The following is a 106,904-nucleotide window of genomic DNA, read 5'->3' on the forward strand; positions in this document are numbered from 1 at the left end:
CAAGATATTATGGTCACAAACATGTGTTAAAAGTTTGGTGAGGATTGGACAAACAGTTTTCAAGAATTAGATCGGAAACAATCTTCGGGACGTATTTTTCAAGTCTTTTTTGCAAATAAAGGGCCGTAACTCCTAAATGACAGAAGCGATTTCCATGGCTATCGAACTTGATCAAGATATTATGGTCACAATCATGTATGTAAAGTTTGGTGAGGATTGGACACATACTTTTCAAGAATTAGATTGGAAACATATATTTTTCAAGTATTTTTGGCAAAAAGGGCCGTAACTCCTAAATGACTAAAGCGATTTCCATGACTATCGAACTTGATCAAGATATTATGGTCACAAACATGTGTTTAAAGTTTGGTGAGGATTGGACAAACGGTTTTCAAGAATTAGATCGGAAACAATCTTCGGGAATTTTTGGCAAAAAAGGGCCGTAACTCCTAAATGACTAAAGCGATTTCCATGACTATCGAACTTGATCAAGATATTATGGTCACAAACATGTGTTTAAAGTTTGGTGAGGATTGGACAAACGGTTTTCAAGAATTAGATCGGAAACAATCTTCGGGACGTACGTACGTACGTACGTACGTACGTACGTACGGACAGACGTACGTACGTACGGACAAGGGCAACCCTATATGCCGCCACTTTGTGGGGGCACAATGTACGTGAAGTTAGCGGCCTAGCGGCGTGAAGTAAGCCGCCTTAAAACAATTTAGGGCCGCTATGTAACTGTATGAATAAAAAACTTTGATTTATCATTGTTTTAAATAAAACGCATTAACAATTGCTTAGAAATAGAGAAAACAAATAGGCCGCCGCTAGGCCGCTTGGCCCCTAACTTCACGCCTCTAGGCCGCTAACTTCACGCCGCTAGGCCGCTAGGCCGCTAGGCCGCTAGGCCGCTAACTTCACGCCGCTAGGCCGCTAGGCCGCTAACTTCACGTACATGAATGAACACAATAGCTTCTGATACCAGTTCAGAGCCATATTTGGTTGTGTTGGCATTCGTTTGTCGTATAAAGTCGCCTATAAAATAAATGTTTTATAATCAAAGCTCGCGGTAGATCTTAATAATGAAATAAGAATTAATCTCGCGGAGATCATTTCTTACCTATGGAATCGGATTAAGAACATAAACGTCTTATTTATAAAACGCTTTGCATCCATCTGGTGCATTGATGACTACCGGCTGTGCGTATATATGATTTTAAATGTTAAGCTATTTGTAATATATTATGTTGCATTACACGTGCACAATTAAAAACGAAAGGTGATACGTGCAAAAAATTTTTTTTACAGAAAAACATAAACAAACGTAATGATTTTAAACCAATGACTTTTGAATGTCGGTAAACTTACAGAGGTAAGTTATAGTACCAAATACTGAATATGCTATTGTTAATGGTAACGGATGCACAAACATACACTCCAAACAAAACAATACAAGCAAACACTTGACTCAGTCCAAACATTAGTACGAAACGATTCAGTTAGCATACTAACTCAACCACATGACTCTGTCAGCACACCAGCAACTACATGACTCAGTCAGCACACTATCAAACACCTGACTCAGTCAGCACACTAGCAAACACATGACTCAGTCAGCACACTAGCAAACACATGACTCAGTCAGCATACTAGCAAACATCTGACTCAGTCAGCACACTAGCAAACACATACCTCAATCAGCACACTTGCAAACACCTGCCTCAGTCAGCACAATAGCAAACACATGACTCAGTCAGCACAATAGCAAACACATGACTCAGTCAGCACACTAGCAAACACATGACTCAGTAAGTACACTAACGCATGCCTCAGTCAGCACACTAGCAAACGCATGCCTCAGTCAGCACACTTGCAAACACATGACTCAGTCAGCACACTAGCAAACACATGACTCAGTAAGCACACTAGCAAACGCATGCCTCAGTCAGCACACTAGCAAACACATGACTCAGTCAGCACACTAGCAAACACATGACTCAGTAAATACACTAGCAAACACATGACTCAGTAAGCACAATAGCAAACACATGACTCAGTCAGCACAATAGCAAACACATACATCAGTCAGCACACTAGCAAACACATGACTCAGCCAGCACACTAGCAAACACATGACTCAGTCAGCACACTAGCAAACACATGACTCAGTCAGCACACTAGCAAACACATGACTCAGTCAGCAAACTAGCAAACACCTGACTTAGTAAGCACACTAGCAAACACATGACTCAGTCAGCACAATAGCAAACACATGACTCAGTCAGCACACTAGCAAACGCATGACTCAGTCAGCAAACTAGCAAACACATGACTTAGTCAGCACACTAGCAAACACCTGACTTATTAAGCAGACTAGCAAACGCATGACTCAGTCAGCACAATAGCAAACGCATGACTCAGTCAGCAAACTAGCAAACACATGACTCTGTCATCAAACTAGCAAACACCTGACTTAGTAAGCACACTAGCAAACGCATGACTCAGTCAGCACAATAGCATACACCTGACTCAGTCAGCACACTAGCAAACGCATGACTCAGTCAGCACAATAGCAAACACCTGACTCAGTCAGCACACTAGCAAACACCTGACTCAGTCAGCACACTAGCAAACACATGACTCAGTCAGCAAACTAGCAAACGAAGGCCTCAGTCAGCACACTAGCAAACACATGACTCAGTCAGCACACTAGCAAACACATGCCTCAGTCAGCACAATAGCAAACGCATGCCTCAGTCAGCACACTAGCAAACACATGACTCAGTCAGCACACAAGCAAACACATGACATCAGTCAGCACACTAGCAAACACCTGACTCAGTCAGCACACTAGCAAACACATGACTCAGTCAGCACACTAGTAAACACATGACTCAGTCAGCACACTAGCAAACACATGACTCAGTCAGCACACTAGCAAACACATGACTTAGTCAGCACACTAGCAAACACATGACTCAGTAAGCACACTAGCAAACACATGACTCAGTAAGCAAAATAGCAAACATCTGACTCAGTCAGCACACTAGCAAACACATGACTCAGTCAGCACACTAGCAAACACATGACTCAGTCAGCACAATAGCAAACACATGACTCAGTCAGCACAATAGCAAACGCATGACTCAGTCAGCACAATAGCAAACACCTGACTCAGTCAGCACACTTGCAAACACATGACTCTGTCAGTACACTAGCAACTACATGACTCAGTCAGCACACTAGCAAGCACATGACTAGTCAGCACACTAGCAAACACCTGACTCAAGTCAGCACAATAGCAAACACATGACTCAGTCAGCAAACTAGCAAACACATGACACAGTAAGCACACTAGCAAACACATGACTCAGTCAGCACACTAGCAAACACATGACTCAGTAAGCACACTAGCAAACACATGACTCAGTAAGCACAATAGCAAACATCTGACTCAGTCAGCACACTGGCAAACACATGACTCAGTCAGCACACTAGCAAACACCTGACTCAGTCAGCACAATAGCAAACACATGACTCAGTCAGCACAATAGCAAACGCATGCCTCAGTCAGCACAATAGCAAACACATGAAAGTGATGGCCTTAGGCTTTAAAACAGACATTTTCGCCAGTAATTTGTTTTCTTAAACATGCTCCTTTTCATGGTATCTTACAACTTAAACGTAAGCATTTTTCGCGTTTCTGTTGAATGGATAGATAACACTGCGCTTAAATGTTTCTTCGAGTTATAATTAGCAAACACCTGACTCAGTCAGCACACTTGCAAACACATGACTCTGTCAGTACACTAGCAACTACATGACTCAGTCAGCACACTAGCAAACACATGACTAGTCAGCACACTAGCAAACACCTGACTCAAGTCAGCACAATAGCAAACACATGACTCAGTCAGCACACTAGCAAACACATGACACAGTAAGCACACTAGCAAACACATGACTCAGTCAGCACACTAACAAACACATGACTCAGTAAGCACACTAGCAAACACATGACTCAGTAAGCACAATAGCAAACATCTGACTCAGTCAGCACACTGGCAAACACATGACTCAGTCAGCACACTAGCAAACACCTGACTCAGTCAGCACAATAGCAAACACATGACTCAGTCAGCACAATAGCAAACACATGACTCAGTCAGCACAATAGCAAACGCATGACTCAGTCAGCACAATAGCAAACACATACCTCAGTCAGCACACTAGCAAACACATGACTCAGTCAGCACACTTGCAAACACATGACTCTGTCAGCACACTAGCAACTACATGCCTCAGTCAGCACACTAGCAAACACATGACTAGTCAGCACACTAGCAAACACCTGACTCAAGTCAGCACAATAGCAAACACATGACTCAGTAAGCACACTAGCAAACACATGACTCAGTAAGCACAATAGCAAACGCATGCCTCAGTCAGCACAATAGCAAACACATGACCTAGTCAGCACAATAGCAAACACATGACTCAGTCAGCACAATAGCAAACACCTGACTCAGTCAGCACAATAGCAAACACATGACTCAGTCAGCACAATAGCAAACACATACATCAGTCAGCACAATAGCAAACACCTGACTCAGTCAGCACACTAGCAAACACATGACTCAGTCAGCACACTTGCAAACACATGACTCAGTCAGCACACTAGCAAACACATGACTCAGTCAGCACACCTGCAAACACATGACTCAGTCAGCACACTAGCAAACACATGACTCAGTCAGCACACTAGCAAACACATGACTCAGTCAGCACACTAGCAAACACATGACACAGTAAGCACACTAGCAAACACATGACTCAGTCAGCACACTAGCAAACACATGACTCAGTAAGCACACTAGCAAACACATGACTCAGTAAGCAAAATAGCAAACATCTGACTCAGTCAGCACACTAGCAAACACATGACTCAGTCAGCACACTAGCAAACACATGACTCAGTCAGCACAATAGCAAACACATGACTCAGTCAGCACAATAGCAAACGCATGACTCAGTCAGCACAATAGCAAACACCTGACTCAGTCAGCACACTTGCAAACACATGACTCTGTCAGTACACTAGCAACTACATGACTCAGTCAGCACACTAGCAAACACATGACTAGTCAGCACACTAGCAAACACCTGACTCAAGTCAGCACAATAGCAAACACATGACTCAGTCAGCACACTAGCAAACACATGACACAGTAAGCACACTAGCAAACACATGACTCAGTCAGCACACTAGCAAACACATGACTCAGTAAGCACACTAGCAAACACATGACTCAGTAAGCACAATAGCAAACGCATGCCTCAGTCAGCACAATAGCAAACACATGACCTAGTCAGCACAATAGCAAACACATGACTCAGTCAGCACAATAGCAAACACCTGACTCAGTCAGCACAATAGCAAACACATGACTCAGTCAGCACAATAGCAAACACATACATCAGTCAGCACAATAGCAAACACCTGACTCAGTCAGCACACTAGCAAACACATGACTCAGTCAGCACACTTGCAAACACATGACTCAGTCAGCACACTAGCAAACACATGACTCAGTCAGCACACCTGCAAACACATGACTCAGTCAGCACACTAGCAAACACATGACTCAGTCAGCACACTAGCAAACACATGACTCAGTCAGCACACTAGCAAACACATGACACAGTAAGCACACTAGCAAACACATGACTCAGTCAGCACACTAGCAAACACATGACTCAGTAAGCACACTAGCAAACACATGACTCAGTAAGCAAAATAGCAAACATCTGACTCAGTCAGCACACTAGCAAACACATGACTCAGTCAGCACACTAGCAAACACATGACTCAGTCAGCACAATAGCAAACACATGACTCAGTCAGCACAATAGCAAACGCATGACTCAGTCAGCACAATAGCAAACACCTGACTCAGTCAGCACACTTGCAAACACATGACTCTGTCAGTACACTAGCAACTACATGACTCAGTCAGCACACTAGCAAACACATGACTAGTCAGCACACTAGCAAACACCTGACTCAAGTCAGCACAATAGCAAACACATGACTCAGTCAGCACACTAGCAAACACATGACACAGTAAGCACACTAGCAAACACATGACTCAGTCAGCACACTAGCAAACACATGACTCAGTAAGCACACTAGCAAACACATGACTCAGTAAGCACAATAGCAAACATCTGACTCAGTCAGCACACTGGCAAACACATGACTCAGTCAGCACACTAGCAAACACCTGACTCAGTCAGCACAATAGCAAACACATGACTCAGTCAGCACAATAGCAAACACATACCTCAGTCAGCACACTAGCAAACACATGACTCAGTCAGCACACTTGCAAACACATGACTCTGTCAGCACACTAGCAACTACATGCCTCAGTCAGCACACTAGCAAACACATGACTAGTCAGCACACTAGCAAACACCTGACTCAAGTCAGCACAATAGCAAACACATGACTCAGTAAGCACACTAGCAAACACATGACTCAGTAAGCACAATAGCAAACGCATGCCTCAGTCAGCACAATAGCAAACACATGACCCAGTCAGCACAATAGCAAACACATGACTCAGTCAGCACAATAGCAAACACCTGACTCAGTTTGCACAATAGCAAACACATGACTCAGTCAGCACAATAGCAAACACATACATCAGTCAGCACAATAGCAAACACCTGACTCAGTCAGCACACTAGCAAACACATGACTCAGTCAGCACACTTGCAAACACATGACTCAGTCAGCACACTAGCAAACACATGACTCAGTCAGCACACCTGCAAACACATGACTCAGTCAGCACACTAGCAAACACATGACTCAGTCAGCACACTAGCAAACACATGTTTCAGTTAGCACACTAGCAAACACCTGACTCAGTCAGCACACCAGCAAACACATGACTCAGTCAGCACACCAGCAAACACATGACTCAGTCAGCACACTAGCCAACACCTGTTGATTTATTTTCCTTTTTCTCTGGATGATTTTACGAGTGTTTGATATTTTTTTTTGAAATTAGAATGCTTTGTAGGGCTCCCATGGTACAAAAAGTGCACATGTTAGATTTGAAATGTCTCTTATAACAAAGTTCCATCATTTTTCTTTTAATAAATCTGTTTTTTTACTCCAACTCTCTGGCAAAAATAAATTTTCAAGATGGCGGACAACATGGCCGCCAATTTTAGATTAATATATTTTGCTTATATGTAACGCAATAAATTAATTGTTTGTTTCTAAGGACCTTGAAGCATAGAAAACTTGTTTGTTTTTTTACAATTCTTATGTAATAAAATACTTAGAAATGGAAAAAAAACCACCTAGTTGATGCAAAAATGAGAAAAAAAATCGCTGAAAATGTTCTGCAGAAGAAGATATTATTAATTAATAAAAAAAAATGTAAGTTTTCTTAATTTTGTGTTTGAAACAATTTTTGGAGGAATATTTTTTAATTGAAATTGCAAACAAGCCAGTAAAAATAAGTAATTAAGCGCTACAAGTAGGTGGGTCATTTCTTACTTTGAAAGCATTGTGTCAAATAAAAGGTGTGTGTACACAGTTAGCATATACATGATCATCCAATGAAGAAGAAACGCAAACACATAAAGTTGAATTTGTTTAAACGTTTATTTATTTATTTCTTACATATCTTAGGTGTAACACCTTTAAAAAATCATGAAATTCTTATATACAAATGCAGAATATCTGTTAAACAAATAACAATTCAACAGTGTTGTCTCCGATGGTTGTCAGAACAGTGTTGGTCCCGATGGCTGTCAGAACAGCGTTGTCCCCGATGGCTGTCAAAACAGTGTTGGTCCCGATGGCCTTTTGAACAGTGTTGGCACCGAGGGTTGTCAGAACAGTGTTGGTCCCGATGGTTGTCAGAACAATGTTGGCACCGATTGTTGTCAGAACAGTGTTGGCACTGATGGTTGTCAGAACAGTGTTGGCACCGATGGCTGACACAACAGTGTTGGCACCGATTGCTGACACAACAGTGTTGGCACCGATTGCTGACACAACAGTGTTGGCACCGATGGCTGACACAACAGTGTTGGCACCGATGGCTGACACAACAGTGTTGGCACCGATTGCTGACACAACAGTGTTGGCAACGATTGCTGACACAACAGTGTTGGCACCGATGGTTGTCAGAACAGTGTTGGTCCCGATTGCTGACACAACAGTGTTGGCACCGATGGTTGTCAGAACAGTGTTGGTCCCGATGGCTTTTAGAACAGTATTGGCACCGATGGCTGACACAACAGTGTTGGCACCGATAGCTGACACAACAGTGTTGGCACCGATAGCTGACACAACAGTGTTGGCACCGATGGCTGACACAACAGTATTTGCACCGATGGTTGTTTGAACAGTGTTGGCACCGATGGTTGTCAGAACAATGTTGGTCCCGATGGCTGACACAACAATGTTGGCACCGATGGCTGTCAGAACAGTGTTGGCACCGATGGTTGTCAGAACAGTGTTTGTCCCGATGGCTTTTAGAACAGTGTTGCCCCGATGGCTGTCAGGACAGTGTTTGCCCCGATTACTGTCAGAAAAGAGTTGGCCCCGATGGCTGTCAGAACAGTATTGACCCCGATGGCTGCCAGAACAGTGTTGGCACCGATGGCTGTCAGAACAGTGTTGTCTCTGATGACTGTCAGAACAGTATTGGCACCGATGACTGTCAGAACAGTGTTGGCCCCGATGGCTGTCAGAACAGTGTTGGCCCCGATGGCTGTCAGAACATTATTGACACCGATGGCTGGAAGAACATGTTGGCCCCGATTGCAGTTAGAACGGCACACTGACCAATCCAAGATACTAAACAACTAAACGCAATTATTAAAACAAAAACCATTAAAGTAGAATTGTAAGTATAATAAAATTTTGAAACAAGTATTGCTTTTTCATATAAAAAGATGTTGTCTAAATGTATGGAGATTTTTTTATAATGTATAATTATTTTTGGTTCGTTCTCATGCATCTCCTTTTTAAAATCAAACAGGTATGGCTCTGCCTCATATTGCAATTATACATAATCGTTTAACATTTGTGCATTGGAAATAGGTTACTGTTTTCCTTAGTGTTTTTTTTTATTTGTGGGAACCAAAAGAAAGCTACGTAAAACATACCCTATTATCATCTTACTCACTGATTATTTTTGTTAAAATCTAAAATCATTATGCCAATAGACACTTCTATAATGACGATGACATAGTAAAGGAGTATGTACATTTCAGAAAGTTTTAAGATAATGAAATATGTCCATTACATATGGTTACACAGAAACAAACGTAAACAATTACAGTCAAGATTGATTGGAATAATATAAAATACACACAGTACTTTCTAATAATAGTTAATAATTCAAAACGAGATTTAAATAATTTAGTTATAATACATGCTATTCTACCTAAAAGTGTTAGAAAATGGGCAAGGGTTGAGTTGTCGTAGTACTTAAAGAATACAGGTGTTGAAAATTCCCCCTGTTCAATGTGAGGACTGTTTGCTGTCTTTTTTAATTTTATGGGTGTTTTTTTTTTGGAGAAAATTGTAATAAAAACTGAGGTAATGTGTCTAATTTCAATTGTTTAATCTGTCCGGGCGGCGGTTGACTATGGTTGGAACTGCTGGAGCTCCCAGTTGATGTTTTCTGTGGCTGACTGCTTCAGGAACCGAATAAGGAACATTCCACGTGACCCCGTAGCCGTGCGGTTGGCACCGTAACCTTGACCTTGAAAATGAAAGTATTGTACCATATCAGGGGCGATCAGGGAGTCACGTTAGAGGGGGGCGTAACTTAGGGACGTAAGTTTTGCCTCCGTCAGAGCCGAAATTTCAGAGTTGTGCCGATGATCGATTATAATCGACAATTGATCGGAAAGGCATACGTCGGCGACAATCGATAATGAAATTTGAACAATCGATTATAGAAACAAGGGACGTAGCCGCTACCGACTAATTTTCTTTTTCTGGTTAATGCTAGTTAATGTTGAAATGTTAGGGTGTTACTATGTTAAGTTATCTAATCATATTCTTTTCTTTGTAATTTAACTGCTAAAGTATTTGTTCTCAACTTCTCATGTTCGTGGTTTAAAAGTGATTTTAACATGTTACCGTTTGCTTCTTACCATGTAAGAATTTAGTTTTCTCATTTTTTTCTGACAGAAAATGTTCTTGAAAACATGTAGAATATTTAACCTCTTGTTGTATTTGTTACTGACAGATTATTAAAAAGAAATTGATATCTTCCTTAGTGTTCAATTACACATGTATTCAATACTAAATGTAAAACAAAAAATAGAGCCTGTGGTCTCATGTTCTGTAATAGTAACTTGTAAACACTAAATGATAGTCGTGTTCTGAATTAATAATGTAATTTATTCAAAGATCTGTACAAACAAAAGTGTAAGGGAACATTAGTGCTTAAAACTGGCGCATGTAGCGTTTCAGACTGGATGCCTTAATATGATGACCAATGGTAATGAGGAAATGATTAAATCGATTCATAATCGATCGTTGATTGTTTTCATAAAGCGGTAATCGATAGTATTTTTCTGTCCGATTCCAAACACTGCGAAATTTAGTTGGTTTAAAGTGTACAGGGGGGTTTCGAGGTACAAAGAACTTCATACTGTAGTTTAAAAACCTTCCTTATATTATATTATATTATTACATGACATTATATTTGTAATGTATTGTTTTAACTGTTTGATATATTTTTATTCTTAATATATTCTTGATTTTAAAAATAATTTTAAAAATAAATTGTTTATTGTTGTAGTTATCATCTTAAATTAGGTGAGAAATTAAGGGGTTGAAAAGTCTTCGTTTATTAGGGATTGAAAAGTCTTTGTGTTGTTTTTTTTTTTTGGGGGGGGGGAGTCTTAGCATTTTTAGGGGTTGAAATGAAAAGGGGTTAAAATGTCTTTGATTGAACAAATGCCAAAGAGGTTGAAAATTCTTGGGGTTGAAAAGTCTGACAGCCAATAATAAATTAGTTACAAGGAAGTCACTTTGAAATAAAATGTACAGTACTACTTGCCGGCGACCGCTACACCTTTTGGCACACAATGCACTTTCATGATCAATTATGTTTGTGAATACTTTTGATGTTATGTAATAGAAACACTAAGTGAATTGCGAGTCGGTCAATAGTCAAAGCTATTGCTGTCGGTCGTGAAAATACCATAAGGAAATTGCCCGAAGCCTGTCAACTGTTCACTAGTCAATCCCCGACATTGGGCAAATCATTTTGACAATTGACCGAAAAACGTCCAATAATTAAGATCATTAATACTGGTGTCCTCTTAACTTTATTGTTTAACAAAGGCGGGTGTATCTAGCAATGCATTCGGATATTCGATGTACGTTATTACAAAATATAACGTAGACACGCGGAAGCTAGCAAATGAAAATGTCATCATTAGACATTCCTACCGGAAAAAGACGATTCTGTACCGGAAGTGAGGCTGGAAGCTCCGGGGAACAAGATAGCGCCAGGATTGTCGAAAACGGTCCCAGAATTCGCGTAGCCACCTCGATACACTGAAAGTAATCGTGTGTAACAATTGCCCCCTGGTTATTTATAAACCGAAGTACAATTTCCAGAAGTTATTTAAAACGACATTTAACTTGAGGGTTGTGTGTGTGTGTGGGGGGGGGGGGGTTGCAGCAGTCGTGTGACATAACTATCTGTCAAGTACATTTAACTGGAACATAAGCAATTAACACTGATCACCCAAACAGAATCATCGGATTGATATTAATTAGTATTTGACCAAAAGCACAACCCCGGAGTTGTAATAGTTGCCAATGTACTGTAGCAGTAACGTACGTGTCTGTATGGTGAACGTGGCTCTCACGGCGTTATCCCAGCCCCGGTATGAGAGGACGCACTCCGCAAGCCGTCCGTTCATGGACTTGTCCAAATCCAGGGTTAGGTAACTCCACACCTCTCCGTATCCTGCTCATGTTTTGATAACGTTAATATGATATGTTTGTACTCAAACTGAATACATATAACTGATATACAATTTAGTATACTAGATCTTCATGCAATTTCGTGTTTGAATATCTCATGAAAACAATACTGTTGATGAAAACATACTGTATAGCTTAATTTCAATAAGCGTCATCCTTTGTTATTACGCTTAAAGTGACACTCTTATCCAAAATCAATACATACACATGTTTAACAAACATGAAAAATTGTGATACACCATTTACTACTTACTAAATAATGCATTCATGTAAAACATTAATTACTGATAACAAGATCGTAATCGTATATTTAATAGCTGAAAACATAACGATATAAAATGCTTGGTAAGTGATAAAAGATTTGCTGTGGTCTTCTATAGTCTCATAGAAGATAGAGATTTCCTGCACCTTTCTTTCAAACAAAACTCCATTGTTTTCGACATGTGTTCATCCTTTGTAGTATATCAAAACATTTGTTTTATTTCTAGAAAATCGTATTTGGGAGTAAGAGTGCATCTTAAACAACTTACCGTCGACTGTGGGTAAGGTACTCTCAGTGATTGCGACTGTTGTCATGTCCACACCGTTGACGAGCCACGTGACTTCCGGTGGAGGAAAGCTACTGGATGCGTGGCACGTGAGGTTGTGTCGCTCCCCTATGAATGCCTCACCCGACATATCCACTGTCACGTTGGCGGGTAGGTCTGTCAGAATACAAGGTTTATACAAGGTGTGCTGTCAATTAGAAGTGCATAAACTTATCGAATAATAGTTACTATCAAATAACAGTCTTATTTTTAAAGCATGCATTCCAAACCACCTAATAATTTTATAGAATACTAAATGAAATATAATACCATTGTTATGTAAATTGATATGTCCGCATTCTAGATCTTGTAGAATTCATACGTTTGTTTAAATGAGTTATCAAGAAAATGTAAAATGTAAGAACATAATATTTTTTATATTCATAGAACGGAAATTAGCGTAACACGAATTGATGGCGTTAGAAGTAAGTAGCCATGCAATACTCTCAACAATGGCAATACATATGGCGCTTTATAATGACTATGTTACAAGGAGCCAACCATACCAACTACAGTTAGGATGGCGTCGTGGTCGCGGCCGCCGGCAGTGCAGCGGTAGAGTCCGGTGTCCGCGTGTGTCAGGTTGGCCACCGTCAGATTGTACGTCCACACTACACTGTATTTCGCATGACTCGACAACACGTTCTCGTTAAAAGTTAAGGCGTTGATTGCGTCACTGTTAACCGGTTGCTATAATATAAGGAAAAAAAAACATGAAAAACACAACAACGCAACAAAATCACCAGTGGCAACTAGATCGTTTATTTTCTAACATTCCTGGTGTATTCCATACTGGTTCATTTCTTGATCAGTATTTTAGAAACCATTGAGGTGTTCGAAAAACACTGATTAAGATATATCATTAAATATATTTACTTTTTAACAAATGAATAGATGTCCCTACGTGTTTCCATTGGACGCTCTCTAACGGCTGTCGGTCAGAGACAACGCACGCTAACGTGACGTTTGAACCGACAACACGCGCCATGTCTGTCGGCGGCAGGATCACACGTACCGCGCCACACGCTGGGGAAAAACAATTACTTATATAAAATGTATTTTAGAGAAACATGATATATTATACAAGGAATAGTATTAATAGTACAACAGTTTTAATAATATAAGTGTATAATTATCAAAGAAAGGATATACAAAATATTGATTAGAATGATCAAACCTATCGTTCAGTGTTGCGTACTATAATTTATAAGCATGTGCTCTCTCTATTTACCCGTTTTATATCTAAGAGCTTATCGAAAACGAAAATAAGCATCAAGTGGCAGGTTTGAGACGTGTATGTTGAGATGCTTTTGCGACAAAATGCAAACAATAGTTTTTTATCATATGTACACACTAGTGTTGTTGAGATTGTAAAGACTTATAGTAGTAGTATCGTGAACAAATACGCATGTTTTGTTTATAAATATTTTGAACGTTTATTTCACAACGTCAATGCCCCCGCGTGTATAATCAATCAGGATATTATTTTTAGTTCAATTCTATCTATGTATTCAACTATCAAAAGAAATCTCATTGTAAGTATTTCACTTTAATATTTGTTTTGTTTTATCACGTTGGAGAATCGAGCTGTAGTAATTACGAACATGGAGCAGATTCGTTTACATAAGAGAAGAAAAAAGTGTATTTTAAAGGTATTCTTACAAATGAAATGGTCATGAAAGCCGACTAAGATTTTTCGTCTGTCGGTTCGTTAATTGTACCTCTTCAGTTGGTCACCATCAATACCTTTTTCGACTTTTTTTAAAGAATTATTATTAGTATTATTATTATACAACACTTGTCTTAAAGGCATAAACTGTAGGTCGATGCATTTTCTATTTGAATGTGTTATCATTTTCAACTCACTTTACTTTAAAGCTGCACTCTCACATATTGAACGTGTTAACAACTTTTTTTATTTTTTTCTCTAGGAACGAGCAAATTTTTGCGTAAATATCTGCAAACCTAAAATACAAGACTGCTGACAAAATATCAGATCGCAGCTTTTTATACTTCCGTCCCAAAATTGATGTTTTATGGATTTTTTCTCAAACCGTTAGTAACGGTTCAAGCCATAAAACATTCAATTTGTAATAGAAATATGAAAATCTGCTATCTGATCTTTTGTCAGCAGTCTTTCATCACCGGTAAGCAGGTATTTACGCAAAAAAATCTTATTCCAAGACAAAAAATAAAAGAGTTGGAAAAACGATAAATCTGTGAGTGTGCAGCTTTAATGATCAAAACAAAGCAATACATCGCATATGGTGTGTGTACAGGTAAAAATACTTGCCTCTATTAAAATAATAATTAAAAGCTACGTGGCCACGAATTCCCTAATTGAATTATTCCAAAATATCGCTAATATGTTTTGATCATTTAAGTCGATTGAGTTAAACATGACACTGCATTGAAAATTAACAAAAAACAACCTATATTGTGCGCTTTTAATCGTATTTCGTTTCGACAAGTCTTAACATAAAGGGCTAGGCTTATTTAAATAAAATTGTGAAATTTATATTTGAGTATTTTATTGAAGCGTATTTAAAGCTTCACTCTCATAGATTGAACGTTTTGACAACATTTTTTTTTGTTGTTGTTGTTTTTGTCTTGGAATGAGCAATATTTTGCGTAGAAGTCTGAGAACCGATGATATAAGACTTCTGATAAACGATCGCAGTTTTTAATACCTACGCTCGATTTTCTACGGTTATGATATGACGATTTATGGCTAAAAGCGTTACTAACGCTTTACAAATAATGAAATTTTCGGTACTTTTCCAACCAATTTATCTGTTCTTTTGTGAGTTACCTTATATGATTGAAATGAAAGTATTGATGCCAAAGTAAACTGATTTTGAGACAAAAAAAAAAAAAATGGTAAACTCGGCCAATCTGTGAGAATGACTGTTGGGATTATTCAGGCAGTGATGACCGTAGGTATGGATTAACCTTATCACAACATCTACTTACTATACTGCTTTTATTCACCTCAGCCACACTACAAGTAATTTTATGAAAATAGAATCAATACTTTAACTTTTTCCGATTTTTAATTAAGTATCATTATAGCAAGTTAAATTCTGAATTAAATCTCATCATATGTCATTATCATTTTATTTTTTACCTTACACATTTTTACGAAGTATAGATTCAAGATTCAACTCATTTATTAAGTATTTTGAACACATACATTCTCCTCATTACCTGATGTAAATATACCATGGTCATACAACAAGTGTCCGCATATGTTTCCAGCAACTATTATTATTATCATTATTATTATTATCATGGTCCGTGTTATTATTATTATTATTATTATTATTATTATTATTATTATTATTATTATTATTATTATTATTATTATTATTGATGTATGTAAAATAAAAATACTACATATATCATTTATCGATAACAGTTACAAGTTTACCTGCCGCGAGAGCAGCTGCAATCAGGAACAAAACGGTCCCAGCCATGTCCACAGCCGAAATGAGGGCGAGTACGGCATTCTTCGACAGTATTTCTATTTCCCGTACTCTGCACCGTACACCGTACGGCAACCGTACACCATTAATAGAAGAGACATGTACACAGATGTTATGTTTCTAAACTATAAGCTGAAATCAATGTAAACATATTGTATACGTATTGTATATAATTATATGCTTTTAATAAAATGTATGTTTTTAAGCGTAAGATACCTACATACTGTAATGGTAATGGCATAATTGATATACATGTACTTAGAAAGTTATATTGAATTATAGAGATATGGTTGTTAACATTGTTATATTAATACACCTTTTTATAAATATACTCCGCCATACATGTTTATATCAGCCAATGTATTACATTAATTTGATCAAGGGTCATATTGGCCTATTTCAAATATGTATTGTGTTGTACATTTCTTTTGAATAATCTTTCTCCTTCTTCTTTGCAACACAATCAAGATGCAGTTTTGGTAAGAACGAAACATCTTAAAGACTATCACAATTAAAAGCATTCAATCCCGCCTAATTAAAAGCATTCAATCCCGCCGAATTAAAAGCATTCAATCCCGCCTAATTGACTCAGTTCAAAAAGTACAAGTCTTGAACTTTGTTTTTGGAAAGAAAAAAATGACATTCTGATTGATTTATTGCCATTTAAGCAAACGAATACATAGTTCACTTTCTTGACAAGAATAAAAATAATGGTGATCATTAAATAAAACAATATTGCTAGACGTATGTTTGAACAAGTAATTGAAGATAATTCCAAAGTAACCAAATAAAATCAACACATTAGAATCTATCTTTCTAATTTTAGGATTATCTGAAGGCATCACTAACACAAACAAACAAACGTCGCTAAACTGAATGCTAATACTGGCAATATCCAAATGTACTTATTTGTTGTTGGCATCCATATTATCCTCAACACCAACAGGTTTATTATTTGGCTTAAAATTCTGGTCCACAAACTGCAAATGGGCTGCGACAAACCACATTTCCAAAGAAAATAAAAATAGCAACGAGATGTAGGTATATTTCAAAAAATGATTATAATAAACATAATATATTATCCTTTTTGTCTTTAACTTGTTATTGAATTGAAAATCATTGTGTCGCATTTTTCGGGGTTTACCATGATAACCTTTTTTAAGTTGCACTCTCACAGATTTACTGTTTTGACAACTTATCTATTTCTTAGTGTTTTATGGCAAAAGCGTTATTAACGCTTTCAGAAAAATGCATAAAACATTATTTTTTCGAACTTAAATATGAAAACATGCGATTTGATTTTTTTGTCAGCAGTCTAATATCACTGGTTTCTAGACATTTACGCAAAAATTCGCAAATTCAAAGACAAAATTATAAAAAAAGTTGTTAAAACGGTAAATCTATGAGAGTGTCATGCCGGTCAAGGTCGGGTCGGAAAATGATTGAAAATACATTGTCAAGTAATTAGTAACTACATTAAGATATGACAATTTTTAGCAAACATACACATCTTCAAGTGGACATGTGCACATCTTATCGACAAATGACAACACCTGCAAACATTGATTTCCTAGATGATGACAAGTACACCTGAGCGGCACTTTCGTTTCGCGCTTTATTAGCGAGTTAATTATGGAACCAGTTGGCATGGAAACTAGTCCAAACTTAGCATGGCTGGTATAAAACTGCGGTGCCGATCACCAGAGCAGGCACAGGGAGCTTGGCTTGTTGAGTAGTAACTAATCACGTGTAGTAACAGACAACAGTTGAGGATGATGATGATCTTCTTCTTGGGACTTGTGGTGTTGGCGTTCACTGGTAAGTTTGAATTCCTACAAGTTCTCATAATTCTCTTTCTCCATAAGTCGTTCGCCAAAGCGACGTCGTTTGAAAGTGATAAACTTTGAATGATAGACTCTGTATCTTAAATGCTTAATCGAACTTTGCAGTTCAATTCATAGGCTGCTTTTGTACATCAGTTTTTATATTTTTAATATAAAAATAAATATAAATATGTATCGGAGGTTGTCATTTCTTTCCGAGATGAATGCATATAGTCGCTAACATGTTAAAGATCTCCTTATTAAGTCATGTAAACTGCTCTTTTGATTTCTTATAGTTTTATAAATACATATGAAGTATTAAAAGGTATAATAAAAGCTGATATCATTCGAGGGTTAAGACACTTATATGAGACCTAGAGCATAAACTTTCACTCCCTCTATCGACAGATGTACGAGGGTTGACGGTGACGCAAGCTCCGGTGAACACGGCGGTTCTGGAGGGTCGGAACGCCACCATCGCGTGCACGGTCACCGGAAAGGCGGCCACCGAGAGCGTGCAGTGGAAGTTTGTAAGTATTCGTGTTAAAAATAATTTTGTCCACACACATATATATATATATATATATATTTGTATTATCATACACTTTAGGAGCATGTGTTTGTATAACAGTCGTAGATTATCGTATACTACTATTGATCTGGTAGTCCTTGAAGTTTGATTTTTTTCTATCATGTATTTTTTGGTCAAAAGGTTTGGTAAAACAGTTTTTATCTAATATTTAATACGAATATTTGCTTCGTGTTCAAAATAGTTTAATACTTTGATTGACATTTTCAATATATTACAATAATGTGTCATCTTTGGATCAAACTTTGTTCAATGATTTTATAGAAAGCAAACGGGACGACGACATTCAACCCAGTGACATTTGATAACAACATCCTGGGATCCACGAGCAAGTACGCCATACATAACCCCTACAGCCTCACCATCATCAACGCCGCCACCTCTGACTATGGTGTCTACCGCTGCACCGCCGGAAGTACCGACTATGACGCTACACTGACTGTCGCTAGTAAGTTTGATTTCACTTTTATTCCGTACGTACACACGTTAGCTGTTTGATATTCAATGCTTTGTTTGGTCTGTATGTGTTAATTTCAAGCATCCGGCAACTAAACAATGTTTAACTCTGAGGGGCTGTATTTTGTCGGTTGATCATACGACATTCATAAATGTCGCGAAAATGTTATAAATGTTGGTCAGGGCGCATGTCGTTTACACCTACATGTCAATGTCGACAGTCGAACGTTCGGCCATTTTCACTCAGCCTTATAAGGGATTCTAGGTGTGTAGAAGTCTATGCCTTGGTTTTGTGTTCAGCGTCATCTGGTTGTAAAGTTTTGGGTCTATACAAAACTAGGAAACCACATTAAAGAATCACGAATAGTGAAGATATATAAGATAAATGGTTTATGTATGAATCTAGGAGTGTGATATATCGTATAGTTTGACATTACCGGATTGCTTTTTTCAAGAGTGTGCTGTATTATCCTATTATAAGACGTTTGGATAATAATAGTAGGCTTGTGTTTTTTCATGTTTGAAATAGTAACCTAACGCCAAACAAAATCAATGTGATACTACGAAAACTATTTATCCAAGTTATGTATATAGTGGCCTAAAGCTGCACTCTCACAGATTGAACGTATTGACAACTTTTTTTATTTTATTTTTTTGTGTTGGAACGAGCCATATTTTTGCGAAAATCTATGGAGCGCAGTTATAGAAGACTGCTGACAAAATATCAGATCGCAGATTTATATATAAAAGTTCAAAAATTGATATTTTATGCATTTTTCTTAAACCGTTAGTAACGGTTTAAGCCATAAATCATAAATTTTCGAACGGAAATATAAAAAACTACGATCTGATTTTTTGCAGATATTTACGCAAAAATTTGCTCTTTCCAAGACAATATATAAAAAAGTTGTTAAAATGGTTAATCTGTGAGAGTGCAACTTTAATGAGAGAGTATATTCCTTCTTATTATAGAAATACGCCTAGTATGAACAAATTCATTCAACCTCTCAATGTCAGAAATAAACACCAAGTGCAGAAACTAGCATTGTATTCATTAAAGCTTCTAGACAAAGAGATGTAATATTATCAATAGTGTACCATAGAACATAATAATTGTGTAATGCATTTCCTTCCCTTTGTCGTTTTGACATTTTACGCATAAGGAAGCTAAATAGTTCTATCAATTGTAATTCATTTTTGTTTCATTATTTTTCATTTATGAATTACTGATTTATGTATATGATGATAAGATGAATAAGTCGTAATAAAATTTATGCTGTCATGTTTTCACATCCTTGAGAATTTTTAAATTTGATTTATTTGTGTGCGCTCCCTTTAACCAGTTCTCTATTGACAGTTAACATGCTCTTGTTTTCAGACCTACCGACCGCAGTAAATATCGTTTGGTCGGGACAGCCTCACGCCGGAAGTACCGTGAACCTCACGTGCACGGCGACCAACGGCCGCCCCACCCCTGACCTCCGCTGGGTCATTAACGGGATGGAGCAGACATCCAGCGCTGTCCTCGAAACAAACTCCGTCACAGCTAATGGTGAGTTTCTGATAATTTGGACAACGGTATATACATCTCAAATGTAGCTGTTTTCCGCCAATATGATTTAAATCAAGAACTTAATACGCTATATTCATATATAATATATAAATATCCATGCTAGCCATACCTGGGTGATTGCCCATTTGTGCATTAAGCAGTATCACAGTATAGCCATATAAGGTTATTGGGCTTTTCCATAATTATTGTTTCATTTTTTATTGAAATTCTCTGTTTACTTTATTGATTGTCGTTAACAAATCCTTAAACGATATATGTGTACATTTCATCAAAATGAAACTATTTTGTCTATCCTCTTCCAACAGGTTACGGAAACAGCGTCAGCAACCTTCCCCTGGCGTTAACGACAGAGATGGACGGGCATCAGGCCATATGTTACGTCGCTTACGACGGCTGGAATGACGCGATGAATGCAACACTTACCCTTGACGTCAGTAAGTACATTTTCTGACTTGCTTACATGTAATCTGGTCAAACGTCTTAAAACGATACTTTGAATTTATGCAAGTCATTACGGTAGAGTGCAGTAAGTAGCTCACTGACTTGGTAATATTAGACAGTTTGTAACGTAATATATCCCCCCTTGACATACAGTATTTACGCATAGAAATAGCAAGTGGATCATTCGTTAATCTGATTTTACGCCTAAGATAATGAAGTACATGTTAAATGATCCATGTCATTTTCAATATGGTTTTTCCCACGAATGTTTGCTTTCGCTCAAACTTACAGTACTGATATAAGAAATACAGTGACAAGCCAGTGTGATCCGTACGATGTATTGAAATAAAACGAAATAAGATAACATAGCACAATATCATAATACTTTTTAAACATGTACGTGTGTTACGTCTTTGTAACTTAAAGTTAATTGCAAAATATCTTTAACATTTAGACTATGTTATATTTGATTCAATAACCCCTCTTACAATATTATTGTTTCAACAAAGCTGTTTCCATTTTCAGACGGTGGTGTCAGTATGCGCATGCGCTTGTCCGGAATAGCACTTGCAGTGATCGTCGCCATTTCTGTGGTGGTGTAATCTGGGGGTCAATAGCAACGGAGCACACAGAGTTTGACCGCCATGATGTTCCCAACGATAATTGATTGCTCAGGGGGTTTTTTCATCTGTTTTTTGCTCGCTTTCAAATTCAATACTTATTTTTACTTATCCAATCTCATTGGGTTGGAAAGCATATATATCTATATGTATTTAAAAATTATGTCAGCTTTATAGTTTTAAAATCTCAAAGCAAATTAATGTAGGGAAGAGGTTTGCCATATTTTTGAATTCAGACGTTCCATATGTTCATGATGTACTTCTGTAGATATTGAAATTGCTTTCGTAACAAATGATTGGTGGTAAAACGACTTTAAATGGTGATTTAAATGTGTGATATTGTTCATATTTACTTTTTGCACTCTGTGTGTTTGTTGGAAATAAATCGATGGACATTCTGACAAAGTCCATAAATAAACTGTTGCTCTTTCGATTATAACAGAAAGTTATGCATTCGCTTTTGCTGTTAAAATAATATAATCTTTCAATGGTGCATTGTTACTGAGTTATAATTTCTCCACGAAAGTCAACTTTTCGTTAAATATACTACAGTAAAATATGATCGTTTTCTATCATTTCACATGCAACGAATTGTCGTTGGTATTTGAACATTAAAATAAATGCTATAAGCATTACTTAAAGGGACTCGCTCACGTGTTAGCGCCAAATAATAGTTTTTTTTCCGGAAATGCATCTGAAAACACTTATATTTTATGTAGTTTACTCTTTGATTCCGAAATTGTAGAAAAAATACAATTAAAGTATGAAAAGAAAATCTGCTTTTAGTTGCGAGCGAACCCGCGCTGGTACAAGTCAAGGAAAAAAAAGAAAAAATCGACAACTTAACAACTCGTCCAGGAACTCAAACTTAACATATTGAATATTTTAACCTTTATCAAATACTTTGAAAGCACCACGAAATAATGTCAATCAACCAATCACGCTACAGCTTTTCGATGAATATCGTTAGCAAAGGTTTTTGAAATCGTGGAATTCAAAGACAATATCGAAGCATACATGTATATCAAAATGTGTTGTATGTTACAGCTGTCAGTTAATTAGTTTTAACGCTTATGATGATTTGACACTCTTTATTTCGTATTTTAAAAGAAAATCCGTAAAAAATGCATTATACAAACCATGGGCTAGTCCCTTCAACGAAAGTATTAACTACCTGGAAATTATAACACTTTAATTTTACTATCATAAAGAGGACGACATTAAAGCATCGTTCACAGAGAGATAGTTAGGGTCTACAGGTTCATCATCTATAAACTGGTATATAGAAATATCCGAGTTATCTTTGGCTATTTTAATATCAACCATGGACATACAGTTTCCATTGGTTTCGTCTAAGTCCCTTAGCCTGAGTCTGGCAGGTCTTCTAGCCGATTCATCACAATGCTCTATATCAACTTTCACAGAATGTTTAGAATGTTCACCTGTGTCACAGAGGACACCAGCATGTGTTGCACTTTTAGCGATGCCGCTGTATGCTGTTTTCTTTGGTTCTATTATTCTCGCATCACTACTCAGATTTCTCAGGTGTCTACTACCAATGCATCCCTCCGTGTCATTCTCCTTATCCTGTTCTTGAACCGTGTCTAAAGTTGCAGCACTGGACTCTTTAAGGTTTTCCTTGGAGTTCATAAACAGGAAGGAGAATCCCATCTTTCCAAGGGTGTTATCCATTAAACTTAACTTCCGGTTTGGGATATTCTGCGATGGAGGAGGGGGGGTCCTCTTCGGCAAGAAACCAAGACTTCGCCTTCGTTTGCGCTCCTTCTTATGAGGTTTAGGATTAGTGAGTTCCTCTTCAAATTCCTTCTGCAGCTGTATCAGTTGCATTTTCTCTTCATACATTCGGATGCTTTCTTCGTATTTTCTCATTTCCCTGAGCAGATGGTTTTTGTGACCTTCAAGTTTCAAACTCCGTTCAGACTTGATATATTTTCCCGTTTCTTCATCCTGATGTCTGTACTTTTTCCCCTTACCTTTCACCCGGTTAGCTAGAGTACAAAACACACCGAACACGGAATAAACCACAAGTGTGCAGATTATAAACTTCAGAGCACCGACGTCATCGTATTTGCCGGGACGTGGTGTCGTAGACGTTACGTTTTTAGCGTCGATGTCTTTAATTCTCACAAGTCGAACTATATCATACTCATTAAAATTTGTTACGTTAATAGTCAATACGCGTTCGTTTTTCACTTTCTTCATTGTGAATAGTACACAGCTTGCTCTTTCGTATTCCAGATTCGTATTTTGATATAATTTTGATCCAAAACAACTATGACATCATACTGATCGCCTCATGTACTTCCCAGTCTTCCATGAAACGTTTATTGTTTATTGAAACATGAAATATATCCGAAATAATTTGGCATTCACTCAATGGTATGTATTTTCCAACTTAAGAATACAATTCGCACGCTATGCTTGCTACACGCGTCTCCATTTACAATAAAGGTCTCCGACCTGGGGGTCTTAATGTGTCAGACATAAAAAGCAAATACAAAAATTAATTAAGCTTTGATTAAAATGCAAACACATGCTTGTTAGAGATTTTTTATTTACTAACGTATTCAAATACCATAACATTATTTCTTAAGATACTTGAAATTCAATCATAGTCTTTAAAATAAAGTAGTTTTATCTTACTCCACTCGAATATTTGTACTATCTGTCTCTATTAATTATTTTTTAGATACCAGATTTTTATAATAATGAAATATCGTAAAGGTCGATTTCACATGAATACGTTCCTTATAAATCAGTACATACAGCGACAAAGTTAATTTATGAAAGCAAATTAGGTATCGATTTGTCAAAACTATTCATTTTGAAATCCTTACAATTTTAGTGATTAATTAGTGAGTCGAATGTCTAACTCTTAGTTGCTTTTCGAAAACTTAATATATAGCTTGTTGAAACATTCTACATTTTGATAATTTGAACACAATAGTTAACGATATTGAATCGCCTTTTCATAGTTGAACGTGTTTAACAAATTAGATTAATTCAAAATCTCTTATACTTTAAAAGTTGTTGTTCCGCATTTAGAGACGAAAAAGTCACAGCTGTATACTGTACATAACTTGGTATGCTGTGCAGGAACATTTGAAGACTTTCGATATAACTTCACAGTATCTACAAGGCGCACGGCTTCATGTACAGCCATAACACTGCAATATATACTGTGAGTCCACATTCACTACATGATCTGAACACAAGCATTGTTCTATGAAATAATTTGACTAATGGTGTTTGGTTGAACCAATATCTTACATAGTCAGTCAGAGACCAATACCTTGCATAGTCAGTCAGAGACATATACATCGCAAAGTCAGCCAGAGGCGTATAGTTCATATTCATAAAGAAGCAAATTCATTGTTTTCGTATATGTGACCAATCATGAGGGAAGGGGGATCAAATTTGAAGACAGTTCACATTAAATCGTTTTCCATGTTTAGAATTTAAGATAAATGTTAAAGTTGTAACTGCGTACGAGCTAAAATGATAAATTATGATACTGGTGGCTTCAGTTTACATCTATTTAATAAATGATTGTCAACAAAACAGTGATTCCCCTTTCATCTGCTTAAAGATGATATCATTCGCAAGTCTGAAATTATGTTTAACAAATCATATATCAGTATGTTTACATGCAAATTCCCATGATGATGTTTTGTTCACTAGGTTTTTATGCATTGTTGGCCTGGAACCAACTCTGATTATTAAACAATAGTTTTGCATCTGTTTGAACAAGTACACTGCCTTTTTGCATCAAGCCCTTTTCCTTGGACACGTGTAGTGAAGACTCTGAGTAGAGCCATCGCTGTGGACTTGCCAACTTTAATTTCAACATTGTTGTCTTTGACATGCTCCCTCGTGAACACACTAAATGGGCTGTAGGCTTCAGGACTACAAACTAATGTTCATTTTCCGTGAAAAGGCATCAAAAAATACCTTGTGCTTTAAGTTTAAGATTCCACACAATGATACATGCAATTATATAGTGTTTTATGTCATAAATCAATATCTATATCAAAATGTAAATGATATGAAGAAGACAAAACATTTTTGAACGTTGTTGTAAGGGTAGCATGTATAACCTATCCGTATTCATCCGTAATGCATATGGTGATGGGTCTTTTCAAGTTTGAAATTGGCTTTATGAGTCTCCTGAAAAACTCCAGCCATTGGAAACAAACCGGCTTGCTGTTATAACCGCCCAGCACGGGGATGGAGACCGACCTGCTGGTGTCACTGCCCAGCTCGAGGTTGAAGGCCGGATTGCTGGTGTCACCGCCCAGCTAGGGTTTGAAGGCCGGCTTGCTTGTGTAACCACCAAGCTCGTGAGAGAGACTGGCTTGCTCGTGTCACTGCGCAGCACGGGGTTGGAGACCGGCCTGCTGGTGTCAGCGCCTAGCTAGGGGATGAAGGCCAGCTTGCTGGTGAAACCGCTCAGCTAGGGAATGTAGACCGGCTTGCTGGTGTCACAGCACAGCTCGGAGATAGAGACCAGCTTGTTGCTGTCACCGCCCACCACGGGGATGGAGGCCGGCTTGCGGGTGTCACCACCCAGCCCGGGGATGGAGACCGGCTTGCTGTTTTTACCGCCCAGCCCGGCGATGGAGACCGGCTTGCTGGTGTCACAGCACAGCTCGGAGATAGAGACCGGCTTGTTGCTGTCACCGCTCAGCCCGGGGATGGAGGCCGGCTTGCGGGTGTCACCACCCAGCCCGGGGATGGAGACCGACTTGCTGTTTTCACCGCCCAGCCCGAGAATGGAGACCGACTTGCTGGTGTCACCGCCCAGCTCGTGGATGGAGACCGGCTTTCTGGTGTCACCGCCCAGCACGGGGATGAACACGAGCTTGCTGGTGTCACCGCCTAGTCCGGGGATGGAGACCGGCTTGCTGGTGTCACCGCAAAGCCCGGGGATGGAGACCGGAATTCTGGTATTACCGCTCATCAAGAGGATGGGGACCGGAATGCTGGTGTCACCGCCCAGCCCGGGGATGGAGACCGGAATTCTGGTATTACCGCTCATCAAGAGGATGGAGACCGGCTTGCTGGTGTCACCGCCCAGCCCGGGGATGGAGACCGGAATTCTGGTTTTACCGCTCATCAAGAGGATGGGGACCGGAATGCTGGTGTTACCGCCCAGCACGTGGATGGAGACCGGCTTGCTGGTGTCACCGCCCAGCTCGAGGATGGAGACCGGCTTGCTGGCGTCACCGCCCAGCTCGAGGATGAAGACCGGCTTGTTCGTGTAACCGCCAAGCCCGGGAATGGAGACTGGCATGCTGGTGTTACCGCTCAGCACGTGGATGGAGACCGGCTTGCTGGCGTCACCGCCCAGCTCGAGGATGAAGACCGGCTTGTTCGTGTAACCGCCCAGCCCGGGGATGGGGACCGGCTTGCTGGTGTCACCGCCCAGCCCGGGGATAGAGACTGGCTTGCTGGCGTCACCGCCCAGCTCGAGGATGAAGACCGGCTTGTTCGTGTAACCGCCCAGCCCGGGGATGGAGACCGGTATGCTGGTCTCACCGCCCAGCCTGGGGATGGAGACCGGCTTGCTGGTGTCACCGCCCAGCACGTGGATGGAGACCGGCTTGCTGGTGTCACCGCCCAGCACGTGGATGGAGACCGGCTTGCGGGTGTCACCGCCCAGCACGAGGATGGAGACCGGCTTGCTGGTGTCACCGCCCAGCACGTGGATGGAGACCGGCTTGCTGGTGTCACCGCCCAGCCCGGGGATGGAGACCGGCTTGCTGGCGTCACCGCCCAGCTCGAGGATGAAGACCGGCTTGTTCGTGTAACCGCCCAGCCCGGGGATGGAGACCGGCTTGCTGGTGTCACCGCCCAGCCCGGGGATGGAGACCGGCTTGCTGGTGTTACCGTCCAGCACGTGGATGGAGACCGGCTTGCTGGTGTCACCGTCCAGCACGTGGATGGAGACCGGCTTGCTGTTGTAACCTCCCAGCCCGCGGATGGAGACCGGCTTGCTGGTGTCACCGCCCAGCTCGAGGATGGAGACCGGCTTGCTGGTGTCACCGCCCAGCTCGAGGATGGAGACCGGCATGCTGGCGTCACCGCCCAGCTCGAGGATGGAGACCGGCTTGTTCATGTAACCGCCCAGCCCGGGGATGGAGACTGGCATGCTGGTGTTACCGCTAATCAAGGGGAGTGAGACCGGCTTGCTGGTGTTACCGCCCAACACGTGGATGGAGACCGGCTTGCTCGTGTTACCACCCAGCACGTGGATGGAGACCGGCTTGCTAGCGTCACCGCCCAGCTCTAGGATAGAGACCGGTATGCTGGTGTCACCGCCCAGCCCGGGGATGGAGACCGGCATGCTGGTGTTACCGCCCAGCACGTGGATGGAGACCGGTTTGCTAGCGTCACCGCCCAGCTCTAGGATGGAGACCGGTATGCTGGTGTCACCGCCCAGCCCGGGGATGCAAACCGGCTTGCTGGTGTCACCGCCCAGCCCGGGGATGGAGACCGGCTTGCTGGTGTCACCGCCCAGCCCGGGGATGGAGACCGGCTTGCTGGTGTCACAGTACAGCTCGGAGATAGAGACCGGCTTGTTGCTGTCACCGCCCTGCCCGGGGATGGAGGCCGGCTTGCGGGTGTCACCACCCAGCCCGGGGATGGAGACCGGCTTGCTGTTTTCACCGCCCAGCCCGGGGATGGAGACCGGCTTGCTGGTGTCACCGCCAAGCTCGGGGTTGGAGGCCGGCTTGCGGGTGTCACCACCCAGCCCGGTGATGGAGACCGGCTTGCTGTTTTCACCGCCCAGCCCGGGGATGGAGACCGGCTTGCTGGTGTCACCGCCCAGCTCGTGGATGGAGACTGGCTTGCTGGTGTCACCGCCCAGCACGGGGATGAACACGAGCTTGCTGGTCTCACCGCCCAGCTCAGGGTAAGAGACTGGCTTGCTGGTGTCACGACCAAACCCGCGGATGAAGACCGGCTTGCTGGTGACAGCGCCCAGCTAGGGGATGGACACAGGCTTACTGGTGTCGGCGACCAGCTAAGGGATGGAGACCGGTATGCTGGTGTCACCGCCCAGCTCGGGGTTGGAGACCGGCTTGCTGGTGTCACCGCCCACCACGGGGATGGAGACCGGCTTGCTTGTGTAACCGCCCAACACGGGGATGGAGAGCGGCTTGCTGGAGTCACCGCCCAGCACGTGGATGGAGACCGGCTTGCTGGTGTCACCACCCACCACGGGGATGGACACCGGCTTGCTTGTGTAACCGCCCACCACGGGGATGGAGACCGGCTTGCTTGTGTAACCGTCAAGTCCATGGAAGGAGACCTGCATGCAGGTGTCACCGCCCAGCTCGTGGATGGAGACCGACTTGCTGGAGTCTCCGCTAACCACGGGGATGGAGACCGGTATGCTAGTGTCACCGCCTTGCTCGAGGATGGAGACCGGCTTGCTTGTGTAACCGCCAAGTCCGGGGAAGGAGACCTGCATGCGGGTGTCACTGCCCAGCTCGTGGATGGAGACCGGTATGCTGGTGTAATCGCCCAGCCCCGGAATTGAGACCGGCTTGCTGGTGTCACCGCCCAGCTCGAGGATTAAGACCGGCTTGCTCGGGTCACCGTCCAGCACGGGGATAGAAACCGGTATGCTGGTGTAACCGCCCAGCCCGGGGATGGAAACCGGTATGCTGGTGTAACCACCCAGCCCGGGGATGGAGACCGGCTTGCTGGCGTCACCGCCCAGCTCGAGGATGAAGACCGGCTTGTTCGTGGAACCGCCCAGCCCGGGGATGGACACCGGCTTGCTGGTGTTACCGCCCAGCTCGAGGATGAAGACCGGCTTGCTCGTGTCACCGCCCAGCTCGGAGATGGAAACCAGCTTGCTGGTGTCACCGCCCAGCTCGGAGATGGAAACCAGCTTGCTGTTTTCACCGCCCAGCCCGGGGATGGAGACCGGCATGCTGGTGTTACCACTCATCAAGAGGATGGGAACCAGCTTGCTGGTGTTACCGCCCAGCACGTGGATGGAGACCCGTATGCTGGTGTCACCGCCCAGTTCAAAGATGAAGACCGGCTTGCTCGTGTCACCGCCCAGCACGGGGATGGACACCGGCTCATAAAAATTGGATGGTCTGAGGATGTTATAAGTTATAATACAACTAGTCTTTACACATGATACTTTCTTCAGTGTTTATTGAAAGCTTGTCCACAACAATAAGAGATATATGTTCAGTGTTTGATGACACACATTACCAAACGTCTTTTTATTTAAATGGAACTTGCTTCTTTGTGGCATTACACCTAGTTTCTTCTTTATAACACATAACCAAGTTTAAACATTTTTTATATGAATTCTTGGTAATACCTTTGGCGTGGATGATATACAAATATCTAAAAAGTTTGAAAATCATTGATGACGAAGGGGTAGTAATGTAAAAGTATTTCCATTTAACCTATATTAATCCATTAAAATGGCAAAACTTTCATAATATACGAATACAAGTATATATATTTTTTTTATAATGATACTTCCTGTTTTTAATGTTAAGCCTACCAAAGATACAAGGAGAGAAACTGTATACTACTGTTCAAATCCTGGATGTTGAATATGCATTGATATCGAGAAGCTGTGAACTTAATTTGCATAAATAACCGTGTTTTTCCTGCGCCTCTGATATCATAATTATCAATAAAATTGCAAAACTTGAGATCAATATGTTAAGTTTTTAAATTGCAAACATCCGCTACGTGACAGAAAATTGTAATCAAACATTGTCATTGTGGTATAGAGTTCTATAGGTAGTGGTTTTGGTTAAGTTCGTAGTAGTTTCTCTAGGCGAGTCGGCACTTCTAGAAATTTATCTATTTCCGACTGATCTAAATGTTCCTCTCCTCTTTGTTGGTTCTTAGAGAGCTTCTGACTTAAGTATTATCACATTGTTGGCGTTAATAGTGTACCCCCGATGCTGAAGAAATTCATTGTTTTTTTCTTAGTTTGACATTTTTACTTTTTGCAATTTTCGATAGTACAGTTGTGAAGATTTCTGGCACAGTACACAGAGGTCTGTTGATTGCTGTACTTAATACCATTTGGATATTGCCTCACCATATTTTGATAAATTCCGCAGGGCAAACTTTATTAAACAGATCGTGTTCATCATCATCATCATCATCATCATCATCATCATCATCATCATCATCATTTTAATCATCACCATCATCACCATCATCACCATCAACAACAACAACATCATCAGCAGCGGCGGCAGCAAAACAGCAGCATAATGATTTCCTTTAAATCAATTTCGGGCCAAAAGTCTCTTGTCACATAAGGCACAATTGTTATACGTGTTGCCATGGAAATGTATTATGAGATATCAACAAAGTAAATGTAATAAGATTTCACTGACAGTACGATTTTGGTTATACAACTTTAATATATACACTTGTCAAACACACATACTTCAAAAATATACATTGTATAAATATCATCACGTCACTTCTGCGCATATACAAAGTGACTTAATTAATAGACCCCATGGTTTACGACATTAAAATTGCACATATTTAAAACTTTCAGGACTGAGAAATGAATTTCAAGCGTTTTAAGGGCATTTAATTTCTAAACGTTTTGTATTTTAGTCCCTAAATGGACTTTCAGAGATGCGCATTTACTTCATGAAAAAAAGAAAGCAAAAGAAGAAAAGACTTAATATATAACGCTTCCATCGGACATGTTTTTCATACTATTGATGCTGTTCGCACTGTTCGTTCACGTCACGAACTATTTATCACCTTTACAGACGGGGATTTCCTGAACTCCTTCTTTTTTAAGGTTTAAACATATCAAAATAGATGATGCAGACAGAATGAGATGCCGTTACATGTTTGTTCATATTTGCGAATATGACTTGTTAATACGCACTAAAAAACGGGGTATCAAATGTCCTTAAAATTACCCACCATCCATTAAAACTTCTGTACCAATCCATGGTAGTGTACCTGTTGCAAAGAAAACAGAATGATGCAGTAATATTTGACACTTAGGTCAGCATTTTTCAACGGGTTTGAAGAATTTAATTACATTTTATGATGGTATGACGTTACAGATGTTTTCATATTTTGCGCATGAACAAAACCTCGTTTGTCGGGCTTGGGCTGGGTTTGTGGGTTGATGGGGTTGTAATGGCGCCAGAATGGATGGGGCATGAGTTGGCGAGAATTGGTGTGGCGAAATACACTGATTTAGTATACATATATAACCACGCTATGTTCAAGTCAATCAGTTTTTTTAGACTAAGGAGTAACTTGTTAAGCACTCTTGTAGTATACCATTTTGTAAAACACGTTATTTATTCGGATAGAAAAGGTGAGCTTAAAGAGGCATACTCTATTATTTCATCGAGTATCATCGAAGAGGCATTTATAATTATTTTACCGATTATATTCAAAGAGGGGCATATAATTAAGTTATCGATAATTTTCAAAGAGGCACATATCATTAATTTATCGATAATATTCAAAGAGGCATATATCATTCATTTATCGATTATTATCAAACGGGAATACATAATTCATTTATCGAAGGCACTTTAATGTTAACTCTTTATTAACATTTTTATTCGAGTACGCAATACGAAAGACCGGTTTTGTATAAAGCATAAATGTTCCACGATGTGATAATTTTGTTTTCGAAGAGGAGCGAATCTCGAAAATGGATTAAAATGTTTATAATCTAGGTATCGGTTACCTGTGAACAAGGACATCTAATTTAAATCAGTAATGTAAGCTAGGTATAGCAGGTGCTATCGATGTTGTGTCTGACCCTTTAGCTGCTGTCAGGATCGGGTTCTGGAGAAAATGAAAACAAATGCTGAATAAATTGCTCCATTTTTGCAAAGTATTTGCAAATAGCTTATATTGTCATCTATACCTTGGACCGGGGTAGAAACTGTATATTGCCGGTACTGATGTCTGAAATTATTAATAATTATGTTTCAGTTTACCTTTGGAATCTTACAGAACTGAGCAATGATGGACAGGAGAGTTGTATTGGCCGCACTATTAGCCGGTATTCTCATTTGTTTCTTATTTAGCGTTTTATATGACTTTATGAAAGTAGATATGATGAGTGTTTTACAATTAAAGATTATTATTAATTTTTAGTTGGCAAAAGGTTCACTAAATACATTCTGAATAAACGTATAAACTCTTAACTAATATTATTTCTACTAAACTATCAACTGATCAATATAACTGCCTGTAAGAAATCTTAAACTATTAATAATATCTAGATTGATAAAACCATATTTATTAATAAGATTTTGTACAGGTTCGTTGACGATGGTATCGTCACTTCTATGCACTGGGCACTGTGACGTCAACGGATGTCAAGATGACGTCATGTGCGTTGCGTGCGCTGCAGGATATTGGGGCTTTCACTGTAACATCACCTGCCCCGCTGAGTGCACGAGTGATGGATGTGTACGAGAACACGGGCAGTGTATGTCGTGCAGGACCGGTTATTATGGTGAATATTGCACCGATGTGTGTTCGGATATTGCTAATGAGAATTGTGAAAAAGAAGTATGCGATCGGCAAGACGGTATGATTTGCCAGACCTGTGCTGATGGTCTGTTCGGACCAACCTGTGACAACCAGTGCCCAGGGAACTGTTCGAAATGCAGCGAGTTTGACGTTTGTTCAGTTTGTAAGCCCAACTTCTGGGGAGATACGTGTGAAAACGAATGCACCGAAGACAGTTGCCCAGTATGTAACAAGTTAAATGGGCAATGCGAGGTATGTGATCCAGGGTCTTATGGTCAGAACTGTACCATTGCGTGTCCAGCCTGGTGTGAAGCGTGTGATATGGATTCGGGTGACTGTAAACTGTGCCCTCCTAAGAAATACGGGTCGGAATGTGACCAGGTTTGTGACATTGCAAATTGCAAGTCAATCCGATGCGATCGCGATGGTATCTGTGTTGAGTGTATGGATGGTTTTTGGGGGTGGTACTGTGAGCCATGTGGTCAGTATTGTGACGGAACGTGTGATGAAGTGACGGGAAGATGTCCGGCCTGTATACACGGACGATGGGGCAAGAGTTGCGAAGACACTTGCACTCTGAATTGCAGTGACCAATGCGATAGGGACACTGGGAAATGCCTTACTTGCCCTGGCGGTTTCTGGGGCGGACAGTGTGAATATGAGTGTCCGTATCCCTGTAATAATTTATGTAATGTGGAGACCGGTACGTGCACGGTATGTCCACTTGGGTGGTGGGATCATAACTGCGACCAACTTTGCCTGGGCGGAAATTGCACGCGGTGTGAAAGGACCATGGGCGAGTGTATGGAATGTGTTGAGGGTTTAATGGGCGTTGACTGTGCCCAGCCATGTGGAGCAGGATGTGCCGGAAATTGTCTGCGAGGGTCGGGGATCTGCCTTGGATGTGAAAGCGGTAAATATTTAGCACTGGCAATAATGGCTTGTGGTATAATTGTATATGCTTATTGCTAATTATTGGTAATATTGTTTTCAAAATCGAAAGGATTAACCGCCAATATAATCGTAAATGACATTTTTATTCGTTTCATGTAGGTTTTCATGGAGATTTATGCGATCTTCAATGTTCGAACTCGTGTCAAGGTGCTTGTCAACAAAAGAGCGGAACCTGCCTCCGCTGTCAAGATGGCTACTGGGGTTCTTTCTGTGAGAACAATTGCCCAAACGGCTGCTCCGTATGTTCATGGTCAGATGGAAGCTGTTTGCACTGTGATCAGGGTCGCGGGGGAGTTAACTGCAGTCAATATTGCGGTATCGCAGGGGAAACTTGTCTAGAAGAGCGCTGTGCCCTGGGAGGAGAAGTACAATGTTTGAAATGTGCTGATGGGTTTTGGGGCTTTGACTGCGGAAATGAACTCATCCCAAACTATTGCAAAGAAGACAAAGTTGACATCTTAACAGGAGAATGTGTTAGCTGCGATGCCAGCTATTGGGGTGTGGGCTGCTTGAATGAATGCCCACTACGATGCCCAGACTGTGACCTTCAGACTGGTGCGTGTCTGTCTTGTGTTCGTGGTTTCTATGGTGTCGACTGTGGATCTATTTGCGAAGTGGAGAATTGCGTAGGATTTTCCTGTGACAATAATTCAGGAGAATGTTTAGAGTGTACTCCTAACCACTGGGGACCAAACTGCGAATATAAATGCCGAGATGGATGCGTGACATGTAACAAAATAACTGGGACTTGTGACACTTGTGGGGAGAACCTGTATGGGAGTAACTGTAAACTTGATTGTCCAAGCGGGTGCAAGCGGGGCTGTGACATGCAAACAGGGGTGTGTTATGATTGTGAACCAATGTGGTGGGGGCGGTTTTGTAACAAAACGTGTTCCCATAGCAACTGCGCCTCGTGCGACCAGCATTCCGGGGAATGTCGGGAGTGCTTGGCGGGTAAATGGGGGTCGCAGTGTGAGAAGGCATGCACCGGAAATGGATGCAAGATGTGTGCCATGGAGACGGGAATTTGCTTTCAATGCTTAGAAGGAAGTTGGGGTGATATGTGTCAGTACGCATGCGCGGATGATTGCGCTTGTTGCAATACATTGGATGGAATCTGCGAGCCGTGCACCAAGCAGCAATCTTCCGGTAGCCTGTTTTCTACGTTGAGACTTTTTTTTATTTATTTATGAAATTTTTCAATGATAATTCTATTTTATTCAATTGAACAGAAAGCAGATCGATAAAATGTGTGATATATTCTTTTTATCAGTTTTCCTTTAAAATATAACATGGTAAAAGACTGAATAGCCTTTAACCAACATTGTTTTAAAAACATATCAAAAGTTATGTTTCTTAAACAATGAATCGTTTACCTACATATATAGTTACCCCCCTTTTTACGCATCTTCAGCCGCTCCTGCTGGTTCCATACACATGGAGACTCTGGGCGTCTCGGTGGCCGTCTCCGTCGGCGTCACGCTGGTGGCCGTCATCATTCTCGTCGTCATCGTCATAACACGTACAAGAACGTAAGAGTTTCAACATCTATTCCGATAATTGCGTGTTTTACGCTGTCTTTAATCTTCCTCAAACGATTGAATCTGGTAGCATGGGCGTACCTAGGGCCTAAAAACTTGTAGGCCCTATGATTCCATTTGAGTTTTGGGATTTTTATAATTTTATGCACATTACACACAATCAAATATACTTGCAATGTTAACAATAAATCCCAAGTAATACAATCTGCACGTAGTTTGAATAAACACCTAACTTGCAGGGTTCAAATAAAACAAACTTTTGTTCAGAGTGTTTGGGTAGATATTAGTTTTTATTGCATTTTTGGTTATTTTAAATTTATCATTTTTCAAAAAATTTGTAGGCCCAGGCTTACAAGGCCCATATGTTGCTACGCCACTGGGTAGCAACCGGAGTTCATTTACGTTTACTTAAAGGCATATTTTGTTTGAGCTTTAATGAAGAAGACACTGTGTTATGTTCTGTGAACTACATTATGTCTTTAAAAGCAAGGACTCAAGTGTCAGGATCAAGTTTATGCTTCATCTCAAACGCGTCGTGCATAATCTCTAACTGTTACATGTTGTTGTTTTTTCAACCAATGGACTGTATGATATCATTTAGTATTGATGACCAACTGTTTCAAAACTTGGAAAGAAACTCTCCGCCATCTGCGCTGTCATTAAACAAGGGATTCCCGTTGGATGCGGAGAAACGTCAGAGTGACGTCATACCGCCCGGGGAGGGATACGCCCGCGTGCCAAAAGAAGCAGGCTTAAACGACCAGTTCTGTAACAAGGCGTATGAGGGTAGGATTTATATCGTTATCAAGTATATCAATTGGTTTTGTTCATGTTGATTACGATTTTAGCGAGTATGACACAGCTTAGAATAAAATATAATGAGTCGTGTATAAATATTAAACGCACTCATCCTGGGTACTTAAAGGTTCCTATTTCCTAATTATTTCTTGTTTAGACCAGCCGGTACCATCTGAATCGTCTGCAGCACCAAATAAAGCAGACGACATGTATACAGAGGACGGCTACATCTTGCCGATGTCATCAAGGTCACCGGAACTGACGTCACAACAAAACGGTAACAAAATAATAAATGTATGGCGGCTATTTCATCGTCGGTAGAAATATCTGCAATTTTTTTCTACGGTGTTAATTGTATTTTTTACACGTTTGTTTAGTATGACGTTTTACTTTAAAAAAAAAACAGCCGTAAACATAACATTATCAGTCGTCTGAATAGAGTTGTATATGCTGCAAGATTCAGAAACAAAGACGATGGCGCCTGGTCTTGTAGCGGTCAGTGGTTACTTTGAACCGGATGTTGTCAAAAGTCTGTCCAAGCTTGACAAGAATACCGCACAGACAGGTGAACTGAGCATACTCACATGTGCTTACTGCCGTTAAATTTCTTTGTTTACATATTTTATATCCTAAACATATATTTTGATGGAAGCAATAAAGACATTATTGGCAATTCATAACTTGTGATGAAATAAAGTAATATGTCGGCAGTTCAAGGCAGTAATTGTAAATATACAAAATAATTAAGATAACTATTCCAAACTAACACAAGCACACTATTGCAGATGACGAGACTCCGGACGGTTGCCCGGACTCCCCGCACCTGTACACTAACCTAGGCCATGTGGGCCGGACCTTTACGGAACGTAAGTTGCGTGTGATCGCGCTAACAGATTTCATGCTAGCGACATATTTATAAACATTTGAAGTTTAAATTAATCAATAAACATCAACAACAGACTGCTACTGTTTTGAATAGAAAATTTGTTATTCAACTTTTAACTGCATGTTGAACAGTTATCGGAAATCTGAAATATTTTCCGACGCAATTTCAAATCTTATTAAACAATAATTATTATATGTATTAAAGCTGCGATGACGAAAAGTTTCTTATCTTACTTTAATCGTCTAATAAGCAATATAGGGAGATCTTAATATTTAGTATAGATGAGCTACTCTTTTCGAACTATTTCTAGGACTAAACATGGCCGCCCCTCTGCCCCGTTCTTCCGGGGTCCTCCGACCAGCGGCCTACACGAACGTGTCACCCGTGGTAACCGAAAAACAGTTCCAGTTCCGACCGGACAGCGCCCACGTGACCCCCGGCATGTACGAGGAAATAGAGATTCCGGTACTCAGCGCGTCCAGTCCCCCCTACACACAGATGACCAATAAGTTACCGTGATTTCAGTGTCTGTAAATGTGTTATATTGAACTAACGTATAATGTGACCCTTTTACTGTTACAAATGTCAGTCTAACACAACACTTATGATATAATGATGTATGTGTATTATATGTACTGTATTTAACGATAAAATACATTTATATATAAGAGTATAAATATTTAGTTAAAATAATTTTAAATGTTAAATAATAGACATGCACGTAGCCAGCCCGTTAATAACGACGAACTTATAATACAGTATGTCATCTTGAAATATCTAAATTTCTGCTTGTTTAATACGATGGTAAAGGGTTCATTAATGTTGTTTTATTTGTTCATTGGACATGTTTCATTGGTTAGACCTTATTTAAAAAGTATAATTAAATGACTCCATCCTCCCTCAACAAGTTTGCCACCTACGTTCAAATGGGAACGTTTAGATAACGTAACGCGGTCAATATTCTAATCAGTTGCACTTAATATATGTCACCTTAAAGCTTTTTACTTTACTGAATCTGAGCCTCGTGGCGTAACTGACATCTCTAATATAACGGACAAGTAATAAACACGTTCTTTAAACGTTCCGTTTTCTCAGATACGCATCATTTACTATGCTTAACCGTTAACGTCATTTATAAGTTATAGCCATCAAATTGACGTTATCGAACACGTTACATTTCGCCAGCCCGTGATAGCTCAGTTGGTAGAGCGGAGGACTGTAGTGGACTAACTGGCATCCTTAGGTCGCTGGTTCAAATCCGGCTTACCGGACTCTTTTTTTAATACTATTTATTATTTTCAAATTGTCAAACATTTTTTTCTTATATAGTGTAGGTAAATGTATTTGATATAACGTTATTCGATAATACCAATACCAGTTTGAACACTAAATGAAAGAGGTCGCGAAGTAAACAGAAACGAGCGAACCTATTCATTGGAATAATACTCCCATTCGAGTGCCGTGTCAGACTTACATTCATTTTTAGCACATTGCAGTGAATCAATTTTAAAACTTTATAATTGTTAAAGCTGAATGGTGTGTGATTAAAAACTTGCTGTATATGATCTGTTTGATCTTCGTTTTTTACATTTTAACGCATTGTTTTAACTCCTACACTGGATTTGTCTTCATTTTCTTAAATGCATAGTGGTTACTTTAAACTAGGTTTGTTTTCTTATAAGAAACTTTTTCAAACGTTTTTTTTAATGTTAAATACACTTTCTTCGCTTATATGGTGTTGGGGGTCGTGAACACTGGAAATAAGTGTTATAGCGTGTGCAAATTGGTTAATTGAATATAACAAATACATGTATAGGAAATTTACTTAGTTTTCTCTTACCTCGAGTACCACAAATATTCAACCACAATACAGAGGATGATATTTCAAGCTACATTTTGTTTTGAATTCGTGCGCACAGGTTGCATGTCGGTCTGTATTTAACTTGTTTTAGGGGGATTTTTTTGTAATTTTAGAACCTCTCCGGTTTCAGTGTTGAGTCTGCACAAATCGTCTTATATACAAAAAGGAATTATCATAAACGTTGTGTTTTTTGTAGCTTAGTCTTTCACCCGTGTAGAATATATGAGATTTGGTCAAATATGATTAGGAATTATTTAACGTTGTTGAGTGCAATATTGTTTAGGGGATTTATTGACATGTTTTCCTATATATAGATCATTTTGATATTTTTTTCAAGCAAAATTCTTAGAATTGTATTGAAATGTCATATAATTACTTTTTTTAAAACAACATGAAAGGACCGAAGGGCTATATTTTAGTGTATCTTCCTGTGTATTATATAAAATATTATACAAATTTAACCTATGCTCAATGTGAAAAATAAACAGCTCTTATAATATGAAAATTAATGCTATCACTGTTGCACAATAGAAAAATAAAAAGCTCTTATATTAATTAGCATTGTATATAATAAAAGCATCTTAACAGAGAGCTAATGCTTTCAGTGTTGCACAATAGAACATGTATTGAAATGCTTTTCTTTGTCTGTTGTAGTTTGTGATATTTTATACATTTGGAAAGTTACTTGTTGCTATTACTTGTGATGGAATTCTATAACATTCTGTTTGTTTGCATACATTCATGATTTATAAATTAGTGATTTGTATATGACGATAAGCTGTATATGCTAAACTCTAAATAAAATGTATGTTATGTTTATGTTATATTACTTGATGTCAAATCTGATACAAAGTTAGTTTCCGGCTGTTTATGAATAATAATTTGTTTCTAAAACAGCGAAGAGTGAAAAATAATTAAATAATTCATATTAACTTATTTAGTCTCATGAGTAAAATGTTATCATTTAAACATCAGTCATTTGGGTGATTTCAGAGAGTCAAAGCTAAGAAGTATTTTTTTTTATTCAAAAAGGAAAAGAAGAGGGCGTGGGACCTTTCTGCAACCACAAAGTGTGTGTATTTTAAATGGAACGAATTCACCCGATTGAAAAATGGATTAAGAATAGTCAGTACATCGTTTTACAAATCGAAAACATGGCAATACATTTTTCAAAACTTGTACACTCTTGTGAGACTCAGAATTTCCGAGAATTCCTGATTATTTTTATCTTGACTGACTTATACTCGGCAACGTCTCCTAGAAAATTAATCCTGAGTATTTCATTTTAAAAAGAGGATACTTTATTATTATTATTTAAACTAACTCGGCATAAAAGTTTTGCAACGTTGTACAAATCTGCATATATGTGGTGAACGTTAGGTGTGACAATATACATATATAATCATACGTGGACAGGCCCGGATGCATGGCGACCACGTGCAAAATACTTCCAGCCCTTTGGACAGCACCAAAGCCGTTATTGTCGAGAACTGTACCGTATAATCGACGACTCCAATGCAGTTATTTAAACAAAAAAAACATTCAGAATAAAGTACCTTCATATATATTATTAATAATATTATATTGATCTTAAAACACGTACGGTTATAATATTAAATCACGAAATAGCCCCTGGTAAACTAATAATCAAAGTAAGTTTTAATTAAACGTATGCGCCAATCAAACCATAAATGACGCTATTCAATTCAGGTCACGTACAATAACGTGGATGTTTAATGTGTGAAGAAACCCCGCATTTTCGTTTTAAGATATCAGTACACAAGTGTTTTACTAGGTATGGTTTACTAAGAATATCATGCCACAATGGGATGTAATTTATCCTTGGTGGCGGCTATAAGATGATCCTGTAACACGACCCAATTTAATAACTAAAGTGATGTCGATTTAAAGATCCTGTAACAACGACTCTATTTTATTAACTAAAGTGATATCGATTTAAAGATCCTGTAAAAACGACTCTATTTTAATAACTTAAGTGATGGCGATTTAAAGATCCTGCAACAACGACTGTATCTTAATAACACAGGTGAAGGCTGTTAGAAGATCCTGTAACAACGATTCTTACTTAATAACCTAAGTGACCGCTATAAGAAGATCCTGTAACAACGACTCTATCTTAATAACCTGGGTGACCGCTAATAAAAGATCCTTTAACAACGACTATATCTGAATTCCTGGGTGACCGCTAATAAAAGATCCTTTAACAACGACTGTATCTGAATTCCTAGGTGACCGCTATCAAAAGATCCTTTAACAACGACTATATCTGAATTCCTAGGTGACCGCTATCAAAAGATCCTTGAACAACGACCCTATCTTAATAACCTGGGTGACCGCTAATAAAAGATCCTTTAACAACGACTGTATCTTAATTCCTAGGTGACCACTATCAAAAGATCCTTTAACAACGACTATATCTGAATTCCTAGGTGACCGCTAATAAAAGATCCTTTAACAACGACTTTATCTGAATTCCTAGGTGACCGCTATCAAAAGATCCTTTAACAACGACCCTATCTTAATAACCTGGGTGACCGCTATCAAAAGATCCTTTAACAACGACTATATCTGAATTCCTAGGTGACCGCTATCAAAAGATCCTTTAACAACGACTCTATCTTAATAAACTGGGTGACCGCTATCAAAAGATCCTTTAACAACGACTATATCTGAATTCCTAGGTGACCGCTATCAGAAGATCCTTTAACAACGACTATATCTGAATTCCTAGGTGACCGCTATCAAAAGATCCTTTAACAACGACCATATCTGAATTCCTAGGTGACCGCTATCAAAAGATCCTTTAACAACAACTATATCTTAATGACCTGGGTGACCGCTATCAAAAGATCCTTTAACAACGACCATATCTGAATTCCTAGGTGACCGCTATCAAAAGATCCTTCAACAACGACTATATCTTAATGACCTGGGTGACCGCTATCAAAAGATCCTTTAACAACGACTGTATCTGAATTCCTAGGTGACCGCTATCAAAAGATCCTTCAACAACGACTCTATCTGAATTCCTAGGTGACCGCTAATAAAAGATCCTTTAACAACGACTGTATCTGAATTCCTAGGTGACCGCTATCAAAAGATCCTTTAACAACGACTATATCTGAATTCCTAGGTGACCGCTATCAAAAGATCCTTTAACAACGACTCTATCTGAATTCCTAGGTGACCGCTAATAAAAGATCCTTTAACAACGACTGTATCTGAATTCCTAGGTGACCGCTATCAAAAGATCCTTTAACAACGACTCTATCTTAATAAACTGGGCGACCGCTATCAAAAGATCCTTTAACAACGACTATATCTGAATTCCTAGGTGACCGCTAATAAAAGATCCTTTAACAACGACTATATCTGAATTCCTAGGTGACCGCTATCAAAAGATCCTTTAACATCGACTCTATCTTAATAACCTGGGTGACCGCTATCAAAAGATCATTTAACAACGACTATATCTGAATTCCTAGGTGACCGCTATCAAAAGATCCTTGAACAACGACTCTATCTTAATAACCTGGGTGACCGCTATCAAAAGATCCTTTAACAACGACTATATCTGAATTCCTAGGTGACCGCTATCAAAAGATCCTTTAACAACGACTATATCTAGTTACCTAGGTGACCGCTATCAAAAGATCCTTTAACAACGACTATATCTGAATTCCTAGGTGACCGCTAATAAAAGATCCTTTAACAACGACTATATCTGAATTCCTAGGTGACCGCTATCAAAAGATCCTTTAACATCGACTCTATCTTAATAACCTGGGTGACCGCTATCAAAAGATCATTTAACAACGACTATATCTGAATTCCTAGGTGACCGCTATCAAAAGATCCTTTAACAACGACTCTATCTTAATAACCTGGGTGACCGCTATCAAAAGATCCTTTAACAACGACTATATCTGAATTCCTAGGTGACCGCTATCAAAAGATCCTTTAACAACGACTATATCTGAATTCCTAGGTGACCGCTAATAAAAGATCATTTAACAACGACTATATCTGAATTCCTAGGTGACCGCTATCGAAAGATCCTTTAACAACGACTCTATCTTAATAACCTGGGTGACCGCTATCAAAAGATCCTTTAACAAGGACTGTATCTGAATTCCTAGGTGACCGCTATCAAAAGATCCTTTAACAACGACTGTATCTGAATTCCTAGGTGACCGCTATTAAAAGATCCTTTAACAACGACTATATCTGAATTCCTAGGTGACCGCTATCAAAAGATCCTTTAACAACGACTCTATCTTAATAACCTGGGTGACCGCTAATAAAAGATCCTTTAACAACGACTGTATCTGAATTCCTAGGTGACCACTATCAAAGAATCCTTTAACAACGACTATATCTGAATTCCTAGGTGACCGCTATCAAAAGATCCTTTAACAACGACTCTATCTTAATAACCTGGGTGACCGCTATTACAAGATCCTTTAACAACGACTGTATCTGAATTCCTAGGTGACCGCTATCAAAAGATCCTTTAACAACGACTCTATCTTAATAAACTGGGTGACCGCTATCAAAAGATCCTTTAACAACGACTATATCTGAATTCCTAGGTGACCGCTAATAAAAGATCCTTTAACAACGACTATATCTGAATTCCTAGGTGACCGCTATCAAAAGATCCTTTAACATCGACTCTATCTTAATAACCTGGGTGACCGCTATCAAAAGATCATTTAACAACGACTATATCTGAATTCCTAGGTGACCGCTATCAAAAGATCCTTTAACAACGACTCTATCTTAATAACCTGGGTGACCGCTATCAAAAGATCCTTTAACAACGACTATATCTGAATTCCTAGGTGACCGCTATCAAAAGATCCTTTAACAACGACTATATCTGAATTCCTAGGTGACCGCTAATAAAAGATCATTTAACAACGACTATATCTGAATTCCTAGGTGACCGCTATCGAAAGATCCTTTAACAACGACTATATCTTAATAACCTGGGTGACCGCTATCAAAAGATCCTTTAACAAGGACTGTATCTGAATTCCTAGGTGACCGCTATCAAAAGATCCTTTAACAACGACTGTATCTGAATTCCTAGGTGACCGCTATTAAAAGATCCTTTAACAACGACTATATCTGAATTCCTAGGTGACCGCTATCAAAAGATCCTTTAACAACGACTCTATCTTAATAACCTGGGTGACCGCTAATAAAAGATCCTTTAACAACGACTGTATCTGAATTCCTAGGTGACCACTATCAAAGAATCCTTTAACAACGACTATATCTGAATTCCTAGGTGACCGCTATCAAAAGATCCTTTAACAACGACTCTATCTTAATAACCTGGGTGACCGCTATTACAAGATCCTTTAACAACGACTGTATCTGAATTCCTAGGTGACCGCTATCAAAAGATCCTTTAACAACGACTCTATCTTAATAAACTGGGTGACCGCTATCAAAAGATCCTTTAACAACGACTATATCTGAATTCCTAGGTGACCGCTAATAAAAGATCCTTTAACAACGACTATATCTGAATTCCTAGGTGACCGCTATCAAAAGATCCTTTAACAACGACTATATCTGAATTCCTAGGTGACCGCTATCAAAAGATCCTTTAACAACGACTCTATCTTAATAACCTGGGTGACCGTTATCAAAAGATCCTTTAACAACGACTGTATCTGAATTCCTAGGTGACCGCTATCAAAAGATCCTTTAACAACGACTATATCTGAATTCCTAGGTGACCGCTAATAAAAGATCCTTTAACAACGACTGTATCTGAATTCCTAGGTGACCGCTATCAAAAGATCCTTTAACAACGACTATATCTGAATACTTAGGTGACCGCTATCAAAAGATCCTTTAACAACGACTCTATCTTAATAAACTGGGTGATCGCTATCAAAAGATCCTTTAACAACGACTATATCTGAATTCCTAGGTGACCGCTAATAAAAGATCCTTTAACAACGACTATATCTGAATTCCTAGGTGACCGCTAATAAAAGATTCTTTAACAACGACTATATCTGAATTCCTAGGTGACCGCTATCAAAAGATCCTTTAACAACGACTCTATCTTAATAACTTGGTGACCGTTATCAAAAGATCCTTTAACAACGACTGTATCTGAATTCCTAGGTGACCGCTATCAAAAGATCCTTTAACAACGACTGTATCTGAATTCCTAGGTGACCGCTAATAAAAGATCCTTTAACAACGACTGTATCTGAATTCCTAGGTGACCGCTATCAAAAGATCCTTTAACAACGACTATATCTGAATACCTAGGTGACCGCTAATAAAAGATCCTTTAACAACGACTATATCTGAATTCCTAGGTGACCGCTATCAAAAGATCCTTTAACAACGACTCTATCTGAATTCCTAGGTGACCGCTAATAAAAGATCCTTTAACAACGACTATATCTGAATTCCTAGGTGACCGCTATCAAAAGATCCTTTAACAACGACTCTATCTTAATAACCTGGGTGACCGCTATCAAAAGATCCTTTAACAACGACTATATCTGAATACCTAGGTGACCGCTATCAAAAGATCCTTTAACAACGACTGTATCTGAATACCTAGGTGACCGCTATCAAAAGATCCTTTAACAACGACTATATCTGAATTCCTAGGTGACTGCTATCAAAAGATCCTTTAACAACGACTATATCTGAATTCCTAGGTAACCGCTATCAAAAGATCCTTTAACAACGACTATATCTGAATACTTAGGTGACCGCTAATAAAAGATCCTTTAACAACGACTATATCTGAACTCCTAGGTGACCGCTATCAAAAGATCCTTTAACAACGACTCTATCTGAATTCCTAGGTGACCGCTAATAAAAGTTCCTTTAACAACGACTATATCTGAATTCCTAGGTGACCGCTATCAAAAGATCCTTTAACAACGACTATATCTGAATATCTAGGTGACCGCTATCAAAAGATCCTTTAACAACGACTATATCTGAATACCTAGGTGACCGCTATCAAAAGATCCTTTAATAACGACTTTATCTGAATACCTAGGTGACCGCTATCAAAAGATCCTTTAACAACGACTATATCTGAATTCCTAGGTGACCGCTATCAAAAGATCCTTTAACAACGACTATATCTGAATTCCTAGGTGACCGCTATCAAAAGATCCTTTAACAACGACTAAATCTGAATTCCTAGGTGACCTCTATCAAAAGATCGTTTAACAACGACTATATCTGAATTCCTAGGTGACCGCTATCAAAAGATCATTTAACAACGACTATATCTGAATTCCTAGGTGACCGCTATCAAAATATCCTTTAACAACGACTAAATCTGAATTCCTAGGTGACCTCTATCAAAAGATCCTTTAAAAACGACTATATCTGAATTCCTAGGTGACCGCTATCAAAAGATCCTTTAACAACGACTCTATCTTAATAACCTGGGTGACCGCTAATGAAAGATCCTTTAACAACGACTGTATCTGAATTCCTAGGTAACCACTATCAAAAGATCCTTTAACAACGACTATATCTGAATTCCTAGGTGACCGCTAATAAAAGATCCTTTAACAACGACTATATCTGAATTCCTAGCTGACCGCTATCAAAAGATCCTTTAACATCGACTCTATCTTAATAACCTGTGTGACCGCTATCAAAAGATCATTTAACAACGACTATATCTGAATTCCTAGGTGACCGCTATCAAAAGATCCTTTAACAACGACTCTATCTTAATAACCTGGGTGACCGCTATCAAAAGATCCTTTAACAACGACTATATCTGAATTCCTAGGTGACCGCTATCAAAAGATCCTTTAACAACGACTATATCTGAATTCCTAGGTGACCGCTAATAAAAGATCATTTAACAACGACTATATCTGAATTCCTAGGTGACCGCTATCGAAAGATCCTTTAACAACGACTCTATCTTAATAACCTGGGTGACCGCTATCAAAAGATCCTTTAACAACGACTGTATCTGAATTCCTAGGTGACCGCTATCAAAAGATCCTTTAACAACGACTGTATTTGAATTCCTAGGTGACCGCTATCAAAAGATCCTTTAACAACGACTATATCTGAATTCCTAGGTGACCGCTATCAAAAGATCCTTTAACAACGACTCTATCTTAATAACCTGGGTGGCCGCTAATAAAAGATCCTTTAACAACGACTGTATCTGAATTCCTAGGTGACCACTATCAAATGATCCTTTAACAACGACTATATCTGAATTCCTAGGTGACCGCTATCAAAAGATCCTTTAACAACGACTGTATCTGAATTCCTAGGTGACCACTATCAAAGGATCCTTTAACAACGACTATATCTGAATTCCTAGGTGACCGCTGTCAAAAGATCCTTTAACATCGACTCTATCTTAATAACCTCGGTGACCGCTAATAAAAGATCCTTTAACAACGACTGTATCTGAATTCCTAGGTGACCGCTATCAAAAGATCCTTTAACAACGACTATATCTGAATTCCTAGGTGACCGCTATCAAAAGATCCTTTAACAACGACTCTATCTTAATAACCTGGGTGGCCGCTAATAAAAGATCCTTTAACAACGACTGTATCTGAATTCCTAGGTGACCACTATCAAAGGATCCTTTAACAACGACTATATCTGAATTCCTAGGTGACCGCTATCAAAAGATCCTTTAACAACGACTCTATCTTAATAACCTGGGTGACCGCTAATAAAAGATCCTTTAACAACGACTATATCTGAATTCCTAGGTGACCGCTATCAAAAGATCCTTTAACAACGACTCTATCTGAATAAACTGGGTGATCGCTATCAAAAGATCCTTTAACAACGACTATATCTGAATTCCTAGGTGACCGCTAATAAAAGATCCTTTAACAACGACTATATCTGAATTCCTAGGTGACCGCTAATAAAAGATTCTTTAACAACGACTATATCTGAATTCCTAGGTGACCGCTATCAAAAGATCCTTTAACAACGACTCTATCTTAATAACTTGGTGACCGTTATCAAAAGATCCTTTAACAACGACTGTATCTGAATTCCTAGGTGACCGCTATCAAAAGATCCTTTAACAACGACTGTATCTGAATTCCTAGGTGACCGCTAATAAAAGATCCTTTAACAACGACTGTATCTGAATTCCTAGGTGACCGCTATCAAAAGATCCTTTAACAACGACTATATCTGAATACCTAGGTGACCGCTAATAAAAGATCCTTTAACAACGACTATATCTGAATTCCTAGGTGACCGCTATCAAAAGATCCTTTAACAACGACTCTATCTGAATTCCTAGGTGACCGCTAATAAAAGATCCTTTAACAACGACTATATCTGAATTCCTAGGTGACCGCTATCAAAAGATCCTTTAACAACGACTCTATCTTAATAACCTGGGTGACCGCTATCAAAAGATCCTTTAACAACGACTATATCTGAATACCTAGGTGACCGCTATCAAAAGATCCTTTAACAACGACTGTATCTGAATACCTAGGTGACCGCTATCAAAAGATCCTTTAACAACGACTATATCTGAATTCCTAGGTGACCGCTATCAAAAGATCCTTTAACAACGACTATATCTGAATTCCTAGGTGACTGCTATCAAAAGATCCTTTAACAACGACTAAATCTGAATTCCTAGGTGACCTCTATCAAAAGATCCTTTAACAACGACTATATCTGAATTCCTAGGTGACCGCTATCAAAAGATCCTTTAACAACGACTCTATCTTAATAACCTGGGTGACCGCTAATGAAAGATCCTTTAACAACGACTGTATCTGAATTCCTAGGTGACCGCTATCAAAAGATCCTTTAACAACGACTCTATCTTAATAACCTGGGTGACCGCTAATGAAAGATCCTTTAACAACGACTGTATCTGAATTCCTAGGTGACCACTATCAAAGATCCTTTAACAACGACTATATCTGAATTCCTAGGTGACCGCTAATAAAAGATCCTTTAACAACGACTCTATCTGAATTCCTAGGTGACCGCTAATAAAAGATCCTTTAACAACGACTCTATCTTAATAACCTGGGTGACCGCTATCAAAAGATCCTTTAACAACGACTATATCTGAATTCCTAGGTGACCGCTATCAAAAGATCCTTTAACAACGACTATATCTGAATTCCTAGGTGACCGCTTATAAAAGATCATTTAACAACGACTATATCTGAATTCCTAGGTGACCGCTATCAAAAGATCCTTTAACAACGACTATATCTGAATTCCTAGGTGACCGCTATCAAAAGATCCTTTAACAACGACTATATCTGAATTCCTAGGTGACTGCTATCAAAAGATCCTTTAACAACGACTATATCTGAATTCCTAGGTAACCGCTATCAAAAGATCCTTTAACAACGACTATATCTGAATACTTAGGTGACCGCTAATAAAAGATCCTTTAACAACGACTATATCTGAACTCCTAGGTGACCGCTATCAAAAGATCCTTTAACAACGACTCTATCTTAATAACCTGGGTGACCGCTAATGAAAGATCCTTTAACAACGACTGTATCTGAATTCCTAGGTAACCACTATCAAAAGATCCTTTAACAACGACTATATCTGAATTCCTAGGTGACCGCTAATAAAAGATCCTTTAACAACGACTATATCTGAATTCCTAGGTGACCGCTATCAAAAGATCCTTTAACATCGACTCTATCTTAATAACCTGGGTGACCGCTATCAAAAGATCATTTAACAACGACTATATCTGAATTCCTAGGTGACCGCTATCAAAAGATCCTTTAACAACGACTCTATCTTAATAACCTGGGTGACCGCTATCAAAAGATCCTTTAACAACGACTATATCTGAATTCCTAGGTGACCGCTATCAAAAGATCCTTTAACAACGACTATATCTGAATTCCTAGGTGACCGCTAATAGAAGATCATTTAACAACGACTATATCTGAATTCCTAGGTGACCGCTATCGAAAGATCCTTTAACAACGACTCTATCTTAATAACCTGGGTGACCGCTATCAAAAGATCCTTTAACAACGACTGTATCTGAATTCCTAGGTGACCGCTATCAAAAGATCCTTTAGCAACGACTGTATTTGAATTCCTAGGTGACCGCTATCAAAAGATCCTTTAACAACGACTATATCTGAATTCCTAGGTGACCGCTATCAAAAGATCCTTTAACAACGACTCTATCTTAATAACCTGGGTGGCCGCTAATAAATGATCCTTTAACAACGACTGTATCTGAATTCCTAGGTGACCACTATCAAATGATCCTTTAACAACGACTATATCTGAATTCCTAGGTGACCGCTATCAAAAGATCCTTTAACAACGACTGTATCTGAATTCCTAGGTGACCACTATCAAAAGATCCTTTAACAACGACTATATCTGAATTCCTAGGTGACCGCTGTCAAAAGATCCTTTAACATCGACTCTATCTTAATAACCTCGGTGACCGCTAATAAAAGATCCTTTAACAACGACTGTATCTGAATTCCTATGTGACCGCTATCAAAAGATCCTTTAACAACGACTATATCTGAATTCCTAGGTGACCGCTATCAAAAGATCCTTTAACAACGACTCTATCTTAATAACCTGGGTGGCCGCTAATAAAAGATCCTTTAACAACGACTGTATCTGAATTCCTAGGTGACCACTATCAAAGGATCCTTTAACAACGACTATATCTGAATTCCTAGGTGACCGCTATCAAAAGATCCTTTAACAACGACTCTATCTTAATAACCTGGGTGACCGCTAATAAAAGATCCTTTAACAACGACTATATCTGAATTCCTAGGTGACCGCTATCAAAAGATCCTTTAACAACGACTCTATCTTAATAAACTGGGTGACCGCTATCAAAAGATCCTTTAACAACGACTATATCTGAATTCCTAGGTGACCGCTAATAAAAGATCCTTTAACAACGACTATATCTGAATTCCTAGGTGACCGCTAATAAAAGATTCTTTAACAACGACTATATCTGAATTCCTAGGTGACCGCTATCAAAAGATCCTTTAACAACGACTCTATCTTAATAACTTGGTGACCGTTATCAAAAGATCCTTTAACAACGACTGTATCTGAATTCCTAGGTGACCGCTATCAAAAGATCCTTTAACAACGACTGTATCTGAATTCCTAGGTGACCGCTAATAAAAGATCCTTTAACAACGACTGTATCTGAATTCCTAGGTGACCGCTATCAAAAGATCCTTTAACAACGACTATATCTGAATACCTAGGTGACCGCTAATAAAAGATCCTTTAACAACGACTATATCTGAATTCCTAGGTGACCGCTATCAAAAGATCCTTTAACAACGACTCTATCTGAATTCCTAGGTGACCGCTAATAAAAGATCCTTTAACAACGACTATATCTGAATTCCTAGGTGACCGCTATCAAAAGATCCTTTAACAACGACTCTATCTTAATAACCTGGGTGACCGCTATCAAAAGATCCTTTAACAACGACTATATCTGAATACCTAGGTGACCGCTATCAAAAGATCCTTTAACAACGACTGTATCTGAATACCTAGGTGACCGCTATCAAAAGATCCTTTAACAACGACTATATCTGAATTCCTAGGTGACCGCTATCAAAAGATCCTTTAACAACGACTATATCTGAATTCCTAGGTGACTGCTATCAAAAGATCCTTTAACAACGACTAAATCTGAATTCCTAGGTGACCTCTATCAAAAGATCGTTTAACAACGACTATATCTGAATTCCTAGGTGACCGCTATCAAAAGATCCTTTAACAACGACTCTATCTTAATAACCTGGGTGACCGCTAATGAAAGATCCTTTAACAACGACTGTATCTGAATTCCTAGGTGACCGCTATCAAAAGATCCTTTAACAACGACTCTATCTTAATAACCTGGGTGACCGCTAATGAAAGATCCTTTAACAACGACTGTATCTGAATTCCTAGGTGACCACTATCAAAAGATCCTTTAACAACGACTATATCTGAATTCCTAGGTGACCGCTAATAAAAGATCCTTTAACAACGACTCTATCTGAATTCCTAGGTGACCGCTAATAAAAGATCCTTTAACAACGACTCTATCTTAATAACCTGGGTGACCGCTATCAAAAGATCCTTTAACAACGACTATATCTGAATTCCTAGGTGACCGCTATCAAAAGATCCTTTAACAACGACTATATCTGAATTCCTAGGTGACCGCTAATAAAAGATCATTTAACAACGACTATATCTGAATTCCTAGGTGACCGCTATCAAAAGATCCTTTAACAACGACTCTATCTTAATAACCTGGGTGACCGCTATCAAAAGATCCTTTAACAACGACTGTATCTGAATTCCTAGGTGACCGCTATCAAAAGATCATTTAACAACGACTCTATCTGAATTCCTAGGTGACCGCTAATAAAAGATCCTTTAACAACGACTGTATCTGAATTCCTAAGTGACCGCTATCAAAAGATCCTTTAACAACGACTATATCTGAATACCTAGGTGACCGCTAATAAAAGATCCTTTAACAACGACTGTATCTGAATTCCTAGGTGACCGCTATCAAAAGATCCTTAAACAACGACTATATCTGAATACCTAGGTGACCGCTAATAAAAGATCCTTTAACAACGACTATATCTGAATACCTAGGTGACCGCTAATAAAAGATCCTTTAACAACGACTATATCTGAATTTCTAGGTGACCGATATCAAAAGATCCTTTAACAACGACTATATCTGATTACCTAGGTGACCGCTATCAAAAGATCCTTTAACAACGACTGTATCTGAATACCTAGGTGACCGCTATCAAAAGATCCTTTAACAACGACTATATCTGAATTCCTAGGTGACCGCTATCAAAAGATCCTTTAACAACGACTATATCTGAATTCCTAGGTGACCGCTATCAAAAGATCCTTTAACAACGACTATATCTGAATTCCTAGGTGACCGCTATCAAAAGATCCTTTAACAACGACTATATCTGAATTCCTAGGTGACCGCTATCAAAAGATCCTTTAAAAACGACTGTATCTGAATTCCTAGGTGACCGCTATTAGAAGATCCTTTAACAACGACTCTATCGTAATACCAAGGTGACCGTTATTAGAAGATCATGTAACAACGACTTTATCTTAATGACCTAGGTGATAGTTATTAGAAGATCTACACAGGTGACGGCTATTTGAATGTCAAGTTACAACGCTTCTATCCGACTCACAAATTGTGTATCTTGTTAAAGATTATTTCACTGCCTATAAACCCGCGATAGCTCAGTTGGTAGAGCGGAGGACTGTAGTTGAATGATTGAAATCCTTAGGTCGCTGGTTCAAAACCGGCTCGCGGGAGTCTCTTTTTGTTGGTCTTGAATTAACAGTAGGAATATGAAATCTACAACAAATGTTCAAAATCATGAAGGCAAACAATCGACAGAGATGCTCATTGTTTTATTCTTGAAATACTAAAATCGTTATATTACACGCCCAACAATCATTCTTATTTTAACGTACGATTGATAGTAGAACGGCTCAATCCATTCCTGACATCCCAACATGGCTCGTTGGTCTAGGGGTATGATTCTCGCTTTGGGTGCGAGAGGTCCCGGGTTCAAATCCCGGACGAGCCCTTTCATTTTATTGTTTGCATTTAAAAATTATGATTCAAGTACTATTATGATGCTTGTTAGGATAAGTTTTGTTAAATTTGAAATGAAGAACCTATTCTGACGAAATTAATGAGACCATAGTCAGTGTGGTCATACCAAGTGGTTTGTGACGTCAAATTTGGATATATCGCCAAAAGTGAAAAGTAGCTCGAATCGTAAAGGAAAACGGAGTCCGTTTCCTGGCCAACCAGTACCGTGTTCTTTTTGAGAGAGCACGAGAAAGTACTACTGGTGTGGTTTGAACCCACAACCTCTTGGGTGAGAGGCGGACACCAATACCACAAGACCATTGGTACCCCTTTAACCTTTATGGAAACGGGCCCTGGGGAAACCCCCAAAGCATTTCTTTCTATAAGCTTATGTTTTAATGATCTCAGATCTTATGTTGTTTGAAGACTAATTTGAATGACCAATAAGCCACGAATGCTTTCAAACATAATCAATGATAGGAACATACGTCACGCGCACCTGCTGAAACGATTCCACGCGGTGTCGGAAATGTCAACAAACTAGGAAATTTTCATTTCTTACATTTTTGCCCAACATATTTCCATAAAAAAGCAAAAGCACAATGAACAACTCTATTTTCATTGTATTCACGGTAATTGCTCATTTTTGACATTGATTCTTCGTATGAAAAAGCCATAAAATGGAATAAGTATATTTTAGAAAGGAGTCCATTGTTTACGCCACCTTCACGTGCTAAATATAAACATTGATACCTCTATGCTTGTTTTGAGGAAATACTGTATTTGCCGATTTTGGGACCATCTGGTGTCTAATCCATTTAGATAAAAAATCGGGCGACGAGTAGGCATTTCCGAATTGGTGTAATTTGCCCTAGGTTGCCCTTCAGGTATGACGTCACCATTGCGTCATATGTACTTCCAGTTGTGTGGAAAATTCTCAATTAAAAAAATAATGTTTTTATGACTGATAGACATGTTTTCACATGCTCAATACACTGTAGATCAAAAATACCATTATTCCTGAAACTTTTATACCTTGAGTATCTATTATTGCTTGATTTATCATTTAGAATAGAGATTTAAGCATAAACTGTTGCCCTATAGTTGAATGGTCATTTTGGAAGAACTGTCATGGCCAACTGTGCAATTTTTAGAGTTTGTTTTTCAAGTGGAGAGATTTTTCTTAGGAATAACTTGCCCCCCCCCCCCTTTTTATTGGCTTAAAAGGTAATTTAAAGCTTGTACTTTAAGATTATATATGTTTATCATAGTCTGCATTCGCTCGAAATGCCTTTAAATGTTGTCTAAAAATAATCATTTCACATTGAATTATAGAGGAAATGACAATGGTGGTGTGTAACCTTCAGAGTGACAAGCATAAGAAAGATAACTAAACAAACGTTGTGTTAACCGCTGGATTTCGAGTTGTGTATCTTGTTATGACATCTATGAGTTTAAAGATTATTTCACTGCCTATCAACCCGCGATAGCTCAGTTGGTAGAGCGGAGGACTGTAGTTGAATGATTGTAATCCTTAGGTCGCTGGTTCAAATCCGGCTCGCGGGAGTCTCTTTTTGTTGGTTTTGTATGAAAAATAGGAATATAAAATCTCTCACAAATATTCAGAATCCTAAAGGCAAACATTCGACAGAAATGCCCATTGTCTTATTCTTGAAATACTAAAATCAAAACATAAAACGCCCGACAATCGATCTATTTGTAACGTACGATTGATAGTAGAACGGTTCAATCCATTCCTAAATAACAAACATGGCTCGTTGGTCTAGGGGTATGATTCTCGCTTAGGGTGCGAGAGGTCCCGGGTTCAAATCCCGGACGAGCCCAACCATTTTATTGATTGCATTTATACAATTATTGTTCTAAAATGTATACATTCTTGTAAGTTTTGTATAATTGAGATAAAGAACCTATTCTGAAGAAATTAAGAAAACAATAATCAGTGTGGTCATTCCAAGTGGTTTGTGACGTCAAATTAGGATATCGAATAAAGTAAAAATCAGTTCAATTCGAAAAGAAAACAGGAGTAGATTCTTAATTTTGTATCAATATAAAAAAACAAACATAGCGCAGTCTTAGACGAAAAGTATACACCACACTCGGTTATTGAGATGTGTGGTGTTCAGTGCATAGCACATGTATTTGCGAAATGAGTGGGCAAATGCGCAGATTGTAAGAAAGTCGATTGCTAAAAGCGTTAAATGGTAGTAGGCCCGACAAGCGTAATGCAATTAGGTAGTTTCACAACAGTTACTTATTAACGTATAACGTATTAACGTGCTTTAAGATATATGAACAATTATTTCATTTGGCAAGTGTATTGCTAGAGTAAAGTTACATTTACATTTACATGAAGGGAGGAGTAGGTAAAGTTAAGCAGGGCATTTTAGTCAACACACTTCCATTTTCTTATTAGTTACATGTAGGGAGGAGTAGGTTAAGTTAAGCAGGGCCTTTTAGTCAACACACTTCCATTTTCTTATTAGTTATCTAAAACAATCTACTCCCATCGGCTCATCACCAAGATTTTTAAAGAATCTTTGGCGTGCTTTCAACTTTACATCATCGTTGCAATCTCATAAACGTATTTGAATAAAGTTTTCATTTAATTCGCACTATTTTAGTCCCACCATACATGTTACATATAAGATTGACTTACTAGCCACGAATATATCAAATAGAAAGTTTAGTGAAACTGATGTTTCTGTATAATTGGCTCGTTGGTCTAGGGGTATGATTCTCGCTTTGGGTGCGAGAGGTCCCGGGTTCAAATCCCGGACGAGCCCTTTCATTTTATTGTTTGCATTTAAAAATTATGATTCAAGTACTATTATGATGCTTGTTAGGATAAGTTTTGTTAAATTTGAAATGAAGAACCTATTCTGACGAAATTAATGAGGACTATAGTCAGTGTGGTCATACCAAGTGGTTTGTGACGTCAAATTTGGATATATCGCCAAAAGTGAAAAGTAGCTCGAATCGTAAAGGAAAACGGAGTCCGTTTCCTGGCCAACCAGTACCGTGTTCTTTTTGAGAGAGCACGAGAAAGTACTACTGGTGTGGTTTGAACCCACAACCTCTTGGGTGAGAGGCGGACACCAATACCACAAGACCATTGGTACCCCTTTAACCTTTATGGAAACGGGCCCTGGGGAAACCCCCAAAGCATTTCTTTCTATAAGCTTATGTTTTAATGATCTCAGATCTTATGTTGTTTGAAGACTAATTTGAATGACCAATAAGCCACGAATGCTTTCAAACATAATCAATGATAGGAACATACGTCACGCGCACCTGCTGAAACGATTCCACGCGGTGTCGGAAATGTCAACAAACTAGGAAATTTTCATTTCTTACATTTTTGCCCAACATATTTCCATAAAAAAGCAAAAGCACAATGAACAACTCTATTTTCATTGTATTCACGGTAATTGCTCATTTTTGACATTGATTCTTCGTATGAAAAAGCCATAAAATGGAATAAGTATATTTTAGAAAGGAGTCCATTGTTTACGCCACCTTCACGTGCTAAATATAAACATTGATACCTCTATGCTTGTTTTGAGGAAATACTGTATTTGCCGATTTTGGGACCATCTGGTGTCTAATCCATTTAGATAAAAAATCGGGCGACGAGTAGGCATTTCCGAATTGGTGTAATTTGCCCTAGGTTGCCCTTCAGGTATGACGTCACCATTGCGTCATATGTACTTCCGTTGTGTGGAAAATTCTCAATTAAAAAAATAATGTTTTTATGACTGATAGACATGTTTTCACATGCTCAATACACTGCAGATCAAAAATACCATTATTCCTGAAACTTTTATACCTTGAGTATCTATTATTGCTTGATTTATCATTTAGAATAGAGATTTAAGCATAAACTGTTGCCCTATAGTTGAATGGTCATTTTGGAAGAACTGTCATGGCCAACTGTGCAATTTTTAGAGTTTGTTTTTCAAGTGGAGAGATTTTTCTTAGGAATAACTTGCCCCCCCCCCCTTTTTATTGGCTTAAAAGGTAATTTAAAGCTTGTACTTTAAGATTATATATGTTTATCATAGTCTGCATTCGCTCGAAATGCCTTTAAATGTTGTCTAAAAATAATCATTTCACATTGAATTATAGAGGAAATGACAATGGTAGGTGTGTAACCTTCAGAGTGACAAGCATAAGAAAGATAACTAAACAAACGTTGTGTTAACCGCTGGATTTCGAGTTGTGTATCTTGTTATGACATCTATGAGTTTAAAGATTATTTCACTGCCTATCAACCCGCGATAGCTCAGTTGGTAGAGCGGAGGACTGTAGTTGAATGATTGTAATCCTTAGGTCGCTGGTTCAAATCCGGCTCGCGGGAGTCTCTTTTTGTTGGTTTTGTATGAAAAATAGGAATATAAAATCTCTCACAAATATTCAGAATCCTAAAGGCAAACATTCGACAGAAATGCCCATTGTCTTATTCTTGAAATACTAAAATCAAAACATAAAACGCCCGACAATCGATCTATTTGTAACGTACGATTGATAGTAGAACGGTTCAATCCATTCCTAAATAACAAACATGGCTCGTTGGTCTAGGGGTATGATTCTCGCTTAGGGTGCGAGAGGTCCCGGGTTCAAATCCCGGACGAGCCCAACCATTTTATTGATTGCATTTATACAATTATTGTTCTAAAATGTATACATTCTTGTAAGTTTTGTATAATTGAGATAAAGAACCTATTCTGAAGAAATTAAGAAAACAATAATCAGTGTGGTCATTCCAAGTGGTTTGTGACGTCAAATTAGGATATCGAATAAAGTAAAAATCAGTTCAATTCGAAAAGAAAACAGGAGTAGATTCTTAATTTTGTATCAATATAAAAAAACAAACATAGCGCAGTCTTAGACGAAAAGTATACACCACACTCGGTTATTGAGATGTGTGGTGTTCAGTGCATAGCACATGTATTTGCGAAATGAGTGGGCAAATGCGCAGATTGTAAGAAAGTCGATTGCTAAAAGCGTTAAATGGTAGTAGGCCCGACAAGCGTAATGCAATTAGGTAGTTTCACAACAGTTACTTATTAACGTATAACGTATTAACGTGCTTTAAGATATATGAACAATTATTTCATTTGGCAAGTGTATTGCTAGAGTAAAGTTACATTTACATTTACATGAAGGGAGGAGTAGGTAAAGTTAAGCAGGGCATTTTAGTCAACACACTTCCATTTTCTTATTAGTTACATGTAGGGAGGAGTAGGTTAAGTTAAGCAGGGCCTTTTAGTCAACACACTTCCATTTTCTTATTAGTTATCTAAAACAATCTACTCCCATCGGCTCATCACCAAGATTTTTAAAGAATCTTTGGCGTGCTTTCAACTTTACATCATCGTTGCAATCTCATAAACGTATTTGAATAAAGTTTTCATTTAATTCGCACTATTTTAGTCCCACCATACATGTTACATATAAGATTGACTTACTAGCCACGAATATATCAAATAGAAAGTTTAGTGAAACTGATGTTTCTGTATAATTGGCTCGTTGGTCTAGGGGTATGATTCTCGCTTTGGGTGCGAGAGGTCCCGGGTTCAAATCCCGGACGAGCCCTTTCATTTTATTGTTTGCATTTAAAAATTATGATTCAAGTACTATTATGATGCTTGTTAGGATAAGTTTTGTTAAATTTGAAATGAAGAACCTATTCTGACGAAATTAATGAGGATATAGTCAGTGTGGTCATACCAAGTGGTTTGTGACGTCAAATTTGGATATATCGCCAAAAGTGAAAAGTAGCTCGAATCGTAAAGGAAAACGGAGTCCGTTTCCTGGCCAACCAGTACCGTGTTCTTTTTGAGAGAGCACGAGAAAGTACTACTGGTGTGGTTTGAACCCACAACCTCTTGGGTGAGAGGCGGACACCAATACCACAAGACCATTGGTACCCCTTTAACCTTTATGGAAACGGGCCCTGGGGAAACCCCCAAAGCATTTCTTTCTATAAGCTTATGTTTTAATGATCTCAGATCTTATGTTGTTTGAAGACTAATTTGAATGACCAATAAGCCACGAATGCTTTCAAACATAATCAATGATAGGAACATACGTCACGCGCACCTGCTGAAACGATTCCACGCGGTGTCGGAAATGTCAACAAACTAGGAAATTTTCATTTCTTACATTTTTGCCCAACATATTTCCATAAAAAAGCAAAAGCACAATGAACAACTCTATTTTCATTGTATTCACGGTAATTGCTCATTTTTGACATTGATTCTTCGTATGAAAAAGCCATAAAATGGAATAAGTATATTTTAGAAAGGAGTCCATTGTTTACGCCACCTTCACGTGCTAAATATAAACATTGATACCTCTATGCTTGTTTTGAGGAAATACTGTATTTGCCGATTTTGGGACCATCTGGTGTCTAATCCATTTAGATAAAAAATCGGGCGACGAGTAGGCATTTCCGAATTGGTGTAATTTGCCCTAGGTTGCCCTTCAGGTATGACGTCACCATTGCGTCATATGTACTTCCATTGTGTGGAAAATTCTCAATTAAAAAAATAATGTTTTTATGACTGATAGACATGTTTTCACATGCTCAATACACTGTAGATCAAAAATACCATTATTCCTGAAACTTTTATACCTTGAGTATCTATTATTGCTTGATTTATCATTTAGAATAGAGATTTAAGCATAAACTGTTGCCCTATAGTTGAATGGTCATTTTGGAAGAACTGTCATGGCCAACTGTGCAATTTTTAGAGTTTGTTTTTCAAGTGGAGAGATTTTTCTTAGGAATAACTTGCCCCCCCCCCCCTTTTTATTGGCTTAAAAGGTAATTTAAAGCTTGTACTTTAAGATTATATATGTTTATCATAGTCTGCATTCGCTCGAAATGCCTTTAAATGTTGTCTAAAAATAATCATTTCACATTGAATTATAGAGGAAATGACAATGGTGGTGTGTAACCTTCAGAGTGACAAGCATAAGAAAGATAACTAAACAAACGTTGTGTTAACCGCTGGATTTCGAGTTGTGTATCTTGTTATGACATCTATGAGTTTAAAGATTATTTCACTGCCTATCAACCCGCGATAGCTCAGTTGGTAGAGCGGAGGACTGTAGTTGAATGATTGTAATCCTTAGGTCGCTGGTTCAAATCCGGCTCGCGGGAGTCTCTTTTTGTTGGTTTTGTATGAAAAATAGGAATATAAAATCTCTCACAAATATTCAGAATCCTAAAGGCAAACATTCGACAGAAATGCCCATTGTCTTATTCTTGAAATACTAAAATCAAAACATAAAACGCCCGACAATCGATCTATTTGTAACGTACGATTGATAGTAGAACGGTTCAATCCATTCCTAAATAACAAACATGGCTCGTTGGTCTAGGGGTATGATTCTCGCTTAGGGTGCGAGAGGTCCCGGGTTCAAATCCCGGACGAGCCCAACCATTTTATTGATTGCATTTATACAATTATTGTTCTAAAATGTATACATTCTTGTAAGTTTTGTATAATTGAGATAAAGAACCTATTCTGAAGAAATTAAGAAAACAATAATCAGTGTGGTCATTCCAAGTGGTTTGTGACGTCAAATTAGGATATCGAATAAAGTAAAAATCAGTTCAATTCGAAAAGAAAACAGGAGTAGATTCTTAATTTTGTATCAATATAAAAAAAACAAACATAGCGCAGTCTTAGACGAAAAGTATACACCACACTCGGTTATTGAGATGTGTGGTGTTCAGTGCATAGCACATGTATTTGCGAAATGAGTGGGCAAATGCGCAGATTGTAAGAAAGTCGATTGCTAAAAGCGTTAAATGGTAGTAGGCCCGACAAGCGTAATGCAATTAGGTAGTTTCACAACAGTTACTTATTAACGTATAACGTATTAACGTGCTTTAAGATATATGAACAATTATTTCATTTGGCAAGTGTATTGCTAGAGTAAAGTTACATTTACATTTACATGAAGGGAGGAGTAGGTAAAGTTAAGCAGGGCATTTTAGTCAACACACTTCCATTTTCTTATTAGTTACATGTAGGGAGGAGTAGGTTAAGTTAAGCAGGGCATTTTAGTCAACACACTTCCATTTTCTTATTAGTTATCTAAAACAATCTACTCCCATCGGCTCATCACCAAGATTTTTAAAGAATCTTTGGCGTGCTTTCAACTTTACATCATCGTTGCAATCTCATAAACGTATTTGAATAAAGTTTTCATTTAATTCGCACTATTTTAGTCCCACCATACATGTTACATATAAGATTGACTTACTAGCCACGAATATATCAAATAGAAAGTTTAGTGAAACTGATGTTTCTGTATAATTGGCTCGTTGGTCTAGGGGTATGATTCTCGCTTTGGGTGCGAGAGGTCCCGGGTTCAAATCCCGGACGAGCCCTTTCATTTTATTGTTTGCATTTAAAAATTATGATTCAAGTACTATTATGATGCTTGTTAGGATAAGTTTTGTTAAATTTGAAATGAAGAACCTATTCTGACGAAATTAATGAGACCATAGTTTGTGACGTCAAATTTGGATATACACTGTATTGCTTAAAGTAAAATTTAGCTCGATTCGTAAAGGAAATCGATGTCTATATCCTTGCCAACTAGTACCGTGTCTTTTTTGATAGAGCACGAGAAAGTACACCTGGTGTGGTTTGAACCCACAACCTCTTGGAGTTTAGTCTCCTTTAACCTTTATTGAAACGGGCCCCTGGAACAACTTATCTCCCTAGCATTCCTTTCTGTAAGCGTATATTTGAATGAGCTCAGATCTTATATTGTTTGAAGACTAAATTGAATTATCTTAAACATAAAGGTTACAGAAACCGTCGTACAGTATTATATGCAGTGAGTCGTTGGTCTAGGGGTATGATTTTACATTGTGCATGCTAACTTCTTTTTGAAAAGCCTACATGTGAAGAACTCAAACACAAATAACTCCTTTAACTGAATTGAAAACTCAAATAGAGCTTTTGTCACTTTTATTCTATTTTTGTCAATCAAAACCCTGTCTGACTTTGGTTCATGGCCGAGAAAATCGTTCAATGTGTGATTCCGCGCAAATGCGGATCGGATGCGCAATGCCGGGGTGCAGATACGTGCAATAAATCAAACGATATTAAACATTTTTTAGATTTTTTAGACAGAGTGTGAGAAAACATGACTGCTACGTATATTCTTTAAATCATGTAAAATGTTGTATTATCGGCCACATTCTAACTCGTTTAAGCAATTATGTGCTTGTTTAAAGGAAATGTTGTATATGCCGATTTTGGGACTATCTGGTGACTGATCCTTTTAACTTAAGAAACGTTTTAAATGCTGGCTTTCCCCTCCCACTTTTGCACTTTGTATGGCCTTTGAAAGACGGACACACATAAGAAAGATAACTAAACAAACTTTGTGATTATAGCTCGATTTGAGTTATGTATCTTCTCATGACATGGCGGCTGTAAACCTTAGGTCGCTGGTAAGAAGCAGGCTCGCGAACATAAAGTAATCAGAACGCTTAAGGTAAACATTCTACCGAACTGAATACAGTCTTGTTCTAAAATAATGAAATTGTTACCTTAAAAACCAATCGTTTTTTATCTAATTCTAACGAAAGATAATATACTGTCCATTGCCACTTGCCAGTGTTAAACGGCTTAAATCTAGGGGTTTGATTCTCAAACTCTGAGCGAACCTTATCTTTGTTGTCTGCTTGCATATTTTAAATAATAGTTAAATAGAAAGAAATATAAAAAAGGTATAAGCCCTTTTTTTCTCCATAAACCAACACTGTGACACGTATAGTTTGGGACCCTTGACTCATTGTGTGTGCCTTTAATGCTATATTTCGATTATAATTCCGTCGAATTTCAGTCATCAAAACATATATTTATTTATTTTTGTCATGTTTAGTAAAATTGACCGTTGAACAATTTTATATACAATTGTATGGAAGCATATGTAATAAATAGACAATGTTAATATCCCTAACCATATAAATAGTATCTACTACCCATGCAGACGACATTGTGTGTGTGTTTTTTACAATTTTATAATTTCGGAAGTCGTGGTAGTATAAGACCTAGGAAATCCCGTATCATATGTTCATAATTTAACGACTAATTGGTGTATTTTGAGTTGTATCATAAGACACAAAGAATTTGTTGGAAGGTCATGATGGAATGCATGAAGGTAAACATGTAAACATTAATAAAGGATAGAAAAACACTCCGAGCCTTCGTAATAAAAGAAATCTAAAACTACACAGACACCTTCCTAATAAAATTATCTCAAATTGTCTTTGATGGGCGATACACTGTTCTTAGAATATGGGTGAAAACGTGTCATACATTTTGAACCTTTGTTATCTAAATTGATTATCAATTTTCACAGATTATAAGAATAAACGGTAGTTACTGTATTCAAATGACGTATATTCGTCACACCGACACGAAGTCGAGCACACTTGAATAGAAATATTGCAATTTAGGTTTACGTAAAACGAATTGAGTGTCGTTGGAAAGTAGTTAGTAAATATTGAAAGAGATATTTCATAATGAACTGTATTAAATGAAATCATATTTCTCTATTCATGAATTTAAAGACCCTACATTTCAAAGGTAATCGCTCCATTCACGGCCAACCTCGCGTGGGGCTAGCTGACTCTTAGGAAGAAGGTAGACCAACTTATTCCTTTCTTTAATTGCAAATTAAATGTGAATTTCTTTCTCGACCAGTTCACAACATTAATCCGTCAGCAAATTTGAACAAGATAAAAGACCAGTATTAAAGGTTGTTTGTGTTTGCTTTTTACAATATTATATCAATTAGTGCCCCCTGCGTTATGAGTCCATGAAAAATGGAAGACTATGTAGAACATTCTAATTAATTATCGTTTAAATCAATGCAGAACGGAATGAGGAATATGGCGGGTTTGTTTGATCGAAACCGCATGCCCGGTCTTGAGTTATTCAGTTAAGTATTCATTTTATTCATGAAACTTAACTGAGATTACCTGTTATCGTACGTTATGCAAGGTTCTTCAAATAAAAAAAAGGTCACCTATTCTGATTTACATACTTAAAATAATGGGTCAAGTCTTGAGTTGTCGTTCCTTCTTTTTTAGAACAAATCCGCTAATCACTGCTAAACGTTCAAAGCAAAACGGTCAGCTACGTCCAGTGCACGTGCATGCCTCACGCTGCCATTATCCCGCCCATACTCGTATATTGGTGGAGCCAACAATCTACTGTACTTAAATTTTCGAGTCCTTTGACCTTCCATTATAATGACGAGTTTTAATGTTGTGTTTCTAACATTACGTTTTATCCGGAAAACACAAAATTAGTCCGACGGACTCATGTTTTACAGAAATCAAATATTGAAATAGAGGATCTACTTGATTTTATGATTTTTTAACAGCAATCAATTAGAGAAACGAATGAGCTATCTTGTTTAACCCTGTGTCATACACGGTTTGTACATTTTCGTTCTGTGCGGTATTGCATAACATAGCATAACAACCTCTTCAGTAAAAAGGTCAACATAAAGAGGGCATCGAAACCTCTTGTTATTGCGTTTGTTCTCCACTTTATCGTTGTGTAAGACTGTTTACCACTTTGTTTAAGTTTCGGTGACACGATCTGGGCTTAAGTCGTGTCACAGGGATTTATGATAGCTTTAAAGTGCGATTTTCAGTAAATTCACAACAGATTAAAATCCACTGATTATCAATCAAAAGTCTATTGACCCTTTCAAAATATAAGCTAATGATAAAAAGTCTTGCCAAGGTCACAATGATAGCCTTATTCAATATTTTGTTCATTTGAGTTCTAATGCTGTTGTTTTAAGTACTCTTTTATTTCTTTTTTTGGTAGAAAGCACAATATATGCAGTACGATAGTACAGAAACAAAGAATGAAGATGACAATGAATACATAACAGGCAAACAGTTAGTATGAACTGGTATCAGGGATTGATCGAACATATCGGGCGAACAGTAAGTATGAACTGGTTTCATGAATGATCCAACATATCGGGCGAACAGTAAGTATGAACTGGTATCAGGGATTGATCGAACATATCGGGCGAACAATAAGCATTAACTGTTATCAGGGATTGATCGAACATATCGGGCGAACAGTAAGTATGAACTGGTATCAGGAATGATCGAACATATCGGGCGAACAGTAAGTATGAACTGGTATCAGGAATGATCCAACATATCGGGCGAACAGTAAGTATGAACTGGTATCAGGGATTGATCGAACATATCGGGCGAACAGTAAGTATGAACTGTTATCAGGAATGATCCAACATATCGGGCGAACAGTAAGTATTAACTGGTATCAGGGATTGATCCAACATATCGGGCGAACAGTAAGTATGAACTAGGGATGATCGAACATATCGGGCTAACAGTAAGTATGAACTGGTATCAGGAATGATCGAACATATCGGGCGAACAGTAAGTATGAACTAGGGATGATCGAACATATCGGGCGAACAGTAAGTATGAACTGGTATCAGCAATAATTGAACATATCGGGCGAACAGTAAGTATGAACTGGTATTAGGGATTGATCGAACATATCGGGCGAACAGTAAGTATGGATTAAGAAGAGAAATTGAGTGATCAAAAACAGTCAGAAGTGGCAAGAAAAATAACTAGTTTTAAATAAATATATATATATATATAATATAAATAAATATAATATGTAATAAATATTAACGAAATACTGTATTTTCAGTAAGGACAGGGTACAATTAAAGTAATAGAAGATCATAAATCATAACAAACAAAAAACGATGATTCATAAGACCGCGCACGAGGGCTATTGTAGAACACTGGCTTTGTAGGGGATCACGAAAACTCTCGGCTTCCTTTTTGTCCAACATTGCAACCGACGTTCAATAGCATGAAAAGAATCGTTGGATTTTCTAACCTTTGTGTGTCTAATTACAAAAACACATGAACAACTTGTAATAATATTTAACCGATAATAGGTATTACAAAACTCATGTTTCATTGGAACTGGCGCGTTTGTTGGTCCAAAACGAACAAATGACGCTCATAAAAGTAAAACTTAATGTAAATATTTATTTTATTGGATTGTCGTAAAGCCGTACCCGGTGCAACACCCACGAAAGAAAAAATACACATTCATTCAATGAATTCAATTACACTAAACTGTGAATAAACAAAGCTCACAGATCCCGGACGTATTTTATTAGCTTGACCGGTGGCAAAGATAGTTAGTTCAAAGGGTTGACCATTCAGGACAACGCATGGTACCACGAACCAGGCGACTTCTGTTCCTTATCTGGACACACATTAGTCCATTGATTCTGACTCATTTCCGTGGAATAAGTTTGAATAAACTTCTTGACCTTCTACGGTCCTAATTAATTACGTCTCTGTTAGTTTGTGTATACATTGTAGAACTCCGTCCTTGATGACGTCGTTTGTTTTTCAAAGAGAAAAGAGTGTTATGTTATGTACTCTGGCTTTAGGTGCACGCGGTGTTATATTTGATGTTCTGATTATAATGAAGGCTTGACTATTTTATCACCATTTTATCGTAGTTGTGTTAAAAGACTAAGTTCGTGCAAATGAGGTGCGTATCACGAATCCATATTATCTCAATCATACTTCATGGTATTTTTCCTGCAGTGGATGTTAATCAAATGATTATTTTACAAATATGTATGTTTATGTATTGAAATGTCAACAAAATATAACTGAAATAAGTACTGCAATTTTCTAAAAGTTTTTACTTCATTGGTTTTCGTCAAAGTAAGGCTAACAGTTTATTGATATAATGACTATTTACTAATCAAATCATTTAAATATACACACTTGTCAAAAAGCAACTTTGGATAGCTGCTCTCCTTTTTGCCGCAAGCTTGTCTTAAATGATAAATTCGTTTTAATAAATCCAAATAAACTCCAATAACATCTGTGCTGACAATGTAACGTGCCGCTCTTGAGGTACCCTCTGATACATCGTCATATATCTTTCCAATATATTGTCGACAACTGTGATGAACGTTATTGGAGGCATTCTTTTGTCGCCCAGAAAGTCGCCGATGGATCACGGTCTAACAATGCTTGCTTTGAGAGTTCCAGAAGTGCTTTTTGTTAACAAGACAGGTGGTGTGTTGTTTCTTTTCGTTTATACTTACTTTTTGTGTTATTCTATGATATCACACATACATGATAGTCAAAATAGTGTCCGCTAAGCACAAATCGTAATGATTTATGATCAAGATTTATTACAATTTTGTCAATAACTCGCTGCCATGTGATTGTCGGCAAAGCATGCGCTCACTTAACAATTTGGTGATGGGTTTTGAAGATGTTGCGAACTACTCACCGACATCTCGATGAGAACGATTTATGGCAATGTCCAATTTATGACTGTCGTGATGGAACAATGTGATAGTTGTAATACCAAGACCACAGTTTCAAATGTAACCTTTCGGCTGTGTCAAGTTTGACCCAGATGTCGTTTATATCCATATTCCGTTTAATAAGACATCCGAACGTTCTTCCATAAAGTTTCTTACCAAGCATGAAGCAAGCAAATAGTATTAGTAATTTTAAGGCAAAGATGTATGTCGTAAAAAAAGTTCGTAAGCACGAGTTCGTGGTCGTCCATGTCGGCTATCAAGAGTGATCTTTGACATTCATTAGTTGTGTTTTCTTGTGAGACGGGCGGTTTTGTTCATTGAAATATTTGAAATAAATTCACATCAAGGGATTGTTATTATGTAGCTTGAACTGAGAAAGGGATATGTTACAAATGATAAATAAAAAAATACATAAACGTTTAAAGGGACACGTACAATCCTTTTTGGTATGATAAATATCCTCACAATCTGGTCAAATAAAACTACTCATCAATAAAACAATTTATATTAATAAACTTTACAGCCTTTGTAGGACCATTGACCATATGAGTGTTTTTATTTTATGGAAAACCTTCGATGCCAAATCGGTCAGTAAACCATCCATCAGTGACGGTGGGTCATTTGTATAAATATTGGTGTGCTTCCGCGTGTTCAATGACCGAATTGAGCTCATGTCTTTTAATTCGATTTATAAGATACATTGAAATATAGATGGCATTTTAAAGTAAAATCCAAATCTGACATAATGGATGTTCAACCGTTCAAAAAATGATGTAACCTTAATAGTTTCATTGCTCATATGCATGCAATTCTTGACAAAATAGCCACCATTTGCAAACTACTTCCTGACACAAACACAACAGCAAGTTCGATCCCGCGTCTACAGCCCAATCAATACTTTAAAAGATTTTTGTTTTACAGCGAAGTCAAAATTCCAAATAGGTGATTCCTTTATAGTTTCCATACTCATTTACTCATCGGAAATATGGCGCTTTACGAAATCAAAGGAAATAGAACGGATGCACTTGCGTTTCTGTAATCGTATTTTAGGCGTCAGTTTGTCTGCAAGTAGTGTTGCCATTTATGGTGAATAAGGAAGACGCCCAAAATCTGCAAACATATATTGTAGAACAATAAAGTACAGAAAATTATATAATGACGTCATTATACACGTGCTCTTTGAATGACCTGAATAATAAATATAATTTTTTGTCAAATGATAAAAAAAAAATTATATGTGAACGTTTTTGGTGGTATGTGGGAACAGCCTTATTTGATCAAGAAAGATGTATTCCTACTAAGCTTGAGACAGAGATTATATGATTGCTATTTGCAAAAATGGCGAGAAGGAATAGTAGCAATTCTGTATTGACTCTATATATGGAAAATAAGACTAATTTGGAGTACGAGCGTTATCTTAATGGTAACATTCCTGATTATTTGTGAAAACTATCGCCTCAAATGAGAAAATCATGTCATAGTTCAAGAATTGAAACTGTCCGATATGGAAGAAATTGCATTGGCAGAAATTGTGATGTATGTGATAATATGGACATTGAAGATGAGTGTCACTTCCTGTGTATAGGTAGTCTATATACACTGATACGTAAACGTTATATATAAAGGTATTATATTGGAGACCTAACATGATTGAGTTATAAGATTTGATAAATACTAGTAATGAGAAATTTAAAATGAAATTGGTGACTTGTATATAGTGGGTGCGTAAAATACGTACTTAATTGTTTACTCAGTGAGGATTTGTTTGTGAAGATTTGTGTTTGTTTTCACATTATATATATAATATTATATATTATATATATATTTATATATATATATATATATAATATATATATATATATATATATATATATATATATGCATGCATGTATAGTGATACATTATAACTTCTTCTTTGATAATTATGTCTTTGATACATGCTCTCCTTGTATAGTGTATAATGTTATATTGACTACTTTAAATGTATTTATTTGAAATCATGTTTAAGTTTAATTCTATTTTAGTCTAGTCTAGTCTAGTCTAGTCTTGTCTATTCTAGTCTGTTCTATTTTATCTATAACATTCTATTCTATTCTATTCTATTCTATTCTATTCTATTCCTTACACATTTAATTCTGTCTAAATACATTATGACCCATGCAAAGTGCAAAAAGAGTGTGTTGCTGTAGTATATGGCAACACAGACATCTTTAATGTATCAAGGTTAAAAACAAATACCCACACATAAGTAACAGTTGCGAGACAGACCGTGGAACGCTCACACACAGGGGCTCAGTGGCATATCTTCGGAAGAATGAAACTGCTCAACAATTGCTACAGAAAGTCGCCGCGAAAACAAGGCAATAAGAAATTGCAGCAAATACGCCAAATGTCAATTATACGAAAATACTACCATTGACATTACGATGATGAATACGCGACTGTACGGTAATGATAACGCGACACTACTTTAATGAGAACGCGACAGTATGATCATGATAACGCGACAGTACGATACTGCGGTAACGAAAATGCTATATAATGTTGGTGAAAACGCAATACTGCGATGGTAAAAAGACGAAAATATATCGCATTATCATGCATCATCGTACTGTCGTATTCTCGCGTTTTCGTTATCGTTCTGTCGAGTTATCCTCATCGTACGGTCGTTATCGTGATTTCGCGTTTTCAACATCGTACTTTCGCGTTTTCGCCATCGTAGTTTCGTGATTTCGCGTTTTCGCCATCGTAGTTTCGTGATTTCGCGTTTTCGCCATCGTAGTTTCGTACTTTCGCGTTTTCGCCATCGTAGTTTCGTGATTTCGCGTTTTCATCATCGTAGTTTCGTACTTTCGCGTTTTCGCCATCGTAGTTTCGTGATTTCGCGTTTTCATCATCGTTTTATCGAGTATCGCGTTTCAGATCAACATACTCACAGGCCGTAACGGAATTCCGTAGAAATCAGCCACCATTGATTTAAATATTATTTTCAACAAAACAGCAAAAACAAATCAGCTAAGGCGGTGTTCAAAAACACACGCATTCAACAGAAGACTTATTGTGGAATCCTTTCAAATTCAAATTAATTGTGTTTTTCTCTCCCATTGTAACTGAATATTCTAACTTGTTCAAAGTGCTACATAGCGGAAATGACGCAGAAGTAAATACCAAACCTGTCATCGGGAAAAGATGTCAAAATTGATTTTTGTATGGAAAAACAACAACATATTCAAGGCATGGCTGAACAGCTTCCGAACAGCTTCCGACACTGAAACGAGATAGCTCATGAGGATAGGAATAAATGTCGAGAACATCTAACAAAAGCAGTGAATGTCACAGTTATGCGGTCTCACCCAAAATGTCTGTTGTTTTGCACTGCTATGATTCACCCCCTATCTGAAGAGGTTAAGAGTTGACGTTTATGGTCCTCCATACCGGTCTTATCTGAACGATGGTAGAAAAAAACGGTTAATGTCGCTGTTGAACGTAAACTAAAGTGGTCGGTGGTGTCTTAGCGATTACTCTTGAAATACGTCATAAAACCCTTTCAATATTTGATCAGGGTAATTTATTGTTTTGGAGACCGGTCATTCTCTGACCAAATTTTGAAAAGTAAGTCATATGTGTTGCTGTACACGTGAGGAAGTGTTTGATGTATTTATACAAATTTGGACAGTTTAAAATGCTGGTAAATCAAGTACTAATAAAACAGTTTTGGGAAATATTTGATGATGCGCTCATATATTTAGATAAAACAGACACGGCTGAAACAGTTGTCAAAATATCTTATTACAAATAATTCAGATCACAAGTGTACACATACGATGTCCGGAACAGTGTAGATTTGAAATCTTAGAACGATGACGTTAACAACGATAACAACCTTCTCATTACCCATCTACCTACTAGCAACCAGTTCCGACAATAAATGATAACTTTTAAAGCATCTTCCTACAACCCGCATCAAATGTGTTCAAACCTTATTTGTTGACACTTATCGATGATACAATGACATTTTTAGTTGTTGTTTTTTTTAAATTATATGATTCATAAAGATCATCAAAAATTTCTTTCTCCCATGGTGGACTGGAAGAGGTACACGGCTGCAGTCCTAAATGAAAGGGGTTCGAGCTCTGCTGTCGAAAAATATTTTCTGTCTTTTTTTTCTTATGATAATATTGATTAAAATAATTTAAATATTAACGTTTCACCTTACTTTCACAATGTTTAACAAAGTTGTATATCTCATAGCATGAAAAAACGACAACATTCCATTCAATTTATCGTGTCAAATGGAATATGTTTTGTCGAGGACAGGATAAGGCAATGTTAAAGACTATGAATGTATGGCATTTCATTCAAAATATAGTTTAATGTGTTTAACGTTCTCCTTTCACTTTGAATGTGTCAATGGTAAATTATACCCCGTTCCCTTTTATCTTATTCATAATACGCGTTTAATATATGTCAATGGTGCCAACTAAACATCGTAATACTGAATCAATGCGTAATTTAAGCTGTCTTTAAAAACATTTAAAACCGAGGGCAAATAATTTACATTTCATTCCTTTTGCGATACCAATTCAATCGTCGATGATGCAATGGGCTTGCCTTCATCAAGTGCGCAGTTAATACTGGTAGACCGAATTCCTGCGTTCTTCATTGTTTACAACTTGAGAGTAATTAATTGTGGTAAAGTTTGGCTTCCGTTCAAGATAACATATTACGTTTGAGTTTTTATCTAACCGAGTTTCGTATTCATGAATATTTAATCAAACCAATTGTTGAGATAGTAATAGAAAAACCAAGAGCACTTTTATACAAGATCAGATTTGTCTGTTTAATCATTTTTCTGACAAAAGTCATAAAAATACTTATATATTATTATATAGATCAATTTTGGCGATCTATTTTCTGTAGATTGTCATAATTGGACACTGACACATCTTTTGTTTGTTGGTGCATTCTTTAGCATCGATCAACGTAAAATTAATGAACAGAAAATTTGAAAAAATCCACAACTGAAAAATGTTTAAAGGCCTTACAGACTTCGGACATAAAAATTGTCTATCCGATATTTAAAATTTTGCTGAAACCAAAAGCCAAACATTCAAATTATTTCATATGACATGAGTGAGAAATGATTGAATAGAAAAACGAAAGCACGCAGTGGACAGAAAGTTCAACTTGTTTTATTCGAACAGTTGTGCCATACCTAGAATCAACTATTATGATGTAGTCACGCACGATATGGCGTTGAGACTTGAGACTGCTATACGAAAAATATTTTTATGGCTGAGTTGAGTGGCCACCAACCTTTTAATTTATGATGGAAATAATAATAATAGCTGTAGGATTTTAACATGATTTGGTTGATAGTAACCCACTCAATGTTTAAGGGTCAGCGATTTTTCTACTGAAATCTTCATTCAATCTTCTAAATGACATGCAAACGCCCTATTGGAGCATGGGAGAAGTTCTTTGACAAGTTAAAGTGAACATACCTGAGGACAGAACGGAGTTTGCTAGGGTGACGGACACACTAATCATTAAGGATATAAAAATATGCCATTACCCTACGTCTAACAGCTCAGGCGCTTTAGAGTTTATCACAGGCAAACTTTAAAAAGAACATGCTTTGTTAACTCCTTCGAAAATTAAAAAAAAAACACTATTATATACATGAAGATGATAAAAAATATTCAGATGGTTTGTTTCACAAATGTGGATACATGTTTTTATTTCTAAAAAGCTAAACACATCAAGTGTATGTTTGTAAAGTGCCTCAAGACACGTTCAGTGCGAATCAATAAGAGATAAAGCTATTAAATATCTCCTAAAACAATGCGACTTACATCCAGATTGAAACAAATTCGTCTTATCAATTGTTACCCCACACTGGCTTATTTCCAAAATTAAGTCATTATTTCAGTCAGACTTCTGTGTGTAATTTGCGATTACAACGATAAAAATTGAATAGTTGTCGCCCTATACCTTCAAAAACAGTCCCAAGGACAACTTGTTATGATCAAACCTCACATTGGAAACGTTATTTATGAGTAACATTTTTCATAATTTTAAACACAGAATGGCACAATACTGAGACCACGGAACTATTGTATATTGTTTAGCTCTGTATCAAAATACACGATTGAAAGTGATCGATTCGGAAGAACGGATTACGTGAAATGATATATGTCACTTATCACATGTGTGTCAAAAATCTGCAAGAAGTAACGAAATCTGAAACTGATCAAAGTGATCAGGAAATCAATTAGCACACATTTTGACAAATTAGGTGAAACTGAAGAAGTGATTATCAGTGCATGAGCAGACGACCCTCTTGAAAACAAACAGCCGAAATGACCCCTGAAATGGTTGAGGTAGTTGATATATGGATTGGATAAGACTGAACTCACAAAGATCGACTTGTGAATAACTAGGACCGGTATTCAATCTATGAAAAGTACGTATTGATATATTCTTTAACGGGTCGTACAAGTAAATCTATCTTTTTATAGCGTTTTCTTTTGAAATGAGGTTATATGTAAATCAATTTCGTGCTCGATAACTAATTAAATGGTAGCTCTTGATGAAAAGCCATCAATTCTGTGGTATAATTTACCGTGAAGAGGACTTTATTTTCAGCATTTAATGAACAAGTAAGCGTAAAATAAGCTTCATATGTGATAGAAATGACATTTCATAATAAGACTTAGCACGTGTCTTGCTTTCGTGTATGCATTTTAAAAAATACATTGTGTTGTTCTCAAGGACTTCATCTGAGAGCTCGGTCTTGGTGACATATTGCAACAGTAGACGTGCGTTTGTGTGGTAGTGCAACTTCCGGCTCCAAAATAAATTTTCCAGGAAAGTTCTGCTACGGGCGTGCTTTGGCCAGCATGTTGGACGACGATGAGGCCAGCGGTAGTGGGGCTGAGATGGGAAGTTCCCCCTCTCAGTCCATCATCAGTGGCGGGTCGGAACTGTTCAAGTCTGTTTTGGATGATTTCGTCTTTGATGAGGCCCGTGTAAGTAAAATAGAATTCAACCGCTACAAAAACAAACTTAAACAAGATAAGCATGACGAAGAGCACGTGAAATCTCGTCGTTGTGACAGTTGTCAGTGCGTGTTGGCGTTCTGCAAGTGCGCCCTCTATCACGGTAATGAGCGGAAGTTCGGGCACAGGGTCCATTGGGCGGATGAAGTATGGGAGAAGCCGCTGTATACAGCATTTACAGATTACCTGAACCATGACAGCGAAACTGATAGTGAACATGAACATGATGACGGACGTAAAAGACGCACCAGTAAAGGAAACAATGAGAATAAAACAGCCAACAATGACAAAATTGTGCAGTGCAAAACTGATTTTCACAGCATGCCCAAACCAATTCTGAAGCATAAACCTACATGTATAGTTATAGTTTCTGACTGATAAGGAAGTGAATATTTCGGTAAACTACTAATACTTGCAGTCTGGGAAATGCCAAACGAAACTCTGATTGACAGAAGTATTGAACAAGTATGGCCCATGTCCAGGGTTATTGTTAGACATAGAGTGATAGTGTGTCAATTACAATTGAGTTGTGTTTTTCATGTAATTGATTGAGTGACCGAGATGTTTGCCTGTATGACGGGTGATCATGTACCTTTTCACTTTTAACGAAATTGAATTCAAAACATTTCAATAATTTACAAAACGCTTTGGTTCTTAGTACAAAGACATAATGAATTATAGAAAGAATACGTTTATTCGTACAATTGATTGAATGTGCATTTTAAAGAAATTCTGATTCATTTTAGAATCGATCGACTAGGCTAAGCTTGGTATACGTACTGTTCATTAAACCTTCATATCATAAGTGTCAATGCCATACTATCATACGACAATGCATTTAAAGTGTTCATATTTAAGACATTCACATTGTGTTGATTTTGTATTGTATAATATTCCATTAAACTATGGAGGCAATGGGTTTTCTTTTTAATAAAAGTTTGTCATTAAATTGGAGGGACGGGAATTTCAGAATGTTAGTAAAAATATATCAGAAGCTGATATACTGTTAACCAAAAACGTGGTGAACGATTCCAATTCAACAAACTTCTGAAGCAATGCAGCTATGTTATGTTTTGTGGTTATTAATTGTATTGAAATTCGTAAATAGTTTTTTTTATTGTTTTTTTTTTATATTCTTAAAGTTTAGGCGATTGTATATTAAAATCAACCAGTTAGATAAATGTCATGAATATTTTATTTGATCTTTACCGGACGGATGAATGATGAAACCAAAAAGGAATTATCAGCATACCCATTTTCTAAAGAAAAGTTCAGTATACATAGCTACACTGTTACAATATATTGAATAATTCTAGTTCTTTTCTTCAAAACTTCGCACATGTCTTGTAAGGGCGGTCAGTTTGCACTTGAATTGTTATTTTAAACAGTTTACCACAGAAAATCTTGCATATCTTAACGTATACCGTCTCCGTGGCCTAGTGGTTAGGGCGTCTGCATACGGAGCCGGCCGCGGAAGTCGAAGGCATGGTCTGTGCTGACCTAGCATATAATTAAATGAAAAGGTGCCAATTGCCTTCGTGCGAGGCGCCCAGCATATAGGATCATATGAGGATAGGAATCGGGAGTTAAAATATTTAAAAAAATCAAGGAGTTTTATAAGCTCAATGGGCTTTGCCCTTACTTTGGAGGCTGACACTATGATACACTTTACCGTTGTGGATAAAATTAAACACTTGATGAAATGCATACAAAACAGAACAAACACGCTGTTTTGTTCGAGTAACATGGACTGCTGTTAAAGTGAAATATAAGATTCCTATACATATCGAGGGAAACACATTAATCATATAGCGCATGAAGCTCCGACATTTGTTTTGTATTCTGACTTAAAAGAGCAGAGGTTTACATTTTAATTAAAAAGATACCTAAATTTGTTGGTCCACATATCTTTGTGAATGGAATTGTTATTGAAATAGCTTTCCCGTTATTAGGTCGAGGTTTATATTGCGTACAATGAATGGATACAATTCAGAAAAAGGGGAGCTTGGTTTGCCTTCTTCCATATGGACTATGCAGTACAATAGCATCATGTTGACAGTTTAATCCTATTCACATTAGCCCATATGCTATATGTGTGTATGTATAAGAGAGCATTTAGAAATGATCCACGATCGCTTTCAATTTGAAAATATAGAAATTTCTTCCTTGTTCTTAATTCTAAATTCCATTCTAGAATTCACAAGAGCAGTATTTTGACCACATGCGGCATATTTTTCTCTTCCTCTTTTTCAGTTAACAATATGATCTTTACAAATAATTTAATGTTAAAACAGCCTAACCGTCTGTTAGTGTAGTCCTTGGTCAGCAGTCTGGCGATCTGATATAGTAAGTTTGGTCGCCGGACAGGGTGAACTCAGCAGCCTTGCAACATGGCAGCGTGAAGTAAGCAGTCGTGTCGCCGGACAGGGTGCCGTTAACAGCTTTGTAGCATGCTAACGTGAAGTAAGTAGTCGTGTCGCCGGACATAGTGCCGTTAACAGCTTTGTAGCATGGCAGCGTGAAGTAAGCAGTCGTGTCGCCGGACAGGGTGCCGTTAACAGCTTTGTAGCATGGCAGCGTGAAGTAAGCAGTCGTGTCGCCGGACAGGGTGCCGTTAACAGCTTTGTAGCATGGCAGCGTGAAGTAAGCAGTCGTGTCGCCGGACAGGGTGCCGTTAACAGCTTTGTAGCATGGCAGCGTGAAGTAAGCAGTCATGTCGCCGGACAGGGTGAAGTTAACAGCGAGGCCTCAAAGCGTAAAGTTAGCAACTGGTGGCCTGACAGCGTGAACATAGAAGCCTGACGACCCGACAGCGTGGAATTAGCAGCCGAGTGGTTTGACAGCGTGAAATTAGTAGCCTGGTGGCATGACAGCGTGAGATTAGCAGCTGAGTGGTTTGTCAGCGTGAAATTAGTAGCCTGGTGGCATGACAGCGTGAGATTAGCAGCCGAGTGGTTTGACAGCGTGAAATTAGTAGCCTGGTGGCATGACAGCGTGAGATTAGCAGCTGAGTGGTTTGTCAGCGTGAAATTAGTAGCCTGGTGGCATGACAACGTGGAATTAGTAGCAGGGTGGTTCGGCAGCATACAATTTGCAGTCCGTAGGCCGTTGAACTCAATTTACATAGAGGCAATACCAATCAAACGTGCACACATTACACTCCATTGTGGGCCAATAAACTACAAGTTTATGAAAAAACTGCAATAATTAAATCATTTTATGATGCACCTGAATGCATCAACCTGGTGCTGTTCAATTTGTTGCCCAGCGTTCACATTTGTCGATTCAGTAAGCATTTTGAAATAAAGTTCCATTTAAAGTCCTAGCAAATAGTGGCTTTTGATATGAAATGCCGCGCCAAGCACTGTACGCCCTGACCTCTGTTTACGAACACAAATAAGTCTAGAATCATCCATGGAAATCACAACTGCAATTTGGTTAAGTGCACCGTTTGACATTGTAGACCAAATATAGAATCTGTTAGAACGAAAATGGACTGAAACGGCTAAAAGTACAATAAGTATTACTGTTTATTTGCACAACAACAATAAAACGGATGCAACATATTAACCATTTGAGGACAAAATACCAAGGTACGAAGTGTACCGTCAATAGCTTAAGACCATAGCGACTTAGTTCTAGTATTATGGAATAATTCATTTAGTACATTTTCAGTGAAAACAGTATGGTTATATTTTCATTGTTGTTTTTCCTACTTTTCATTAGTATTTTTCTTTAAATTTTACAAAATTAAGCCCTGCAATTGTTTTTTATTATTTGTCTTTCATGTTAAAACGTGATTGAACATTATTGAATTCTGTGTTCTGCTATATATGACACGAAATTACGATTTCATTTTTTTAGATATGATTGCTTGTGATGCTTAAATACATTACTATTGCCATGCATAATATCTGCGTTTATTTAACTTATCACATAACAACGGAATACAAAAATAGTACTTGCAAACAAAATTGCAGCGAGTGTATCACATAAGTAAAACAAACATTTTGTTGGGTGGAAAAAATAGTTTTCCCTTGAGATGTTACCACAAGTGACAGAAATGTGCTAAACCTGATTTCGCTTCATATGGCAACAATGGGAATACTGCATACGTAAAATTCTACTTTTATACGAATTCATGGTCAGTCTAAAAAATAAAAATAAAAGATCTTGAAAAAAAAGAACAATCCAAAAACGTTCATGGTATCTTAGTAGTGACTGTGAAAATGTATCAAGGCCTTTTTTGACTACAGTCTTCAAATTTCATTTCCTTAAAGGGGTGCAATAGTAGAAATATCTGAAAATAGTTCATTTAAAACTCCAATTACATGAAGGCGTTAATCTGGTGGTATCATATGTATCGATGTATATCTTTTTTTCTGGTAATACATACATGCAATCGGTTTTTAATTAATATAACATATAATGCAAATTGTACTTTACGCCACGTTTTCTATTTTTGAACTCAACGAACTCACCCATGTCTTTAATCTAACATTTATATCAAAGAATATGGTAAACAGTACCTACCGTTTGACTTTTTAGATCAAATATAGATTCTATACGGACGAAAATAGCATTAAAAGACTAAGCGCACAATTACATTATTGTTTATGTCCACAAATACAATGAAAACGGATGAATCCAATTAACCATTTGAGGACGAAATACCTTGGTCCAAAATTGTGTTTTAACCGCTATGGATCTTGCACTCAAGTCTAAAACGACGAATACATTGGTGCCAATATTTAATACTAGATATGACATGCATTACTCCGTGAACATGATGTTCAATAAATACCACATTTTCAGACTTTGTTTGTCGCTTGTTTGTTAAGTGTTCCTTGGCTATTTATACTTTGCGGAACGGAACGAAACGGAACGGAACAAACATTGAGGCACCACACGGGGCACAGCATTTTTTTACTAATATGTAAATATATTAAATAATAATAATGATATATTGAAACTGCCTAGCGAACAGTCGATCAAGGGCTTTTTCGAACTGAACCATCTGAAAACCCACTTCTAAATGGATATTAAAATCTTCGGGACTGCAAACAGGACCGCGTGTTCCTTTCGCGGTATTCATAAAACATCTTAAGTCATTTCCTAACTTGAATAAGTCGATTTCCTAAAACTGTCATAGTCATGTTTTAAAGAAAAAGTAAAAAACAACAACATAAAATCATGCTTCTTTTTAATTAAGTCAACGGCAATAAAGTATTTCAGAAATAATCAAGTAATTATATCATTTGACCAGTGAGATACTAACATTAGGAAAATTACTTAAATTACTTTAGTTAGGAAATGATTTCAGATTTTTATGACTTTTAAGTAGCCAAGTCTGAGATACGCCGGACAAGTTTTGAGTTATACCACTTCCATGAACATAAATAAAAGAAATGTTCTTTAAAGGTTTTGAGCAATTTTTAAATGACACCATTGATGAGTTTTATTTGTGGTTGATGTTTTTCCATAACAGAACTAAATGGGTTATTACGGTTCCACACAGAGCCTTTCATACAGGCTTTAGATGCCATAACTGCTGTAAAACATGGCATTACATTAAGTCCGCAAATGAATCAAAATCTTTATAAGGCCATTAACAAAATTTGCAATGCCATATTCATACCATCTAGTACCAGTTAAATATGAATTCACATCTAAAGGTGTTTCGCCCATAGAATCAAACTAATGGATTTATTGTTCCAACATATACTTTGACACTGCATTTGTAAAGAGGGTGCTCTAAATTCTGTTTGTACGCTCTATAGCGCTTTCAACCCTCTTGGCAGCCTTTTACTTACATCTAAGCCACAGTCTTTTACTTACATCTAAGCCACAGTCTTTTACTTACATCTAAGCCACAGTCTTTTACTTACATCTTAGCCACAGTCTTTTACTTACATCTCAGCCACAGTCTTTTACTTACATCTAAGCCACAGTCTTTTACTTACATCTCAGCCACAGTCTTTTACTTACATCTTAGCCACAGTCTTTTACTTACATCTAAGCCACAGTCTTTTACTTACATCTAAGCCACAGTCATTTACTTACATCTAAGCCACAGTCTTTTACTTACATCTAAGCCACAGTCTTTTACTTACATCTTAGCCACAGTCTTTTACTTACTTCTCAGCCACAGTCTTTTACTTACATCTTAGTCACAGTCTTTTACTAACATCTTAGCCACAGTCTTTTACTTACTTCTCAGCCACAGTCTTTTACTTACATCTTAGTCACAGTCTTTTACTTACATCTAAGCCACAGTCTTTTACTTACATCTTAGCCACAGTCTTTTACTTACATCTTAGCCACAGTCTTTTACTTACATCTTAGTCACAGTCTTTTACTTACATCTTAGTCACAGTCTTTTACTTACATCTTAGCCACAGTCTTTTACTTACATCTAAGCCACAGTCTTTTACTTACATCTTAGCCACATTCTTTTACTTACATCTAAGCCACAGTCTTTTACTTACATCTAAGCCACATTCTTTTACTTACATCTTAGCCACAGTCTTTTACTTACATCTAAGCCACAGTCTTTTACTTACATCTTAGCCACAGTCTTTTACTTACATCTTAGTCACAGTCTTTTACTTACATCTTAGCCACAGTCTTTTACTTACATCGAAGCCACAGTCTTTTACTTACATCTAAGCCACAGTCTTTTACTTACATCTTAGCCACAGTCTTTTACTTACATCTAAGCCACAGTCTTTTACTTACATCCAAGCCACAGTCTTTTACTTACATCTTAGCCACAGCCTTTTACTTACATCTTAGCCACAGTCTTTTACTTACATCTCAGCCACAGTCTTTTACTTACATCTTAGCCACAGCCTTTTACTAACATCTCAGCCACAGTCTTTTACTTACATCTTAGCCACAGCCTTTTACTAACATCTTAGCCACAGTCTTTTACTTACATCTTAGACACAGTCTTTTACTTACATCTAAGCCACAGTCTTTTACTTACATCTCAGCCACAGTCTTTTACTTACATCTCAGCCACAGTCTTTTACTTACATCTTAGCCACAGTCTTTTACTTACATCTCAGCCACAGTATTTTACTTACATCTAAGCCACTGTCTTTTACTTACATCTCAGCCACAGTCTTTTACTTACATCTTAGCCACAGTCTTTTACTTACATCTTAGCCACAGTCTTTTACTTACATCTTAGCCACAGTCTTTTACTTACATCTCAGCCACAGTCTTTTACTTACATCTAAGCCACAGTCTTTTTACTTACATCTAAGCCACAGTCTTTTACTTACATCTTAGCCACAGCCTTTTACTTACATCTTAGCCACAGTCTTTTACTTACATCTCAGCCACAGTCTTTTACTTACATCTCAGCCACAGTCTTTTACTTACATCTTAGCCGCAGTCTTTTACTTACATCTAAGCCACAGTCTTTTACTTACATCTTAGCCGCAGTCTTTTACTTACATCACAGCCACAGTCTTTTACTTACATCTTAGCCACAGTCTTTTACTTACATCTTAGCCACAGTCTTTTACTTACATCTTAGCCACAGTCTTTTACTTACATCTTAGCCACAGTCTTTTACTTACATCTTAGCCACAGTCTTTTACTTACATCTAAGCCACAGTCTTTTACTTACATCTTAGCCACAGTCTTTTACTTACATCTAAGCCACAGTCTTTTACTTACATGTAAACCACAGTCTTTTACTTACATCTAAGCCACAGCCGTTGGAAGGGAATGAGCTCCTGCTTTGATGCTAGGTTATTTAGGCATTTCTTTCTGACATTTTTCAACTGCAGTATTTTTTATTTATTTTATGCTAGATCGCTGGTAGACTAGTTAGCGTATCTTCGCCTACCCAGGAGTAGCTTTTATGACGTTTTAGTGTATCCTCGCCTTTGTAGGATGCCGTCTTATTTGGGAATTATTTAAATAATTATACTTCCCAAAACACGGAAGATATATTTCCAAAAATAATTGAATCCCAAAGAATGCATGAAGGAATGTATTAATGTTGCACATTCTCTAGAAAATATAAAACCAGTCACACTCGAACTTGATCAAATGTCCATTAAATTTTGCAATCTGCACAACGGCGTAATTAAGAAAAACAAAACGTTATTAAAATGATAACTTAGTATATTTCTAAGACTTCATACATCTAGTATCTATTTAGTGCACCAAAGTCAAGTATGATTCTACTTGATTCGCCATAGGGCAGTCCAACGCAAGGTTTTTTGTCCGTGGTACAATTACTGGCCAATGTGTGCCTGTATATGGTGGAGCGTTGAGACTGGACTACATAAATACCAATAAATGGCTAGACTAGTTGTAGAAGCCCACTTTTCTTTGTCGGTAAAAGTTTAGCTGTTAACAGTTTTGTCATAAACATCATTAAAGAAAACAGCACACGTTTCTCAACTTCCTTAGATTTCCCCCACCTTTGTTTGGGTTGATTTATTTTGATTTTATATGAAGTAATCAGTCTGGTATTGCATTTACGTAGTACGAATTCTCTATTCAAAAGTGTAAAATTAAAACCATGCATGTTCTGAAAGTGACTAGCACCGACATGGGCGTGATCGTGACGATCCTTAAATAGATTCAACGCGTATTAGATCAAATATGTTCATTTGGTCGCGACAACACCCTTTTGAAATATTTTTAAAGCGTTATTGTTAATTAACAAAGTGTGGTTATGAAATTATAGCGTAAGTATATTTATGGAATGAAATGCCAATAGAGGATTAATAGAATCGCTGAAAAGTGGGATGTTACCGAAAACGTATTTAAGTACTTTGATCGAACGACATGAAATATACAAACAAACACGAGTATTAATTGTATTCTATAGCAGGATTTGTCATCAGTGGTCTTTAAAGATCTTGGTACTGAATGGCATTGTTCGTATAAACATATATAGCTAAAATATATATAAATAACGAAATTGACATAGGATTTTTATCGTACTTGTAGCTGAATAAATTACTACCATTTCTTTGAAATAGAAAATAATCGATGTTTTACTGTTGATTTTTTTTTTCATTTTCAAAAGATTAAGGGAACTCTTCTTCAAAATTAAGAGACCGAAAAAGATGGATCTTCGGAAACAGTTTAATATTTTGAATATGATTTACGTGAATGTTTCTTTGTCAGGGCAAGTGCTGGCCTGACGATCTATGTGTTCATTTATTTTACATTACTACTTTTGGAAAAAAAAATCAGATATCCTCGGGATGTTTTGGACAACCGTACTGAAGACTTTCTAAGTATAAAAATAATTATGCGAAAAATAATGCCCATCCCAGGCCGAAATTGTAACCAATGTTTTTTATTCGTTAGGAGCCACAGGCTTGGTCAGTAGAGACTTTGACCGTAAGAATTGCAGGCTTGGTCGGTAGTGACTTTGAACGTTATGAATAACAGGCTTTTTTAGTAGAATCTTTGAACGTAGGAAATTACAGGCTTGGTCAGTAAAGACTTTGACCGAACGGAATTACATGCTTCGTCAGTAGAGACTTTGACGTAAGGAATTACAGGTTTGGTCAGTAGAGACTTTGAACGTTAAGAATTGCAGGCTTGGCCAGTAGAGACTTTGAACGTTGAGAATTACAGACTTGATCAGTAGAGACTTTGAACGTTAGGAATTACAGGCTTGGTCAGTAGAGACTTAAAACGTTATGAATTACAGGCTTGGTCAGAAGAGACTTTAAACGTTAGATGCTACAGGCTTGGCCAGTAGAGACTTTGAACGTTAGGAATTACAGGTTTGGTCAGAAGAGACTTTGAACGTTAGATGCTACAGGCTTGGTCAGTAGAGACTTTGAACGTTAGGAATTACAGATTTGGTCAGAAGAGACTTTGAACGTTAGATGTTACAGGCTTGTTCAGTAGAGACTTTAAACGTTATGAATTACAGGCTTGGTCAGTAGAACCTTTGAACGTTATGAATTACAGGCTTGGTCAATAAAGACTTAAAACGTTATGAATGACAGGCTTGGTCAGAAGAGACTTTGAACGTTAGATGCTACATGCTTGGCCAGTAGAGACTTTGAACGTTTGATGCTACAGGCTTAGCCAGTAGAGACTTTAAACGTTATGAATTACAGGCTTGGTCAGTAGAACCTTTGAACGTTATGAATTACAGGCTTGGTCAATAAAGACTTAAAACGTTATGAATTACAGGCTTGGTCAGAAGAGACTTTGAACGTTAGATGCTACATGCTTGGCCAGTAGAGACTTTAAACGTTTGATGCTACAGGCCTGGCCGGTAGAGACTTTGCACGTTAGGAATTACAGGTTTGGTCAGTAGATAATTTGAACGGTATGAGCTACAGGCTTGGTCGGTAGAGACTTTGAACGTTAGGAATTACAGGCTTGGTCAGTAAATAATTAGAAGGGTATGAGCTACAGGCTTGGTCGGTAAAGACTTTGAACGTAAGGAATTATAGGCTTGGTCTGTAGGGACTTTGAACGTATGGAAGTTTGGCTTGGTTAGTAGAGACTTTGAACGTTAGGATCTACAGGCTTGGTCAGTAGAGACTTTGAACGTTAGGATATACAGGCTTGGTCAGTAGAGACTTTGAACGTTATGAATTACAGGCTTGCTCAGTAGAGACTTTGAACGTTATGAATAACATGCTTGGTCAATAGAGACTTAAAACGTTATGAATTACAGGCTTGGTCAGAAGAGACTTTGAACGTTAGATGCTACATACTTGGCCAGTAGAGACTTTGAACGTTAGATGCTACAGGCTTGGCCGGTAGAGACTTTGCGCGTTAGGAATTACAGGCTTGGTCAGTAGATAATTGGAACGTTATGTGCTACAGGCTTGGTCGGTAGAGACTTTGAACGTTAGGAATTATAGGCTTGGTCAGTAGAGATTTTAAACGTATGGACGTTTGGCATGGTTAGTAGAGACTTTATATGCTGGGAGCTACAGGCTTGGCCAGTAGATACTTAAAACGTTGGGAATTACAGGCTTGGTCAGTAGAGACATTGAACGTAAGGAATTACAAGCTTGGTCAGTAGAGTCGACCTTGAACGTTAGAAATAATAAGCTTGATCAGTAGAGACTTTGAACGTTGGGATTTACAGGCTTGGTCAGTAGAAACTTTGAACGTAAAGGTTAACAGGCTTGGTCAGTAGAGACTTTGAACCTTAGAAATTATAGGCTTGGTCAGAAGAGACTTTGAACCTTAGGAATTACAGGCTTGGTTAGTAGAGACTTTGAACGTAAGGAATTACAGGCTTGTTCAGTAGAGACTTTGAACGTTGGGAATAACAGGCTTGTTCATTAGAAACTTTGAACGTTGGGAATTACAGGCTTGTTCAGTAGAAACTTTGAACGTTGGGAATAACAGGCTTGTTCAGTAGAAACTTTGAACGTTGGGAATTACAGGCTTGTTCATTTGAGACTTTGAACGTTGGGAGCTTCAAGCTAGGTCAGTAGATACTTTGAACGTTGGGAGCTAAAGGCTTTGTCAGTAAAGACTTTGAACGTTGGGAGCTACATGCTTGTTCAGTAGAGACTTTGAACGTTAGGAGCTACAGGTTTGGTCAGTAGATACTTTGAACGTTGGGAGCTAAAGGCTTTGTCAGTAAAGACTTTGAACGTTGGGAGCTACATGCTTGTTCAGTAGAGACTTTGAACGTTGGGAGCTACAGGCTTTGTCAGTAAAGACTTTGAACGTTGGGGGCAACATGCTTGTTCAGTAGAGACTTTGAACGTTGGGAGCTGCATGCTTGTTCAGTAGAGACTTTGAACGTTGGGAGCTACAGGTTTGGTCAGTAGAGACTTTGAACGTTGGGAGCTACATGCTTGGTCAGTAGAGACTTTGAACGTTGGGAGCTACAGGCTTGGTCAGTAGAGCTTTTAAACGTTGGGAGCTACAGGCTTGGTCAGTAGAGACTTTGAACGTTGGGGGCTACAGGCTTGGCCAGTCGAGACTTTGAACGTTAGGAGCTACAGGCTTGGTCAGTAATGACTTTGAACGTTGGGAGCTACAGGCTTGGCCAGTAGAGACTTGGGATTTACAGGCTTGTTCAGTCGAGACTTTGGAGGTTATGAGCTACAGGCTTGGTCAGTAGACCTTTGAACGTTAGGAGCTACAGGCTTCGTCAGTAGAGACTTTGAACGTTATGAGCTACAGGCTCTGTCAGTAGAGACTTTGAACGTTAGGAGCTACAGGCTTGGTCAGTAGAGACTTTGAACGTTAGGAGCTACAGGCTTGGTCAGTAGAGACTTTGAACGTTGGGAATTGCAGGCTTGTTCAGAAGAAACTTTGAACATAAGAAGCTACAGGCTTGGTCAGTAAATACTTTATAGGTTAGGAACTACAGGCTTGTTCAGTAGAAACTTTGAAGATTAAGAGCAACAGGCTTGGTCAGTAGAAACTTTGAACGTTGGGAATTACAGGTTCGTTCATTAGAAACTTTGAACGTTAGGAGCTACAGGCTTGGCCAGTAGATACTTTAAAGGTTAGGAGCTACAGGCTTGGCCAGTAGAGACTTTGAACGTTAAGAATTACAGCCTTGGTCAGTAGAGACTTAAAACGTTAGGAGCTACATGCTTGGCCAGTAGAGACTTTGAGCGTTAGGAATTACAGGCTTGGCCAGTAGAGACTTTGAACATTAGGAGATACAGGCTTGGCCCTAATAGACTTTGAAGGCTAAGGGGCAACAGGCTTGGTCAGTATAGACTTTTAAGGTAAGGAGCTTCAGGCTTGGTCAGTAGAGACTTTGAAGGTTACGAGCTATAGGCTTGGTCAGTAGAGACTTTGAACCAACGACAATACATGTTAGATATACTAATTTATACAGTACTTTTATCACTTATGATACTCTAGATGTCACCACGCATTTTAACCCACTTTATTGAGAGCGTGTGCCCATATATCTCTGAACCATACCTATTTTTTTCTATATTAAAGATAACCCTAAATATGTCAAAGACGTTATCTGAATCACATTCTAAAGTACGCATGTTTTATCACTTGTTTATAAGCAATGAATAATTCATTTGAGCAATAAATTAAAAAGTAATCGCTTCTTTGATAAAAATCGATGACGTACAACGTACTTTTAATTTCAGTTTCAAATATATGCCATACTTTGAAACAAAGATATCGCTTACATTTGAAATGCATATAGATTTTCAATCAAGTCCAAAGGTAAAGAAAGCGATGTCTCTTGCATAGTACCTTAACTTTTAAAACAAGGAAAAAAATTGGTTTGCTTTATCGATATGACGACTATAGTAACCTTTCGGTGGACATTTTAATAAGTGTCCGCTTTATATTGATATTCTACGTGCTTGTAAGTCTACTGCGTTCCTTAGCTTGTCTCAATTCAGGTAAAGACAACAAACCGCATTTCTGTTTTCTACAATGAATTTTGTTTTGGCAAGCATTTTGGTACCGCAGTCAGATTTTGTTCTTGCAAGCTTTTTTGCAGCAATTGGTCTGTCTTCGCAAGGCTTTGTTACAGCAGTCGGTTCTGTCTTAGCAAGGGTTTGGTACAGCAATCGGTTCTGTCTTAGCAAGGGTTTGGTACAGCAGTCGGTTCTGTCTTAGCAAGGGTTTGGTACAGAAATCGGTTCTGTCTTAGCAAGGGTTTGGTACAGCAGTCGGTTCTGTCTTAGCAAGGATTTGGTACAGCAGTCGGTTCTGTCATAGCAAGGGTTTGGTACAGCAGTCGGTTCTGTCTTAGCAAGGGTTTGGTACAGCAGTCGGTTCTGTCTTAGCAAGGGTTTGGTACAGCAGTCGGTTCTGTCTTAGCAAGGGTTTGGTACAGCAATCGGTTCTGTCTTAGCAAGGGTTTGGTACAGCAGTCGGTTCTGTCTTAGCAAGGGTTGGTACAGCAGTCGGTTCTGTCTTAGCAAGGATTTGATACAGAAGTCGGTTCTGTCTTAGCAAGGGTTTGGTACAGCAGTCGGTTCTGTCTTAACAAGGGTTTGGTACAGCAATATGTTCTGGTGTGACAAGCATCAAGGAATATCAATCGGTTCTTTTGTGGCAAGCATCAATGTTCAGCAATATGTTCTGTTGTGGCAAACATTAAGTTACATCAATCACTTCTTTTTAAGGAACCCTTTCGGTACACCAATCGGTTCTGTTTTGGCAAGCAGAAATGTACAGAAAACGGTTCTGTATAAGGAAGCCTTTAGGTACAGCAATCAGCTCTGTTTTGGCAAGCAGTAGGGTACAGCAATCGGTTGAGTTAGAGAATAAACGACGCTAATGTTGAGTAGTATAGTCTACGATACTCTGTCACTACTTTTCAAACGTCTAAAATCAAGTGTTTGGCCTGTTGGATGTTGAAGTATTTGTTTAATTTCAATATTTGCTCAGGGCTACTTACTTACATCTCGTATATCAGATCCACTTGCGTCGTATCAGGATTGTCGTCTGCCGAATTTTGGCTGTGTATGCGTTCGCACTTTTGGCGTGATTTTAATGAAAGCCAAAGGTCCAACTGTCGCCGATAAGCACCGTCAATATGGAATTAAGCCACCAAAGTCAAATATAGGCATGTATTGAGCAGCCATTAAAAGAAATTGAAATAATAAGTATTACGATCATTAAATACTGGTGCGTTCATTAAATATTAGTTCAAGGATGGTTTGTGTTCTGCTTATGAAGTTGTTTTTTTTTATTACAAGCATTTGATGGCGGCACTTTTGCTTGCTGTTGTTTGTTCGCAAATTATGGTCTAGTGCTTACAGTTGTGTGAAATACATATGATGTACTTTAAAACCGCCCTAATAGGTTATATACATATGTATATGTTGAACGTTGCAAAAATGGTCTTCAATGTAAGTCTTAATGCCAGAAAGGCATTCATTAAAAGACGTTTTACGCGTCTCCAAAATTGCATGCAATTAAAAAAGGAATATAACATGACCTATTAATAATATATTTTGTTAATATGAGTTTCTTTAGTTGTGATTGCCTTGGCATGAATTTAAGTTGACGTTTCATTCGATGACGGCGCGGATAGTACCGGTTTAAACCAATTGTGTCAGTCGCAGAAACCCCACCCCCTTAGAACGTTCCAACACAAGTGTTTGCGCCCATTTGTTTAAAATTTATTTAAAATTTCTTCCCTTGACGAGTTTGGTAAACGTGCAGTATACAGAAAAGATTGTACAGAGAGCGGTAAGATGTAGATCCATTCTCGGTGATGCCGGTGATGGTTCCCACAAGACTGGTGTAGCAAGCAGTAGTGGTGGTAGTGGTATAGTAGCTAATTAAATGACGGAAAAAGTAGACGAGCAGTGTATGATATAGCCGTGGTGCTGGTATCAGTTGAAAAACAAATTGTTCAATTATTATAGGAAAAACATTAGGCCAGAATAACATGATACTTTCCTGAATGTTAAAATTATCATTCCTCTGCCATGACAATAAAAGAGCAATATGCTATTTACTTTATGTCTGTTTATTTGTTTTGTATTGCTGGTTGATATCGACAGACTTTCAAAACACTCGATATACAACTTTATCGAAGTGCATTTTAAATAGCTTAAAAGCAATTCTAGTCTTATCATCAGAAATGAAATATGTGCAAACATACCTCTGCGTAATCTGTCATGATATCAGTGTGCAGTTGAATCATAACTTTCCACTTTCGGGAGTGTTTTTGACGTTAAAAATTTTTAAATGTGACCTTCGGTCCAGTTCAGAAGATTTCGTTTAAAAAACATGGGTTGCTATTTGACCCTGGTTGCCTTTGTCAAAGTTCTTCAAACAAATGTTAATTGTTCTTAATATCATTATGTAGTATCTACGTTTCAGCACGCTGGATTTAGTTAGTTGATACTAATTCTATTCAGCTCAGATGTGAAGACGGCTTATTAGCTGATGTGGATCTGGCAAGAACCGTTTCCTAGGTAGAAACCCGAGAGGCACAGATCGTGTCACCTCGTGGGCTCATACTCACGACCTCCTTGGTGATAGGTAACCACTTCTCCACTTGATCACGTTCAACCCTATTTACATGTTGTAGTATGTATTCTTATTCACTTATATCAAATCTTGACGATTTGCCTTTACTTGTCATTAAATTTTGATATGATGTATGAATGCAATAATAAATGTTATGTTTTTAACACGCAAAAATCGCCTTTCAGGGTGCCCCACTCGCAGAAGTACTTGATGGCCCTAAGTGCATACTCCAATTTCTTCCCTGATTCAACGAGTGTTTTTATCCAAAGTTCTTTTCTGTTTTGCTCTGCTCTGCTCTTTGTAGAATAGCATATTTACTAAAGTCAAAACGCTGATGTTGTAAATAGACTCCTAAATGTTGTAACGTTAATTAATAAATATCTTGAGAAGAACGGATTATAATGCCATTAATTTCATAAAAGACTCACGCTGCATATGATGTCCCTCAGCTTACTTAACAAGATTACTTTTGAATGGGAAGCCTTCATTGTCTTAATAGCATATATTAAAGCAACAAAGGATGTCGTGATTATCTGTGATGTAATTAAAGTATTTCAGATATCGGAAGAATGACGGAGTGAATGAACTTCAACCCGGCTCCATTTTTCTATAAATGTTATCGCCTCCAATATCTCAAACGACCTAAAATGAAAGCTCAATGAAAACGCGTAACAGTTACCTGACATAAGCTACAACTAATGTCTCCTTTATGCGTATAAAGGTGAACGAACTCGTGAAATCATGCTGACGATATTCAAGAATTGACCGGAGATAATGGTAAATGACTTCAGTGTAACATTTATATCGACATGACTTAATTCCTTTGTTCCGTTGTGGGCAAGGTTGTGAATATATGTCGACGGTAACGACCGAGTGGTTGATGGTTGTAGGGCCCAGACCCCATACATCTACACTGTACGAGATGTTTTCAGCCTTATGTGTCATACAATTATAGAATGTATATGTAATTTATAATCAAATAAAAAATAACATCTCATGGTATTTTCTTTAATAATCCGACAAAACCGGTTGTAGCTCGTTATAAGCCTTGGTGAGCTACAAGCGAAACCGGTCGGCTTATTAAAGAAAAGAATACCCATGTGATGTTACTTTTTTATTTGATTATATAGAATCTTGAGCCGGCACTTTACTACTTTATATATTAACATATATCTGTCATGAATTATCTCTCTATTAAATATACACAAAGGGTCATTCTGCTTAATCTAAAATCAAACGGAAATGTCTCAGCAGAAGCGAGTATAGGGTAGGGAATACCTATGTCTGCCTGAAGTTAATACAAGGTATATACAGTAAGGTACGAATGGGCAGTGCCATGGGTGTGTCACAAGCTGGACATGTCGGAGCAACGGGTCCTTGATATGATTTAACATTATACAACAGGTCGAAAGCTAGACCAAGAGATCGAAAGCTGAAACCAATTTTATCCCTCTTATTTAAGACGATTTAGTTAATCCGTAAAGACTAGACAATGGAATTCAGTAACAGCATGATAACGCAATCGACATTGAAATTAAATAAGACATTCATATCCCTAAAATTACGAAACATCTGCTAAAATTAGTAAGATTAAAGAATATATTCGTGCGGAGAATACTGAATGAACGGATACGATAAGGTGTGTCGCTGTATGGCATATCTCCAATAAAGTCGAGCCGAAGCAAACAAGGCAGTGGTATAAATACAGATAGAGTTGGCTAGCTCTTCAGTATTAAACTACTTCTACGATCGAGACACAATCCGCTTTCTTCCTTTACTGAAATTGAAAGTGATAAAACTTTGATGAAATTTGCTTGAATAGAACGGAGTGAATATATTAATAAATACAACGGGAAAATACATTTTAAATAAGAAAATAAATCAGACAACGAAACTGCTCTTTTTGTGTAACAGCAGTAAAAAAAAACATTTTATACTTAAGAATCATACAAGACAAAAGCAGTCGTGAAAGGTTCGCATGTGAGGAAAACATGTACGGATATCAGGACGAAGTCTGCGACTCTGGGTTTTCATTCGGAACATCTCCCCCTAACCGACCGTTTGTAGCGGATAGCTCAGACCTCTTCCGTGCAGTGATGGAGAACTATAAACAAGACTCGGACAGTCGGCTCACCAGCGCCACAGTCGACAACGTCATGTCGAAAAAGAACGACCGCGTCTCCTCGCGGGATGTCGACGTGACGTCAACTTCTACGATGTCAAATAAATATTTGTGCAAACGTTGTTTGAGTGACAGTGCGTTGTGCAGATGTCACCAGGGGCGCGGTAAAGGCTCCATCCAAAGGGTACAATGGGTGGACGAGATCTACGATAAGCCATTGGCTATAACGACAAGCATCAGTGATATTTCCGTGGACGGCCGCTCTTCCCCGAGCAGCCAAAACAATGACTTTGTAAAACCGATATTAAAACACAAGGCAAACTGCATCATCATAGTGTCGAAATGACAGGTTTCGCCTTAAATGGACAACGTGCAATCATTTCTACTGCGCCGCCTACTACGACAACAGTGATGAACTCTGACTGGATCTCGGAGACGTTCCGTTAAAACAATATACCTCAAACTGACGCATTTCAGATGTCCCATGACTTTTAAATACTGTACAAATATAGTGTCATAAAAGGTTTATTTGTGTTCATTTTTCTGTCTTCAGGTGGATATTTGTAATCAAATACTTGCATTTAGCAGGCGTGCAATATATTATTTGAATGTCCTGTTCACACTGTATACTTCTAAAATGTACATGTGTATTTATTTGTAAAAATTAGCAATTGAAGAATTGCTTTGCCTATTTGTCTCTAACTCCTTGTTATACAGAAAAGTACACGAAGTGTAAATGAGTACCACGCATTGTATGGTTTAATAGCTCAAATTGTTTTTACTGTAAATATTTAACATGCTTCAGCTATGGTGACGTTTAGACCCATCGGGTCAGGTGCAAATGCACAAGTCACTAGAATTAAGTTAGCATGGTGCTAATATATTGAAAGTCGTATAATATACGATGTTACTTTGTATCAACAACATTTAAAGTTGTATATGTATGCCATGTATGTATATTCAACTATTATCATAAATATTCCTCCAAACCCTCATATAAATGTCATTGATCTTTTAATACACAATCTTACAGTATGAAATAGTATTTGCGAAATGAATAAAATGTAGTAAACGCTTAGTTTCTTGTTGTGGTTACTAAGTGATAAAAGAGGTTTGGAATTTGGAATTTGGTTTGGAATTTGTTTTATTTGCAACTAGTAGTCAAACAAACAAAAGGATGGATATTAAAAGATAACGATACAAAAGGTATTCTGGACAACAATAATGAATACATTTTTAAAATAGTAGTAATCATTGTGACACTTTCTTTATTTGAAAGAAAATGCGATATTAATTTTAACAGATTAAATAATAAAACACTAAATAACACCAGTATTTTACGCGGGTGTTAGTTGATCGCTTAATTTCAAATCACGTCTTGATTTTTTCTATATGGGATAAAATCGAAATGTTCTTTAATTATAACAACAGGATCTACCTTTATTTAAAGCCATTAAATGTCTTCGAGTGCGTCTGAAATCTGATGACTTTCAGATGAGTAATGTTCCCTTAATGACCATGTACTTAAACCATCCGCATTAATAACAAATAAATCAAGCGGTTTCTATTGTCTCGCCGTCTACATATTCAAAGAAATACGAGTTTGGCACTATATTCTTTAAAGTGCAAAAGTCAACAGTAGCAATTATGGGGATTTTTAAATGGCCAGTAATGACAGTGGCGGTGTTTGTTTGGATGTGTACTCTCCCCCACAAGAAGACGAATGTAAAGCAACTAAAGGAAGGTCTAGTTTATCATATTGTTGGAAAATACAAACAACCTATGCATAATATAGAAACTCCGCGAAGATTTCTTCAATATTTACATACTTTTATCACCGTACTTAAAAGCATTCGTTAGGTCGGCGGGGTCTTTTTCTTCGAACGGCGAATTTGACACACAATAAACTGTTTTATGCAATAAACAGCCTCATTTTATTTCTGGAAAGTGCTTATTTTAATTATTGGTTGTACTTAGAAATAAATTTTGTTTTTCGTCTGAATCTCTGTATAATTTTTGAAACAGTTGGATTTCATTATTTCAGGTCGTGTTATTTTGAGCAATGCATCGAAGAAATACAAACATAATGTGATTAAAGCATTCTTAACGACTGGATTTAATGTCCACTTAAGACAGGAACAACACATGTTGCCATGTGTCTAACTTTTTGATGATACGTGTCATAAAAGGTCACTGGCGACTCGCTTCTCGGTGGCCTAATTGTATACGGACTACTGACTGAATTTATAATTATCTTTATTGCTTCATAAAGTAGAATCTTCCCTGGATTGTGATTGAAAACAATATTTTCCATAGAGATGCACGTTTAAGTCCAAGATAATTGGATGTTTCATCGGATACAGGCTTACTGCTGGCTTAAAATGCTATAAAAAGTACCCGGCCGTAATTTGAGCACGTCAAGTCCATGACCTCCGTCGAATAATGTTTGCGGTGCTAATGTATCTATGTCAACATATGAATTTTGAACTATAATATATAAATACTCCCTGACATAAACTGACATCTACGTCGCATCTTGAAAACCTATTTAGTCTAAATTGGTGCATTCTAGTGTAATGTATTCATATTTTATTCATTAGAACACTTTGAACAAAAATGGGGGCGGGGGCGGGGGCGGGGGGGGGAGACATGTGCGCTCTCCGTCCGGTTCGATTTAGTGTTTATAATTATACATGTGTCTACATAGTTTTGGAATGGCCCACCTATGTACACGTAGTACATTGATAATATGAAAATATTATAAAATATATTATATTATATTCAACTACCGCCAGGCAATTCTAGTATGAGGATGAGTTGAAGGAAGACGTTAATGATATAAATAGCCTTCATGTAAAAGTATAAGTAATGAAGATGTTAATGAAGATGTTCAAAACATGAACTCACATTGACATTCTTTTAGCGAGTCTGAAGTGCCATGAAGTATCCAGCCCGCCCGGTGACCTACTTGTATACGTTCGGACTTCAGACTGAATTTACAATCATGTTTTATTGCTTCATATAAGCTTTTATAAAATTAGATCTTCTGAAGCGTATTAAAATACCTTAATTATTCCCTGCGACTGGAAATAGGTTCAAAAGAGATACTAAGTCGTGTTTACAAATGTTGGAGTCGACCAATTACACGTTACATCGGATACAGGCTGAAAAAGTACCCGTCACCAAATTGATAGCTGTCTATTCGAACATGATACGATGCGAAGTGATGGTCGGATTTGCTATTTCTAAGTAAGCAGAATGAGAATGAAAAATGTGAATATTATAATATATATATGTATATAAAATATATTTAAAAAGCGGGCCAATATGGCCCTATATCGCTATCCTGATTAATATGACCACTACATAAGACTACATACAAACTATCAAAGGTCTGGGATTTGCGGTTTCAGAGAAATATATAGTACTTGTATATAGAACGCTGGAGACCCCGGGGCGGGGCGAACTTTGACTGCAGATGCATAACTTCTTTGAACATTTTCGGTGAAGAATCACTTAAAAGGCTACATACAAAATATCATAGATCTACAGAGAAGAGCTTTTCCTGAGTTTAAATAGGTTCAAGAAAATTACTGACGCCAAAGACAATGATAAATAAAAAAAATATTAGCCTTTGTAGACGTGTTTTTTTTTCCTGAAATTAATAGCTATGTTGCCACGAATCCCTTAGTTAAAAAGCACCACACTATCATTTTATCTGTACACAAATCATAAGCTTTCTTGGTTTTGATCATTTAAGTCAAATGAGTTACACAAGAAATACCAAAAAGAAAGATAACTCTCAAAATCAACCACCAATGACATGTACGCAGTCAGCTTTCTTTTCTGGCAGCCATTTTGGCCAGCCACTGTATATAAATGTAAATATAAGTTATCTAGCCATGCCCACCTTCGGTAAAGTTTTAAACGAACTTACATGGATTGAAGGAATTTGATATAGGGTCACCTAAGGAACATTTCTGTAAACTATTTAGCAATCTGGCCATCGGTTCCTGAGGAGAAGTTGTCAAGCTTTTCAACATGGCTTGAAGAAATTTTATAAACGGTCCCATCAGGACATATCTGTGAAATGATTTTGAAATAGGGCTGGTGGTTACTGAGAAGATTTTCAAAGTGTCCAATATAGTCATATGGTGAAAAATAGCCTCGTCCCCTGTTGTCAAATACGAACCAACATGGCTTGTAGGATTTTGATCAAGGATCGCCATCGCAAAATTTCAGTGACATAATTTTGAAATCTCACAAGCGGTTTCTGGGTTTCAACGTTTTTCCTTTGGGTTGCCATGGTAACCAGGGTTATACATTTTATTTTAGGGGTCTGGAACGGAGGACCATCAATTGAACATTCAGGACTGTGAAATTTGGCTGCGATTTAGGAGGAGAAGTTGTTTGAAGGAAAATGTTGGCGACGACGGACAGTCCTCTATCACAATTACTCACCTATGCGCACTTCGTGCTTAAGTGAACTAAAAACGAAGCTCGAAGGTGCTTTGATAGACATAGACATTCTATGCATTTAGAGCGACTTCAGTCTATATAATTTCATAATTTTTATTTATCGTGGATTCGTCATCGACTCTGCCGTTCGGAATATCGAGTAAATCATGCAGCATTTTACTCAATGACAGTAGGGGGTTCGCCGTCCAAATAATTAAAGGAATCCATCCCATTTCTTTCGAAACTTAAAGGCTCACGTAGCTTATTTCAACTAGCCACAATACATACTTTAATCATTGTTGATTTTGCTGAATGAAAAATGGTTTATTTTGATCTGCATAAAGATAATTCAAGTCCAAGACACTTTGAAGGGTTAATTAGTGCCAGTGTGGGGAAAAAATTGTCACGTGAAAAATAAATGGTAACGTAAACACAGGAAGTAAGGCAAAAGAGCACAAATGAGGCAGGTTATTTGCATATTTCCACGTTATTAACTCGCTCTTAGATTCGAGACGTAGCCTTCAAACTGCATCAATATTCCTAAGCTCTCCGATAATGTGCGTGTTGTTATTTAAAACGTCTTACTTTTTGAGAACATTCAAACACAATATTTTCCAAACACGGCATGCCAACGTACACATTTGACCAATTTGTTATGAAAACGTCCAAAAAACCGTAAATATTCGTTGCACGTGTTTTGAAGTCGCCTTCTCGATGTATAAGATTCTACTATTCCTTAATGTGTTTTTTAAATTGCAGGATTTTAAAAGAAAATGTCGACGTGCACACTCGTGAAATATGATATTTACATTTTAACGTCTGAAATATGTCGATGCATTGTTTGAATTATTTTGTAAGAATAGACACTGCGTGGACATGGCCGTATCATGCAAAACAATGTATGCCATTCGTTGCTCATTCTGCTAGCGTTAGCCAGGAGCGACAGACGTGGTTGCTTTTCCTGTCATCAACCTGACTTCCATAGGCACTGAGCCAGCGGCATTAGGACAAACACTGTCGGCCTCATCACGAACTGCTCTAACTCAGAGTTTCTCTCGTGCTAAGGCTAAATATGTTTTAAAAGAAAAACGAATTTAATGTTAAAGCATTGGTTAACATTGGTTGCGTTGCCATCGGCGATGTACACAACTTTAAATTGCCATTACACTACACTACATTATTGCGTTGATGTGCTGAATAAATATCACATTAACGCCATCCCTTAATTGCAAAACTAATCGCAATTAGAATTTATATTGATATAAAGCGAACAGCTTCTGAGAGGAATTGGAAGTTTTAAAATGGTAATTTATAAACAAGTTGCATTACATAATCACAGCAACATTGGAATGTCTGTCACAGGATACCATAACATGCATCCTGCTGGTGTGTGTGCCATGGTGCTCGGTGTTCAAAAGGGACAATGCTAATTGAATTTCGTACAGGTTAACAAAAGAACACACAATCATAATAAAACAGCAATTTATTTACATGTGTTTCATATGAAAATAGTAATTTCAAGTTGAGGAAATACAAATTTCGACATCCATTCAGGTAAAATTAATGGCCAATGGGGCAAGTTTCAAAAAGAGATTTAAATTTTATGTGGTTTTGAAGAACAAGAAAATGATCTAGTCAATTCTGGTATAAATAATACATAAAAGTCTACCAGATTTTTTCACTGCTACGAAATAATATAATTCAAGAACATTCCATATCAACAGATTAAAACATTTCACTAGAGACTCGATCACAGAACGTAAACACTGAACTTAGGTAAACAATGTACCTACTAAAAACTGTACCGGACAGCTACTCACAATAGAATATCACAAACACCAATATTGCATGGGACTCCAACCAGTTTTTTAAAAACAAAACTAAAGGCGCTATTTGGAAAAATAATGATATTTTTGCTATGATAATCATATATGTGTGTAAAGCCATTAAATTGTATGTGGATAACTTAAATTTCGTTAATTATAATAAAAATATCATCAGTATATTTTTCTGTTAAAGATGAAAAAAACATATATTATAACTCTTATATCAAATGAAGGATGACATAATGACAAAATAATGAGAATTAAGTCTTTAGTTTGAAAGGTATTAGAGGGACTTGGGGTACCTATGTGTTTCACATTGACCGATAGAAAAAACAAAACAAAACCAAATTAATAAAATAATTCAGCAATACAAACAAAACACCTGGTATTCTGACAAGAGAAAGCAGTCAACATAATGTAAGTAACAATTAACCTAACATTCAGCAGATACTTCGATAACTTTCCCATCATTTCAAAATCAGACTGAACTCAGGTGTACATCATTTCAGCCATCGAGGACATTTTCTTGGGAATATGAACATAGTCTTCGAAGTATCCAGCCAACTCATCAACACTTGTGTCCTCAATTGCAGCACCTTCATGGTTCCGCATTTCTTGACCACAATCAATGTAACTATTCCTATTTGGGGAATCAATGTATGCCTGATCTCTTGTTCTTTTGTGTGATTGAGATCTGTAATCAGAGAATTTGAAGGTGTCATTTGATTTGTTAGCTCCACTAGAACCATTAAACAATGAGCCAAAATCCTGACTATTAGCACTGGACTTAGCACCGAATAAAACACTGGGTTCACAACTGGGTGATGGTGGTGAAAATGGTTTGACAGGATCTTTGGACAAAGTTGACTTGGCAAGTTGTTTCCTCTCCTCAGATTGCTTTCCTTTCTTAAATATTTTCAACCTAGCTGCCCGAATGAGTTGTTTAGTGTCTTTATCTGAGTGATGAAGCTTGAGTTTTGCTTCTCGTATAATGGGTCTATGATGCACTGATGAGTTTGCATAGTTGAAGTGTTTTCTGGACTTCAAGCGAAGCTCACTACATCTACACGATTTTTTTTTACAGTCTTCAGCATGGAAAGACAGTTTCTCAATTGAGCAAAGAAAATCTTGAGGGTATGGTTCCATTCTCCTTGCTGAGCTGTTTGCCCCCTTCCGTTCACACAGCCTCTGAGGTTTCTTACTGGTTGGTGCGCTTGATCTGACAAGAAAACAGTTCAACATTTCAGTAAATTTCACCAAAAAAGAAAATATACCAAGTAAAGAATAGGTTTCTTTCAAATGTACATGCCTTAATATCAAATTGGTATAAAATATGATAAACAGTCACAAATGAATCTGCCATGATTTCTTATCAATTATTTTTTAAAGCAAACACAATTTTCTGACATACATAAATATTTAATTTAATATTTTAAGTTAACAACACATGCCTAAGCCCTTCATACACCAGACATGTATAATAATGTGCTGTTTGAGTGCTACATTTATTCATGACAATGTCGGACAAATCATGAATACTCACCCTGCCCAAAGGTCATTCACATTCTTCACATTGCTTGCAGACTGATCTAAAGACCTATAAACATAAAAAAATAAATGTGTTATTAAAAAAGATATCCAATTAATAAAATTTAAGTGTTATTGTTGTCAAGTCAGCAAATAAAATGCCAAAGAAATCGTCCACTATTTTGCTCAATTACTGATACTTCTGAAATCTGGCATGTTAGAATGAAATTGACATCAATAAGATCATCACAACATTATTTCAATGATTAATTTAAATATAAATTATAACATTTTGTTAAGATTCAAATATTGTTGTCATTTGTCTTACTGCAATCAAACAAATGTTATTCAATAGTGTTTCTCACAGGATTGAGGCGTGGTACATTTTTTTTAAATTATAAGAGCACCACCTTAACGTGTCACTATTGACACTTTCCTACATGGACACCCTGGAACATTTGAGATGACATCTACGAGCTTACACTGTCATCTGTTAGTAATGCATAGGACTTTTTAAATCTTCAAATGCATTCCATTCCTGAATAAACTGGCATTGGTTTAAATGTGCACAATATAGGATGATGCAAAATTATTTTTTAATGTTAATGCATTATGATGTTAAACTCATTTGACTTTAGTGATCATTTTTTTATATGGACACAAATTATATGCCTTGTTTTCTTTTGATTATTAAAGTCAAATGAGTCAAACATAAAAATGCATTAAAGTTAAAAAACATATATGTATTTTTTGTCAAGAACTTACATAATGAGCCTATAACTGACCTTTATCAGTCTTCTTTTTGGTATTTTACGGAAAATGACCTATTCCCTGATTACTCCAATAATAATTATCTACAGTTTTTTTTCAAACAGAAATTCTTCACTTGAAGTTGTTGTTTTTTTGTATTGTGATTGGAAGACTGGACAGCACGGTGAATTTCCAGAAATCAAATGGGCAACAAGGCATGACTCTGTGGTTAAATGGCCTAGAAGAAACACTATTCAAGCAACTCATTTACCATTGATTGTCAACAATGAGCTTGTTGAAGGCAGTTTGTAGGTGGGAGTCACTGCAGTCATTCTTTGCTGCGGTCTCACCACCCATCCTGCAGCTTGCCCTACACCTAGTAGCACACTGTAGCCCCTATATGGAAAGAAGAAACAGCTTAAAATATATTGGTTATAATATTGTACATAAAAATAATGAAATAATATTGTTAGACATCATCATTGCTACATTATCAGTCACTATAATACAGTTTCATAGTCATGCAAGCTTATTGTTTTATGTTATCTGTGATGAATTCAAAAAGAAGTAAGGCTTTAAGTAGATCCTTTAAAACTTCATTCATGTATATCCAGTGAAATGATTTTCTTCCACAGCAAAACTCTGTTAATAGGCCTGAATAAAAATACAGGTTTGTCTCTTGTACTCAACTGACCATATTTATTGATAAATCACTTGCAAAAAGAAGTGGTATCCCAAAATATGGCATTTCATGGTTTGCTAATTTAAAGATTTTTTTGAAGCACCAAACAGTGCACAAGTTCTTTGTTCCATATTGACAATGAAAATTGCCCTTTGACAGTTCTTTAAAAATTAAATGCAGTCTGAAACAAACTGTTAAAAGTAAATAAATGAAAACCCTACCCACTAACTCATCTCTAAACATACTTATCTTTAGGTCTTAAGAGCAATGAATTGATCTTTTGGCCAGCACAAAAAATATGCTTTGATTTCATAAAAAAATCATTATTATGAAAATATTTAATAGTAAAAATTGACATCACCATAAGCCTGCACACTTGTATTGTCCAGCTATTTCGGGAAGAAAAGCTATACCTGTTACTTGTTATATGTCAGTTGTCAACAAGACTGACTAGAATTTTAAAAATAGCTGTTTCTAATCTTAGACTTGATGCTTATCTGGACAATAATTTTTTTTTATTTGGCATTCCTTTCAAGTTACAACAGAAAAATGACTCGCCACAATATTTTGCTTCACCACAGTTGAATAATGAGCAGGGTTCCCGCTGGCGATCGCCATTGTCGCCATTTGCGACAAAATCGCAAAAGTGGCGACAACTTTTCAAATTTGGCGAATTTATGGCGACAACGATTTTTTTCTAAAATATTTTCTTAAAATGACGTAAGTGGTGACCATGCGGCCTGCATGATAATCGATTCTGTCACTGTCATAAATCAAGCGCATCTGCTGGCGCGACAACAAAAATTAATCCGATAATTAGGGCAAGCAGTCACGGCCCAGTCAACACCTCGCTAATTATTGCAGAATTTTATTGCTTTCACGGATAAACAATGACATCCTTTAACTGTTATGTCTCTTATTAGCAAACAATTTTAATATTTAGCTCAACAGCCTTGTTGTTGCGTAATTATCGTGTTAGTTTTAAATATGCAAATCATAGAATTTTATGTTGTCGGAAAGTCACGTGATATGCAAATTTCGTAATGACGTTTACGCGCTAAAAATAGACTTGCTTTCGGTTTTGTCGCAATTTGTAATTTCTATAAATGCAGCATTCTAAGAGTTCTAAAAGTGTCAAAAAGATTAACAGAAATCAAATAAATAGGATTAAACCCCATTTGATAAGGCTTCTAATATGTTGGCTGGAGTAAAGAGTAGGTAGACAAATTTCTATTACGAAAGTTATGGCCCTAGTTTGACAATGTATATTTCTTTGAGTTTCCATTTATTTTAAATTTATCTCATAATTTCACAAATGCATTTTTTTATTGTATGCAGGCATTAGACTGAAATCAACATATTGATGTTTATGTCACATTTTTTGCAATATTTTTTTTATTTATATACTAGTCCATATACAATGAATTTTGTCAACAGAATAACAATTTGCTATTAATATCTTGTGCTTCATGTACAACAAAATGTTATGATTTGCACGACAATGTGCTAATTAAATGCAATTTAAGGCTCTTAAAATGCCTAAACCCCATGAGCTTCAGGGGGCTTCGCCCCCTTGGCCCCCACAAGGGCGCTGCCCTGGACCCGTAAGGGGGCCTATCGCGGCCCCCTTAACCCCCCGCGAAAAAGTGGCGACAACTTTTTAGAACCCAGGGGGAACCCTGAATGAGTTGCCACCATAGAATAACTATTATTACCACAGTTATTCAAGTGATTCTTCCTAACACACACCTTACTTGTAATGGGAATACAGAATTAAGTAAGAAACTCAACATAACTTACGTTCACTTAATGAATCATTGTTTTTGGTGAGAATGAAGAATTATTTACAAATAGTATACCCACATTAAAAAATTTAAATTATATAATAAAATAATCTCTCCCTATAAAATTATATAAAATAATATTTAACTCAACGTATGTGCTCAACTTGCTATGATGACATGACAATAATTAAAGTCATGATACAAGTCAACACAAAATTATGCAATCATCTAAACATAGGAGCATAAAGGGAGGTTTATATGCATAAATAAACAAGGTTGTAATAAGAAAATATTAAGTGGTTATTTGACATATTTTAACTTACGTTTAAATTTATACAATGTACGGAAATCAAACAAAACAATGAAAAATATTTTGTCCGACGTAAATGTCCGCCATGATGGAAATAACAATGACGTCATAGGAGATGTTTTTAAATATAAAAATAAAACGTTTGAAAATAAAAAAATATGCAAAATACTATCATTTTATTAAAAAAAGACAGAAATATTTGTAAAGAAAGATTGATAAGAAAAACATTAAAATAAAATATCAAATAGGCTTTAATCGATGAAAGGCTACATATAATCAATATTTATGCGAATTCAACGCAGTGATCTCCCTGTAACCACATATTTTAACGAAATAGGCGATATTCGTTTTTACTTGGAGTATTGGATTGATTTCGTTATTGGTCCCAAGCTTTTATTTTTGAATTTTATTTTTTCATACGCAATCATGATGCATAAGAAATACAGGATATCAATCAGGAAGATACATAACATGTGTAACGTGCGACGCTAAATAAACACCAGATAGCCGAGCTTTCTGGCGTAATAAAACAAACACCAACAGATCCCTTCAGGGAAAAGCATGCTCGACCCTGAAGGGGTCCACTGGTCTTCATATACACTAACTTCTCTATCCTCACATAGCCCGGGATTTGCTAATTTGCATATTACCAACCAAGTTTACATCCGGTATGAATGTACTTCCGTGTTATACGGAATATTATTATGAACGCACCTCCGCCGCTGTAGACATCTGCCGCCTACAGGGGACCGTTACACTTCAACCATCAGGAAAGCAGAGCTTTAAAGATTGTTGAAGTTCCAACTTACTATGCCTCACAGGACAGCTGAGCTTTCTAGCAAATGCATAGAAGTGGAGACTATGAACGCACATCCGCCGCATACAGCGGACCGTTACACATGTAATACCAACTCTGACAACGCTATATAGTCACACCGAATATTATAAAAGTATTGGTTATATAAAATGGTACCAATGGTTTCCTCACATGGCACTCGGCATCATAGGTTAATAATTCGGAGTACGCAAGACAGGTTTAATCATGGAAAGCGTATCCAGTGTTTTACACCAGACAAGTTTATGACCCAAGAAGCCGGAAATATTTTATCACGGTTTATACTTACTCTTATATCTCGCCTTAAACAACCAATTAACAATGATACAGACGGCAATGGTAAAATAATACAGTCTTACTGCATTCTTTAAATGCAGCATGGGGGCGAAAGAAGGCTGCGGGAGTTAACCGATATTTGTTCTCTGTTTTACAAAAGGTTAGTTTATTTCATGAAATAAATACTGGTAGTGGAATTCAAATATGTGAAAATATGGACGAAATATGCGCATTTATGTTCGCAGACGACGTTGCAAGTGTTGCTGCAACTTATCAGGCATGACTTTATACAATCCTTCTGTAATGCATTTGGTATGCAACTATAAATATGGCAAATCCAAAATAGTCTGTTTGTGTTTTTTTGGTCGAAAAGGTAAACCTTGAACACATCGAAGTAGTGTCTTCTTATAAATATCTGGCAGCATTCTTCACAGACCAGGGCCCTGTTTCAATAAATTTCGAGGAGTAACCTCGTTTTGAGTGTAAACTGCAATTCAATAAAAAGTATCTTAAGGACATTTATCGCAAAGATTCTTACGGTAACTTTAAGGGTGAACATGTACACTTTCAAGCGGCGTAAAGTTTACGAATAAGATATCGGTGTCCTGAACACGTAATGTCCTCGAGCAGCAAGCTTCAAAGGCTATTTTTAATGTTCTAATGCATTTGTCTCATATTTAACCAACAGAGAAGCTTTCAAAATTGTTAATGTTATAGTGCAACCTATTTTTATTATTCTGGTTGTAACTAATGGGGTTTTCATTCACCCAAAATTATCGAAAATGTTCATATAAACTGTAAACAGTGTAAACATGTAACACTTTCTTAATAGAAATGATGCGAACTTTTTTAATTGAGCGAATGTGGTAGATATCTGTTATTTACATGAGCAGGAATGCGAATTACTTGAGAGAAAAAATCAGATCCACGCAAAATATTTTGAGACACACAGCGCGATATACCATGACTTAATGT

General features: G+C 37.7%; 7 protein-coding genes and 12 non-coding genes across 20 annotated transcripts; 15 read left to right on the plus strand and 4 right to left on the minus strand.

The window, feature by feature from the left end:
- Positions 1–7,762: 7,762 nt before the first annotated feature.
- Positions 7,763–12,803, minus strand: LOC128214883 (uncharacterized). The gene is made up of 4 exons (XM_052921586.1): positions 12,586–12,803; positions 11,910–12,038; positions 11,513–11,620; positions 7,763–9,806 (listed from the first exon to the last, which is right to left on the minus strand). Exons 1-4 carry the CDS (start codon positions 12,731–12,733, stop codon positions 9,688–9,690), a joined length of 504 nt encoding a protein of 167 aa, XP_052777546.1. The 5' UTR covers positions 12,734–12,803; the 3' UTR covers positions 7,763–9,687.
- Positions 12,804–13,128: 325 nt separating this feature from the next.
- On the minus strand, positions 13,129–16,118 carry LOC128215069 (uncharacterized). The gene is made up of 3 exons (XM_052921795.1): positions 16,073–16,118; positions 13,547–13,668; positions 13,129–13,332 (listed from the first exon to the last, which is right to left on the minus strand). Exons 1-3 carry the CDS (start codon positions 16,116–16,118, stop codon positions 13,129–13,131), a joined length of 372 nt encoding a protein of 123 aa, XP_052777755.1.
- A 1,781-nt stretch (positions 16,119–17,899) lies between these two features.
- On the plus strand, positions 17,900–21,707 carry LOC128215070 (immunoglobulin superfamily DCC subclass member 4-like). The gene is made up of 7 exons (XM_052921796.1): positions 17,900–17,945; positions 18,359–18,480; positions 18,804–19,012; positions 20,159–20,181; positions 20,374–20,547; positions 20,874–21,002; positions 21,535–21,707. The coding sequence occupies exons 1-7, from the start codon at positions 17,900–17,902 to the stop codon at positions 21,609–21,611; spliced, it is 780 nt and encodes a 259-aa protein (XP_052777756.1). The 3' UTR covers positions 21,612–21,707.
- A 4,396-nt stretch (positions 21,708–26,103) lies between these two features.
- LOC128215071 (mucin-17-like) lies at positions 26,104–30,414 on the minus strand. The gene is made up of 3 exons (XM_052921797.1): positions 30,407–30,414; positions 28,693–29,767; positions 26,104–28,638 (listed from the first exon to the last, which is right to left on the minus strand). Exons 1-3 carry the CDS (start codon positions 30,412–30,414, stop codon positions 26,104–26,106), a joined length of 3,618 nt encoding a protein of 1,205 aa, XP_052777757.1.
- A 1,451-nt stretch (positions 30,415–31,865) lies between these two features.
- Positions 31,866–40,041, plus strand: LOC128214678 (multiple epidermal growth factor-like domains protein 6). 2 transcript variants are annotated; one of them, XM_052921271.1, is made up of 10 exons: positions 31,866–32,004; positions 32,637–32,706; positions 32,968–34,095; positions 34,236–35,285; positions 35,551–35,668; positions 36,279–36,463; positions 36,633–36,752; positions 36,933–37,040; positions 37,261–37,341; positions 37,672–40,041. In XM_052921271.1, exons 2-10 carry the CDS (start codon positions 32,667–32,669, stop codon positions 37,878–37,880), a joined length of 3,039 nt encoding a protein of 1,012 aa, XP_052777231.1. In that variant the 5' UTR covers positions 31,866–32,004; positions 32,637–32,666; the 3' UTR covers positions 37,881–40,041. The 2 variants fall into 2 exon arrangements, with proteins under 2 accessions (XP_052777231.1, XP_052777232.1); XM_052921272.1 differs by lacking the exons at positions 31,866–32,004; positions 36,933–37,040 and having other exon boundaries at positions 32,564–32,706.
- Positions 38,547–38,632, plus strand: Trnay-gua (transfer RNA tyrosine (anticodon GUA)). The gene is given in 2 exon segments: positions 38,547–38,583; positions 38,597–38,632. It is a non-coding gene; the product is annotated as a tRNA-Tyr (tRNA).
- A 13,495-nt stretch (positions 40,042–53,536) lies between the features above and the next one.
- On the plus strand, positions 53,537–53,622 carry Trnay-gua (transfer RNA tyrosine (anticodon GUA)). The gene is given in 2 exon segments: positions 53,537–53,573; positions 53,587–53,622. It is a non-coding gene; the product is annotated as a tRNA-Tyr (tRNA).
- A 206-nt stretch (positions 53,623–53,828) lies between these two features.
- Trnap-ugg (transfer RNA proline (anticodon UGG)) lies at positions 53,829–53,900 on the plus strand. Its single transcript has one exon. It is a non-coding gene; the product is annotated as a tRNA-Pro (tRNA).
- Positions 53,901–55,388: 1,488 nt separating this feature from the next.
- On the plus strand, positions 55,389–55,474 carry Trnay-gua (transfer RNA tyrosine (anticodon GUA)). The gene is given in 2 exon segments: positions 55,389–55,425; positions 55,439–55,474. It is a non-coding gene; the product is annotated as a tRNA-Tyr (tRNA).
- Positions 55,475–55,680: 206 nt separating this feature from the next.
- On the plus strand, positions 55,681–55,752 carry Trnap-agg (transfer RNA proline (anticodon AGG)). The gene has a single exon. It is a non-coding gene; the product is annotated as a tRNA-Pro (tRNA).
- An 888-nt stretch (positions 55,753–56,640) lies between these two features.
- Positions 56,641–56,712, plus strand: Trnap-ugg (transfer RNA proline (anticodon UGG)). Its single transcript has one exon. It is a non-coding gene; the product is annotated as a tRNA-Pro (tRNA).
- A 1,488-nt stretch (positions 56,713–58,200) lies between these two features.
- Positions 58,201–58,286, plus strand: Trnay-gua (transfer RNA tyrosine (anticodon GUA)). The gene is given in 2 exon segments: positions 58,201–58,237; positions 58,251–58,286. It is a non-coding gene; the product is annotated as a tRNA-Tyr (tRNA).
- Positions 58,287–58,492: 206 nt separating this feature from the next.
- Trnap-agg (transfer RNA proline (anticodon AGG)) lies at positions 58,493–58,564 on the plus strand. The gene has a single exon. It is a non-coding gene; the product is annotated as a tRNA-Pro (tRNA).
- Positions 58,565–59,452: 888 nt separating this feature from the next.
- Trnap-ugg (transfer RNA proline (anticodon UGG)) lies at positions 59,453–59,524 on the plus strand. Its single transcript has one exon. It is a non-coding gene; the product is annotated as a tRNA-Pro (tRNA).
- Positions 59,525–61,011: 1,487 nt separating this feature from the next.
- On the plus strand, positions 61,012–61,097 carry Trnay-gua (transfer RNA tyrosine (anticodon GUA)). Its single transcript is given in 2 exon segments — positions 61,012–61,048; positions 61,062–61,097. It is a non-coding gene; the product is annotated as a tRNA-Tyr (tRNA).
- A 206-nt stretch (positions 61,098–61,303) lies between these two features.
- Positions 61,304–61,375, plus strand: Trnap-agg (transfer RNA proline (anticodon AGG)). The gene has a single exon. It is a non-coding gene; the product is annotated as a tRNA-Pro (tRNA).
- An 889-nt stretch (positions 61,376–62,264) lies between these two features.
- On the plus strand, positions 62,265–62,336 carry Trnap-ugg (transfer RNA proline (anticodon UGG)). The gene has a single exon. It is a non-coding gene; the product is annotated as a tRNA-Pro (tRNA).
- An 11,934-nt stretch (positions 62,337–74,270) lies between these two features.
- On the plus strand, positions 74,271–76,335 carry LOC128214405 (uncharacterized). Its single transcript, XM_052920858.1, has 2 exons — positions 74,271–74,813; positions 75,122–76,335. The coding sequence occupies exon 2, from the start codon at positions 75,250–75,252 to the stop codon at positions 75,784–75,786; it is 537 nt and encodes a 178-aa protein (XP_052776818.1). The 5' UTR covers positions 74,271–74,813; positions 75,122–75,249; the 3' UTR covers positions 75,787–76,335.
- A 23,069-nt stretch (positions 76,336–99,404) lies between these two features.
- LOC128212866 (oxidative stress-responsive serine-rich protein 1-like) lies at positions 99,405–104,973 on the minus strand. The gene is made up of 4 exons (XM_052918241.1): positions 104,832–104,973; positions 102,314–102,438; positions 101,309–101,362; positions 99,405–100,984 (listed from the first exon to the last, which is right to left on the minus strand). The coding sequence occupies exons 2-4, from the start codon at positions 102,397–102,399 to the stop codon at positions 100,255–100,257; spliced, it is 870 nt and encodes a 289-aa protein (XP_052774201.1). The 5' UTR covers positions 102,400–102,438; positions 104,832–104,973; the 3' UTR covers positions 99,405–100,254.
- Between the last annotated feature and the right edge of the window lie 1,931 nt (positions 104,974–106,904).

This window comes from Mya arenaria, chromosome 13 (genome assembly GCF_026914265.1).
Source record: "Mya arenaria isolate MELC-2E11 chromosome 13, ASM2691426v1".
In the NCBI taxonomy this organism is placed as follows: Eukaryota; Metazoa; Mollusca; class Bivalvia; order Myida; family Myidae; genus Mya; species Mya arenaria.

Coding starts and splice junctions, on each gene's coding strand:
- LOC128214678 (XM_052921271.1), top strand. CDS start 32,667: ATGATGGACAGGAGAGTTGTATTGGCCGCACTATTAGCCG. Junction 35,286..35,550: donor CACCAAGCAGCAATCTTCCG/GTAGCCTGTTTT, acceptor ACGCATCTTCAG/CCGCTCCTGCTGGTTCCATA. Junction 35,669..36,278: donor GTCATAACACGTACAAGAAC/GTAAGAGTTTCA, acceptor GATATCATTTAG/TATTGATGACCAACTGTTTC.
- LOC128214405 (XM_052920858.1), top strand. CDS start 75,250: ATGTTGGACGACGATGAGGCCAGCGGTAGTGGGGCTGAGATGGGAAGT.
- LOC128212866 (XM_052918241.1), bottom strand. CDS start 102,399: ATGGGTGGTGAGACCGCAGCAAAGAATGACTGCAGTGACTCCCACCTA. Junction 101,363..102,313: donor CTCATTGTTGACAATCAATG/GTAAATGAGTTG, acceptor TTATGTTTATAG/GTCTTTAGATCAGTCTGCAA. Junction 100,985..101,308: donor GTGAATGACCTTTGGGCAGG/GTGAGTATTCAT, acceptor TTTTCTTGTCAG/ATCAAGCGCACCAACCAGTA.
- LOC128215070 (XM_052921796.1), top strand. CDS start 17,900: ATGATGATGATCTTCTTCTTGGGACTTGTGGTGTTGGCGTTCACTG. Junction 17,946..18,358: donor TGTGGTGTTGGCGTTCACTG/GTAAGTTTGAAT, acceptor CTCTATCGACAG/ATGTACGAGGGTTGACGGTG. Junction 18,481..18,803: donor AGAGCGTGCAGTGGAAGTTT/GTAAGTATTCGT, acceptor ATGATTTTATAG/AAAGCAAACGGGACGACGAC.
- LOC128215071 (XM_052921797.1), bottom strand. Junction 28,639..28,692: donor GCGGTGACACCAGCATACCG/GTCTCCATCCCT, acceptor TCCATCCCCTAG/CTGGGCGCTGTCACCAGCAA.
- LOC128215069 (XM_052921795.1), bottom strand. CDS start 16,118: ATGGCTGGGACCGTTTTGTTCCTGATTGCAGCTGCTCTCGCGGCAG. Junction 13,669..16,072: donor TGCAGCTGCTCTCGCGGCAG/GTAAACTTGTAA, acceptor GTTTTTCCCCAG/CGTGTGGCGCGGTACGTGTG. Junction 13,333..13,546: donor AGAGCGTCCAATGGAAACAC/GTAGGGACATCT, acceptor CTTATATTATAG/CAACCGGTTAACAGTGACGC.
- LOC128214883 (XM_052921586.1), bottom strand. CDS start 12,733: ATGTCGGGTGAGGCATTCATAGGGGAGCGACACAACCTCACGTGCCAC. Junction 12,039..12,585: donor TACCTTACCCACAGTCGACG/GTAAGTTGTTTA, acceptor AAACATGAGCAG/GATACGGAGAGGTGTGGAGT. Junction 9,807..11,512: donor TACAGAATCGTCTTTTTCCG/GTAGGAATGTCT, acceptor TTCATTTTCAAG/GTCAAGGTTACGGTGCCAAC.